We start from the raw sequence: 138,564 nt of genomic DNA, 5'->3' as shown, positions 1-138,564 counted from the left end.
TTAACCAGTCCAGAGTAAAACCATTCCTGTTTTGTATTACGTTTTTTATAACAAATGGTTTTCTGGAGTAGTCTAACCTGCAAATTTTAACTTATTTTAAATTGAACTCTAATAATCTAATTTTCCAATCCTTTAATCTTTAAAACTGGCTTTTATATGTGATTTGATCTTTCTTTTTAGATATACTGTGGAACTGAAATTTATTTTCGGTTACTCCCCAAAACCATATTTATGTAGGTCGTTATTAGATCTGGGCAACGATCCGCTAATGAACGGTAAGTTTTGAAACATTATTGGAAAAGTCCGTTAAGGAACTGCAAAAACCATTAATTTTAAAATCAATAAAGAATGGACATAGCCATCCTTGATAAGACATGTTTATCAGTTTCTTAGAAAAAATTACGGATGTGTTTCAAAATAACGGCAACTTCTGTTAACTTAAAATTGCATAAATATTATAGAAAATAAAAGATAAATTTATGTATATTAATAATTTTAAAGTGTTTTGATGTTTTTATTGCTGTTCTCAAATATGTCCAGGTATTTTTAAATTAAATAAAATTGTTAACGGCTTGTTAACAGCTAACACTGTTAGCAAATTTTTTAAATGTCTTCTGTTAATACCGTTAATAAAATAAAGGTTGTTAATGATGGAAAACTTTGAAAAATAAAAAAAAATATCCCTAACAAACGGAACATTCAGTTCTTAGCTATAGAAAAGTTGTTTTTTGAACGATTTTAACTAACGATTTACAAACTGCCTGAAAAAAGTCTGAACGTTCCCAGCCCTAGACTAGTAATTAATTTTTATAAGGAAATCACCAACTTTTCAAATAGTTCTTTGGTAACATCTTCTGCTTCAAGAATTATTGGCGCTGTCACGCCTATACAAGGCTCACAGTCCATGAGAGGCCTGAAATTAGAGTTTGTATTCATATTCAGGCATCCAACTATTTCAAATGACGCAGAGATAGTGATTTTAATCAATTTTTTTCTTTTAAAAAAGCCGAAAGATATAAATAATCAGCATAAAGCATGGACATCTAAGAAGGAGAAAGCTGAAAAGCATATAATACAAGGAGGAACAGCAAGAACATCTAAGAAGGAGAATGCTAAAAAGCATATATTACAAGGAGGAACAGCAAGAACATCTAAGAATGAGAATGCTAAAAAGCATATATTACAAGGAGGAACAGCAAGAACATCTAAGAATGAGAATGCTAAAAAGCATATATTACAAGGAGGAACACCAAGAACATCTAAGAAGGAGAATGCTAAAAAGCATATATTACAAGGTGGAACAGCAAGAACATCTAAGAAGGAGAAAGCTAAAAGCATATATTACAAGGAGGAACAGCAAGAACATCTAAGAAAGAGAATGCTAAAAAGCATATATTACAAGGAGGAACAGCAAGAACATCTAAGAAGGAGAATGCTAAAAAGCATATTGTACAAGGAGGAACCGCAAGAACATCTAACAATGAGAATGTTAAAAAGCATATATTACAAGGAGGAACAGCAAGAACATCTAGGAAGGAGAATGCTAAAAGCATATATTACAAGGAGGAACAGCAAGAACATCTAAGAAGGAGAAAGCTAAAAAGCATATATTACAAGGAGGAACAGCAAGAACATCTAAGAAGGAGAAAGCTAAAAAGCATATTTTACAGCAGAGAATTTAAAATAAAATCAGCATTTAAATAAGAATACTAAATTGTGTTGTATAGATTAGATACCGTCTATTTTATAAAATAAATTGTTAAAAAAGAGTATTCATAACTAGAGTTGAAATGTATCAACATTTCCCGGTTTTTAGATATTTTAGGATTTATCGCTTTCAGAAAACTTCACAAAAAAGTTTTACGTAATATTATTTTAATTTTATAGATATAAGTCTGAATGAAGAAAAATCAATCAAGCATACAATTTTAAACAGAGTACAAATCGCATTTTTTTGCGGAGTGTCCTAAAAATAGAAAATTCTCAATGTTTGAAAAACGGATAATAACGCTGTACCTTGTACAACCCTGGATCTGTTCTAAATTTGATATTCTTCAGCAAAGGAATTGAGACTTTGCCACAAACTCTGGTTTTTAAATCACAATATCTTAACAACCATATGTTGTATGACCTTAGATATTTCAAACTATGACTTCTATATCAAACAATCAAAGTTTGAAATATCTAAAGTTTACATAATTTGGTTGTAGATATATAGGTATTAGAAAATTGGAATTTGTTGCAAAGACCCAATTCCTTTCTAAAAAACGTATTTATTAACTTTTATTATTTTACCAGCACTTATCTTTTGACCCTCTTGTATATCGAATACAGTTTTTCTGATAATTGTACGCATATCCTCGAATGTACTCTACAAACCCCAGCAGTTTAGGTCCAAGATAAGTACCTAAAAAATGTAATGAAGATCTTGGGGAAATTAATAATGATATAATAATAAAAATTAGAATAATAATAATAATAATATTCGTTGAACGTTTAACATGCTCACTTAAGAGCTTAAAGGATATAATATTAGTTTAAAACTAAATGCTAAAATATAAAATGTTATTGTACCAATGAAAACACTGATGAGTACTGCAGCAATTGAGGTTAATTTAAGAACTGGTATTCTTCTGCTGCGCATGCGCCTGTTCGCAGATTTTCCGCAATTCAGTATGGAAATACTTGACGCATATTTTTCAATTTCTGTCTTTGAAATCATTATCTGAAAGAATATGTCTTAGAAGGGTGACATAATTGAAACACAATTTCGACAGAAATTTTTTGAGGCCTTTAAAATTCATTAAAATATTGAATGTCTTAAAATAAATCAAAATACATTTTAAAATAAAAAAAATAAAAACAGAACGGAAGTTGTTGAAAATGAATGCAAAGAATAGAAAATGTGAAAATCTAAAAAATAAGTAATTTTAAATGTGGTGTCATCAAACGTTTTGTTTGGATTAATACTTCTTATTAGTAGTGAGAATTTTTTCAAATGTAATTAAAAGTTTTAAAATAAAAAACAGAATAATGAATTATGTCCGAAAGGCAAACATATAATACTAATATGCACTCATATACATAGAATACATATGTAAAAATGTACATGTACATAGAATACAAACGTAAAAATGTACATGTAAAAATGTACATGTACATAGAATGCATATGTAAAAATGTTCATGTAAAAATGTACATGTACATAGAATACATATGTAAAAATGTACATTTAAAAATGTACATGTACATAGAATACATACGTAAAAATGTACATGTACATAGAATAGATATGTAAAAATGTACATGCGCATAGAATACATATGTAAAAATGTACATATACATAGAATACATATGTAAAAATGTACATGTACATAGAATACATATGTAAAAATGTACATGTACATAGAATACATATGTAAAAATGTACATGTACATAGAATACATATGTAAAAATGTACATGCACAACTTACTTTAGTGCTTGATTGGAAGCTGGAATTGAGTCTTTGCCACGTACTTAAATTTTCTAAACTCTATATTTCTGCAACTTAGGCCTACGACATTGCAAAGATATGAGGATTAGAAAATTAAAGTTTTTGGCCCCAAGACTCAATTCCTTCCAAGCAAACACTGAAGAAATTTAATCACTATGTTTTCAATGTTTACTGAAAACTTTGTAAATATTTAAACGAAATGCGGTGAAATCAGGAGAAATTGAAAAGAACTGGAGAAAATTTTAAAAGGTATCAAATTACATCATTTAGTCGGTATTTAACAAAAACTGCATCACAAAGGAAAGATAGAAAATAAAATTAATAAAAAAAGATAATATTAAATAAATATACAATTCTAAACGTCTTTAAGTAGTTTTTCATAAATGTAAGAGAAGGCAGGGGGGAGGGGGGGGATTCCACTTTCATTTGTGAAATTATGCACATAGGGTTACATGTCAGTACTCAATAGTCCAAAAATTTTCAAGAACCTAAAAAGTTTATAAGCCGGGAAATATAAAAAATTGAAAAAATGATGCTCTAAATATATGGCAGTAAAAAAGAGAAATTAGATATATGTATAATTTTCTCAAACTCATCTTGAAGTAATTAAACCATTTAGGGTGTATTTATATTGTCAGAGAAGACACTCCCATTATGATTTATTGTTTTAGATACATTTATATTCGAGATTTTTCCAGGGAGGGAGGGCGAGGAACAAACAGATTTTTCCAGGGAGGGAGGGAGGGACAAACAGATACTCCGTCATACCCATATTGTGATTGGTTAACTACGTTATATATAACAGCGCATAACTTGTAATTACGCTGTTAGAGACCCAATTATATTCTAAACTGAAGAAATATTGTTAGTTGCAATAGAGAGGCATTGATAGCTCAAGATCGTGTCCTAGTTGAGACAGTGATAGTTACGAGATGGTGTCCTAGTTGAGGCATTGATATCTCAAGATCACGTCTTGGTTTAGACAATGATTGATTAATTACTGGTGTCCGAGTTTACATCGACAGCTAAAGTGGTCACGCTCATTGGTATTGGCATTGATAGTTTACGGAGTAATAGAAGTGTGTTGACATTGATAGTCAAAAGAACCAGGATAGATACGTTCCGAAAAACTGTTATGGAGTAGATGTTTACTACATCTATTGGTATTCTGATATCCTGGTATCTTTTATTCTGGTATCCTGGTATCTTGATCCTGGTACCCTGGTATCCTGGTATCCTGATATCCTGGTATCCTGGTAGCCTGGTAGCCTGGTATCCTGGTATCCTGGTATCCTGGTATCCTGGTATCCTGGTATCCTGGTATCCTGGTATCCTGGTATCCTAGTATCCTGGAATTCTTTTATACTGGTATCCTGGTATCCTACAGGTATCATAGTATCCTAGTTTTCTGGTATCCTGGTATCCTGGTATTCTGGTATTCTGGTATCCTGGTATCCTGGTGTCCTGGTATCCTGGTATCCTTGTATCCTGGTATCCTGGTTTTCAAAAAAGTTGAGAATCGCTAAGAATTGAGTGAATGTTAAAATATAGGAGTGGGTTTAAAATATTCGACAAAATACAGCTCGTAATTGATTTATTGATGAAAATTATTAATCTATCAGTTTAGTTCTGGTTCTTGCAACCTCTCCCAACACTGCAATGATTCAAATATTGGTCCAAAACTACGCAAAAAAACTTGTTTCACACGCACAGTGACCATGCACCGGTCTGTTTGCAAGATTAAACTTGTATTTCCTTCTGAAAGAAAACAACTTGTTATCGATGTATTTCAAATACTGTTTCCTGAATCCTGATGGGTTGATGGTTGTAAATTCTTCTGTCAATCTTCTGCTTTTCGTATTAACCAGGTTGCAAAGATATGGATGATTTGAGTCTGTGGCAAAGACTCCATTACTTTCAGTCTGAGGTTTAGGTTACTCTACTGTCCTTATTGTCTAACTATAGAAATTTGTGAAGAAATCAATGGTAGAATCTATCAATTTTTTCTTTTTCGTCATTATATTGATTTTATTATTCTTTATAAATTTGATAGCAGATTTCTTGAAAAAAAATTAAAATGTCGTCTTTTTAATAAAAATTCCCGGAAATCTCCGAAAAACGTTTTAGAACAATCAAACGTTACAGAAACGATTAACTTAAAGGATTACTAATTCTTAGTTTTTTCTCAACCTGTTACTTAAGAAAATGATTATAAAGAAAACGTTTCTTCTGTGAACCATCTCGTCTGATAGAATTTTACAAACTAATTTACGCTCTTACTAAGAAACTTTACACCGTAAAACCCTCTCATTGTTATTAAGTAAATGAATACTAAAAATATTCTCTTGGGTTCTTTATTTACGAGTACAGATGAGAATGCCAGCTTTGCAAGTATGGTTACTTGAAATTACGCTTACAGTCTCTTTAATTATTTAATATAACTGGGAATAGAAAATTAGATTTGTTTTGATTAATATCCTGAATGTTCCAGGACATGTCAATGGACAGACACAGAGAAACAAACCATAACAATTTGAATATTAAGTTTAAAGAGAGTTTACTCCGGGTTCAACAATATACTATAGAAAAGGCTCCACTGCTCCGAGTGTATCCGGAGACTGAACTTACAGTTCTCAAGGTGTGAAGATAAAACAGATATTCATTCAACCCTGGTTCCATAGTTCATGCACTCCATAGACCAGACTTCTAGTTTATGTTCTCCAAAGACCAGACTCCTAGTTCATGCACTCCGTATACCATCCCGTTAGTTCATGCACTTCATGACCAGATTCCAAGTTCATGTACTCCATAGACCAGACTCCTAGTTCATGTACTCCATATAACCAGACTCCAAATTTATGTATTCCAAAGACCAGATTTATGTACGTAATCGACTGGACTCCTAGTTCATGCACTCCATAGACCAGACTCATATTTCATGAATTCCATAGACCAGCCTCCTAGTTCATGCACTCCATAGACCAGGCTTCTAGTTCATGCAGTCCATAGACCAGACTCCTAGTTCATGTACTTCATCAACTATAAACACCTAGTTCATGCACTCCGTAGACCAGAATCCTAGTTCATGTACTCAATAGACCAGACTCCTAGTTATGTACTCCATAGACCAGACTTCTAGTTTATACACTCCATAGACCAGACTCCTAGTTCATGTACTCTATTGACCCGACTCCTAGTTTATGTACTCCATAAACCAGACTACTAGTTTACACACTCCATTGACCAGACTCCTGGTGTATACACTCCATAGACCAGACTCCTGGTGTATACACTCCATAAACCAGACTCCTAGTTCATGCACTCCATAGACCAGACTCCGATTTCCTACACTCCATAGACCAGACTTCTAATTATGTACTCCAAAGACCAGATTTCTAGTTCATGCACTCCATAGACCAGACTCCTAGTTCAAGTACTTCATCGACTAGACATCTTGTTCATGTACTCCATAGACCAGACGTCTAGTTTATATGTAGTAAATATCTACTCCATAGCAAGTTTTCAAAACGTATCAATCCAGGTCCAACTCGTCGGCTATCAAAGTCAAACAGGACACGATCCACACAGTTACAATCCCACTATCATTGCCACTATGAATGGTCTCGATCTCTGTAGCTATCAAACCAAGCTATTAATCCAGGCTCTAAATGCCACACAGGGACACAAGCCTAGCGATCAAACAAGCCTTATATCCCAAATGATGTGGACGATCCAACGCTCTAAATGCCAGACAGGGACAAAAGCCTTTAAAGTTTAATGCACATATTTATAAGATTAGCGAGGATAGATATAACGTAGTTAGGCTATCTCCGCACAAATTTAAAGAGCAAATTAAGTTGAATGTACGTATTTAAAGGATTAACATGGATAGATATAATCATAGTTAATCTAATCCCAATTAATGTTTTAATCACATTATGTCGCTCATGTTTAATATATCTATATACGCTCAGGTTAACAAATATGGTGATTGCTACGATTTTTGCTACATTTACACTCCTTAGTCCAGACTCCTAGTTTATTTACTCCATAGACCAAACTTTTATAGTTTATACACACTCCATGTTCACGCTTCAAATACAATCAAAATCCCCGTCTTCGATCCCCCCCTGTCTTCCTTTTAAAATCATAAATTTATCCTTTTTAAAGTTTCCTTTCTTCCTTTTCAATACAACCTTCTTCCTCTTCAAACCTTCTTTCTTCTTCAACACCCCCCCTTCCTCCATCCCACCCCTGAGTCTGTCCGAACAAATAACAAGCTACTGCCCAATGCCTGTAGCTTTACATTAATTTATGGGCTTTAATGATGGGGTGCTACAGGCAATGCGAGCTGTATTTAGGCCGAAATATTAAAATTATTGATAGATTAACACAGTCAAATTACAACATAACATTTTAAAACAAACCCAACAAAAGTGAGCACATAATTTAATTACTAGGTTTGCGCTTAAATTCAAAAATGAATTCTTTATAAATAGTACTTCTAAAATACAAATACAATTCAGTTGAACCACTTCTCTTGTACGCCAATTCAGCTAAGTGGCTCAACTTATATGCTGATCTACCACTTCTCTGATCGCTGGACCTGTTTCTTCTGAAGTCTAAATTCAAACTTATATTTATTTGATCTAGTAATATAACATAAAAAAACAAAGCTTAATCAAAGATTATCAAAGTTTCAGCTTGTGAGAACGTTGTATATAATTAAAAATGGATAAATACAATAATATATCGTTATCCAAAAAGTTTTGAACTTTGATTAAACAAATTCATTTTTTTTGCTTTTGTTACTGTATCCTGGTATCCTTGTANATCTAGGGGTAATGAATTCAAATGTAGACAGATGGACTTGTTTATAAAAGAAGAACATGAAACTCATGTCTTTGCTATTCCAGGGGATCATCCATACAAAGAGGGTTACTCTTAAAATATTTCTCTAATCAATAACGTGAAAGATATTCTCCTTTTTCTAACGTTGATTTTGACATTTTCATCCATTGTTTCTAAATCAGAAATGAGCAAGTTATATATATTGAGAAATCACAAAGAAAATAACGAATATTCAAAGAAAAAAATGATGGATAAATTATGCATGTTTCATTTTCAAATTTATTTAAAATTTCACCTGCAGTATGAGATGGGTTTATATCTTCTTTGTGAACCATAAAGATTCAGATTTAAGTGATTATGATTCAGATTTAGATCAAGACATGACGATTCAGATTCAGATAATAAGGATTCAGATTCAGATGAAGACCATGACGATTCAGATAATAAGGATTCAGATTCAGATCAAGGCTATGACGATTCAGATAATAAGGATTCAGATTCAGATCAAGGCTATGACGATTCAGATTCAGATAATAAGGATTCAGATTCAGTTCAAGACCATGACGATTCAGACTTAGATAATAAGGATTCAGATTCAGATCAAGACCATAACGATTCAGATAATAATGATTCAGACCATGACAATTCAGATTCAGGGGATAAGGATTCATATTCTGATTCAGATGATATATTTGAACCTTATTAGATCCAGTTTAAAACATTTACAGCATTGTATTATAGTGATATTGTTACTGTTTATATATATGAAAAAAAAAATAAAAAATAAAAGTTCGAGATTTAGTGCAGAAATATAGAAGATATAAATATATGGAGAAAATCAAGATAATGTGTAAGAATATGGAGGATATAAATATATGGAGAATATCAAGATAAAGTGTAGGAATGTGGAGTATATAAATATACGGAGAATATCAAGATAAAGTGTAGGAATATGGAGGATATAAATATATGGAGAGTATCAAGATAAAGTGTAGGAATATGGAGGGTATAAATATATGGAGAATATCTAGAATGTGTAGAAATATGGAGGATATAAATATATGGAGAATATCTAGAATGTGTAGAAATATGGAGGATATAAATATATGGAGAGTATCGAGATAAAGTGTAGGAATATGGAGAATATCTAGAATGTGTATGAATATGGAGGATATAAATATATGGAGAGTATCAAGGTAAAGTGTATAAATATGGAGGATATAAATAAATGGAGAGTATCAAGATAAAGTGTAGGAATATGGAGTATTTAAATATATGGAGAATATCAAGATATAATATAGAAATATAGAGGATATAAATTGAATTTTATCAACAACAAAAATGTTACGTTAAATTGAAATCATAGTTTTCAATCAAACCTCCTGAACCTCCTGAATCTCCTGAACCTCCTAAACCTCCTGAACCTGCTGAACCTCCTGAACCTCCTAAACCTCCTGAACCTCCTGAACCTGCTGTACCTCCTGAACCTCCTAAACCTCCTGAACCTCCTGAACACATAAATTTCACCTTCTTCTTCTCTTGTCTACTGGGGTGCAGTGATTCTATTCAATCCAAAATTTGAGGCAAATCAGGGTTTATTTATAGGTTCCATATGTGCGTCAGGATAGGATCATATGTAATAGAAATGTACCTTGATCTCTCTCCATATTGAACTTTCCTCCCTAACCAGGCAAATATCTCAATTCATCCCTTCCCTCTACCCCCAACCCTGCAGAATGCAAAATATCAACCAATCAATCAATCAAACAGTTCTCTGAAAATTATTTTTCCCATACACCGCACACGACACAAGTTTTTATATTTCTATTCGCATACGTTCATTCTTAGAACCTGGAAACTCAAGCTGGTTCCTGCACATTGAGAAGTGGGATTTCCTGCATCGCGAAAGCGGGGATCTCCTGCATTTTTGTTACAAATCCTCCCCGCACCCATAATATCTTTCCTTTTTAGAAGAGAGATTTCCTGTATTCGTATAGTAGAGGTATTTCCTGCATTTTAGAAGATTGATTTCCTTCATTTTTAGAATAGTGATTTAGAACCTTTAGAAGAGGAATTTCTCGAACCTTTAAGAGAGGGATTTCCTGAACCTTTAGGAGAGGGATTTCCTGAACCTTTAGGAGAGGGATTTCCTGAACCTTTAAAATAAGGATTTCATGAACATTTAGAATAAAGATTTCTTGGACATTTCTGTTCGTATGTCAATATCTGTACATAATCTACATATACAGTATTGTTATGTATGTTTATGCATATAAAAATATATCATCTGTATGTTGATGTGAATATCTGTATGTTTATCGTATGTATATTGTGTATTGTGCTATATCTAACACCACGACTATATGGTGTGTAATAACTATGACCTTAGCCCCCCCCCCTCCCCCTCCCATACTGAACTTCAAGCCAAACATGATTGCAAAAGTAGTGCTGAAAATATGTACAGAAAAACAGGTCACAGGGTGCTAAGAAATGCGGTTATTAAGGATAATTAAGGTGATTATGAGACGTGGCATGGTGTAATTAAGTGGTAATGAGTTGTACAGGCGTATAATTATGATTAGAAGGATCTGTATACAACAAACGTAAACGTATCCGTATCCCGTAGAATTAGGAAGTTAAGAGACCGCGTAAAATGTTCTTCACAGTTCATTGAGATGCTAGGTTCATGTGTCAGTGTAAAGTGTAATAGGGTGACATATTTAATCATTCAACCAACAACATAAAACATTCATGTGTTTCCTGGTATCCATAGGGTCTCAGTAGCAATTATAGAGGCCCATAGTAAATTACGTTGTATTGTTCATATATAGCTAAATGTGTCCATTAGTAAATACGTAAATCATGTGGTGCAATTAACCCATTCAATGTTCGTAGATATATATATATAAAGCACAGATTATTTATATATTAATATATAGAGACGTATCACAGGGGGTAGGAGCTATGGGGGCTAAGCCCCCCCCCCCTGGATCAGTAAAATCTATGATTTCCAGGGGGGTTTCCGCTAGGCTTTCACAGGTGCTGTGCCCTTTAGAAAGATTTTAAAAAAATGGAAAAATTCCTTGAAACGCCCCTGAAAAGTTTCATGAGAGAGGATGGTAAGAGGGTGTGAGAACATATCTTCATATTTCCAAACCAAATAAAACCATTTCCGTTTCACTTCCTTTTTCCGCCACGTGGAGCATTTGACACTTCTGCGATTTTATGGCAAAAATGTTCACCAACTTAACCTTCAGTGACCCTTCATGTGTAGGGTACCATTGTGAATCGTTCTGATACTGTGTTTGGCTTGTTTTGATTATATTTATATCAAATTATTGAATATTATTCTTAACAAACAACTAAAAGAAAGATTTTATATTGTTTTAATAATCTGAGATTAATCAAATTAATGTTAATATTAATAAATTATTTACAAGATAACTAAACTTAGTTAGAACAATGAATAAATAGGAGGATATCTTCAGGAGTTAAAAGAGGCAAAAAAAGGGTGGTGTTATTTCTTTAATATCGTCTTTGCATCTGATAAATTATCTGAATAAATTCATAATTACACACTTACGCCAATATTGAAATGAGGAGAGGTGTGCAGAGTTCTTTCATATCGTCATTGAATCTGATATAAATTATCTGAATAAATAAATTACTTGCATTGTACTTGCGCGCAATTCCGTAATAATTGCGCGCAGGTATTAACTGTATTTTTGCAAGCTAGTGAATTTGATTGCGCGCAATTCCGTAATAATTGGGCGCAGGTGTTGAAACTGTATTTTGACTTTTTTTTTATGAATTTTCGCATACCGATTTTCTTTTTTTTCGCAGGAACATATCTACTATCTTTTTTTCAATTATATCGATATAATGAAGACAACTTTCGATTTCAATTTTGGTTAATCTCTAGCTGGATACAGAACAAAATAAAAACAAAGAAAATCTGCCAATTAAAAAAGCAAAAAAATCTTATTTTCAATAAAAACTGAAATGTTAGGTCGTCTTTATTATATTTATATTTTCGCCTACCACCGTATGCTCTTTTCAAAACGTTACAATATTTTCCAGAAAAGCTTACCGCGGGGTTCATGGCCGCATGCCCCCCCCCCCTCCCTACCAGATTTGTCAATCTGGTAGTCAAAATGTGCTCAGTTCCATTTCCGAAGATATTGCGTTTTCATCCTAGTAGACAAACTAGACAAACAAGACAAACAAGACAAACTAGACAAACTAGACAAACTATAAAAATTTTGTTAACTAGACAAACTAGACAAACTAGACAAACTATAAAAATTTTGTTAACAAGACAAACTAGAGAAACTTGACAAACTAGACAAACTATAAAAATTGTGTAAACTAGACAAACTAGAGAAACTTCACAAACTAGACAAACTAGACAAACTATAAAAATTTTGTAAACTAGATAAACTTGACAAACTAGACAAACTATAAAATTTTTGTTAACTAGACAAACTAGAGAAACTTGACAAACTATACAAACTATAAAAATTTTGTAAACTAGACAAACTAGAAAAACTAGACAAACTTGACAAACTAGACAAACTAGACAAACTTGACAAACTAGACAAACTAGACAAACTTGACAAACTATAAAAATTTTGTAAACTAGACAAACTAGAGAAACTTGACAAGCTAGACAAACTGGACAAACTAGACAAACTAGACAAACTAGACAAACCAGACAAACTTGACGAACTAGACAAACTAGACAAACTAGGCAAACTATAAAAATTTTGTAAACTAGACAAACTATAAAAATTTTGTTAACCAGACAAGCTAGACAAAGTAGAGAAACTTGACAAGCTAAACAAACTAGACAAACTAGACAATCTAGACAAACTATAAAAATTTTGGAAACTAGACAAAGTAGAGAAACTTGAGAAACTAGACAAACTAGACAAACTATAAAAATTTTGTAAACTAGACAAACTTGACAAACTAGACAAACTAGACAAACTTTACAAACTTGACAAAGAAGATAAATTGTTTTAAATTCATGAATGTCCCTAAAGAAACTTCATGTTGTATTTGCGCATGCTTTTGTGAAATCTAGACAAACTAGACAATTTTTTTTAACGCATAAATGTCCCTAAAGAAAGTTCCTGTTGTTGTAGTTATGCATCTCTTTAGCAGACTTATCCCAATATTGAAGTATGGGTTTGTGAAATCTAGGCAAACTAGACAAGGATAACAAACTTGAAAATATTGAAAAACTAGACAAATTAGACAAACTATAATAGAGAAACTCGACAAACTAGACATACCAGAAAAATTAGACAAACTATACTAGAGAAACTCAATAAACTAGACAAACTAGACGAACTAGACAAACTAGACAAACTAGACAAGCTGGACAAACTAGACAAACTAGACAAACCAGACAAACTTGACAACTAGACAAACTAGACAAGCTGGACAAACTATAAAAATTTTGTAAACTAGACAAACTATAAAAATTTTGTTAACCAGACAAGCTAGACAAAGTAGAGAAACTTGACAAGCTAAACAAACTAGACAAACTAGACAATCTAGACAAACTATAAAAATTTTGGAAACTAGACAAAGTAGACAAACTAGACAAACTAGACAAACTAGACAAACTAGACAAACTAGACAAACTAGACAAACTAGACAATGTTTACAAATTAGCCAAACTAGACAAACTAGACACACCAGACAAACGTGACAACTAGACAAACTAGAAAAACTTTACAAAGTAGACAAACTAGAGAAACTTGAGAAATTAGAGAAACTAGGAAACTAGAAAAAAAGTACACAAGCTTTACAAAATATACAAATGGACAAATTAGACAAACTAGACAAAATAGACAAACTAGATAAACTAGACAAACCAGACAAATTAGACGAACTAGACAAACTAGACAAACTAGACAAAGTAGACAAACTTTCAAACTTGACTAACTATACAAACCAGAAGAACTAGAAAAACTTTACAAAGTAGACAAACTGAACAAACTAGACAAACTAGACGAATTAGACAAAATAAACAAATTAAACAAACTAAACAAACTAGACAAACTAAACAAACTAGATAAAGTAGACAAACTAGACAAACTAGACAAGCTATACAAACTAGACAAACTAGACAAACTAGACAAACTAGACAAACTAGAAAAACTAGACAAACTAGACAAACTAGACAAACTAGACAAACTAGACAAACTAGACAAACTAGACGAATTAGACAAAATAAACAAACTAGACAAAGTAGACAAACAAAACAAAGTAGACAAACTAAACAAACTAGACAAAGTAGACAAACTAAACAAACTAGAAAAAGTAGACAAACTAAACATACTAGACAAACTAAACAAACTAGACAAATTAGACGAACTAGACAAACTAAACAAACTAGACAAAGTAGACAAACTAGACAAACTAGACAAAATAGAAAACATAGAGAACGTTTATTTGTTAAAATTCTTAATTGATATTTCTTTAATTTTACCAAAGTTGTACTTTGAATTCTAACATTGGGATAAGTTTGTGTAGTTAACCCAGGGGGGTTGGATCTCCGTGTGTATTGGCCTGAGTGTACACTTTGGATGGTTTACTGATAAAGGATGTTAAGAGATTATGGCCTATTCATACAGTACAAATATCAAGTATGCAGTACGCTTTCGGAGTACAAGTGTATGAGGAGGTTTTGTATCTTGAATTTTACTTGAAGTTTTCTCAGAACAGTTTATTAACGATGAAATATTGCTCTGTAAAAGACTGTAAATGTATGTCTTCCTGTGAAAATGGAATCCTGCGCACGATAAAAGGAGTAGTGGATTTTAATAGATATGGAAAACAAATTCTCCATTTAAATATTTTCAGAAATCACCCCCAAGTACTGTAATATACAGATTGGCCTGTACAATTAGTAAAGGATTAGCGTACATCATCACGCTTGTGTCGCTGTGTGGTATTTAGAATCAGGTGGGTTGTGTCCTGGTTGAACTGATAGCTTGTTGGATAGTACGCGTGTGTCGCTGTGTGGTATTTAGAGCCAGGTGGGTTGTGTCCTGGTTGAACTGATAGCTTGTTGGATAGTACGCGTGTGTCGCTGTGTGGTATTTAGAACCAGGTGGGTTGTGTCCTGGTTGAACTAATAGCTTGTTGGATAGTACGCTTGTGTCCCTGTGTGGTATTTAGAGCCAGTTGGGTTGTGTCCTGGTTGAACTAATAGCTTGTTGGATAGCTACGCTTGTGTCCCTCTGTCGTATTTAGAGCTAGTTGGGTTATGTCCTGGTTGAACTGATAGCTTGTTGGATGGTACGCTTGTGTCCCTGTGTGGCATTTAGAGCCAGGTGGATTATGTCCTGGTTGACCCTAATAGTGGACGGATTGTACCTGGATAGATACGTTTCGAGAACTTCTTATGCAGTAGGTGTTTACTACATACCTACCCTCTACTTGACTACCTACCCTCTACTTGACAACCTACCCTCTACTTGACTACCTACCCTCTACTTGACTACCTACCCTCTACTTGACAACCTACTCTCTTCTTGACTACCTACCCTCTACTTGACTACCTCCCCTCTAATTGACTACCTCCCCTCTAATCGACTACCTCCTTTCTAATTGACTACCTACCCTCTACTTGACAACCTACCCTCTACTTGACTACCTCCCCTCTAATTGACTACCTACCCTCTACTTGACAACCTACCCTCTACTTGACTACCTCCCCTCTAATTGACAACCTACCCTCTACTTGACTACCTCCCCTCTAATTGACTACCTCCCCTCTACTTGACTACCTTCCCTCTACTTGACTGTTTACCTCTCCAGTGACCCCCTAGAAAGAACAATGTTCAGTTTCACAAGATCAATTCATCTTGTCAAATATTTTCAAAAATGCCTTTCTCACACAGAGCTTAATACAATAAGCTCAACTAATCTTCTTCTTTCTGTTTCTAAGCAAGCATACAAGCACACAAGTATACAAGTACAGAGAGTTGGGAGGGGGGAGGGGAAGAATGATTGAATGAAAAAGTCTAAGATATTTGTGCAAAATAGTTTCAATCATTTCAGTTCTACTGCAAGAAAAACTAAATGTAAATTTAAAGGAATTTTGTATGAAGTAAATGATTGAAATATTAATTAATTAATTATAATTAAACAATTTTAGAAAATTTACTTTTAATGAGTGATATTTATATTTTTAATAAGATTTAAATATATCGAATTTTTTATTAGTTAGTTTTGTGAAGAATGATTTGACCCGCGTGGATGTGCAGGGAATATGCGCCGGTCAAGGAGACAGGAAACCCAGGTTCTCCGGGTACACTGATACACAGAGCAGTCAATCATATACTCAGGTAGTAGACCTACAATAAACCTTACAAACATAAGATTATAGAAAAGATTTAGTTTTCATCCATTCTCGAACTTTTAGTTTTTAACCCTTTCTTGGACTACTTCAAGATTGTTCTGTATTGACCATCACCCTCATGTTTTAGAATGCAACAGAACACACTACCTCCTCTTATCTAGAATGTGTCCCCTTGTTATAGAATGCAGTTTATTGACCTCCTCATGTTATAGTATGCGGTATCTTGACCTCCTCATACTATAGAATGTAGTATATTGACCTCCTCATGTTATAGTATGCGGTATCTATTGACCTCCTCATGTTATAGTATGCGGTATCTTGACCTCCTCATACTATAGAATGTAGTATATTGACCTCCTCATGTTATAGTATGCGGTATCTTGACCTCCTCATGTTATAGAATGCAGTATATTGACCTCCTCATGTTATAGAATGCTGTATTTAACCACCTCTTGTTATAGAATGCGGTATCTTGACCTCCTCTTGTCTAGAATAAGCTATCTCGACCTCCTCTTAATCTATAGTGCGATATCTTGACCTCCTCTTGTTATATAATGCAGTATCTTGACCTCCTCATGTTATAGAATGCTGTATCTTGACCTCCTCTTGTTCTAGAATGCGGTATCTTGGCCTCCTCGTAATATATAATGCAATATCTTGACCTCCTCTTGTTATATAATACTCCATCTCGACCTCCTCTTAATATATAATTCGATATCTTGACCTCCTCTTGTTTTATAATGCAGAATCTCGACCTTCCCATAAAATATAATGCGTTATCTTGACCTCCTCTTGTTTTATAATGCGATATCTTGACCTTTTTATGTTTTAAAATGAGTTACCTTGAACTCCTCTTGTTGTAAATTGCGTTATCTTGACCTCCTCTTGTTTTAGAATGCGGTATCTTGACCTCCTCTTGTTTTAGAATGCGGTATCTCGACCTCCTAGTTCTCTTGTTCTGTGTTCTCCTCCTGGTTTACTATGTGGAGGCTAGAGATACTGATGGAGATGGAATCCTAGATGCAGGTATTACGTTTGCTCCAGATGGATTGAAAGATGATGATGATTCTAATATTGATGATTAAGATGATAATGATGATCGATAATGATGATTAAGATGATAATGATGATCGATAATGATGATTAAGATAATGATGATCGATAATGATGATTAAGATGATAATGATAATGATGATTAAGATGATGATGATTATAATGATAGTTAGGATTGAGATTATGATAAAGATTATTATGATGATAATGATAATTAAGATGATGATTATGACTAAGATGATGATAATAATAATAATGAAATTAATGATTAAGATGATGATGATGATGACAATGATGGTATCCCTGATGCTGAGGACCCTGATGATGATAATGATGGTATTCTAGATGAAGGTACAAATCATCAATTAATTTAATTTTTTGTGAAATTACATCTTGAAATAAATCAAGAAATAAATGATCACCGAGATCTGGTTTTTACCTAATTCCTTTCTTGAAAATAATATCTGTTTTATAATATTTTTAATATATTTCAAATTTCTGCGAAGTCCCTCTGAAACCATCTGACACCTTTACCACATAGTACAGGGTGTTTCAGAATACTTAGAACAACTCCTGAAAGTACAGGGTGTTTCAGAATACTTAAAACAACTAAAAAATACAGTGGGACCTATAAAACAGTGGGATAGAAGAACTGCTTTTAAGCAATCTGATGTGTATTTGCTGTTTCTAATTAGAGCAAATAGTTTTACCAGACGCTTGAAAAATCAACTTTTTTAGGGAAAAGGGCAACTATAGTTTCAGTAGAAGTAAATATTTCCATTTACCGTTATAGCGCCGATATGAGAATTCATAACTCTGATTGGATGATGAGATAGATAGAAAAATACTATTTCTATTGGTTCAGAATAGACACCAAACACATGGCTGAACCCTGATTGGATCAGGCGCTAATGGAATCGGAATACAGGAGTGAGTGCCTGAGTACACAGACACTGCATATTTAGTGTTTATGTTTATGTTTATCGGACATTTTAAAATCGGAACTTGGGTCTTTGCCTTCCTGGGCCACAGTTTTTTTAGTCCAATTGTAGAGAAATCAAGAAATATAAAAAAAACGATTACCATGAAACTATATTATATTCCACAAAATTTAACAACTTTTTCAATTATATTAATTGTTGCTGAACGTTTTTTAAGTTGCAAACTATTGCTAAAAAGTGCAGTGAACATTTTTATAAATATATTGCATATCAGCGATGTTTGTAAATTAAAAAAGAGATTCAATCCACATTTTTCTGGGTCTCACTGTATACCTCCTTCCTCCTATTTCAACCCTATTTATTTAGATGACGCGGACTGGGGGAACGATGAACTCTGAAAATGATCGAAAAAATTTATAAATTTTGTTCATTTAAAAAAAATTAATTTAATCATCAAAATATTCCAATTATAATATTCATGTTATATTCATTATCATTCAATAATAAAGTTATAAAAGAGTAATATTTAATAGCAGAGAGAATTTTTTTGTGTTTTTAACTTTTACATGATTATGATTAATTAAATGTACACTACATCAATTATATGGAAATAGAATGAATATAAAGGAATTGAGTTTTTGCCACAAATTCTGATTTTCAAATAGCTACATCTTGGCAACCTGATGGTGTTAACCTTTGATATTTCAAACTAATATTATATGCATTGAAATAATTCATAGTTTGAAATATCTCAGGTCTCTGACATTGAAATGCAAAGATATAGGGATAAGAAAATCAGAGTTTGTGACAAAAACTCAATTCCTTTACAACACAATATCAATTGCAAATATTTTAGAGTTTGGAATATTGATAACCTGGAAAGAAATTACGTGATTAAAATTAACTATTGTACTTGCTAAACAGTTAAAAATACATATTCCGAATAAGCCAGTTGGTTCGATTTCGGTAGTCAACTATTCAAACATGAACCAAAAATCCCTTAACACTTTTCATTTTTTGAGGGATTTCCGATAATTCTTTAAAAAAAGAAGGAAACTGACCAAAAGTCACTTTTTGGTCCGTTTCCGTGTTGGTCCGTTTCCGTGTTGAGGCGTTTTCATAGCACCTCTACAAGAATGCACATCTTATCTGCAATTTCAATCCATATAGTAAACGACACTGTTCTCATTGCATTTTAAACTACGTATCTACTTAGTTAAAATACAGTTAAATAGCACAGCAAAACTTCATTTTAATTTGTCCGTTTAAAATATCAATTTTTAACTGTTTATTTAACAAATTATGAAAGTGTGTTTTGCCTGCTCAGAAAAAAACCACTTAATAGCTATTCCTTCAGGCGCGTATACAGGATTTGAGCCAAGGGGGGGGCAAGATTTTTTCGCCCCCCTTGCGATCGTTTCTAGGTTCATGCCGTTTGAAAGGAGTAATTGACAAAATCTTATTAATCTTTGAGTAAAAGCGATATTTCGTCTTTAGATTATCTGATCTAACCAAATTCATAGTTTGAAATATCAATTAGTTCTAACCTATTGGGTTGCTATGATAAGGGGATTATAAAATTTGAGTTTGTTGCAAAAACTCAATTCTTTTGTAATAACAGAAAACTTTTTCTTTTATGATTTTCGGCATTTTCTGTCAATTTTAAGGTAAAAGAATTCTCAAAGATACTTGCACATTAAAATTGTAGTTCGAAGACGACGTTAACTTGACACCTAAGAATTGGTTTAAAAATATCACTAACCATCATTTTTTCGTAAATCAACAACGTCTTATTTTAGAAAAATAAACAATAATAGAAATTAGAATAAACATGAAAAACAAGAAATTATGTTAGTTCAGAACAAGAAAGCTTTCTATGTTTCTAAAGAAAGAAAAAGAAAGTAATGTGTATAGGAGTATAAGAGGGGAGCAGAGAAAGGAGAGTCAACAAAGTGAGTCCCAGAAAATATTTAATGGACATTAACTTAACTTTAAGTGAATTTATTCAAAGAGTGAAATAAACCGTATGACATGTTTAACGAGTTTTTGTATAATAACTAAAAGCCTTTTAAATCCAAAATTGAATTCTTTTGCAATAAATATAAGTTTCACGATGTAAAGTTGCAAAGACATAATTATAAAAAAATGTGCACAGTCTTGATGAAATATTCTAATTTATTTGTTCAAATATCATAAAAAACACAATTAAAAAAAAAGTCCATAGACAAAATGAGTGATAAAGTTTCAACAATGGAGGACACGAAAAATGAAGATAAGAAACCGATTGGACCTGAGGAACTTAGAAAAATGCACCAAACCTTGAGGAATTTTTAGATTTTAATGTTTGAACTGTCTTGCTAATATAAGGGACTGTACACGTAATATTTCAAGCAACAAATCTCAGTTTATACAGAGTTCCATGTCCGATTCACAAGGGTTACCTTGAAATATTTGACTGATCATATAGAAAATTGCAGTCAGTATTTCTGTGATGCCAAGAAAAAAAAATATATTAATTAATTTTAAAAAAAGTACAAAGTGCATTCAAAGTTAAATATATAAGCACTTATTTGCAGCTAAAAAATAAGGATCCTAGACCTGACAAAGGTTTAAAAGGTGAATCGGCCTTTAGACACTCCTGTATGCTGAGTCCATTAGCTCCTCATCCAACCAGGGTTAAGTCATGTGTTTGTTGTCTATTCTGAACCAATAGAAATAGTATGACGACATCTATCTTTCTATCTATCTCATTATCCAATTAGAGTTATGAATCCTTCAATCGGCGCTAAACGTAAATTGAAATATTTACTTCTACTGAAACTATAATGTAGACAAGGAGAGCCAATTAAAATAACTTTAAATCATTCAATTAAAATAAAAAAAATGTCTCTGTCTATCCAAAGATAAAAATTAAATATTTGAATTAAGATTATTTAATGAGAATGAAATATAGAAATGTAATTTCAGTGATTTCTACCCTGTAGCATATCTTAATGCTTGGGCACAAGGAGTCAGAGAGGAGTGGGCTGAATTCTTGGATAGAGTATTCTCCTCCTATATACCTGAATATCTCCTACAGGAGTTCCCAGGTTGGTTTAGGAGTTCAAGGATAGAGTATTCTCCTCCTATATAACTGAATACCTCCTACAGGAGTTCCCAGGTTGGTTTAGGAGTTCAAGGATAGAGTATTCTCCTCCTATATAACTGAATATCTCTACAGGAGTTCCCAGGTTGGTTTAGGAGTTCAAGGGTAGAGTATTCTCCTCCTATATAACTGAATACCTCCTAAAGGAGTTCCCAGGTTGGTTTAGGAGTTCAAGGATAGAGTATTCTCCTCCTATATAACTGAATACCTCCTACAGGAGTTTTGGTTTAGGAGTTCAAGGATAGCGTATTCTTCTCCTATATAACTGAATACCTCCTACAGGAGTTCCCAGGTTGGTTTAGGAGTTCAAGGATAGAGTATTCTCCTCCTATATAACTGAATATAAGATCAGGAAGTTATGATGTATCTATCTGGCTGGATGTACCTAAACCATTATGGAAAAAAATGTCCCCTTTAATTTTTGTGGAACTGATCACTTTATAATATTCTGAATCTCCTGCAAACCAATTAATTAAAGAATATATTAACACGCATTCACTTGAATTGAAATAGTCCAGAAAGCTAAAAAGAACGTAATGATGAGAATTCATGCTAATAGCTTACTAATATCTAATCTGCTTTTAACACTCAACCAGAGCTGAAAACTTTAGAATGGTGGATATCGAGATCAATGCTTGATCTCCTCTTTTTCTAAATCTCCAGATTAAATATTTCTTGTTCTCCTCTTGATATTAATATCCAGATTAATTAACTGATCGGGATTAAGGATATCCCATTCTAAAGTTTTCAACTCAGGACAACCATTTTTGCAAATAAAAATTGCATTAAGTACACAGAATAAAGTTTTTTTTTTCTTCTTTCGATATTGGGATATCTAGTTGCCTTGTAACTTCAATTTTAAACAATGTTTAATTAAATAGATTTATTAGTGAATAGATTTATTAGTGAATAAACAATTACAGATATACGAATGTTATGTTATAGTGAAGACCCCATGCAGCATCCTTTATTCTCTAGAAATCTATTCCACAACTGCTCTGCTCTTTAGCATCCTATACTTTCCAGAACACATTTCACGAATTGTTCTGTTCTGCAGCATCTTACACTTTCCAGAACCTATTTCACGAACTGCTCTGCTCTGTAGCGTCCTACACTTTCCAGAACACACTTCACGAACTGCTCTCCTCTGCATCATCCTTCACTTTCCAGAACACATTTCTCGAACTGATCTGCTCTGTAGAATCTTTACTTTTCTGGAATCCATTCCACGAACTTCTCTGCTCTGAAGAATCCTTACTTTTCTGGAATCCATTCCATGATAACTGCCCTGCTCTGTAGAAATCCTTACTTTTCTGGAATCCATTCCATGATGACTGCCCTGCTCTGTAGAAATCCTTACTTTTCTGGAGTCCATTCCACGAACTTCTCTGCTCTAAAGAATCCTTACTTTTTTGGAATCCATTCCTTTAACTGCCCTGCTCTGTAGAAAGCCTTACTTTTCTGGAATCCATTCCACGAACTGTTCCAAAACTTATTTCTTTGTAGAATTCAATGTTTCCAGGGCACAGTACAATCAAATTTTACCACAAAAATACACTGGCTGTTGTATTTATCTGTATGATAGCTCCTTTTGCTTCTATAGGCTCTACCAAGCAGTCCAACGGCTACAAATTCTCCAATACACATAAGATTGAAGGAGCCGTCTTTCTTCAACAATGTTTACTTTTTTCCTAAAAATTTCTTCAATAAAATTGGGGGATTTGCATGATTCGGAACCATTTTATGAATATCTATCTATAAAATAAAACAAGACATCTATATATGTTGCGTATAACCGGCCAAACAGCTGGACCGATTGGGCTGAAATTTTTTGTGGACGCTCATGGGTGGCCGGGGGTTGTCAAAAGCTAAAATTTTTTTTTTAAAATTCCACAGGCAGCGCCGGGCCCTTCAGCTAGTTTTCTATATTGTTCTTTAGATGTATCAATTTATTGCAAAAAGTTGGATTTATTAGTTATATGGTTGAATGTGTCCATCGAATATTTTTAGTTTTACTGAAAAGAAGCTATCAATATTTTGTGGCCATTGGATGGTTGTGTCCAAAACCCAGGAACTTTTCAGCTTATATCTGTACGTATATGTATTTATATATAAATCTATATAATTATACATATCAATATATCTATCTATCTATCTATCTATCTATCTATCTATCTATCTATCTATCCATTTATCAATATATAAGATAATGGAGGTGGGCCGACTATACTGGATCTAGGATGTGGTCCATCTATTTGCAACATTATTTCAGCTTCAAGAGTATCAAAAAGGTAAAAACTAATAACAGTTTGTTAGAAAAATGAAAGATAAAGTTCAGAGATCAAATATTAAGAATTCTAAAGAATTTATTTTAAAAGTTTACACTCTGGACAATGGATAGCCTCTGATCAAATACTTATTCTAATTGATAAATGAGCTCTCATAATTTTCTGCTTAAGAATCTATTTGACAAATAAGCGCCTATTGTGTCTAAATTACTAAACTATGGCTATCAATCTTGCCCGAAAACTCTCTCTGCCAATCAAGCAGAATATACAGGGTGTCCCACATCGTATTATATCGCTTAAAGCTCTATAAATTGAGATTTCAGGGGCTATTTCAAAAATTTTAATAAAATGAACCATTAAAAAATGTATAAGGCTAATATAAAAATTTTCTGACAGAAAATACCAGGTTTTTTGAGTATTGTGTGAACTATTAAAACAGTAACTTTGTTACTGTTTTAATAGTTCATTAAAAATTTCCGTATAGCTTGGCGTTAAAGCTTGCAGATAATCCAATATGATATGGGACTGCTCTGTATCATCTGATCAATGATCATATATCTTGTTTAGAATATACCTTGCTGATTTGCTTGAAGGGAATAGACGAGAGTTAAAAAAGTGGTTAAACAGGTAAAACATATCAATATAATGTAATTTCCAATTATAGATATTTAAAGAATTATTTGCAATTGAGTTATTAACATTTTCAATTTCAGCAGATATTTTTTCAGGGTTTTTTTTCGCTGATTTGTGAGTTTATCATTCGCGGATTTGTACCGAGTGAATGAAAGATCTCGTTCTTAGCAAGAAAAGGGCTTTCTGTTTAAAATCATAACTCCGGATTTATGGAGTGGTTCTCCATAAAAAGGGTGTGCCCAATTACCAATGGTACCCTTTTTACCTTCAACTAACCAATAATTATGAGAATATCGTTATTTTCCCGGTTTAAAAAGTGTTTCATTAAAAAAAATCTCTATTGTTTCTGTAGCAGAAATGCGTAAATCACAATTTTAAAAGATACCACACTTAAAAATAACTAAGTTTTTAAAGTTAAATACATGATTATCTCATTCGATCTTCATCAGACAAAGTTTTAAGCGTTGTGAATTGAACATGCCACTCTATAAACGGAGGGTAACTTACGTCTCTTTAATTGATTATTTACACAGTGAGGACGGGTGCTGGAACTGGGACCCATACTTTAGTTTTCAGGTAACTCCATTAAAAAAACGTTAAAACCAAAGAGAATAGAATATATATTTCGAGGGGAATTTACTAGAAAAAAGTGTAAAACGGCCATTTTGTTGTACTGTTTCCATACTGCAGGTGTACTTCACATATTTATGCTATATAACCTGTTGGGCCTGGGAATATCATTTTATAGAAAATCTAAAATTATTGTTAAAAGAAAGCCAAATTATGAAATAGGCTGGTTTCATAATTGACCAATGATCATTTCACATAGACTTTATGCCTTCCACTTTACAAACGATGATTTTCCGTTATAATTATATAAATCAAATGATGTTTTTATTCACCTAGTTCATTATAAAGTTTATTTAACAGTTTAAAAAATTCGAAATTGAAATGAATAGTCTAGGGAACATACTGTATCAATGTACTCTACTGCACATAATTTGTGAACATTTACATGATTTGTACACTTTGAATTCCCTTTCAGGCTGAAGGGGACTGAAAAAATTCATACCGAGAGATTCTTTAAATTCCTTTCTAATATATATTCTATTCTCTATGGTTAAAACGACTTAACGGATCTGACCAAAATAGCGACTTGAACAGCAACAGATTAAAGCTGAAGTTGTAATTATAAAAGGAGAGCGAGGCGCTCTAAAAGCCTAATATGATAAGTATTTAACAATTTCAAAACTGTTTTTAATTAACCATTCAAACACTCAATCAATCAATCATTAAGTTGTCAACGGTCATTGATTGATTAATATTTGACAAGGTTGAAAAAAAAAAATTTATCATAAGTTGCATTCAAATGACAAAACCATATAAATGTCTGCCAAATTCAAATATCAATTTTTAAAAACATTAGTCAATTAGTCAAAAAAACAAACAATTAGTTTTGAAAGTTACATATTTATCAATTCATGATTAAAATGTTATTAGGATATCAGAATAAAACAAACAAATAAGTACAAAAAATCAATTTCAGGGTGTATTAGAGCTCAATCCAAATGTTACCGAAATCGAAGATCGAGTAAGGTAAATTTTTTATGAAAAATAATAATATTATTTTTTTTACAATTTTTAAATCCTAGGAAAAATATAAAATCTGTTCTACCATGTGACCTCTCTACCTCACAAGGAAAAAACACTTTATTATCATTTTTTTTACAAAATGGTTTTTTTTTAACTTCCGCCCAATTAGAATATAGTTAAGGAAGTTTCTCTTTAGTATTCACCAGCGATATCGGATTGACACCATTCGATATATTGATCTGCTCCTTAGGTAAAATATGAAAATTTTATTTTAAATTTATTTTCACATTTTCAACATTTTTTTGTTGCGGTGCAAAAGAGGACGCACTTATGATTAAGTGCTGTAATGTTGAGCACTATTTCATGATTAAAGAGGCAGTAAGCGCGTAATTTCAAGTGGCCTTCAATGTAAAGACGTGGACATCCCTTATTCACAATGGTACCCTTTAACCTTTGAGATCATCGAGGACAGAGATATCATTGTACATGTCTTTTAAATGTTGTGTAAAACGCCGTAAAATTGGAATGTACGCTAGCGTACTGTGTGACTCAACACTGATGACGTCACATGTATTCCTGGAAAAATCAGAATATTCTATGTACGACGCAGTAATCTAAAATTCTAATGTTAATGATCACATTCTGTCACTTCTAGAAAGATAATGTTAAATATTATATTAATCAAACCAGCTTGGAAACAAAAAGTGTTAAAAAATAACTGGCTTTTCTGTAGATAAATAAGGAAAAGTCTGTTATCCTTGTGTTTGACATACAAACATATCTACTTTAGTAATGCTTTTATACTTGTATATATGTGTTTATAATTTTTATCATAAATACTTGGCAATTGTAAATGGGCCATAGTTGGGACTTAACATAATTTTTTACTTATTTTTACTTTTAAAGTTGTTATGAAACAAAAGTGTTTAAATAACTTTTTCTTTAAATCGGGATATTTTATCTAATAAAAATATCTTTTTTTGTAGTGTGGGATGTGGTAGCAGTGAATACGGAGCAACTAGGAAAACACAAAAAATACAGAAAAAAACTTTAAAATTTTAAAAATTATTTTTTATTTCAAGTTTTATTTCAAGTTTTTTTAAAAATCTATATTTTGAATGTTTGAAGAAACTGTGATAAATAGAAGTTTAAATTGGTTAAAAGAAGGCGGGTTACTTATAGTTCAAGGCTCGTTACACGAGGTAGGGGGTAAATACAATCAGCTAACCATAAAACTATGAAATCGGAAGACGACATTTAAGAAATTTAGAGTCTTCCTATTCCACAATTTTATGGGTCTCAAGGTAGAAATAGTTGTAATAATAAATAATAATAATAATAATAACATTAATGATTATGAAAATACCATTATTAATACTAATTATAATAATTAAAATAATAATAGTACGTATCAATCGTATTGAAAATGATAATGATAATGTTTAAATAATGATAAAATAATATTTATAATAATAATATTTGGTAGGAGAGGTATACTGTTGGAAGTGCAATGTTTCCTGTGCTAAATATTGACAAGGAATAAGAAACTTCTTCTTTTCAATTGTTTAAAAATGTTTAAAGGATTTGTCGACATCATTTCAAGTAACTTCAATTACATTTACAGTAACGTGCTCATTGAAAAAGGTTCTATATATCTACAATTTATTTAGTAGTTCTCTCAAAAAAAATTGTAAAAATGATAAAATATTGAATAATTGGAGAAATTTGTCGCATTTAAAATGATACTTGTTTTCTATACGAAACAAAATACCTGGAACAGAAAGATGAAGAAAGGAAAATTTATCAAAATATTTTCGAAAATAAAGTTTTTTAAACTCAGGAAACACTGTTCAACGTGTTTGAAAAATGTGGTTTAAAGGTAATCATTATATTTGCATGGTGTTCTTTTAAAAAAAAAAATTCATGAAAATTTTGTTTTCAATTAAGAACATAAAAGCTTAATTTACGCAAAAAAAGTGTACTGCAGTCTTTGTAAATTTGCCTTCCCGTTGGACATTTAGTCTTGTTCAATATTCATGAATAAATCGTTAGATTTCGAGAATTGATGCATTTTAAAATGTCGTCTTTGTAAAATTGATAATCAATAATTCTGAAAAGGAACTGTGAAATAACTTTAAGAATGAATAAAAAAGATAAATTCTTATTAGTAGCAATCTCAAAACTTTTCTTGGATTGATAAGTTTTTTTTATAATTTTCTTAATCCAACTTTTTTGTTACACGATTTTTATTCTCATTTTGTAATTTGTAATGTAATTTTTCAAGTGAAATATACCGGATTCCCAAATTTACCAGTTTAACCTTTCTCTGATCTATAGTTTGGAAGATATTGTCGGTTTTCTAGCTTCAAACATTATTAAGTTTAATTAAAATATTTCTAAAGCAGAAATCCGATTATACATGAGAGAATATACAATTTAGAATATTTAAATTTTAAAAAGAGAAACATTGACTTTTGCTCAGACAAAGGGTACCGTTGTGAATTTCACTGTGAATGGGGGTCACTTGAATTTAAGAATTAAGAATCAAAACTTTTTTTCTTTTTAAGAAATATTTTCGAGTTTATTAATGTAAAATTTAGGTTGTGTTGTGGGAAACAAGAACCAAGGGATCAACTCATTATTTCACCATTTTAAAAAGAAAATAAAACTGAAATTATCATGGTATTTGTTTCAATTTACACTTTTTTACTTTTTAGCGAACCTTAATTTTAAATACGCTAATATATCGATTAACGATGAAAATTTGAAAGTTTTTGCCACAAACTCAAATTATCTAAACCCTACAAATTTAATTTCAATTTCAATTTAAAATTTAATCAAACAGATATCTTAATTTTTAATATCTCAGGTCCATCATGCATTGGGTTACAATGATATAGAGATTAGAAAATCAGAGTTTGTGGAAAAACCTCCTTTGCAATTCCAAACAGCGGTTTGCGAATTTCAGTGGCAAAATATTTAGTGTATTCCGGAAATGAAAAAAAAACTCCTGGATCTTTTTCAATTAAAGTTTTGAGATGTCAATGAGTAAAGCAATCGGCTTAGCAATATTATACAGTAGACAGGGGTGTACACAGGGGGGGGGGCTCAGGTCCTCAAAAGTGTAACGTGCTCAACCCCCAACAGAAGCTGAGCCCCTCCCTCCCCCCCCCCGGTCTTGGGATCTCAAAATAGGGTTTCAGGCAAACATTGAATGAAGCTGTATATTGTCACAATTTACAAATTCAAATTAAATTCATCAGTTTGATTTACGGTTACAATGATAGTTATAAAACCTAAAAATCGCAGTTTTGTTAGAACTTTCCTCTCGAATAATTTATCGATATAAATAAGCACTATTCAGTATTCCACCCTGCGCCTATAGGATGGTATCTTAGTCTTTAAAAATAATTTAAACTTTTATTTATATGCTTTGGCACTGAAATAAGACGACAAAACTTTGACAAAATACTATTTGCTACCAAAGATAAAGCACATCACAAGTGTAAAACAGTTTTTTAAAGATCATATTCACGGCATATACAAGGTTGCCCACACAAAATGAACATCACCTTTATTTTGTTTTGTCTACTAATTATAAAAGACGTAATTCTTTATATCAACAATATTTATATCATAATTATTTTATTGCAACAATTATCAAGAAATTTACAAAGTGTAATTTTCATGTGTGGAACCTTGTACTGCAATAATCTACATTTCATAGATACTAAGGATACAGGGATACCTACAAATGATGAGACTTTAATGAGCAAATATAACGATCAGAAGTTTGAAGATGATTTTGATTCGTACAATCGTCGCTATAGTCTCATCTTTTGTGGCCTGTGGGTAACCCTGTATACCATATTTACATGTTTAACAATGTAAGTTTAATCAGAAATTATGATTTAAGGATCATAACAAATAAAATGATCAAATTTTGAAATAATTTTTCAAAACATCGTTAATTTTGATTTTTAGAGAAAATCAATGATTTTATTTAGGAATATTTTTTTGAGAAGAAAAAATATTTTAACAATGTAACTTCTCAAAGATAAAACTAAGATTACTTTTCCATTGGCAACCTTAAAGGGACCGGTCACTTATTTGGGTAATTTCAGGGTAAACTAAACAGCCTATTCGCTGTTGATTGGTAATAATCTTACTTTTCAAAGACAACCGTGGTCGGAGAAAAAGCCGATTTTTCGTTCAGAATTCGAGCGCAAAGGGACGGTCCCTCTTTATAGACACTAATTGATGTTTGTTTCAGTAACAGCAGCCCAATAACATTTAGATTTATTATATTTTAATGTCATTATGTGTTCGTTACTTGTAAATGTCATTATTTTGTATTTATTTTTGTTTTTTAACTTTCTATTTCTAAAATAACACTATTTTATTGCATTTAAAATTGTGTATTGCCTATGTAAAAAGCTGAATTGAACGCGGCATACAAATGAAATGTTGTGCACATACGGGAACAAAATCTACAAAATCTGCGAACCAAAATACGAGAAATGATTAATTGATTGTAGTAGAGACGTCGTCTTTGAATACACATTTTACATGTTTTAATACGAAAAACGTAAATTTCTTTCTAATTCAAATATCAAAAGTTTTAATATTTTAGTACATAATAACGAACACATAATGACATCAAAATATAATAAATTTAAATGTTATTGGGCTGCTGTTACTGAAAAAAACATCAATTAGTGTCTATGGAGAGGGACCGTCCCTTTGCGCTCGAATTCTGAACGAAAAATCGGCTTTTTCTCCGACCACGGTTGTCTTTGAAAAGTAAGACTGTTACCAATCAAAAGCGAATAGGCTGTTTAGTTTACCCTGAAATTAACCAAATAAGTGAACGGTCCCTTTAAGTGAGAAAAAATGATATAGCACACAAAAATGTATACCAAAATCATATCAAATTCACTCTTCCCCAAAACTACTCCCACTCCCCCACCTCCAAAGAAAAAAAAGGTTAACCCTCAAAAATTCCCCTTCAAAGATAAGTTTCCTCTATTTAGTACAAAGACAAATGAAAAAGATTAACCATGAATGATTTACTAGTCATTTAATACAGAACATTTTTATGTGTGATTCATTCATACTGTACACACAGAACCTTTTCTATCTGTATCCTAAATACAAGTAATGTTTAATGTTTTTTGCGTACATTTCTTTTAATCTTCCATTTTCCCCACTATACCTCCCAAGGAAGAGACTTCAGAGAAGACTCTACGGAATATAAGCAATCTATCAGATTCAATGATTTTCAGGTCGTCTTTAAATTCACATCCTTTGAGAGATTAAAATAAAAAGTAAACCCCCCCCTTTATCCTATTTTTTAAATGACATGAATTTATGAATTGGAATTACAAATACAGAAATATCATCTCCAGATGCCAGGTTTCCATCTTCTTTCTCCCAGAATCCATCCCTAAAATATAAATCATTGATTGCTTATCCATTCCTAAAAAAGAAATTATTGATTGCTTATCCATCCCTAAAAAAGAAATCATTGATTGCTTATCCATCCCTAAAATATAAATAATTGATTGCTTATCCATCCCTAAAATAGAAATCATTGATTGCTTATCCATCCCTAAAAAATAAATCATTGATTGCTTATCCATCCCTAAAATATAAATCATTGATTGCTTATCCATCCTTAAAATATAAATCATTGATTGCTTATCCATCCCTAAAATATAAATCATTGATTGCTTATCCATCCCTAAAATAGAAATCATTGATTGCTTATCCATCCCTAAAAAGAAATCATTGATTGCTTATCCATCCCTAAAAAGTAATCATTAATTACTTATCCTTCCCTAAAAAAAGAAATCATTGATTGCTTATCCATCCCTAAAAAAAAGAAATCATTGATTGCTTATCCATCCCTAAAAAAGAAATCATTGATTGCTTATCCATAAAAAAGAAATCATTGATTGCTTATCCATCCCTAAAAAAGAAATCATTGATTACTTATCTATCCCTAAAAAAAGAAGTAAACACAAACCCATCCGTAAAGTAATAATGGTTGATTATTGAACCATCCCTAATACAGACATCATTGAATATCAACCCATCCCAAAAAAAAGAAATCATCGAATATTTTACCATCCCTGATTTAAAAATCATTGAATAATAATCACTTTTTTCTTACTTCCGTTCTCCTCTAGCTCGTTCTACCAATCGTTTTGCCAGATTAGTGTAAACAATTTCTCCTTGTGTCGCCTGCTGTCTCACAATATCTCCGGCTTCCTGAATACAAACTGCTGACATAAGAGATCAAACCTTTTAAATTGTTAATCCTTTAAAACAGGTCTAATCCGTGCATTATTGGTCCGAAGGATTAAGTAAAGAAATCGAGTCTTTGCCACAAACTATGATTTTCTAATGCCTATACCTCATATATTTTAAATCTTTTTAGATCTTATAATCTAAGTTTTAAAGTTTTAAGTTTACACCATCAGGTTGCAAAGATATAGGGATTGGATATTTTAAGTTTGTGGCAAAGAATCAGTATTTTTATTTCGGATATTTCTAAAGGTCACTAAAATGTCGCAAAAATTAAAATGATGGACTAATCGTTCCAAATTAATGAGATTACAAATATTGTAATTGATAAAGGTAATTTACGGCACTTGACCTTGATTTATAATTTCATGCTTTATAATTTTGGAATCTTCGGTTTGCAAACATTAACGTTTTGGGGTCTGTCCTAGTATACGATTTTTGGACCCCCCCCAGGCCCCCTCCCCCCCCTCCTATCAATTTTGAACCATTAGCTGTGTAATCTTGTACTTTAAGACCTCAACCGTAAACTTGTGAACTTTGAACCTATCACCTCAATCTTTAGCTTCTTTTACTTTATAACATTAAACTTTTAAATTTTAAGCTTTAATTTGCTAAAGGAAATGAGTTTTGCCAAAAACCCTAATTTTTTAATCCCTATATTTTTGCAACCCAAACCCTTTGATATTTCAAACTATGAATGCTGTTAGATCAAATAGGCTCAGCTTGAAATATAAAAGGTTTACACCATCAAAGGTTGCAATGATTAAGAAATTTAAAAATTTGGGTTTGTTGCAAAAACTCAGTTTCTTTGTATTTTATGATCTTGACCTTAATTAAGCTTTTTTACTCTATGCCCCCCTTTAGCTTTGTAAACTTGTACTTTATAACCTCAACCTTTTTTATTGTAAACTTGTACTTTTTAACCCTGACCTTTAGTTTGTAAACTTTTCTTAATGACCTCGACCTTTGGCATTGTAAACTTTTACTTTATGACCTCGACCTTGAGTCTGACCTTATTCGTTACAACATCCCACATCCCGTCTGTAGCTATCACAATAACATCTTCCTTTGACATCTCTTGGGTCGGCTTCCATAGTCTAACCTAAACATTTAAAGGGACTGTTAGTCGAACCTAGATATTTAAAGGGACTGATTAGTCGAACCTAGACATTTAAAGGGACTTGATTGTCAAATCTAGACATTTAAAGGGACTAATTAATAGAACCTTAACATTTAAAGGGACTGATTATTCGAACCTAAATATTTAAAGAGACTGATTAGTCGAACCTTAGTATTTAAAGAGACTGATTAGTCGAGCCTAAACATTTAAAGAGACTGATTAGTCGAACCTAGACATTTAAAGGGACTTTATTGTCGAATCTAGAAATTTAAAGGGACTTTGTTAGTCGAACCTAGACATTTAAAGGGACTAATTAATCGAACTTTAACATTAAAAGAGACTGATTAGTCAAACCTCAATATTTAAAAGAACTGATAAGCCGAACCTTAATATTTAAAGGGACTGATTAGCCGAACTTTAACATTTAAAGGGACTGATTAGTCGAATCTTAATATTTAAAGGGACTGATTAGTCGAACCTAAAACATTAATATTTAAAGAAACTAATTAGTCGAACCTTAATATTTAAAGAGACTAATTAGTCGAACCTAAATATTTAAAAGGGACTGATTAGTCGAACCAAAATATCTAGAGCGACTCGTGAATCGAATCTACATATATATTTAAAGCCTGGATAAAGTTGGACTGATTAATGCTTAGAGGAAAATAAACCAAAGTAAGGGACTAGATGGGACTAGATGGGACTAGATGGGACTAGATGGGACTAGATGGGACTAGATGGGACTAGATGGGACTAGATGGGACTAGATGGGACTAGATGGGACTAGATGGGACTAGATGGGACCAGATGGCACTAGATGGGACTAGATGGGACTAGATGGGACTAGATGGGACTAGATGGGACTAGATGGGACTAGATGGGACTAGATGGGACCAGATGGGATGGGACTAGATGGGACTAGATGGGACTGGATGGGACTAGATGACCAGATGGGACTAGATGGGACTAGATGGGACTAGATGGGACTAGATGGGACTAGATGGGACTAGATGGGACTAGATGGGACTAGATGGGACTAGATGGGACTGGATGGGACCAGATGTTACAGGATTGTTCATAAATCTAAATCTAAAGGTTGAAATGAAATATATGATTTGCTCTTGAACTCCTTTCCCTTTAACAAGATAAACAATAAACCAAGGTGTATTGCAGATTTAATAGGAAAATAAACAAGATTAAGGCTAAAGGGTGTATAAAACAAACCTCATATTTAGGAGAAAAAAAGTTTAAAACTAGTGGAAAATACACACTTCTTTTCTATAAAGGGTGAAATGCTTATATGTGAATAAAAATTATCAAATAGTTCGTTACAACACAAAAATATGTTCTATGAAGTTTTATTTTGTACACCCTTTTGGTACACAGTACACACTTTACTCAGGGTAATCAAACCTTTACATTTGGATTAAACCAAGCTTTAAAATTTACTCTTATAAAGCGTAATATTTTTTATTTTTATTGTTTTTACCTCTGGCTGCGGGGTTAGAAACTCCTTCATGTTGCAAAGTGAGCTCCTGTATCAGGGGTTTTTAATTTTAAATAATAATTCAATTTGCTCATTAAAATTTTGATAAAACCAGAAAAAATGTTGTATTTGATTTGCATTTTTTAACGTTAATTGTTGACTGTTGTCCTTTTTCTTTGTAACAGTATTTATAGTAAACCCCACAACATTCTTTTCTTAATAATTTTAAAATTCGACCAAGAAAAAGAAAAAATGGAACCAATAATGTGGCATTGTTTTTATGAAAAAAAGTCATATTTCTTGCAAAGTGCAGCATCACTGAAAAGTTTTTACAACTAAAAAAATGGGCATTGCGGTTACTATTTTAGTAATACATTTTCTTAAATACGTTAAAAAAAATTTCGTATTTGCTACATACTCAAATATTATAATCCTTACATCTTTTCCACATAATGGTGTAAACCCTTTGGTATTTGATTATTTGATCGTACAGAATTTAAAGTTTTGTAATATAAAATTTTAATTAACAATTTTTTTTGATTTTGTCTAGATAACGAAACCACGAAACCAAAATTAGAAAAGTTTATTTTCTTAAATTTAAAAACACTGTTCCCCTCCCTGTGAATTAATTCATAGTCGCCCAGAGATCTCGTAATAATAATAATGAAAATAATAATAATGATATTAATAATTACCTTAAGCCCCCAGCCTGACATATAGAAATCTCTGTAAAGAACTTGTTTACCAATATCATCCTTCCTGTACATAGGAATAAAAAGCTGTACATAAGAATAATAAACTGTACGCAGGAATACAAAAACTTTACATAGGGATAATAAACTGTCCTTGGGAATAGTAAACTATACTTGGGAATAGTAAACTATACCAGAATAACAAACTGTGCATAGGAATAATAAACTGCGCATAGGAATAATAAACTGCACATCGGAAAAATAAACTGTACATAGGAATAATAAACTGTACAACGGAATAATGAACTGTATATAGGAATAATAAACTATACAGAGGAATGATAAACTGTACAGAGGAATAATAAATTGTACATGGAATAATAAACTGAACAAAGGAATAATAAACTTTAAAAGGAAATAATTAACTGTACATAGGAGTAATAAACTGTGCATAGGAATTATAAACTGTACGGAGGATAATAAACAGTAAATTGAATAATAAACTGTACAGTGGATTAATAAACTGTACATAGGAATAATAAACTGTACATAAGAATAATGAACTGCACAACGGAATAATAAACTGAACAACGAAATAATAAACTGTACAACGGAGTAATAATCTGTACATAGGAATAATAAAGTGCACAACGGAATAATAAACTGAATAACGAAATAATAAACTGTACATCGGAATAATAAAATGTAATTTGAAATAATAAACTTTACATAGGAATAATAAACTGTACAACGGAATAATAAACTGTACAACGGAATAATAATCTGTACAGAGGAATAATAAACTATACAGAGAAATAATAAACTGCACAACGGAATAATAAACTGTACAGAGGAATGATAAACTGTACAGAGGAATAATAAACTGTACAGAGGAATAATAAACTGTACATAGGAATAATAAATTATACAAGTACAACGGAATAATAAGCTGTAGTGTATAACTTAATTACGTCTAAAGCATAAAACTGTGCAATGATCTATGCATTATTTTTTTTGTAATAAAATTTTGCTAACTATTTTTCAATTAGTATCAATTTTTACAACTGATATATTTCTGAGAATATTCACTAGGTTATCTAGAAATTGATCATTACAAATATCTATATAAAAGACAAGACATTCATATATACATATGTTGCGTATAGCCGGCCAAACGGCTGGATCGATTGGGCTGAATTTTTGTGTGAACACTCATGGGTGGCCGGGGGGTGTTATAGGCTAAAAACATCTTTTTTTTTGTTTTTAAAAAATGTTCTAATTTTTTTTCCTTCAATTTTTTTTTCCATGGGCAACGCCGGAACCTTTAGCTAGTTACAAATAGATTTAATACAAACAATTAATTATTAAACTTCATAGTGTACAGCTTAAAGTGAACAGCATATAGTGAACAGGATTATTTTAGTATAAAGATTTATTCACACACAAAGATATAAATACATATATGAATGGTATAGTTTAAATTTGTTTAAATAAATTTTTGAATATATAGTTTTACAAAAGAAAAATATGCAAAATTATGCACACATAGGCGAAATTGATCATACTCATTACATAACATATTTATCATTTCAGTTATTACGTAATCATCGAATCCTTACATATAAATTATTCACTCTTGTTCTTGTAAAACCGGAATATGGTGTACATTAGTAACTAATAATCTAAATTACTCACGTTAGTTTTCTAGAAAATTGAAGCCGGGAAAATATTTGTTCACCAGTCTAAAGTTAAAAGAAAATTTATTAAATATTCAATATTGTAATTATTATTCACAACTGAAACTTCTTCTCATTGGTTTACTTAACGCTTTGGACATTGTACAGGCAAAAGGAATTGAGTTTTTGTCACAAACTCTGATATTCTTATCCCTATATCTTTGCATTTTAATGTCGGAGACCTTAGATATTTCAAGCTATCAATCATTTTAGATCAAATTATGATAATTTGAAATACACCATCAAGTTGCAAAGATATAGCTTTTTAAAATCAGAATTTGTGGAAAAAACTCAGTTCCTTTGTCGAGGAAACCAATGAATATTGTATATGATATTTGTTGAAATTGGCAGAAAAATATTAAAAAAATATTAATTGAAAATTTTGTTTTACCTTTGCTTGCTTGAGTAGATGCGGTTTATGAAAAGCTATTTCCTAAAAACACATGAAATCTATATTTATGGCTTTTAGCTATCGAAAAAACGTCTGAACCAATCGGGCCCAAATTTTTAAGGCAACTCACATAACCCCAGGGAAGGTGAGAGTTGAGAGATGTTATTACCTGTATTCTTCTTCTATCAGATTCTGGTGTAAAATCAAAACTAAGAGGTTCTGCGAGGAAATCATTATCTTTCCTAAAAGGTTAAATACAATGATCGTCGTATACATTAATACAATGATCGTCGTATACATTAATACAATGATCGTCGTATACATTAATACAATGATCGTCGTAACATTAATACAATGATTGTCGTATACATTAATACAATGATCGTCGTATACATTAATACAATGAAGTCAATTTTGATATTCACCATATTTCAAACAGCAGAGACATAAAACCATGTAAACAAATAGAAGTTTTCGAAATAACATCTTCTCTTTGTTTACTTGTAAACCTGTAATTTTTCGGGATCAAATCATTATAAATAGAAAGTCGTCTTCATTGTATTATTAAAGTTGCCAACCACTGTACTTTGTAAACAGTATTATCCACCAGGGAAGAGATTTCAGAGTCGACTGTATGGAATTTATTCATTCTTTTTTCTCATACCATCATTATAGTATCCCATTAAAGAGTTTATTTTAGGTAGAAGATAAAATTGATTCTTTGAATATTTAAATTAAAGAAATGTTATCATTTCTGAGTGACCCTATATTAATACTATTTATGTACACAACACTAAAAGTATAAAAACTAAAATTTGAATGGATATTATAATAAACAGTATTTCTGTACACAGCACTAAAGGCACAAAAAAAAATTTAAATGGATATTAGTATAAACAGTATTTCTGTACATAGCACTAAAAGCATAACAACTAAAATTTGAATGGATATTATTATAAACAGTATTTCTGTACATTGTACATAACTCTGGAGTCTTATATATTATTAAATAATTTTTTTTTTGTTGTTTTTTTTGTTAACCTTTTAATTGTTTGAGGACTGATGATTATAATATTTTTATCGAGAGATATATCCTAAACTCCCTGAACTAACAGTCTGTATTTTTTTGGTGTTAGGCTGAGATTGCTCTATACCTGTATATATACCTGAACAGAACAGTTTACTGGAGTTATATAAGAACAGTATACTGGAGTTATATAAGAACAGTATACTGGAGTTTTATATATATATATACCTGAACAGAACAGTATACTGGAGTTATATAAGAACAGTATACTGGAGTTTTATATATGTATACCTGAACAGAACAGTATACTGGAGTTTTATATTTGTATACCTGTACAGAACAGTAAACTTTAGTTTTATATATATATACCTGTACAGAACAGCTCTGGAGTCTGGAGTCCTATGTACCTGTACAGAACAGCTCTGGAGTCCTATATATATACTTGTACTGAACAGCTGTGAAGTCAGGAGTACAATTTACATGTACAGAACAGCTCTGGAGTCAATTATATATACCTGTACAGAACAGCTCTGGAGTCAGGAGTCCTATGTATCTGTACAGAACAGCCCTTGAGTCCTATATATTCCTTTACAGAACAGCTCTGGAGCCTGGATTCCTATATACCTGTACAGAATAGCTGTGGAGTCTGGAGTCCTATATACCTGTACAGAACATCTCTGGAGTCCTATATATACCTGTACTGAACAGCTCTGAAGTCTGGAGTCCTATATACCTGTACAGAACAACTCTGGAGTCTGGAGTCATATATACCTGTACAGAACAGCTCTGGAGTCTGGAGTCCTATATACCTGTACAGAACAGCTCTGGAGTCTGTAGTCCTATATACCTGTACAGAACAGCTCTGGAGTCTGGAGTCCTATATACCTGTACAGAACAGCTCTGGAGTCTCCTGAATTCACAATCCAAGTTCTGTCGAACATGAAGAAAGCCATTAGAGCAGTGGATCCTCCGGTTATCTTATACGAACCCTTGACCAAATACCGTCTTCCAACTTTCATTCCATCAATTTGTTCATTCTCTTGTTTATTCTTATGTTTGGGTTGTAACCTGTAATTTGTACAATCCAAGGTACTAATTCAAGGAAAGTTATTTCAGAGGGGTATGCATTTTTTGCATTGCAGTGTACTGTCTTTGGGCGGAAAGGTAAACACAAGACGGATGTCACAGCCTGACATGGAATCAATTTTTACAAAAATAATCTATGAAATATTCTGGTCATAGGAAACTATTATGTGAATTTTCAAAATTATCAAAATTAAATGCTCTTATCTTCCTCGGATACTAAACGAACACTGGTGCATCTATTCTTGTTTACAAATTCTGCCCAGAGAGAACTGGTTTCAATATGTACGCAGAGTATACGCGACCGCAATTAACTTTTCTTGCGTTAGTACCTTGGTACAATCTTACTAAATTAAATGTTGTACAAAAGCTATAAACATGTACATAAACTTAAGGCCATACGATGTACAAAAGCTTATTATCTAGATTCTAGGTAGTACAATTTACATAACATAAAGGTTGTAAATTAAATTGATCGTCTGGAAGACGACATTTCCTTGTCATGAAGAATAATACTGTCCATCACCCAGAAACATGATTCCAGGGTTCCCGAGATCAATTCTTCTAAACTAAACATACATAAATACATTTATTCTCAATCATTCGTTTTATTAAAGAGAATGTTTGCGCATTTAAATGTCGTCGTATATATCATTACAATAATGACGGCTTTCGAATTCATTTTTGATATTTTCAAAGCTTTCAGACAGCATGGATACACACTAACATTGAAACAAAGAGAAACTGTCAAAAAAAGCTTTTTTATTTTAGATTAAACTTGTAATTTTGAAAAATTTTGAGATTTTGAAATCAAAACTTAAATCGAAAATTCCTTTTTATTGTATTGATATAAACGCCCAATATTTCACCCCCGGAATATTTTCGTGTTGTTATTGCGAGAAATATCAATTATTCTGGTCCTAATATGGATATCTTTAAGTGGTTATAAAAAAACATTGGTCTGTATCTGTTCCTCAATCCAAAATCTTGGGTATTTTGTGGATTTTTTGATACGGAGAGAACAAGAAAGAGAAAACTGTGAAGGAGGAAGACGAAATTAAAACAATACATATATGTGTTGGATGTTGTTACAAAGTAAACAATTTTACGAGTGACTTTTAAAATCACTAATTCCTTGAAATGGGTCTGTTTACATTGCACAATTGCTATGTTTATTGGGTTATTTAAAGTTATAACTTTAGCATAAAAGTCGTCTTCCTTTTTCAGAGTTTCTTTAAATTCCTGTTTAAAAAGTAAATTTTGCGAAACACTATATTTACAGTAACATAAAAAACTCTGGAATAGGAAGACGACATTTTAGCAGTCTTCGTAAGCATTATATATTGTTTTAAAGTGAATTTTTTCAAAACGCATTGCATGAATTGAAACTTATTAAGGGAAAAAGGTCTGTTTTACATTGCAATATTGCTGTTTTTGTTATCATCTTCCTTTTCCACAACGTATAGGTCTCACTGCAGTATATATTCTAGTTTAACCAATTATTCGTATAATAGATTTAAGCCATTTAACGGTGATTATTAATATAAACTTGTTGGTACTTTTATAAAAACTTGGCGGCACTCTAAATCTTCAGATTGACTTCTCTATCTATGCTGCAGGGAGTATGAAATAGAAAGGAGATATAACTGACGGTACTTTATTAGAATAAAAAATATTTGTCTGATGTGCAATTACCGCGTATACAGTAACATATTCTGAATATTTCTTATACAAATGGAGTACCCGTCTGTAAAGAATGTATTATCATACGGTGGGGCGGGCCGCGTCAATTGTATCTACCTTCTATTTCATACTCCTTGATCTATGCACGCTGCTGTTAATGTTATTAATTAATTAAATACCAGCTCAGAACTGTATTCACAGAGCATATAGTTATATATATAAAGTTGTGATCTCTGTTTGTCTGTCTGTCTATTTGTCCGATCATAACTTAGGAACCCCTTGACCGATTAGTCTAAAATTTTGATTGGGGAACTTGGAAGAACCACGGGAATGTTCTTAGCTTTGTTTTGAGAACCTATGATGAGTGTGTATACTTTTATTGGGAAAACAGATAAAATCTTAATTTACGACAAAGCACGGGTGAACGGTAGGATATATAAATAAAGAAGTTATCTCTGTCTGTCTGTTTGCATGTCCGATCAAAACTCGTGAACCAATGCATCGATTTAGATTAGGTAACTCGGTAGAACTTCAGGAATGAACTTAGCTTAGGTTAAAAATAGAAACATAATTTAAAAAATATGCAATAAAGAATAAGAATATTTTTTAATTAACACATTGAATTGAATTTTCCCCCGCTCAGTGTAAACCACCCCGTTTCAATAAATTAGTGATTTAATTAGTTTCTTATGAAATTTTTTGCTTTGTAACAAAAACAATTACACTTAAGTATTTCAATAATGTCGTCTTTCTTTTCCGTTGTTTTCTGGGGTTCACTTAAGCAGATTTATTTTAGAGATATCGAAGACGCTTTAAATTGAAATAATTGTAACTTTTTTAAAGAAAAAAGATTCTTTAAAATATATTCTAAAACTGCGTCTTTTAACATTTGAACTCCATCATAATTTTACAAAAGGCTGAAATATTATTTTTGGAACAAATATTCTCCGTTCAAAATTGAATAGTTGGCAGAATTGAATTTAAATTTGAATATTTGAAATTAAATTAGAAATTTGCCAGATAACGGATATGATATGAGAGAAGGCGACACGTCGCAAATGTCTGGGGGAAAATATATTGCAGGGAGGAAAATTGGAAATATCGAGATTAGAATATTTTTTCTTTCTCATGATATTATTCTTTTAATGAAGGAAGGAGGGGTGGGGGGGGGGAGTGACTCGTAATTAGGGTCGTTAATCGTTTTGTTTTTCGTTTTCCTATCGTTTTTTGTTTCGTTTTTCGATCATTTTAAGAACAATCGTTTAAAAACTTTAAAAAACAATAGTTTTTGAAACGATCGGAAAACGATACAAAAAACGATAGGAAAACGAAAAAAACGATTCTTTTTCAAAAAAATGAAAACGTTAACATCCCTCCTACTCGTAATTAAGGTCATCTAAATCGAATATAAATATTTTCACTTTAGAACGCTTTGCGACATCCAGTTCATAATTTAATTTTTTACATTTTTAAGACATGGATATTTAGCTGTTAAATGATTTTTAAACTAACATTTTTCATTCATCTGTTATTACTTACTAGCTTGAGAACCCAGCGTTGCCCAGGGTACTCATAGTTTTTACTCCACCGGTTACCCGCACTTAGTCGTAAATTACGATTTAGTTATTTTTCCCTATAAAAGTTGACCCACTCAACTTAGAATCTCATAACCAAACTAAGAACATTCCCGCGGTTCTCCTGAGTTCTCCAATCGGACACACAAATAGACAAACAGAGATTTCAATTTTATATATATTTAATTTGAAGTTAAAAACTTCCAAAGATACAAACCCAAACTCTGGCCAAAGATATTAACCCAAACGATTGGGTAAACATTTAAGGTCATAGAAAAAAATTGGTTAATGTTATAAAAACAAAATCACAGCATTTTTACAGGCAGAAAAAACCTTGAATATGTAAGACCGGACCTCGAAAACCTAGCCATGAAAATTCCTTTAATTTGGGTGGGTGGCAGGAAGCACTAGAAATTAATTACCTGGGTGTAAAGGGTCGGGCATTTAATTCTTCAAAATCTTCATAATCATCTTCTTCCTGATTTTTCAAAACCTTAACTGCTTCTTAAAAAATAGTTTCACATCTGTTTCGGAATAAAGATAATAATTACATGCGTAATCAAATATCCAACGTCTAAATTACAGGGTTACCCATAAAGAATGAGTCTGCAGAGACGAAAAAGCATAATGTTTAAAAACAAACATTTAGAGCATACAATTTTGAAAGGAATTGAGTTTTTGCAACAAACTTAAATTTTCTAACCCCTATATCTTTGCAACCTGATGGTTTAAATCTTTGATATTTCAAACTTAGACTATTTTATCTACCAGAATTAATAGTTTGAAATATCAAAGGTCTAGGAAAACGGGTTACTAAATTATAAGAAAATCTAAGTTTGTGGCAAAAACTCAATTCCTTTATATTAATAAAGCTCTTCGCTCGTATATATATTTATATATTTCTGTATATGTAAGCTATAGCTGGCCAACCGGCTGAACCTAATTGGCTGTGATTTTTCGAGGGCACCCATGGGTATCCCGGGGGTAACATAGGCTAAAAACTATGGTTTCTTTTTGCAGACGGAATTTTTTTTTCAGCATATCCAGCATAATTTATAATTATCTAATCCCTGCTGGTGTAAACCTTTGATATCTTAAACCAGTGCTTAGTATCCGGGTCCGGATCCATTGGAACCGCAAGATTTTGGCTTCCTGGAACCGGATCTGGATCCGCAAAAATATGCGGATCCACGGGGTAACGTATCAACCATAAACTGCAAAAAAACTTTTTTACTCCTGAAACCCAAATCTGAACTTTTGAAAAAAAGGGAGATTATAAAAATTTCCTAATTTCTGAATGGTTTAGGATAAAAATAAGCGAAAAAAAATAGAACAGAAAATTTGAAAATTATTTTTTGTTAAAAAAATTCAGTAAATCTTAAAGAAATTACCTGGATCCGGATCCATTTTTTTCCAGTGCGGATCCAGGATCCGGATCCGCATCAACATTAAATGGATCCTAAGCACTGTTTAAACATTGATCCAACGAAGTTTAAAGGTTGCAAAGGTTATAAATGTGTGGCAAATTTCTAGTTTCTTCTTTATCAAAGATTTGTTTAAATCAATCAACAATACATAATTTTGCAAATTTTCAACAACAAACGAAAATTTTTAAATAATGTTTAAAAAAAGCAATCTGCATATTTGTTGGAAAAAGAACCGCATCTCTATAGTACAGAATACAGATATTGTATTTCTTAAAATATATATATTTTGGTCTATAGAGTGTCCCGCTTGGGAATACAACAGAAAGGAGATAAATATATTTATTCGTCTTCCTTCCCTCCCATTTGCGAATTAAATCTGCAGTGCGGATATATCTTGCAGATAATTTAGAAATTAGCAAAACTCAGCATTGTGCTATATGTTGCAGAAGGATGCGCAAAATTAGCTAAATTAAAACAGATGTTTACAGGGACAGGGGAGGTTTCATAACCTCAACTCCCCCCCCCCTCTCCCAGCCAAAGATCCACCCCTCTTCTATCAAGTTTTACCCTCTAAAGGGAGTGTTTGCGAAAAATTAAAGGGGTATATGTAAATCTATATCTGAATGAAAGGAATTGAGTCTTTGTCACAAACTCTGATTTTCTCATCACTATATCCTTTCAACCCATTGTCGTAGACCTTTGATATTTCAATCTATTAATTATGTTAGATCAAATAATCCAATTTTAAAATATTAAAGATTTAAACCATCCCGTTGCAGAGATTTGGGGATTAGAACATTTGAGTTTGTGGCAAGAACTCAATTCCTTTGTATTCGATCGCTACAGATTTAACAACTGTCTATACCGTCTAAAAGAAAGAAATGGTTAAATGACAAGACAGAGAGAGAGTATGCGCGTAACTCTGCCTCAGGGTTATTGTGAACGAAAAAGTCTAAATCTTGAAAAGATTACATATGTGTTCTATCTGTATTGTTATTAATCTTCGGGACTGTCAGTGTTAACGTGATTTTAAATGATCCACCAATGTCAGAGATACATGCTCAAAATTCAAAATGTTATTCTTTACACCTCAGTCGGAGCAACAATTTAAAAACATATTGTCAATGTCCGTCTTTGTCTTTGCTGAAAAGAAAACATCTAGTGTTCTATCTATATTGTTAATAATCTATGGACAGCAAATTAAAATGGTTTAAGTAGTTAATGCTTTCCTCAGGTTCTGGGTGTTTTTCCCGAACTATTGCATCTTCTATTTCTGGCAGTATATCCTGTAGTGCCTGGAGTAGTATATTCAGAGCCCGAAACTTAAGACAGATTGTATCGTAATGAAACCCAGTTTCATTGAAGAAAACTATTTCATGAGGTTTCTTTACATTCTCTTTTTGTTTTCTGTTTTCTTAAATTAAAATCTACGCAATGTAAAGACCCCAAAAAGGAAACTTGGGAGTTTCGTTCAACGATACTATCTTAAGTTTCTGGCTCTGTGTAGTGCCTAAAGTATAACAATTTTTAAGTAGGTGTTAGGTATTTCCCAAGCGCAACTTCCCCTGTCACAACTTCCCCAACAGCCAATTTCCCCAACAACAATTTCCTCAATCACTAATTTCCCCCAACAGCAACTTTCCCAACAACAATTTCGCCATGCAGTAAAATATAACATTTTTTTGATTTTAACTTTATTCCAATGAACAAATGCGCAATTTGAAGATTAAAAATTTCGCAACTTTTCAAACTACAATTGAAGAGGATGTTCTGGTGGATCGCAATATGCAAGAGTATAACCTACAATCATTGTCAAGAGACAAAACTAAATCATTCTGGAAGCTGAAGGAGTCTGATAACGTCATCATATCGCTTTCCAACAACCATAATAATAATATTAACCATGCAATTGCAAAGTGTGGAGCTTCCACCATTGAAAAACAGCATATAATCAATGCTGTGGCCAACCCTGATATTCTGGAGGTAGGTCGGTTCTGGTAAACTTAGCATCAGAAATATACAGAAGTGCTTCTCTGGTTGCTGCTGAGAGACCACAAGTTTCTTAGTCAACACAAGAATTCTTTAATCTTCCGGATAGGATTATACTCCATGGGGAAATGGATGTTGGGGAAGTTGCTGAGGAAATTGTTGTTGGGGAAATTAGCGGTTGGGGAAATTGTTGTTGGGGAAGTTGTTAATGGGGAAATTGTGTTGGGGAAATGACCTAACACCGTTTAAGTATAAAATTACTCTAAAGACTCATTCACATCAGTTTTAGGCATTTTATTTCCCTTAACTTCGACCACTTTTAAATTTAAAGATCAAAACTAAAAATATAAAGTGTAATTATTGTTGAAATTTAGAGTTTCATGAAACATCGTAAAATTTCAGTCCCTGAAAGGATAAAAGTTGAAACAAAAGGCGTTAGATGGCAGTCTTAAAACATTCCGACAAAATATATCATGTCATGCCAGTACGAGTATGGTATATTAAGCTGGACCTACGGCGTACCAGATTTGAATGATAATGCATATAAATATCTAGAACATAATCTAAAACTAGACATAGATGAATTGCTACAGTCTTAATTAATTATTTTAAAACATATCCATTCTTAAAATGCTAATTTTAACCAGGTTTTCTTGCCTAGGTCAACCATTTTTCAATTTCGGGCCTAGGTCAACCATTTTTCAATTTCAGTCTTCCTAGGTCAACCATTTTTCAATTTTGGGCCTAGGAAAACAATACTTCCGTTTTGGGCCTAGATCAACCATTTTTTTAATTTTGGGCCTAGGTCAACCATTTTTTTAATTTTGGGCCTAAGTCAACCATTTTTCAATTTTGGGCCTAGGAAAACCATACTTCAGTTTTGGGCCTAGACCAACCATTTTTTTAAATTTTGGGCCTAGGTCAACCATTTTTCAATGTCAGGCCTAGGTCAACCATTTTTCAATTTTGGGCCTTGGGAAACCAAATTTTAATTTTGGGCCTAGATCAACTATTTTTTTAATATCGGGCCTAGGTCAACCATTTTTCAATTTCGGGCCTATAGATCAACAGCTTTTGATTGAAATAAAATATCCTAAAAAGGACAAATTTTTCCATTTCTTAATTTTTTAACAAAAAATCTAATTTTGCCTTGGCTTGATCCGCAATTAGCTTAAAGCTTTTTTTTCTTCATGTCTTAGAGCCTAAAACTTTAACTAAAGAATGAACCACCAATAAACATTTTTATTATTATCATAAATATGACGTGTTTAAAAACATGTTAACAATTATGACTCTATTAATGCTGGGTGGATTATGATCCTCCAATATATTCCAGGATTAGATATCTTCTAGGGTTTCTCTTCCCTCAGCATTATTTAATCCAATTCAACAAACCGCGGATTTTCTCGAAACATGTGACATTGATTCAAAACAAACTTTAATTAGAGAAAACTGTTGAAAAATGAGCAGCTGGTTAGCTATGATAAGTTCGAATTCTGTTAAAGGTACTGTGAGAGAATTTTTAAGTGACCTTTCACAACGGTACCCTTACTGCTTTGTCAAGTATATATACGTACATCAGCACTCTATATTCTATAACCTCGTTGGAAGTTTTTTTAGAATGTTAGACAAACACTGTTGATAACTGTATCGTTGTCCTCCTTCTGGCGTTTTTTTGTAAGTTGCCAATCACAACCACCCCTTTCTTATATTCATTTCTTAATTATTTCTTGGTGGATTCTTTGTATATCCTCGGAAGTTAACTTTAACTTGTAGCTCAATAAATATGGCCATTTGAAACAACCAGGGATGGTTAGGAGGGCCCTGGCGATTAGTAAGAAAAAATATATGTCTTCTCTCTAATATAGTTCTTCGCTCATGGGTGTCCTGTCCTTTAATTGGGTAACATAGGCTAAAAAAATGTCTGAATTTATCCCTCAAAATTTTAATTTGTTTTCCCAACGTGTTTCATAGAGTCATGATTGAATACTGCATATAGTCATGAATACTGCATAGAGTCATGAATACTGCATAGAGTTATGAATTCTGCATAGAGTTATGAATACTGCATAGAGTCATGAATACTGCATAGATGAATACTGCATAGAGTCATGAATACTGCATAGAGTCATGAATACTGCATAGCGTCATGAATACTGCATAGAGTCATGAATACTGCATAGAGTAATGAATACTAGTTAGAGTTATAAATACTGTTATTGGTCATGAATACTGTATTTAGTAATGATGTGTACGGAAAAATGCCTTATACTAACTATATGATCTAAATTTATGCCAAAATCTAAGTTTTTCTTGAAATAGAGGTTTCGTGAGATGAGTTAGCTGAATGTCTAGCCTTGTCTATAGACACCACATATGTGTATTGTTCCATGTACTCATGTACTTACTTGATAGATGACCACATGTAGCTCATGAGCAAGCTTAAGAGAAGTTCCATTTCCACCGTGCCCGTCATACACAGCAAATAAAGTATACTAATACAACATGTACATTATGCTTTTAAAATACAATGCTTGTGCTTTGCTTTGGATCCATTTATGTAACCTTATAGATGGATTTGAAACCTTATTGAAGCTTCTAAAACCATAAGGAACTTTAAGGAACCACATGGAACCATATGGAACCTGATATACTCAAAAAAGCCGCATTGAACCTTAAGGAGCCTTAATAACCATAAGAAACCTAATGGACAGGGAAAGGCCTTATTGAACCATAAGGAGCATTATTGAACCATAAGAAGCCTTATGGAGTCATAAGGAACGTTGTGAAACTTTACAGTGTCTGATCAACCCATATAGGACCATATGAAACTTTATGGAATCTTATGAAACCATTTGAAACGATATTGACCTTGAAGGAACCAAGGAAATAATACAGAAGAAAGTGTTTACCCTATAAACCGTTTTATCTGTAAACTGTGTTTAAGCATAATATTCCTTATATTTATCATCTAGAGTATGCTCTATTGCTACGGATTGATCCTCACTCGTCTTCGATTTTCCCGCATTCACAACCTCGGCGTAGCCTGCGCAGGTTTAAGAATTAGTTGCGACATTTAGCTCAAGGCAAGTTTCAAATAGATTATATGTAGAAGAAGAAAGTTCCAGTACGGGTTTTACATTGAGTTCCAGGTTTGGGCCAAAGTTACAAAGTTATCTTTTTTACTATTGACATCTTTTAATTTTAGTCGAGTAGAAAATACCAATTTGCAAACTTTCAAGAATCAAGAACAATTTTAGCATTAGTCCAATTTAGATTTTTTGGCAATTAAGGATTTCATTTTGGAACAGATTCAATAAATAATCAGTAGTTAAGGTATAATAATATTATGCAATATATATGTGCGGTTTGCTTTGAACTATTGTATATTCTCAAATTATGGATTGTTAAAAAAGGTAAGATATGTTCCAAAACTGCGTCCAAGATTATTGGGAAACCTTTTTTGTTCCGAAAATGGTTCTATCAAAACCTGGAAGTGTTTTTTAAGCGTTCATATTTTGTATAAAAAACTGAAACCTAGGTAGGTTTTAAACATAAGCACAGTATGGAACTTTTCTCCCCTGAAATTAAAGACTGGATGGTACCTGCTGAGCCAGGAAGGCTGGATGGTTTGGTTGGACATATTACGACTCTGGTTGAATTGCTTGAAATGAGCTCAACTGCATGGGGGGATAGAGTACCAAGGATAGAGGGTCGAGAGTACTCATACTGCAATTCTGGAAATAAACGTTTTAATTTTATGCATATACACTATACAGGTAGGGTTTCCCATGCAAGTGTATTTTACTTACGCGCCCTTTATGTTCCGCGCAATTCTGCGCATTGGAATTCCAAACTGGAAACCCTACATACTGATTGTCCCATGAAACTTTACAGTAGAAAGACGATTTGAAGGTCGTCTTAGCTAGATATTTGACATTTTTGAGACATTTGGTCGTAAACCTACTTTTACATGTAAAGTCATCGTCGTCGCATATATTAATATACCAAAGACGACTTTCGATCTCAATTTTGATTTATATCAAACTTTTTTACAGAATGGATACACATTACACACCAACATGGAAACAAAGAGCAGCTGTCGATATAAAAAAAGCTTCTCCTTAATTACTTGTAAACTTGTAATTCGAAAAAAGCTTCTACACAATCAAAAGTTAAATTATAAAGTTACTGTATGATTCTTGAAACAATAATCATAAAATTTTCCTGGTCCTGGAAGATCCAAAATGTGGTTCGCCTTTTTTTGTGTTGTCAATATTACCGGAGATATTAAGAATTTCGTTCTGATTTCAATTTATTTATCAAAACAAAAATAGTCAAAATAAAAGATTTTTTTGTCCGAAAACGTGCACACGTGGGGACACTAAGTTTTTAAAAAAATTTCCATACATTTGATTTATCGATTAATTGATACATTTTATATTATTCAGGCCCCAACGGGTGCTGAGCTCTGGAAATTCAAAATAGCATTCAAGCTTTCCCAGGACAAATTCCCCTATGCCCCTGTTGTTTATTAAGGTTGCTTACTCGAGATACGCTCCAATATCAAGTCACTGATTGTGGGGCAGTGTGATAAGGGAGACGGTTTGTGAATGCTCATGCCGATCCCTGAGGACACTGTCCCATTAATTGGGAAGTAATATACGGATTTTAACTATCCACTCCTTTTGAGACGACATTTCTCGTACATTGGAGGCTTGGAGCGCATTCAGAGTAAGCAATCTTAATAAACAACCTTGCAATAGAACATATTCAATATAAATAAACAAAACCAAATCGATTAGGGCATGTGCAAAAAGGTCATATACCACAAAGTGACCCTTGAAACAAGGATATCCAAATAAAAATATAAAATTATGAAATTTTTCTATCTTTTAATTTTTACTTTTGTCTATGAAACAGTAATTACTATAAGTATTTTTTATACAAAAGTGTTATCAATGAAGAGTTGAGGTGTAGTTGCGTCAAATACAAATTCAGAAAGTTGCAATATTCGACTCTGATCGTAAAAAAAATCAATTTAATTCAAAACAAATCAAGACGCAACACATAGTAAGATTAGTAGCAATTACCATCGAATAATTTTTGAAAGCCTTTAACCCTTTAATTTTTCGCGAACACTCTCCTTAAGAGAATCGATATCTTTAGATAGGTTGATATATAGGATCTTTCTCTTGTATGTGCACTGTAAGTATTGACGTCATATAATGTGATCTGTTCCATATATCAAGGTGTAAGATATGAGATATATATCAAGATACAGATATTCACAAAGTTCGTGCAGTTTTAGTGTACTATTAAAAATATGGGTTGTTTACAAAAATAAAAAATTATATTTATTGAGAATATTTATATGTTACAAAATATACAAAATATTTTTATCGCATGTTTGACCCAAGGTTATAATGCAAGGAAAGTTAATTTTAGTTGCGTATACTTTGCGTATATTTTGAAACCAGTTCTCTCTGAATTTGTAAAAAAGAATAGATGCATCAGTGTTCGTTTAGTATCCGAGGAGGTTAAAAGCATTAAATTTTGATAATTTTGATAATTCACATAATAGTTTCCGATGACCAGAATATTTCATTGATTTTTTATGTGAAAGATGGAATGTCAGGCTTCGACACCCATCTTGTGTTTACATTACCACCCAGAAACAGTACACTGCCGTACAAAAGATACGTACACCTCTGAAATATCTTTTCTTGCATTATAACCTTGGTTTGACCTAAAAAAAGTGTAAATGCACAGTTCGGAAGATCAGAGAATGTGGATATATGGAATATTCAGATAAGGAAGTTAAAATAAACCTTTTTTTCCAATTTAAAGTTTTTTTTTGAACGGAATTCTAAAAGTTGGAGGTTAACCAATATAATTAAGTACAGAGAGAAAACTAGAACTAGAACTAGAATATCGTTTTTGCTTTTCCTTTTACCTTAAAACTGTGGATAATTTGTGGATTTTTTAATTTGAAATTGTTGCAACTTATTTATCTCTAAAAATGACTATGGCTAAAAACTTTAGAATCGGATACCTTAAATACCAATCGTTTGATCTGAATATCCACTTTTGATTTTTGCTTTTTCCCGCTCTTTTTCTCTCTTTTTGGATATTCCTAATTTATTCCGAACAATGAGAATTCTGTCATTAAATGGCGCGCAATAATGTTGACGGTTCAGGATTTTGCATCCCCAACTCTAATTGGTTGAATTTTAGAAAATTTCCTTAAGAATAAAATAATCTTAATTATTTTAATCTTCAGGGTAACTAAAAGAGGAAATCAAGCATTAGCCACAATTCTAAAATTTTCAGCTCTGAGCACTTTTTCAGAAATATATAATCAAAGAAATAAGTAAACGAGGATTTCGATCAGTTTTACCTATAAAAAACTTTTATTTTTTGCATTAATAAAATGTATTCCAAATCCATCTATACACAAACTATCTTCTTTTTAGCATTTTTTCATATCATTTTTCTTTCCTGTTTTTGCATATTACAATTACATACAACTGGCCTTAGTAAATCCGATGAAAAAAACTATTAGAAACAAAACTTAAATATATATATATATATATACATCTTATACTTTTACCTTTAGTTACCGAAAATTTAGTTTCTCCTGAAAATTCAGTATTTTTAATTGATTGATTGATTGAAATATTTAGTGGAATCATGCATTGAATCGTGCATCCTTACAGGGAGTGTTCGCGAAAATTATAGGACTTCTTCAGCATGAGCCGTTTTTAACAATTTTCTCCTTACAGACGCAACAGATAAAAGTAAGATTAGTAGCGATCAAAAGCGCTTATTTTTCGCCGTAAGCCTATACCCTCTTTCATTTTTCGCGAACACTCCCTTTAATAGTAATATTTTAAAAGAACTGTCCCTTCGTTCATTCAAAGGCCTCAATTGAAACCTTAATCTGATAAATAATCTGGAAGATAGTGTCGGTTTTTAGCTTAACAAGTGTTTAATTATGATAGTTCCTACATTGCTTTCTGGCAACAGCAAATACGCAAGTCATTTTTGAAGAGTAACCACGATTGAAAAAAAATCAGTTTTTAAAATTATTATAAAGCTTAAATAGCCAAAATAACATTATTTTCAATCATATTGGAAAATATAAATCAGTGAGACTGATTTTCAATAATTGGCTTCGTTTTTAGGCAATATCCCTTTTCAATAAATGGCTTAACTGTTTAGTTAACTTCTGCATGATTTAAAATATCAAATATCACTTTTTGTGATTTAAACAGCATAGAAATATAAGTTATCCAACAATTTAAAATTATTTCCGGGATGGAAGAAAAAATCGTTCCAAAAATTAAATTGTATTTGAACTGTTTAATGTACAATTGTACTTGAACTGTTTAGTGTACAATTGTACTTGAACTGTTTAGTGTACAATTGTACTTTTAAACTATTTAGTGTACAATTGTACTTTTGAACTGTTTAGTGTACAATTGTACTTTTGAACTGTTTAGTGTACAATTGTACTTTTGAATTGTTTAGTGTACAATGTACTTTTGAACTGTTTAATGTACAATTGTATTTGAACGGTTTAGTGTACAATTGTACTTTTGAACTGTTTAGTGTACAATTGTACCTTTGAACTGTTAGTGTACAATTGTATTTGAACTGTTTAGTGTACAATTGTACTTTTGAACTGTTAAGTGTACAGTGTGCTTTTGAATTTTTTAGTGTACAATTGTACTTTTGAACTGTTTTTGTACCTTTTAACTATTTAGTGTACAATTGTATTTGAACTGTTTAGTGTACAATTGTACTTTTGAACTGTTTAGTGTACAATGTACTTTTGAACTGTTTAGTGTACAATTGTACTTTTGAACTTTAAAATTATTCCCCGCAAACATTATAAATTAATTTTCTTAATATATAACATCTCAATCACTGACTCTCCTTCCGTAGAGTTGTGAGTCCAGTTCACAAGAGTACCCATTAAAACGTTGACTGATCAAGGATAATGGACTTATCCTGTTTTATCTAAGGCTGTAAACAAAGATTTTGTTTGTATGCTGTTTTATATTTTAGAATTTCCAATATTTACTTTTCAACAGTCGTTGAAAGTGAAATATTTGCATTAGAATTTTCTTAATGCGTTCGACATCAAATATTCTGGACTTTTGAGAAATATTTGTAAGGTCAGATGCGTTGAGTTCACATCGAATATTCTGGACTTTTGAGAAATATTTGTAATGTCAGATGCGTTCAGTTCACACTTGAATTTCACTACAGGGTGTCCCAATAAACATGGGAATTCAGTGACGAATTCGATATCGTCATTGTTCATGATTTAGCGGTAATAGCCAAAAAAGTCCTTGGAAAAAATGTTTCCGGAAAAAAGTCCTAAAATTTCACACTAAAAAAGTCCTGCAGAAAAAAAGTCCTTTTATTAAAAAGTCTCCGGATATAAAGTCCTACCAATTCGAGACTTTATTTTCTAGGACTTTTTTTCTGGCTCCAGTATGATTTTATACAAAAAAGCCCTCGGAAAAAAAGTCCTCTAACAAGTGAAAATGCATGATTCACAATTCTAGGTTTTTCTTTTCCTCGGATTTATTTTCTTCAGGACTTTTTTCCTGGGATCTTATTTCCTGAGACTTTATTGGCACACCCCATATTTTAGGAAAAAAAGTCCCAGGAATCCAAAACACAGGACTTTATTTCCAGTGACATTTTTCCAAGGACTTGATAAAATTCGGACTTTTTTCCAAAGTTTTTATTTCCAGGTTTTTTTTCCTGGGACTTCCTTACATAGATTCTGATTTAGCATTGTAATGCCTAATTTCAAAAGCCATGATATCATTATGTCTGCTAGAGTTTCTTTTATGAAATCGGGTAATGGCTGTAAAGATGAGTCTATAATGTCTCCTAAAGATGAACAGTAAACCCGGACAAGTTTACTCTGTTTGAATACTGTAATTTTCTTGTTTTACTAAGTACAACAGCTTATGCAGTCAAAACATAAACAAACAAATTGTTAACGTAGTAGACTAACATCTTGCGGATTAAAGCTTTCTCAGTAGGTATCCCTATATTGAATCAAAGAATTATTTAAAAGACGATATCGAATTCGTCACTGAATTCCCATGTTTATTGGGACACCCTGTAAAAGGGGATCATTTACTTGGCGTACCGTCCCTGTTTGCCAAATATAGTCTTTAATTGTACTGTACAGTTTGCTTTGACTAGTTAAAAGTCGGTCCAGAGTATACAGTGTAGATGTACGTACTACGTACACTTCAGTTTCTCTGAAATCTGAAGAGTTTGTAGGAAAAACACACGGAATTCTCTACCATCGGTTTTCAGGTGAATAGGTTAAAGGGTACCGTTGTAAATCGGACATTCTCCTCTTTCCATGGAGGGTCACTTGACATTGCGTCACAATCCCTTTAACGCCTTAAATCTGAGAAAAGTTGTGTATGACCTTTGGAAGATATTTAAAGAGGTTTTGAACAGTCAAGGGGAAAGAAACCGCTTAAGCTAATGTTTGAGATTCAAAAGTTTTGCCCTGATTTAGAATACAGCGTGTCCCGGGAAACATGACGTTACGTGAGTGTCTTCTTCCATAAACTGTACTACATATTAAAAGCATTACGTGAGTGTCTTCTTCCATAAATTGTACTACATATTAAAAGCTTTTTACGCAGTTTATTTCGTAAAAAAATCGTCAAATATATTTTACTTTGACATCTGCAGTTTTACTATAATTCTATATTCTCTTTGGTATCAAACAACTTAACAAATTAAAAAACAAAACATTTGAAACTATGTCCTAACTGTGTGGGACACCAGCTGTAGTTAATCCTAAAAATACTGAAATTTTGCCTAAAGTTGATCGAGACTCCTTCCTGGAAACCAGCTTTTTTACAGCACCCGGGAGCATTCTGATCATTCAAGGGAATATTTTCAAAATGAAAGACACTAAAGGTAAATTGGATTTGTGAAAATTTTGGTATTTAATTAAAGCATGGGAAAGTTTTGTTTTGGGAATAGTACATGATCTAAAGGACTAAATCTTAATTGATTTTACTCACAAATAAATTTTTTAAGGTTGTTAAAATAAAAAATGACATCAGAAGATTAGCAGATTAAAATTGAAATCATATTCCTTATGATCTAAACCATTCTGAAAAAAATTACATCACATATAATTTGTATTGTCATTTGAATATCATCATCGAGCAAAGAAACAGAATTACAATTAATTTAACTTCTTTAAAGATTTCGATTCCCATTGGCATCAATTCAAATGCTAATGTTTTAATGGGATCTTTATAAATTCAATGCATCATTGATTCCTCTGGGAAGTATATGCTATAAAGTGTTTAAAAACAAAACAAAAATGTGTTAGTTTCGTCTACATATATTTTGCAAGATAATTTATTTATCATCAAAAAATTCTTATTAAATATGACTAGGGGGTTTTCTAGAGATCGGACAATCAGCTTTCGTCGTTTAATTTGAACCCGTTTTAGTTTAGACTTTGGGTTTATTCGAGGCCCCTTCCCCTTGAAATGGTCGAAATATTCGCATAAAGATTACACTTTAATGGTTTAATCATAGCATGGTGTACCACTTTTGTTTTAATGTGATCGCAGTACAGTACATACTTATAAAAAACTAAACTTGTTATACGTGTATGTACACTGTACAGCTTGTTTTGTATTGTTGTGTTTGAAACATATTGTGCATGTATGTACTATGTTTATTGTACAACAATGAGGTTTTTGTGTCACAGATATGTGGTTTAAGCATAACTTTCTGTACATGTGTGAACAGTTTGTGTTATACATGTATACATATAGTGTTTAAACCTGTTTAACCCTGGTGTATATTTATGTACAATGCATATCATATTGTGTAAATATTAAAAAGTTTCTAAGTTAACTGTACATGTATGTACAGTGTAAACTGTGCACTGAACATCGTATGTTTTACTGTGTACATGTTCCTTGTTTTAAACCTGTTGCAAATATTCATGTACAGTGCATATTGTATTGTGTACATGTAAATAGTTTTAACTAAACTGTATGTACATGTATGTACAGTGTATGTACTATAATGTGTACATGTGCCTGGTTTAAATGTCCAGAGTGGAACTGAGCAAACTGTTCTATTAATATGTTCCTTGGAAATCATCAGGGGCGCAACAAGGATTGCAGGGCGAGGGGGGGGGGGCGCAATTTTTTCTAAAATTACATTAACTTACAAAGCAAATATTTTAAAGGTTAATAAGTATAAAAAGTTTTTAAAAATTTTTATTAAAAAAGTGATCTTTTATTTCTAAACTAGAATTTGTGGAGAAGAAACCTTTTAAATGCTTTATCCGTAGTCAGGTCTTTTCTCAAGGCTAAAGACATTAACAATATAATGATTTAATTAAAAATAAATAAAATAGAAAAAATCATAAAATTATTTAATTTTTGAAGTAGACAAACAAGTTGGAGGTCAACACCGTGAAAATATATTTGAATGAATTTGATATCGATCGACGCTATTTTTATTTTGTTCTGATTTTTCCCCAAATCAAATCAAACCCTTTAATAAGGCAATGTTTCGCGGATTTGAAAAAAAATTCTGCTTTAAAAGTGATGCTAAATAGTAACTCAAACAATACAATAATCCAACACTCGCGAAATCCGTTTGGTTTCTTCTATTTGAATTCAACTGCGTGTTGGTCTATAACTCATCAATCTTTAAAATAACGTACACCAACAATCTTTAAAATAACTCACACCCACAATCTTTAAAATAACGTACACCCACAATCTTTAAAATTACGTACACTCACAATCTTTAAAATAACGTACACCCACAATCTTTAAAATAACNTCTATCTATCTATCTATCTATCTATCTATCTATCTATCTATCTATCTATCTATCTATCTATCTATCTATCTATCTATCTATCTATCTATCTATCTATTACTTTATTTCTTTATTACTTTATTACTTTATTACTTTATTACTTTATCTATCTATCTATCTATCTATCTATCTATCTATCTATCTATCTATCTATCTATCTATCTATCTATCTATCTATCTATCTATTTATTTATCCATCTATCTATCTATCTATCTATCTATTTATTCATCTATCTATATATTTATCTATTTATCTATCTTTCTAGGTCAGTTACTTTATTTCTTGAATATCATCTTCTATAAATACAAAGATTTTGTGTGTGTGGGAAAAATCAACAAGTTTAGCAGATTGAAATATATTTATAACATTTCTTTACTTATATTAAGGTAAATGTGTACCTTGGTTAAGATTATAAAACATAAGAAATATCTTTTGTCTTTGGCTAGAATTTTTAGTTTCCCCCCCCCCCCTCCTTCTCCCACCGTGGAATATGTTCAGTGTTTGAAGAAAAGTTCGAATGAGAATTCTAATCTATTCTCAAACTTTAAATTGTTGTCATGCAAAGTAATTGGGGTGATTAAACCAAATATTCAAAATGTAAAACATAAAACTTTTTATTCAAAGTTTTTACAAGTTGTTTTATGATCGCATAGTTAAGTTACAGAGTTAAAAACGTTAAAACCCCTGATATTGAAACAATATACCTCTTCGCTCAGGTATATGTATATATATAAACACAAGGTGTCTAAAAAATGCTCTTTTAGACATCTTAGCACTCACCATGATTCAATTTTTAAGATTTTGTGACATTTTTTACATCTATGAACATTCTGATTGATTGATATTAATTAGAGGTATAGATTGGCCTTCTGCCTCAGGGTAATTGTGAACAAAACGCACATAAATCGTTAAAAGAGGACATCTAGTGTCCTTTCTGTTATTTCAATTAATCTATGATTAAAAGTATGTAGCACAAAAATTAAATTTTTGCTTGGTCGAGTTTATGAATTTGAATTTTACAGTATTATTGAATTTCATGCAAAATAATGCAAATCTTCTAAACAAACCTAAAAACTGTGCAGTTATTTTTGAAGAATGGCAAGGCTTTAATTTACAAAGCAGGAAAAAAATTTCATTGCTTTTGAGTACCACAAAGAAAGGGCTAAAACACTTTATGCCTGGTATTTCAATGGAGTTTGGGCGCAAATTTCAGTATTCAAGGCATCCTGCAGTTCCTTCTTTAAGTCCATAATCGTTGTAATTATCATTTATCAATATTTTAAATCATTTTTGTGTAATTCTAATCCCTTATTATAAATTATAATCTATTGAGATAAAAATACGAAAAATTTATATCAATCGGAATAATTGTCTAAAAAAGCGTTTTTTTATGCAATCTGTGTATACATCTAATATTTATATGTTTGCTATACCTATCCAAACTGATGGACCAAATTAGTTTTTTTAGAAAATGTATGGATACCCCGGCAGTGAATATCGGCAAAGTTTTTTGGAAAATTTTGAAATTGCACTAGAAACGCTTCAGGCACTGCAGCTACAATTATTATTTAATACTAAGCGCGGGTAAAGGGCAGAAGTAACCCTGAATATTAATATAAACCTGTGCAATGCCGGTCACTTCCCAGCTAGTATTAAAATAAATACAGTGGGACCCATAAAACTGTGGAAAAAAGATTTAAATACTTTAGGATTTCAATCCCTTTAAAACATTTAGAAGATGACTCCCTTTAAATAATTCAAAATTTCAATCCCTTTATAACATTTATAAAACATTTAGAAGTTGACTCCCTTTAAATAATTCAGAATTTCAATCCCTTTATAACATTTATAATTAAAATCCCTCTAAATCCTTTAGGATTAAACCCCTTTAAATCCTTTAGGATTAAAATCCCTTTAAATCCTTTGGGATTAATATCCCTTTAAATCCTTTGGGACTGAAATCCCTTTAAATCCGTTAGGATTAAAATTCCTTTAGGATTAAATCCATTTAAAAGTTTTTTTTTCAGGATTAAAATCCCATAAACGAATTATATTATTATCTGTATATTCATGACAATCCATTTTATTCTTTGCATCGGTGTACGGAAGTAAGGAATAAATTTTCCATTTCAAATTTGAATAAATTTAAAAATACTCAACAAATCTTTCTTGGCAGAGAAGTTTCTTGTCTCTTCAGCACTTATTTAAACCCACAAAGACATAATGTAAATGAATAAAGAAAAGAAAAGAAACAGCTAAAAGTGAATAAAATGGCTGAACTGCACCATGTGAATACAGAACTTATTTCTTTTCACCGTTTCTCTTCTTAACTGTAAATTTAGTTTTTTTGAACAAAAAAATATTCTTTTTGAGCTATAATATAGCAACTCGGCCCCCCCCCCCCCTTCTATTAAGACAGATTTAAGAGATTGCAATCGATTTTTTTTTTTTTTTTAAATATTGAAGGTGTTTTGACCTTTAATAGGCTTCAAACAAGTATTAGATGTTTATCAAAAGTCAAAAAAGTGTTCTTTATTTCTTTAAGTACTTTTTTGCGCTGACAAACTGTATTAACTTTAATGATTTATCAAAACGTTTTGAACAATCGTTTTCATTTTTCGTTCGGCAATTTATCTTTTTGAGGCTTAAATTTTCGAGTTACACAAGCTAGTTACGTAAAATATTTGTTCGTTCTTTCTTTCATTTTAATTTCTTTTGTATTTTCTTTTGCTTTGAAGTGAATTTAAAACCTTTTCTTTTTACTATTTTATTCCATATCTCTCTCTGACTAGCGAAAGAAAAGTCTATATTTATGTATATTATTATATTTATATAATGTGTTTTGAGCAATATTAAATCAGTAAGATTAATAAGAATTTATAAATTTTCTGAGAGTTAGAAAATCCTGAAATTCGCCTTATAAACTAACTGCTAAGTTCTAAAATAAAAACAAACAAAACTAGGGAAGAAGAAGTTTTCAAACTTGATTTACTATTTTAGAGAAGCCAATCGGAGCCATGTCCTCCTTATTAACCCTATGAAAAAATCCCAAGTGATTTTGGAGAATTGAATTGGTCTCCGATGAGGATAAAATAGATGCATTGCATACTGTTGAAAACTTCTTCAACCGAAACAAAACTGATTAACTTTAATGAGCAAATTCAGGTGCTTATTTCTTCTTTAAAAAAAAGAACAAAATGAAATCCCAAACTGAAAATTTTACAAAATAAATATAAACATATTAAATTTAAAAACCTAGACATTACAAAAGCTAGATTTAATAGCAAAGAATGTATTTTTCTGCTGGTAATTAAATATCAGAAAGAATGATGAAAATATTGCAATTTTTTAATCACATTTTATTTTGACTGGAGCAAGCAAAGTATATATATATATAGATGGTTAACCTACAGAGAACTGGATTAAAATATATACAAGATTTATCATAGAATAATCAAAAATATACTTTTGTTGAGCACACATTGTTTTATTTCTAACAACCGCAAAACGTGGTGATCGCTCTCGCAGGATACGGGGTGGAGGAAAGGGGCATTTATGTCCTTTTTGTTTGAGCAAAATCTTGTTTAAAAACAACCAATTTTTAATACTACAACCGACAGTTTTTTTTTCTCAAAAATTGGAATATAATTTTCTATTGAATTTTAACTAATCTTGTACATATTCTGTACAAAATATTGCGTACAGGGTTACCCAGAAAGGATGAGACTGTAAAAACGACCTAAAACTTTGTAATTTCACGATTCTTCTTTCTTGAATATAATCTTTTTATTGCTTATTCAATGATAAGAAAAAGAAAGAAACAAGTTTACAGTTGCAGGGAATCATAAATATAAAGAAACATAAGTATACATTCTGTACAGTCGTCTCAAAAGTCTCATTCTTTCTGGGTATCCCTGTACAACATTGGTTCTGCTGGAGCAGAAAAGTCCAAGAGACTTCAAATATAATTATGTAAAATTTACTATTAATTTCACTAAATAATGGTTGCAAAAATGTCCAGTATGCATATTCAATAAAATTTGTAATACTAATAATAATATCAATACAGAATTTAATAATAATAATAATAAATAGATAAAATTAATAAAGTGCATCAGACTAGTTTAAAACCATCTGTTTCGAACGAAGACGACATTTGATTCTAGATTTAAAGTTGAAAGCTTGACAAGTCGGATACAGGGTCGAATACAAGAGCTAATGAAAAACAACAAAAATCTAGATTCATTGAAATAGATCTAATTGGACAGAAAAATTGCTAAATAGAAATTTTGAAAGTTGGAACCAAAGACGACATCGTTGTATTATCTCATGCTTCGATATAATAAAAACAATACAAAGTCCTGCAATTGATTTCATCATTGCTGTTTTAGAGTTGCTTTCCTTGTCAAAAATGGATATTTAACAATATTGCACGAAAAAACAAGTTCAAATATACATCGGTAAAACAAGTTTGAATATACATCGGTAAAGCAAGTTTGAATATACATCGGTAGAACAAGTTCGAATATACATCGGTAAAACAAGTTCGAATATACATCGGTAAAACAAGTTTGAATATACATCGGTAAAACAAGTTCGAATATACATCAGTAAAACCAGTTTGAACATACATCGGTGAAACGACGATAACAACTCATTGAAAATTACGAAGAGTAAACCAATTGTATACTGAGTTTATTCTACGGAGTTAAAGGACTTATTCTACGTGGTTTAAACTTTTCTAGACTTTTCTCCAGAATGAAATATTTAAATTTTACACAAGAGAGATAGATAGATAAATTACTATTTGAGCACCGTCAACTATGCGTTCAACAACCTTGGTTGGGAAGGATAACATTTCTCACTCATTTTTCGTTGTTGCAGAAAATAGTTTGATACGGCTGGATGAGGCAGTAGTTTCAGAACAATGGGAGGGGATGGTTATTTATTAGTTGACTGTGAGGTTTTGAAGGATTTTTTAAAGATTTCGGCCATTCTTTTATTTTGGAGGATTTTTTAAAGATTTTTGGAGGAAGCTGATGAGATTCTGGAGGGATTTGAGAGAATTTTATGGGATTTCGTGATATTTTGAAGGGTATAGTGAGAATCAGGAAGATTCCAGGATTTCGGAGGAAATTCCAGGATTTCGGAGGGAATTATTTTTTCTCATTCTCTGGTTGTTCCCAATTAGGCTCAGCCCAGGGGGGGAGTCGAGTCTGAAACTGCCAATCTGGTCCCTGAACAATATTCATTCATTAATTCATTTATTTCATAATTCACGAATTCATTCATTCTTTCATCAAGGTGGAGATATTCATCAATTATTTTATTTTTAAATAATTTTTTTGATAAATACATTCTTAAAGGGACTGAAAGCGCAATTTCAAGTAAACCTCCATAGTGTTTAATTCTGATAACTTCCATATATGTTTTCCTGCAGTAGAAATATGCAAGTAACTTTTGTAACTGTCAATTATTATTGAATAATCAGTATAAAAAATTTCAAACATTAAAATCTAATTGATATACTTTATCACACAAAGTTTTTAGGCGTTTGTCAATCGGACCTTGCCATCGTTGCATGAATTAAAATTACGCTTACAGTCTCTTTAAGTATAGATGACAGAGAAGTTGAGTCTTTGTCACAAACTCTGATTTTCTAATTCCTATATCTCTGCAACCCAGTGTCGTACACCTTAGATATTTCAAACTATGAATTCTGTTGCATCAAATTATTTTAGTTTGAAATATCAAAAGTCTACAACATCAGGTTCCATAGATATAAGGATTAGAAAATTTGAGTTTGTGACAAAGACTCAATTCCTTTATTTATGGTTTATCTTTCCCGAATACCTTTCCTTTAAAAACAGAATTATTACCTTATAAGTCCAGGCGTGAAGATACATGACTAGATCCTTTGCTTTAGGATCCCTGTACCGAACCTTGCATTCGTAACAGTTCGGATCCCAGGTCATCTTATCAGGACTATATCTGTACTCTCCAAACTATACAAAATATTTTCAAAAATCCCCAAAATTTACAAGAAAAAGGGATTTTTTGCTAATTCTGCCCATCAGGGGTAATTTTTAGCAGTAGCAATATCTAAAAAATTTGGGAAACTGTGGAGGAAGACGGCTTGAAGATTTTAAGACTTTTTATTATTTAAATCGTTCTGGGCTCTGAACATGAACCACTCCAAATGTGCAGTGTAAACAGACCCATGTAACTTAATATAAAAATGTATAAGCTACTGTAAAGCTATTTGCTTTGAAAAACAAATAAAAAAGTTAGAGATTGCTTTCATGTCGTTCTTCTAATATACGTTTTTCTGGGTTTCACTGTATGTTTGAGCATTTTCAAATAGATGAATGTTTGAAATTACACAATTTGAGAGAGAATTAGTATTTTACGTTTGAAATATTAGTACAGTTAGCCTAGTATAACAACTCATTAGTAATTTGTTCAAACTGTTCGAAACAAAAATTGAACAATTATAACACAATCATTGTAATCCTAAAACAAAAATACATCAAGATGTCGTCTTTACCTTAGTAAGAAGTTCATCATTATAAGTTAAACTGGAGATGGGTGCAGCCTCCAGGGGTGGTCGGAGTACAACGGGTGACCGGCAGGGTCGGGTGATCGGTGGAGGTCGGGTGATTGTACAGTTGCGGGGAACTAAGGGATTGTTCTCGATACACCCGATAGGGTTGGCGGGGTCGAAGTTGTTGTGATGAACGGAGTGGACGGGGACAACACAGCCTAGAAAAGTATCATTATTATTCATGTTATAATTTTAAAAATTTCAATTAAGAAATATAAGACTGTATTGTGAAAAACCGTTTAGTCAAATGCATTTTATCAGTCTAGAATTATTAGAATAAATTATCTTTAGTTAGAGTTTTCTTTTTATCGTTTTTTTTTGCATCAATTAGCCCTTTGCGTTTTCTTCAAACATTTTTTATTTCACCCTTTCTTCCTAAAATATAACCAACATTTTCCCATTTCAGTTTAATTACTTTCCATTCAATTCTCATTCTTCACATTCTAGTTCCCTCCCCCCCCATGTTCTAAACTCAACTCACGTATAATTAAGGTGAAAGTGTAGTTAAACTTTGAATAAAAATAGTCTTGTTAAAATTCAATTCATGTTCCGCTAGTTTTCAGTTTAAGTTGAAAACTTAAATTATACGTCGAGTAGAAAATAAATAAGGAGGCAAGTTTTATATATGAAGAGAGAGGGGGGGAGGGCAATCATAGAGAGAGGAAAAGGGAGGGGTAGCTTTTCTACATTAAAAACCCATGTTCGGAAAATGAGGTTCAGCAAGTAATTCATCCAATCAAAAACTCTGATTTTCTGAACCTATATCTTTGCAACCCATTGTCGTAGAACCTTAGATAATTCAAACTATGAATTCTGTTAGATCAAATCTAAGTTTGAAATATTTAAGATTTACACCATCAGGTTATAAAGACATAACGATTAGAAATTTTGAGTTTGCGGCAAAACTCAATTCCTTTGAAGCAAATGTAAAATAATTTGTCTTATATGAGATGGTATGGGGGGGTTCTTGTATTTTTATAATTTATATTCATTTATTTTGTTACTCGTGTAGTTTTGTAAATTGTGTAATACTTGTTGTTAGAGAGAGATTATTTACAGAACACGATGTTTAGTAGATTCCACAATATAAACTACATTTATTTCTAAACTTTTTAGAACAAAAAAACTTTGATTTTGATCCATGTTTCAACCTTAATGATGCATTACTTCCTTTCAATTTGAAAATATACATATTTTTTTCATTATTTTCTTCCTTTTATGTTGTATCAGCAATATTTCTATGTTCTTTGTTTGTTAAAACATGAAAAGTAGAAATAAATTATTGTAAAAGTCATGAAAAGATCAACATTGTTTTTTATTTAATTCATGTTTCTGTATTTGCAAAGTACTAATTTCACCTGTTTTTAATGACCTTTTTTTAACCCGGCCGCGTTAGGGCATAACATAATCTAATTGTGACATGGGCCTAGTATTTTTTAATCTTTTAACTTCAAAGTATGCTATCAATAAATATTTTAAGATTAAACTTAATTCTAATCTACATGCCTACATTATTACGAACTTTCACAATGTAAAATAAAAAAAAAATTTGTCAAAACTTTGCCTTTCATTTTCCCCATGAAACAACAAAAGAAAATTATACGGTCCATGATCAAATTAACAATTAAGTATTTTTTTTTTCAGAATTTGCAGCATTCCATGTAATCGCGTGAGAAAAAAGAGAATTATTTTTTGAGAAATCAAAATCTAGGGGATTTGGTGATTTAGAAAGTATTCGCAGAGGCTCGAAATAAAACATTAGGAGAATGTGGCTCAGAACAGAAAATTAGGAGAATGTGGCTCTAATTCGCCCCCCCCATAAAGCCTGTTCTCTCTACCTGAGCTGCCAAGTGCAGGATCGTCTGCTAGGTCGGATTTATTGAACATGGATAGCTCCGAGTCCCCATCCATACCCAACCAGTTCTCCGCGTTGTGGATAGATATCAGATCAGAGATCAGTTTCTCATCACTCTTCCCGATATTCCCTCCTTTACCCTTTTCTGCTCCGAACACGGTGTGATTGTACAAGGGATCATTCATTACAGGATATCCTACAAAAATATTATGTTTTTTACTAGTTTTTATGGATCTAGTATTTGGAACTTCAGTTCCCAATGTTTTTTTAAAATACACTATTTTTAGAATGTACCTAGAGATACGCATAGGTATTTAAGTTTTGCATTAGATTTCTTTCTAACTTATGTAAAAATGACTTAAACATCGTTCTTGACAAACGTTTATTTTCTCTTGCAAATGATTATTTTGTAAATCTGTCTGATCTGAGTAAAACAATTGGAATATTTTGATATACCGTTGCATTGGAGCAATGGATAGTTCCGATTTTAAAGAACTGATAAATGCAATTTAACAGATTATTTGTATTTAAATAAACCATTTATTTCGTAACATTGGTTGTGTGGTTTTGAGAGCTGAAACCTCTATTTTGACCTTACTGAACAAAAAGAATAGTATAAAGGCCGCATTTTACAGCTCAAACCAAATATTTAAGCTAATTAGCCATATATCTTTATAAATCTCATTTAAGAGAACTAAGTCTTTAACACAAACTCAAATTTTCTTATCCATATTCTCTTTGCAACCTGATGTTGGAAACCTCGATATTTCTAAGGTGTCAGCGAATTTGGGTTGCAAAAGGGATTAGAAAATCAGAGTTTGTGGCAAAGACTCAATTCCTTTACAAATTTTAAAATCATCCTATACCTAAGTACTGCAAATGGACCCTTATTTGATGCATTCGTCCGGTGAACGGTCTGCAAAGGACGACACTCGTTTTTCCGTTAAAGTTCATTCGTTCAAACTCCGTCCTGCATTCCTTCCCATGAACTGACACTTTACAAACTCCAATCTTGTAGCTCACTACCTCTACTGGTTGACAGCACTCAGTTCGACCCCTAGATAGATAGATAGATAGATAAATCTACAACATCGGATAGCAAATGTATAAGGTATAAAGAATCAGAATTTGTGTTAAACCCCCAGTTTCTTTGTAAGTTATTAAATCTGTCAACTGTCCCTTTTATGATGTTTAAAATTTAGTGAACAATCCCTTTCATTCTGTTTGATCAAAGGCCAGTAAAAGGAAACCGAGTATATATATAAACATATATATATATATATCAAAGTATATATCCAAGATATAGTATGAGGAAGAATGAGAGAAAGAAAATGATATTAACGGTATCTGACAAATTAACCAATTTAACTGAATGGGGCTTTTGCAAGAAGATACGGAGATAGAATAGATATACCTAGATACTATAGATAGATAGATAGATAGATTGGTAACAAGATAGATAGAGAGACCTTCAGATAGACAGATAAATGGATAGATGAATAGATAGATAGATAAATGGATAGATGAATAGATAGATATTTAGTTAAATGGATAGATGGATGGATAGATAGATAGATATATTGATAGATAGTTAGATAAATAGATATATATATATCTGTTAGAAGAATTGTAATGTAGATTGATTGATTATAAATTGAATTTGAGTGAAATTGTTGAAAACCTGATCAAACTTGACTCTAAGGGTGGATAAGGATGGAAATGTGGGGATTCCAACATGTCAGGGATTAGAGGGAAGGAGTACAGCCAAGGAATTATAGCGGAGCTAAGACATTTCTACAAAATTAAGCTTTATGTGGGGAAGAATAGAAAAACAAAAAACAAAAAACAAAAGAATAAAAGAATAAAAGTAAAGAAGAATAGAAGAATAGAAGAATAGAAGAATAGAAGAATAGAAGAATAGAAGAACTCACGGTGGGAACTCTCCATCAACTCTGCAAACATATTCCTTCATAACTTGTCTATTCCTAATTTGCTGTTCCAGCTCACGGGCCTTCTTAGGATTCCTGAACACGTTTATTATCAGGTTCATGACCATGTGCATGACCATGTTCATGATAAGGTTCATTATCATGTTCAAGATCAGGTTCGTGATAATGTTCATGATCAGGTTCATGATAATGTTCATTATTAGGTTCATGATAATAAGGTTAAGGCCATATATATTTTCTGATAAAGAGGTCAGACCAAGGTTAAAGCCATATATATTTTCTGATAAAGAGGCCAGACAAAGGTTAAGGCCAAATATATTTTCTGATAAAGAGGTCAGAGCAAGGTTATGAATTTTTTTCTGATAAAAAGGTGACACTAAGAAATTTATTTCCTACCTTCCAAACATTAGTAGGCCTGAAGTGAGCCTATCCAATCTATAAATTAGAAAACATTGTTAATTCTATTGTTTATACATAAATATATATAAAAATACCGTAAATATGAATGTAAGAATGAATTAAGAAAGGAATCTACTACTATATTGCATGAAAGAATGTAATAATGAATGAGAAAGGAGTCTACTAGTATATTGAATGTAAGAATGAATTAAGAAAGGAGTCTACTACTATATTGAATGAATGAATGTAAGAATGAATGAGAAAGGAGTCTACTAGTATAGTAAAAGAATGAATGAAGAAAGGTGTCTACTAGTTATAGAGGATGAAAGGATGAAAGAATGAATGAAGAAAGGTGTCTACTAGTATAGAGGATGAATGAATGAAAGAATGAATGAAGAAAGGTGTCTACTAGTATAGAGGATGAATGAATGAAAGGATGAATCAAGAAAGGTGTCTACTAGTATAGTGAATGAATGAATGAAAGGATGAATGAAGAAAGGTGTCTACCAGTATAGAAAATGAATGATTGGTGTATATCCTACTGAATAGTTGGCGCTAGGTTTAGAGTACCAGGATAATTCACAAATAGGAAATAATTTTATTGTTCAACCATTCATAATAAATGATCGTAACAACTCACCAGAAGCTTGTATTTAAAGGGATTTCAAACGTAAGAGTAAAAACTTGTGCCAAACTATAATTTTTTTATCCTTTATAAACTATGAATTCTTCTAGATCAAATTGTCAAAGTTTAAAATATCAAAGGTTTATTAAAATCTGTTCTAGTTCCAATGAGATGTAAGAGAATGGAAACGTTACAGAACGGGGTCATTTTTTAATTTACGAACGTGTTATCAAAAGAATTTAGTTGTAAATTTCCTGGAATAAAAAACGTAGAGCGCCAAATTATCAATAATGTTTTGAGTTCAGAGTTCTTTTCATAACAATTAAGTCTCTCCTCAAAATTCCAATACAGTGATAACCAGAAAACTCTGAAAAAGGAAGACATCTTTCAGATTCTAGTTATGACTTTAAATAGTCCAATGAGCATGGAATACAGCACTTGTGCACGTTGCAGTGTAAACCGTCCTATTTTATTTAATAGTGATTTAATAAATAGGTCTTGTAAACTATTTACTTGGTAACAGTGCATTAATTGATAAAAAGTTGTCTTAATATTTCTGGTTATCACTGTATTCATTGTTCTTATCTAATCATGAATAAAAAGCATAAAAAACAAATTCCTAATATTCATTCTAATCTAAATCCTAATATCCAATCCATAACGCCAATATCCCAAAATACAATCTATTAAAAACCAACTCAAGTCTAGAGTTTAGTATAAGCTCTTGAACCCATTTATAACATATATCCTATATACTGTCCTGTATACTGTCCAATAAGGGGAAATATGAAAACAATTTTCTACAGACACTGGATTCTTTATTCTTCTCTTTAAAGGGACTGTTAGCGTAATTTCAAGTAACCCTCAACTCAAAAGAGGTAGTGCTTGATTCACAACGGTACCCTTGAAATCTTTATCAAATTTGTCTACGTCCGAATGTTTTTAATCCCAAAAATACCAATATATTTTCCTGCAATACAAATGCACAATTGTCACTTTAGTAGAGAACCCAATATTGAAAGTAAGCAATTTTCCAAATTACAAACATTGATTTCTATTATATATTTGATCCGTCAAAACTATTAAGGATAACGCTGTCAATCGGGCAGTGCCGTCGTTGAAATAACGCTTACAGTCCCTTTAAGGGGTGTAGTAAGGGGGACGAAAGATTGGTAAAGGGATTGGAGTGGGGTAAAGGTTATAAAGAGGGGGGGAGGAGAAAGGGGACTGAAAAGTTTTGGGTAGTGTTTGTTACCTGTGAATGGTTCTAAGATTCTTGAGATTATATTCCTTAGCCAAGATAAACACCACAGTATTGTGCCTGTATCTTCCACAAGGGTGAACCTGAACATAGAGTATGGTTGAACAGGGTGAACCTGAACATAGAGTATGGTTGAACAGGGTTAACCTGAACATAGAGTATGGTTGAACAGGGTGAACCTGAACATAGAGTATGGTTGAACAGGGTGAACCTGAACATAGAATATAGTTGAACAGGGTGAACATGAACATGGAGAATAGTTGAACAGGGACGACTCCCCCCCCNATCCAAAGTAAACACCTTCATAAGTAAATCTATACCAATCTATCTTGTAATAAAACTTCTTGATTTTGATAGAAAATTCTAAAATGTGCATGAGCTGTATAAATGATCTGAGAATTTGGAAAAACACGTTTTTACTCAAGCTGAGAGATCAAGGGCCAGGGTTCAGATTTAGTTTCAAACTTCTCTCTTCTTCTCAATCAAGTCTGATTCTTATGCAAAACCTAGTATCCAAGGATAGGGGTTTATACAATACTAGCCTTCGCGCCCCTTTTAAAAAATATCGACATTTTTTCCAGATTAAATTTTTCAAATTCAAATCCAGGTATTTTTGGTGGATTTCAAGCCACCATTTTTTCATCGAACTCGAAATTTTCGCGACTTTTTTGAAACGGTGGAGTTTAAAAAATCGTATAAGCTGATATTTTTTTTCTTGACACAACTTTTTAATTTCGCCCAATCCCTTCCCTAAGGTCATGTGAGTTGCCACAAAAAAATTTGTCGTTAGGACGTTTATTGGATACAAAAAAAGGGACACTGGGAACAAAATGAAGTATGAATGGAAGGCAGAAAAGGAAAAAAAGAAGATGAAGAGAGTAAATTGAGTGTAAATATGTTGGTTAATCCTAATATGAAGGGCAAGACAAGAAAATGGTTTCAATCAATTTATAATTTGAAAACTTTATTGTTTAATGTTTAATATTTATATATTCACCATCTTGTATCTTAAAATTCTGTTGTAAGATGATACAAAGATAAGAAAAAGTACGGACAAAATATTTGAAATTAGGATGAAAAGTAGGATGGAAATCTAATTTAAATGTTTTTTAATTCATATTTTTATAAAACTAATTCTAAAGATGATATAAGATAAAAAGGTATGGAAGAAATGTTTGAATATAGAGAGTACGTTTAGAGAAAATAAAGAATAAAGGATAAAAAATTAAGGATTATGACGTAAAAACAAAGAGACAAAAAAATGAGAGTAGAATGATAAGCGTAGGAAGAAAAATGTTGTAAAGTACTCGTCGTTTCTTTTCTCAAGTAAAAGATGGTTTCCTTCTGAAGAAATTGGGTTAATTTCATTAATCTCAAATGTCCAAACCTCCCCCCCCCTGTCCATTCTCTCAAAACTACACCGATATTTTTAACAAATTCGCAATTTATTAATTTAGAGTAAATTGCATGAAATTTCGTTTTAAGTACTGTTGAACCATACGTTAAACATTAGTAAATAATGAATTTCATTTCATGGTATTTGTTCTTAATTTGTACGTACTCAAAACTTTATTATATGTATTTATGATTTTGTAATAAAAAAATAGTTTTTTTTTATAAAAAAGTCCTTTAGGTTAATACTTTTTGTATCTGCTAAAAACTTTTTTAAAGGACAAGCATTTAAAAAAAAGTGAATTAAAATAATAACAAAAAGTCAAGGTAAAAAATAAAGTTCACTGCTAAAAAATACTCTAATGGTTGGTTCGGATAACTTATTGTTGAGAGAACTTGTCAAGAGAATTGTCTCAAACATAATGTTTTTTCTGTTATTCTAACAAAAGTGTTCGTTCGTTCAAAACATTCTATAATTCTTTTTATATTGCAACTAACAGAAGGAGTAGGTTAAATTCATGTAATACTGATGCAGCTCCAACCTTGTAATCTCATAGCTTCACTACTTTTGATTTTATGCAACTGTTTAATACTAGAAATTCAAAACATTTTAATAGCTCTTTAGCAAGATGATTTAGGATTGAAAAAATATCAGATTTTAATAAAATGCAAAATTCACTTAAATTTGACTTGGCATATCTACAGGATAACAAACATTTGAATATTTAACTGTAGATCTAATGGCTTTCACAAAATTTCAAACATTTGAAATTTCCGGGACAAAATATCTGACGGAACCTGACAAAGGGATTAGGTGGTTTACAGGGTTGGATGCATTCTTTTATTAAATCTCTAGGTATTAGATACATGGACATCCTAATGCATTTCTTTAAAGAATTTACATTTGTTAAATGAGGGGTGCAACTGGTCGAAGTTGAGGAAAAGAAACAGAATAAAAAAGAACATAAAGAAAAAGGAAAATATAACTGTCAAATATAATTTCCCTTTTAAGATTGATGAATAAAAATCAAAAATAAATCTTTATTTTATTTTATTGGCGAATTTTTTAAATGTACCAAAAGGCAAATATTGGAGTAAAAAACCATTCCCTATTCCCCCTTTCTAGCTCCCAAAACTCTAAAAGAAATGAAAATATAAATATTTAAAAATCAACCTCAACTTCTAGACCAAAGTTGTCTAAAGTAGTTAAATGAACATGGAAGAAAATTCCATCCCTTTGTTAAAATATGTTAAAACTGGTTAAACTAGTCAAAACTGATTAAAACTGGTTAAATCTGGTTAAAACTGGGTAAAACCGGTTAAAACTGGTAAAAACTCGTTAAAATTGGTTAAAACTGGTTAAAACTCGTAGTGTCAGATATAAACTTTAAAACATCACTTTCAGTGCATTTCTATATATGTATATGTATATATAGTCATTTTATAGAAAATAACAATTGAAAGAACTAAATGTCAACTGTATGATCAGAAAAGGTTTTAAAGGGTAGCATCAATTCAAATTATGTACGTCTACAATCCGTATAAAGTTTTCTTCTTCGTAAAATAAAAGCAGAAAACTAAATATAATAATTATCTAGGAGCTGTTAGAGTAACACCTTCTAAACCTGGAATCAACTATCTTCTTATAAAAACTTTTTCTCAAGTTCATCATTAAACATTTCTTTAGATCTTAAACCACTTCTCCACAGAGATGGTAGGAATAGAAACCACTTCTCCACAGAGATGGTAGGAATAGAAACCACTTCTACACAGAGATGGTAGGAATAGAAACCACTTCTACACAGAGATGGTAGGAATAGATTCTACCTCTACACAGAGATGGTATAAATAGAAACCACTTCTATACAGAGATGTTAGGAATAGATTCTACCTCTACACAGGGATGCTAGAAATAGAAACCACCTCAACACAGAGATGGTAGGAATAGAAACCACCTCAACACAGAGATGGTAGGAATAGAAACCACTTCTACACAGAGATGGTAGGAATAGAAACCACTTCTACACAGAGATGGTAGGAATAGAAACATCTCCTACAAATTCTTTGCAACCCAATGTCAATCACCTAAGATATCTCGAACTATCAATTCTGTTAGATCAAATGATCTAAGTTTGAAATATCAAAGGTTTACACCGATAGGTTGCACATATAGGGAGTAGGACATTTGTGTTTGTGGCAAATTCCTATGTACTGAGGGGGGGGGGGTGATAATAGAAACAAGACCCCCCTCCCCCCTGCCCTTCATACACATACCAAGTTTTATTTATTTTTGTTCTTGCTTTAATCAAAACCATGATCATAGAACCATTAATGATCCCTTTGATAAACTAACCAATTAACCACAAACTCGATTTATCTATATATAAATTTGGCTTGTTTGTCTGTCTGTTTGTTTGTCTGTTTGTTTGTTTGTATCCAATAAACGTCAAAACGGCTGAACCGATCGGGCCCAAATTTTTTGTGGGACATCTAGGGAGCCCAGGGAAGGTTTATGAATCATCAAAATTTCAAATATTTGTCTCTATCAAAATTCGATCGTCATTAAATTTTTGAAAATTTTGAAAATCCGCGAAATTTTTTGTAAAAATCCGCGAATTATTTTTGTTTAGTTTTACGATGTACACAAAGAGAACATGTTTACAATTAATTTAGAAGATGGGCGCGAAGCGCCCTCTAAGGCTAGAAAGAAGGGCGCGAAGCGCCTTGAATTTCTAGTAATTAATATTTAATTACAACTCTAATCACATCAAATCATTTTGTATAGATTGGTCCACGACTATATTAATTGGAATAAAGTAAATACTGTAAATATTTCGCTTTGCTTTGTTTAATTGGTAATTGGTAGACGATTATATCAATACAATGAAGAACATTTTCTTTGATCACTTGTAAACTTGTAATTCGGAAAAAGCTTGTTAACAATCCAAACTTAAATAAAAAGTCAATGATGTAAATAATACACAAATTAAAAAAAATTATATTTTTTCAAAGACACAAAACGAGAATAGAGCATTAAAGGGACTGTATAGTCTAAAGACGTAATTTAAAGTGACCCTCCACAATCTGAGCTACAATTGGGAAGATATCTTCGTTTTTCCAGTGTTGCATTCTGGAAACTAAGTTCGTTGTCTGCTGTTAAAAATCCGCAATGTACTTTGGAGTAAAAAAACACCATTAAAATTAATCAATGTTTATTATGTTCAGTATGCTTAGTATGTTTAGTATGTTTAGTATGCTTAGTATGTTTAGCATGTTTAGTATGTTTACTGTTTAGTATGTTCAGTATGTTTAGTATGTTAAGTATATTTATTATGTTTAGTTTGTTTAGTATGTTTAGCATGTTTAGTATGTTTAGTTTGTTTAGTATGTTTAGTTTGTTTAGTATGTTTAGTATGTTTAGTATGTTTAGCATGTTTAGTATGTTCAGTATGTTTAGTATGTTAAGTATATTTATTATGTTTAGTTTGTTTAGTATGTTTAGCATGTTTAGTATGTTTAGTTTGTTTAGTATGTTTAGTTTGTTTAGTATGTTTAGTATGTTTAGTATGTTTAGCATGTTTAGTATGTTTAGTATGTTTAGTTTGTTTAGTATGTTTAGTATGATCATGAAAGGAAATGAGATGATGAAAAGGAAAAGATCATGAAAGGAAAGGAGATGATGAAAGGAAAGGAGATGATGAAAGGAAAGGAGATGATGAAAGGAAAGGAGATGATGAAAGGAAAGGAGATGATGAAAGGAAAGGAGATGATGAAAGGAAAGGAGATGATGAAAGGAAAAGATCATGTGCTGGATTTATTTCAACCAATATTGTCTTATCTGTCCATACAACCCATTCCTCTCTCTTGAGACCAAAATAAAATTAGTTTAGGACAAATATTCGGATCCAATCTTCGTTCTCAAATCTGGATTGAAACCAATCTTCTACTGTTTGTTTCCTTAAAATAACCAAAATAACAGGAATGTTCTCAACTATTTTGATGAGAACAGAAAACAAGTCACGCAAATCAAATAAGTTTAAATTTCACGTTCCTATATGTTTTCAATTATTTGTCATGAAATATTGAAAAGCTATTAAACAGAATAAAAAATGTTTTGAATATCTGCTAAACCAAAAAATGTTTTTACTCATATTTGTGCGTAAAATGAATACTAGAGGTCACAAAGTCGTATCATTTATGTTGGAGCGTGACTTGTGCCGATGGGAATGGCTCCTCTTGGAAATCTCCACTTAACTGCCCCTCTTACTGATGTTATCAGAGGAATTGAGTTTTTGCCACAAACTCTGATATTCTGATGTTCTAATATCTTTGCCATCCTAATATCTTTGCCATCCAATGCCGTAGACCTCATATATTTCAAACTATAAATTCTGTTAGATCAAATAATCTAAGTTTAAATGTCTAAGGTTGGACAGATATAGGGATTAGAAAATTTGAGTTTGTTGCAAAGACTCAACTCCTTTGAATAATTTCCCTTTTAAGATTGATGAATAAAAATCAAAAATAAATCTTTATTTTATTTTATTGGCGAATTTTTTAAATGTACCAAAAGGCAAATATATTAATAGTAGGGTTTCCAACGCAATTCGATTTTATTTGCGCGCAATTGCGAGCCCCGCAATCCTCGCGCAATTCCACGCAATTCCGCACAATTCCGCGCAATTCGAGAACAGCGCCATTCCACACAACGGAATTCCGATGGAAAACCCTAATAAATAGAATTAATCTCTCAAGAAATTTGAAAAGAATATTCATTTAAGTTTATCTTTGAGACCCCAATAAAAAGAAATAAGTTAATTTGACTAAATTTCAAAACTTCCGAGCAGTTAATGAAGAGTGCCAACTCTTCTAAAACTTTAGGATTGATCAATAGTTTAAATTCTTCTCAATTTCTTGATTTTATTTGATCTTTCTATTACTATAAAGATGTATGGCTCCAAGGATGTAATGCAAGGAAAGTTATTTCAAAAGTGTACGCATCTTTTGCACTGCAGTGTACTGTCTAAGGGCGGTAATGTAAACACAAGACGGATGTCGAAGCCTGACATGGGATCCATCTTTCACATAAAAAAGTCAATGAAATATTCTGGTTATAGGAAACTATTATGTGAATTATTAAAATTATCAAAATGTAATGCTTTTATCCTCCTCAGATACTAAACGAACACTGATGCATCTATTCTTGTTTACAAATTCCGCCCAGAGATAACTGGTTTCAATATGTACGCAAAGTATACACGACAGCAATTAACTTTCCTTGCATTACAACCTTGTATGGCACGACGTCTGCCTGGCCTGCCTGCATTTCATGTCATCAGATATATTGTTAAAGATTATGTAAAAGTGGTGACACCAACGACAGGAATTGAATCTACTTATTAGCCGCTGAAACCTGATTAATATATTTTCTGGCATTTTTTTACTCGTTTGAGCAAACAAATAGAATTCGACCACAACATGAAATAAAATATTTAAGTAAATATTCAAATCAAGAAACACAAAATAAAACTTGTTTTGATATCACGCAGCCCATAAACCTGTTTATTCTGATGATTACAGTATTGTATAGCACCATGTTTATTGTTAAAAGATGTCCAAAATATTCAGTAGTAAAACTTTTATGTTTTCCCTGATTACTGAAACCAATCCCACTTCATTATTGGAGGGGTTTAACTAGTATTAGTACAAGGTGTTCAGATAAACATAACAATTAGGTGACAATCGTTTTCTTTTTACGCAGCATTAATTTGTGAACCGAATGCAAGACTATATTTTTCTCAAAATGGGATCTACAATATGTGATCTGATCTACCTATTTGTCCCATTTTTAATGTTTATTTGAACACCCTGTATACATGAATATATAGATAAAACTAAAACAAAATATATTATTTAACCTCCTGCAGTTAGAGCAGGTTTATTTTATCCTCATGTCAAACGGTACTGCATGTTTGATTTTAAAAAAGACTGAAAATTTCATATTTTAAAAATTTTGGATTGTGCGCAGAAAAGTTGACCGTACTATCGTGAATTTGGATTAATTTTACCTTAAAATAAATTAAACTTTTGAAAATCATGATGCGCTTTGTAAAATTTGGTAAAACTTGCAAAAATTGCGCAATTTGTTAAATTAGAAGGTTATTGAAAGTTTCAGTCTTTAGCAGACAAATTTACACGAACCAGTAGAATCGGGGTTGAAACAAGGAGTAGTTATATATGGAGAGAAATATGGCCCAGTCCGCCATATCACGTGACATCAGTTAAAGAAGACGACAACTGAAAACTATTTTTTTAAATGAAGAATATAATGTCAGTTTAGCTCATTTCCCTCTCCATAAAACAATACTCCATGGTTTGGAATATCACTGGACTTGTCTTGTCAAAGTCTAGTATTACATTATACATATTAAATAATCCTATAATATTTCAACTTAAACAGAGATATTTAAAAACTCAAGAACTATGCTTTCTACAATGCCTTTTTAAGTCCCGGAACCATTTTTTAGAAGTGTTCGTCTTGTGAGATTGGTTTTACATGGCGTTTTGTGCAATCTGATTCTAACTTACTTCGTTAATAGCTTTTGATAATAGCAAAATCCTTTTTCTCACCCCTGTAAATAATAATTTTGTAAAGCATCAGAATTTCTCCTCAATTTTCTATCAAATACTGCTCCTTAAGTCTTTTGTAATACACATAATGTATATATATCAAAGTCTTTTAAGTTTGATGATTTCATGAAATGTCTTATTATAAAATATTGCTAAAGAACTGAGTGCTCACCACAAACTAATCCCGATATCTTCGCAACCCTATATGTCGTATACCTTAGATATTTCAAACTGTGAATTCAATCAAATCTAATAATCTAAGTTTTAAATATAGATTACAAACATATAGGGATTAAAACATTTTAATTTGTTACAACAACTCAGTTCCTTTGTTTGGCCTTTACTCTACAGTTCAGTAAAAAAACGATGAATCAGTAATTTTGTATGAATCCGAACTATTAAGCTTGAATAAGAAACCTTTCAAAGAATAAGCTGAATAATAAACATAACAGAACAGAGCCACCTATCGGAAGTAAATAGAACTAAATAAATAACCACCTGGTGGCAGGAATATTGAACTAATAAACTTACCGGTAGTGAGCAGGGTTTATCCAAAACAACAAGCTCGTCAGAAAGATGAATCAGTTCAATAGGTTTGGACAGCACAGGGGTTTCATGTCTGAAAAATTAACAAAAACAATTAGTTGGACCGAATTTCAAAACCGAATATCTTCAAAAATTATGTAATGACGCATAATATTATGTATAGAATTATTACACAAACTAACTTGCATTAATTATGGAAGTTGTAAATTTTGTTTTATTGTTTAGATAAATGTACTTTAAAACATGAGAAAAATTTAGCGTCTTGTTAATAATCTTGGGGATACGCTTAATATGTATAAAAAAGAAACATTCTTACAAAACCCTGTGATTTCTCACGTTAAACGTATTTTTCAGGATAATGTAAACCTTAACTTATTTCTCAGTAAAAGAAACCTGTATGGTGGTTACAGGATACATTGGATACCCTGGATACAGGAAACCCTGGATACAGGAAACCCTGTAAATAGGAAACCCTGGAAACAGAAAAACCCTGGAAACAGGAAACCCTGAAAACAGGAAACCCTGGATACAGGAAACCCTGTATACAGGAAACCGTGGATGCAGAAAAGCTTAGACACAAGAAACCCTAGATACAGAAAACCCTAGATACAGGAAACCCTAGATACAGGAAACCCTGCAAACAGGAAACCCTGTATACAGCACACCCTGGATATTGAATATCCTTGATATAGGACACCCTGGATATAGGAAACCCTAGATATGGGAAACCCTGGATATAGGAAACCCTGAATACAAAGAAATCTTGGATACAGGACACCCTGGATATAGGACACCCTAGATACAAACAAATCTTGGATACAGGACACCCTGGATATAGGAAACCCTGGATACAAAGAAATCTTGGATACAGGACACCCTGGATATAGGAAACCCTGGGTACAAAGAAATCTTGGATACAGGACACCCTGGATACAGGACTCCCTGGATATGCGGAATCTATTGAAAAATTGTGAAAACATTCCTCTGAATTTGATTTAGAATTGAATATTTTGAATCGTAAATGTAGTCGCATAAATCTTCCAATTTAATTTGGAATCTTTCAGAGGAGGGAGAAATCTTTTCAGTTTCAGTGTAAAGCGGACATATTATTTATCTTCTTCCGGGGGGGGGGGGAGTTTATTTATTGCCATCTCCCTGTAGTAGAATATCTAACAATAGGGAGATTGCAATGATAAATTGGTTGACAAGATAACATTGTATAAGGGGCTGTCTGTAACATGAACTATCTATCTATCTGTCATTTTTGAGATTGATACAAGTCAATTTTATTTGATTTACCACATTATGCATAAAAAACATTCTATTAGATTTCCTCCAAAAATTTTAAATACATTTGATTTGGTTTTTGAGTTCGAATTATTGAGTGGATGGTTCAAAGTTGCATTAAAAATAGAATAAAAAAGGATGTATTTTTAACATAGGAGAAAATTATACACTTTGTTTCATTTTATTTTAGAAAAGGAACAAATGCACATAGTTTTCAATTTGAAACCTAGAACGACACACATTTTGTGCTCAATTCTTTATATTTTAAATATTCTCGCAACCTCAAGAAGCCAATTTTTCGAGGTTTAGAAGTACTTTGTTTAAACTTGGTCTAAATATAGCTAAATCCTACAAGATAATCATAAAACCTACTCTGGGCTTTACAATCAAAGAACTTAAAGGAGTTAAAGAAAAGAGTTTGTGCCACAAACTCTAATTTTAAAACTCTAGTTTGTTTAATCCCTATATCTTTGCAACTAAATGTCGGAATCCATGGATACTTCAAGCCGTGAATTCTGTAAGATCGAATAATCAAAGTTTAAAATACCAAAGGTTTTCACTATTAGGTTGCAATGAAATAAGGATTAGAAAATTGTTTGTGGCAAAGGCTTAATTCCCTTCGCTTTACTCTGCAGTGTAAGTCTCAAGAGATATTTTCTTTGAATTATTCCAAAAAGTAACTTTGAACAGCACAGGGCTATGGAGGGGGGTTTGAGCAATATGGGGGGAGGCGGGTGCAGTGGTGCCCCTTGAAACCGGGGCGGATGGTGCCCCTTGCAACTCTGTTTTCTTATGGACAGGACCAACTGTTTATGACACCCTGGATAAGATTAGACCTGAAGGTTTGATGGATGGATGGAACGAGAGTGAAATTTAAATTCAAGATTCTCCGGAGCAAATAGTTGGAAGAAATTATAAAAGTTTTGAACCGTGTGTAACTAAGAAGAACTTCTGGATTTCTTAAAAACTAAGAATAAAATAAAATAAAATTACTTTTCTAGAGGAATTATACAAAAAGTTGAGGAAAGTGGGCCGCCATTAGTTTTGAACATAAGTACACATATGCAATTGTGACTTTTAAACCAATACATTACTGATAGATAATCAAGTGTTTGAAAGTAAAAGCTTGTTTAAAATCCTTATATCTTTGCAACCTGGAAATCAAACAATAAAAGTTTGAAATTTGACAGGTTTACATCATTTGGTTGCAAAGATATAGGTAAAATTAAAATAGAGTTTGAGGTGATTAATCCAGAACTGAAAATTTGTGATTACGTTTGAGAAATGTATCAGGTGTTCCACATCACATTAGATCGTGCACAGCACTAAATAAGAAGTTTTGGGACTAAAGAGTTAAAAAGATTTTATGGAAAATAAATTGTAAAAGGCTTATATAACAAGCCACATGCAGAAAATTCAAGTTTATTTCTCACCTATGAACTATATTTGCAAGAAGATCATTGTGTCTTAGTCTGTATTCAGTATCCACCTGCTCATAGTTTACAGTCAAGGTTCCATCCAAGATACAGCGTTCCTAGATAATTAGAGGTTAGTTCCAGGATACAATGTTCCTAGATCAATAGAGATTATATTCAGGATACAATGTTCCTATATCAATAGAGATTATATTCAGGATACAATGTTCCTAGATCAATAGAGATTATATTAGGGATACAATGTTCCTAGATCAATAGAGATTATATTCAGGATACAATGTTCCTAGATCAATAGAGATTATATTCAGGATACAATGTTCCTAGATCAATAGAGATTATATTCAGGATACAATGTTCCTAGATCAATAGAGATTATATTCAGGATACAATGTTCCTAGATCAATAGAAATTATATTCAGGATACAATGTTCCTAGATCAATAGAGATTATATTCAGGATACAATGTACCTAGATCAATAGAGATTATATTCAGGATACAATGTTCCTAGATCAATAGAAATTATATTCAGGATACAATGTTCCTAGATCAATAGAGATTATATTCAGGATACAATGTTCCTAGATCAATAGAGATTATATTCAGGATACAATGTTCCTTAGATCTTTAGTTACAGAATTTAGCGTTCCTTAATCATTGGAAATGAGTTCCAGCGTAGTTTAGTTTGTATAACGAATAGTTCATGCTTTAAAATGTTCACTGTACAATTTGCACAGAGTCGATAATTTAAGAAAGTATTGTTGAACTAAAATCCCATATTTCCTTTTTGGGGTCTTTACATTTGCGTGGATTTTAATTTAAGAATTAGAAAACAAAAAGATAATATAAAGATACCACATGAATTATACGTCTTAACAAAAATATTGGTATCTACAAAACTGCCTGATCCCATTAATGATACCGGGATTCCGAAACTGGGTTTTATGATCATACCTTGTCTTAAGTTACGAACTCAATACTTTACACTTTTGACTCTATACAGTATACATGCACGTACAGTTGTGACTCTTGAATAAGGAAGATAAAATATGAATGTTTGGTGTAGATTGCTGGTTCTAATAGAGGAGAAGGGGTGTCATTTATTACAATAAGTGTCTTGTGTAATTTGTGATGCCTCGTAGAGAGGAGGAGGGGGGGAGGGAGAGATTAGAGTGGTGGATTTTATGGAGGGGGTATTGTGGTAGTTAAAATGACAAATTTAAAATTTTTAAATTTGATTTTACACAATTAAGTCAATACAAATATTTCCCATTTTGAAAACTGTCCACGTTTAACGTTTAACGATACAATAAAATGTTTTATCGTTCGAACTTTGCAGAAATTAGGTTTAATGACAAAATACATTAGTTTACAAAACTAATTTATTATGCAACATACTTTCATAAACATGATCTAAACTTACATCTAAATTAGAATTTATTTTAAACATTTAATGAATTAATACAACCCTTCATGTTAAACATATTTTTCAACCTAAAGGGACTGTGCCAACAGTATCATATCAGATTCACAACAGTACCAATATAAGGACTGTAGACAAGAGTATCATATCAGATTTACAACAGTACCAATAAAGGGACCGTGACAATTGTATCATATCAGATTCACAAAAGTACCAATAAAGGGACCGTGACAATTGTATCATATCAGATTCACAACAGTACCAATAAAGGGACCGTGACAATTGTATTATATCAGATTCACAACAGAAACCAATAAAACTTCTTCTGATAAAGAATGCATATCATCTTCTCTCTAAAAATGGATTATTTTCAATTGTGGGTAAAAGTAAACAATTTTAAAGCTATGAAAACAACAATATCTACGTTATTTATCAAATAAAGATTTGAGTGGTATCGTTGTGAATCAGGTATGAAAGGTCACTTGAAATTATCATGGCAGTCTCCCTTTAATACAGGGCGAATCTTGATAAATTACTTACATATTCCTCTACAGGGTGAGCCCTGAACTCACGAGCAAAAACATCTAGAATCTTCTCTCCTACCCAGCGTCCCTTGGTGAAGGTTGTAAAGGTAAAGTAGTAAGGGTACACTTTCCTCAAACCTATAATAATTTTAATCATTATAATTATTTTTAACATTATTATCATTAAGAGTTTTATTGTAATTTTTATCAGTAAATTTATAAATTTTAAAACTAAATACAATTTATTTACCAGTACAATATATATAAATCTGTTTTATCAAATGCCTTTTATCAGTCCAGATTCAGCATATTTCTAATTCCAGCTAAACTATATATCAAAGCTTAATGTACTACACCTCCTCTTTTGCGTACACAGTATGAATGGGTGTTATGGAAACGTCTCACCCCGTAAATGCTTTAAAAACCGGTACACATATGTGGTTGAATAAATGTGCATAAAATGTACTTCCAAAATCTAAACTTATTCAACAACAATTTAGTTTTAAAAATGAAAAAGATCATTTCCTTTTTTCACATGCCAAGCAAACATAAATAATTAGAACCATGTGTAAAGTATTGATAGTACGTGTAGATCTAAAGAATAATGTAAATGCGCCTATAAAGGAAAATGTAAATGTTCATATTTAGAATATTGTGGAAAATATGAGACAATATGTCTGTCAATATTCATACCGATACCCACTCTCAAGTACTGAAGTAGAGGGGGGGGAGAAGAATAAAGTGAGAGGATTTGGAAAATGTAAAAAAATATGCAAAGGCAAAACAAATAAAAATGGAAGTTTATTTGTTAGAGTGGGATGAGTACGCAGTATGGATTACAATACAAACAATACACTGTACACAATTCAAATATGCAGGTTACAGTAACTCTTTTCAGGGCCCGAAACTTAAGAGTATCGTGTTGAAACCAAGTTTCGGAAATCCGGTTCCATGAATGGGGTCAGGCAGGTTTGTTCAACGATACTCTCTTAAATTTGCGGCTCTGGACTCTTTTTTTTAATAAAAGATACATTCATGTAAAACATTTTCTTTACTTCCAAAGTTAGCAATATAAGGGACCATGTCTAAGATTTGTAATTTGTTGGATTACAGTGATGGCAGACGATTTTTTTCTTTTGGACCAAATTCTAATATTCAATTATTCCTTTGTACCATAATAGCGTAGACCTTTGATTTTCTAAACTATGAACTCTGATCAAATAGTCTAAGTTTGAAATTTCAAAGGTTTACACCGATCGTTGCAAAAATATAGGGATTAGAAAATTAGTTTAGTGAGTATTCAGTTTCTTAACTTAAAAATAAATCGCAAGGTTTAAAGGCTTCCTCGGCTTTCAAATGTGCTGCTAAAAAATGAGGTAGCCTTAGCGTAAAAAGACTATCATATCAATACAGGAATTGACAGTTTTTACATTTTTGAAAACGAATTTGATTGTTTCGTTAACAATGAAAAATCAATAAAAACAAAGACGATCGTTTTAAAAACGAATTTAAGATAGTTTGGGAAAACAAAAAACGAAACGATAGTTTCTAGAAAAAGAAGGTTTGTTAATTTACCAAAGCTCCAAAGCGAAACGAAAAACGATCCCGCTGTCCATCCCTACCCATGACTTACCAGCTTCCACATAATACGAAGTTTCACCGTATCTATCATCAGTGAACCCAGGCCGTTTAGCCTTCAAGGCCTTCGTTTCTATTTTAGCCTGAAATATGGAAAGTTATAATTGACAATATTCATTTTGAAAAATTCCATTTTACATAAAAAGATTTTTTATTTTTGTTCTCTTCTTTGTTTATTTTAGTTGCTGTGTTTGTATTATTTATTTTTATTTTTTGCTTATATCTGTTATTTTATAGGACAAACTCCTGATGATGCCAAAGTTTTTGGCGAAATATATTGAGAAGAAAATGATATAATTCTAGTGCTAGAGAGTAGGGTTTTCCCTTCATCGTCCTTTATATTTTCACTGCGGAAAATGACTGCAGATACAGATATATTAGATAGATAGATAGATAGCTAGATAAATAGATAAATAGATAGATAGATAGATAGATAGATAGATAGATATATTAGATAGATAGATAGATGGATATATTATATAGATAGATAGATAGATAGATTTAAAGAAAGAAATAGAGATAGATATATAGATGGATATATAGATAAAAATATATAGATAGACAGATACCAATGTAATGTCATTTAGTAAAAAATTTGCTCTGTTTTTTTCGAAAACTAGATTAAATCATGAGAAAATGAATTTATAAATTTTATATTTATGTAATATACAATTTACAATATACAATATAACGCTGTTGGCTAAATTTTTCAGATTTAGGGGAGATATAAAAATATAATTTATTCTGGAACATGCTGTAGTAGAACCAAAATAAACAAAACCAAATTTAAAACATGGCGATTCTGATATAACTTTTTGTTGGACAAAGGAATTGAGTGTAACAAACTCTAATTGTATAATCCTTATATATTTGCAACCTAATGTTGGAGAACTCAGATATTTCAAACTATGAATTCTGTTATATCAAAACACCTAAGTTTGCAATATCAAAGGTTTACATGTCGTTTTAAGTAAACGCTCAACTCTATGACATGCTATTAAACTTGATCATGTCGTTTTAAGTAAAAGCTCAACTCTATGACATGCTATTAAAAGTGATCATGACGTTTTAAGTAAAAGCTCAACTCTATGTCATGCTATTAAAATTGATCATGACGTTTTAAGTAAAAGCGCAACTCTATGTCATGCTATTAAATTGATCATGACGTTTTAAGGAAAAGCGCAACTCTATGTCATGCTATTAAAATTGATCATGACGTTTTAAGTAAAAGCGCAACTCTATAACATGCTATCAAAATTGCTTAAAGGTTCTTCATAAATTGCGATCAAAATTGGTGAACACATTTTGAGTAAAACCTCATCTCAATAATGTGCTACCAAATCTATTTTTTTTCTTCAGAAGCTGAATTGAAGTGTTTGAAAACTGATATTTTTATTTTTATCACATCTTTTTCTAAAATTAAAACAAATGGCAAAATATAAATTCAAGTTAGAATGAAATGAAACTTTTGTTTTATAATCCCAATTTACTTCACTTTATCTTTTTTAATCAAATAAAAGTTTGTTCAATAAATCTTCTGATTGCGCGTGTCAGTGGGTTAGTTAAACTTATTTTGTTTTAATTCAGTATATTTTTAAATTATAAGAGTTTTATGTCGTCATTACAGTATTATCCTTTGTCGATAACCTGTGTCCAAATTCAAACGTCTCAAATTCCCCAAAAACCAGTTTCAATTAAGCGCCGGCTTAAATCTTGAAAAATTTAATACAATTTTAAGTGGAACCAACCATAATTGAGCCGCGGCTCAAATTTTTTAAATTCGGCCTCTAATATCACAGTTAATATCATGAATCATGCTAAATCACATATATAGAAAATGTAAACCAAAAAATAGATAACACCATTTTAAAAATAGGTTTTTTTACAATGCCAATTTAAGGCTGTTTATTGTTATTTTTTCAAATTTTATAACAATTAGCTGGAGTATAAGGCGTAGCTGGCTGGAGTGCCCAGGTTTATACTACGCCCGCCGTTTACCCGCGCTTGGTATTAAAAAATGGATTCAGCACTGTCCGTGACATGAGGACATCATTGAAATGTTGAAATATATTTACTGAAAAAGTAGTCTGCATCCTTTATTTATAATCTTTGGTTCAGCCTTCCACCAACTATATTTATCTATTGATAAACTTTTTTAACTTACTATATATGAGGGATATGAGGAGATGGGGGGAGGGGGCATAATATTCAGGACGAAAGGAGAAGATGGATTAGAATGAGTGAAGAGGAGGGAGGGAGGGGAAGGGAAGGGAAGTGGGGGATAAGAAGATTATATTGTATCCGAAGCTATTATGTCAACTGCAATATGTTTATGACTTAATCCGAGCAATTCTTTTTTATCACAAACAATGCGGGCCCTGGTCATTTTTTATCACGAACAAAGCGGACCCTGGACACCCTTTTATCCCGAAAAAAGACACTGTAAACTCTTTTAGCCAAAACAAAGCTGACTCTGAAACTTTTGTATTCTTCAATGCAGACCCTGGACTTTTTTAATCTAAAATAGTGCATAATTTTTTCTCTTTAACTCCTCCCTTCTCCCCCCATATTTTACAATTGGATTGTATTATTTTGTATTTTCTTACTAGAGAAGATAAATGATCTGTTAACGGACGTATTTTGTTTGAAGAGAACTGGACCATGGAACTAGTTCAACACATTGAATAAATGGTTCAGTTTACAAAATTAGAATCAAAAGCAGGGGGAGTAAGTANGTGGGGGGAGGGTAGAAAGGTCTTGAATGATAAATGGGATGCCAACGAGAATTAAAAACACCAAAAATGTTGTATTTTCCCTCTGCAGTTACACTGCGACAATTCACGGACGGAATGAAAAACAAAAATGTTGGAAAAGTTTGCAGAATGATATTTAAATATAACATGTTTTATTTAGCAATAGAACCAACCTGTTAAAGCACAGAGGATGCACATTCACAGAGTTAGCTATTGTAAAAGGAAAATGAAAGGGAGTGGTTGGAGGGTTGGAGGGTTGAAGGATTGGAGGGTTGAAGGGTTGGAGGGTTGGAGTGGAGTTTGAACTTTTAAAAAACCTGATAGGGTTTAAAGCAATGTAAACAATACAATTGATTAAAGAAAATTGTTCCTTCAGAGATATTAGATAGAAGATATAGAAGATAGAAAATAGAAGATAGAAGATAGAAGATAGAAGATAGAAAATAGAAGATAGAAGATAGAAGATAGAAGACAGAAGATAGAAGATAGAAGATAGAAGATAGAAGATAGAAGATAGAAGATAGAGGATAGAAGATAGAAGAAAGAAGATAGATGATAGAAGATAGAAGATAGAGGATTGAAGATATAGAAGATAGCAGGAAGAAGATCAAATAGGAATATAGAACTATTAAATGTAGAAGAGGGAAGGGAAAAAGTATTTTTTTTCAAGGACTGGAGTGTATCCTAAGAATTAGGACGGGATATAAAGTAGTGTATCCTAAGGACTCGGGTGGGAAATAAAGTAGTTTATCCTAAGGACTCGGGCGGTAAATAAAGTAGTTTATCCTAAGGCCTAAGGCGGGATATAAAGTAGTTTATCCTAAGGCCTAAGGCGGGATATAAAGTAGTTTATCCTAAGGACTAGGGCGGGGTATAAAGTAGTTAATCCAAAGGATTAAGGCGGGATATAAAGATAAATATTACTGACCGGGGGTTTGGCATCTGTAACTATATAACACTGTATTGAGTTATTGAGCTTCTCAAGATCTGGTTTCTGTACAATAATCATCCGACACTAATATAATTATATATCACAATAATAGATAGATAGATAGATAGATAGATAGATAGATTGATAGATAGATAGATAGATAGATAGATAGATAGATTGATAGATAGATAGATAGATAGATAGATAGATAGATAGATAGATAGATAGATAGATAGATAGATAGAGTTGGTCAAAGTATTGTAACTACTGAGGATCGTCGTGATAGTGTGAAACATTATGTATAATTCTTTTTTAATAAAAAATGTGAAGTTAAAAACTGAAATAGATAGATAGATATCTAGTATCTAATTTGTATCCATTTTCAATCTAATCTGGAATTTTCGCAAAAGAATCTTCGAAAATAAATTTTCACCTCTTGAAACCCCAACTGTATAGAACGATATTATACATATATGTATAATGTATATCATAAGGCAAAGGGAAATGAATATCTAGATAATATGCCACAAAATTAGATTATTTACCGATAAATTATTATTCATATTATTTATTTTCATTTTATTGATAGATAGATCAAAATTTTTTTTCCGTTTTGATAATTTTTTTTCTTCATTTTTCCACCTAATATTCACTACAGTTTAGAGGTTGAAATTATCCATGCATGGAATGGTAAAAACAATTTTTAATTGATTAAGAAAATATCTATCAAAGTCTATATTTTTGTTCTATTCCAGTCCTAGTTCCTAACTATACAGCAAAGGAAAAGTGATTACAAGACAAAATCTTTGTTACAAAAACTCTTTTTTCTTATTTCACTAGTTTTAACTTTTCAACCAAACAAACCACTTATTAATCACAACCTGATAGTGCAAACATTAGATTTTTCAAACCATTTATTAGCAGAACTAATCTTTTTCTAGCAGAATTCATTTTTGAAATATCAGAGATCTTTTGCATCAGGATGCAAAGATTAAGTGAAAAAGAAATTATAGTTTAAGGAGAGTAATCAGTTCTTTTCCTATTTTCACATATACACCCCTGGCCACAATTAGCGTACTATGATATAAGATTCCCAAATGTGAGATTACATCAAATTGCTCACAAAAACGTTTTTTGCAACAAACAAAAAGCATTTCTTTGGCGTGGTGAAAAAAAGAATATCCAGGAATATGAATAAATCAATAAATAAATACATAAATACTAAAATCATGAATAAATAAATGTCGATATGCTTGAATGATAGAGTGATAGATAAGTCTAGAATCATGAAAAGGGGGTGGAGGGGGAAAATGGAGGTAAGGGGAAACAGGGGGTAGATAGAGGGGAGGGGGGGGGGAATGGGGCAAAACTGATTGATGACCAGATTGATGGTTATGATAAACAAAGATGTGTAAAAAGGGGAGGGGGAGGGGAGGGGGGGGGGAAATAAAATTGGATTGTAGGAATATACAGAAGTGGGACCCGTGAAAACGTGGATATGAAGATAACTGTCCGATTCAAGTTATGATTTTTAAGTTGATTTTGTAGCTAACAAGTGAATTTTTTTGCTTTATAACATTTTCAAATACATTTTAAATGTCGTCTTCCTGTTTTTTAGTTTATTTGTCCCACTGTACATGTATCAAAGGTTATGGAAAAGGAAAGAATGAGGGGGGAAGGGGGGGGATAAAGTATTGTTTTACAATAAACCATCTGTTCTTGTTAATCTGATAGAACCAATAAATACATGTATATACATAAACTTAGCATAACCAAGAATATTTCTTACACCAAAATTACCGTTAAGTAAAAATCCCTGAAAAAAAATTTTAAATCTTTATTTTTGTTTTCATTATTCTTGATGACGGGAAAAATTCTGGAAAATCAGATCTTATTTAAGAGTTTAAATCTTAGTTTGTGGTTTAACTGGATAGATAAAAAACTCTCAAGTGTTCGAGGAAAAGGGGGAAACAAGAAACGTTTCTTTTTACATTCTTCCAATTTTTCCCTAATGAACGTATAGGGGAATATATTGAAGATTTTTACATTTAAGGTTCAATTTTCAAGAGAAAAATAGATAAGATTTAGGTGACCCTTTACATTCAAATTACTTGAAAGGTAGGACATAACAAGGGAAGAAACAGATTAAAGGAAGAATGAATAGGTGAAAGGAAGAATGAAGAGATAAAAGGAAGAATGAATAGATGAAAGAAAGAATGAAGCGATGAAAGGAAGAATGAAGCGATGAAAGGAAGAATGAAGAGATGAAAGGAAGAATGAATAGATGAAAGGAAGAATGAAATTATGAAAGGAAGAATGAAGAGATAAAAGGAAGTGAATAGATGAAAGGAAGAATGAAGAGATGAAAGGAAGAAGTTAAAGATGAAAGGAGAAGGCTTGAATATAAGTTTAAGATATAATCTGATGGTATATACTGGTATATATGAGGGTGGTGTATGCGGTTAAAGGAAAGATTCAACTTAGAATTGTAGATAAGGGATTAAATAGAACTATCAACTTGAATATATTGCTACTATCTTCACATACTCTTTTACAAATAGTTTTAAACGATTGTCATCCCATGCATTTAGAACAAAATTGCAAAGAAAGCAGTACTTACTTTTTTTACGTCGTTGTGCGCAATTTCTTCGATTATTTTTCGTTTTTCCGCAAGCTTAGCTGGGTACGGAAAGCCGTTGATGAGGAGCCCTGGACTGTCCTGTAATAAAGGAAATCCTCGTAAACCGTCTTAAGAAAGTGTACACTATACACACCAAATCAATTCACAAATATGTTTCGTGGATTTTGATGTAAACTTATTCAACACAGTTTAATATACTCATGCAATGAATAATTTATAAATAAAAGAAAAATGTCAACTGATAGATCTAGATCCATGCAAATATTTCAAAAGTCAAATGAATTCTCTGATTCGTGTACAAATTTTACATAAAAACAAATAAGTAACCAACTCACATACTTTAAAAAAAACTTGTACACTGAACACTGAATAAGTAAAAAAAGATGATTAATTGTACTATACAATCGACAATGAATAATGAATATGTATACATTTGTAATTACATGTATATACATTATATATCAAATATCAATATGGTATACTTTGAACAATAGAATGTACAAATACATATAAATATGTACACAACTTGAATATTTCATCAATATTCTGGTCGCAGTTTGTTTGTGTTTTGAATGGAAACCGGAAAAAAAGAATTCTGAATTTAAACCGGATAAAGAATTCTAACTGTTTCCTAGGAATCTGAAATTGAAAATGTTCTATTTTACTAAACTGCTGCAGTTTAATGTGTGCTGGGAGCAATAGCAATATATCAATGGTTGTAGCAATTGCAACAACAAAAGTAGTAGCTTGTATTAACTATTATAGCTGTAGCAGTGTATGTAGTTTGGGCGGAAATAGTGTAATTCAGCAAATTAAATTAAATACAAGATGAAAAAAAAGAAAATGTTTTAAAAATTCTTTATTTATCTTTTCTCTATTTTCTTTATCTTTCTTCTCTAATTCAAGTTTACTGTTTCGGGCTTAATTATTATGATTAATTAAATTGTACCTTTCCACGCAATGGAACCAATTACGGGGAGTTATACAAACAGCTGTCAAAAATCCGCGAAACGCAGAATAAAAATGGCCGACACCGGAGCAAATTTGGAAATAAACACGAGTTATGGGACATCATGTTTTTGTTGAGTTCTCTAGAATACTGGGCTCTTGTATATATTATTGTGTGTTAGCTAAAGAATAGAATAAACTAGTTCAAGATTAATGATCGTTCCAGAGTTTATGAAGCGAAGTTTAGGTGATAATCTGTGTCACGTGATAAATGAAGTCACGTGGCTCCAGAATTCTCTAGAACTTTTCACGCTTTTTCTAACCATCCCTCATAAACTTCACAGCAGACAATGAAGATATAATATTTGTTTAAATAACAGAAATGTTGAACCAACACAATTCATCAATCAATGAAGCGCGAGAAAAGATTCAATTATGTCAAGGGAACGCAATAAATGGAACAGTTTTGAAGTTTCTGGACGGAAAAACGAGAAAATATTGAATATTTGGATAAAAACTTGGACGGAAGAAGTGTGTGTGGTTGACAAATATAAATTCAAACCAGCGTTTTTTGGCACGAAGGAAAACTAAAAGAACCCAATGTATAAAGAATCTTAAAAGTTTGTTCTTCTTATAATTCAAAACTTGTACAAAAACTTTTCTATACCTGATTAACCCTTCATTTTGTGTAACTATCCCCCCTCCCCTTCCCCCTGTCAAACAATCTACGCAAATTGTTCCCCTTTTCTAAATATTATATTTGTCCACCTTAAAACAACTCTGAAACGAGATAAAAAGGTTCAAGTTTCTGAATATATTGAAAAAAGAAAAATGGCCAATTTGAGATAGAGCTAGGAGTGATCTAGATAGTTATACACTCTAGCCCCCCGTCTTTAAAATAAGATAAGCGAATAGATAACACGATCTATATCTCACGGAGATTCAGTTTTTAACTTTCGAACCAATCATATTGGCTTTCATACGTGCTTTTGCTATGATGACTTTTAAATAAAAACTCACATCTTCAGGGAGTTTAATTTCTATAATAGTCCGAACACAGTTTTTAACTCTTGTAGTTAGTTTTGTTCTTACACAATTTAGCACAAATTATACATACTGTTCAATACAAAAACAACATTTCAATGTACAGTACAATGTTTTATCGATAATTAAAGTTTAACAGACAATATTAGGTGTGACAGGTTTAAATAAACATACTTAAATAATTTAGCTTATGAACGGAAAGAAATGTTTACAATTTTAACAGAAAACAAATTAGACAATAATTCCTCAAAATATGTTTTTAATTTTGAATTGAAAAAAAAGCCGAAATACTAGTTTCTTCTAAAATTTTGAAAATTTAAAATGAGGTATTTATTGTCAATGTATAACTCAATTGAGAGAAAATCAACATTTTCTTTTCAATTTCTAAAGTTTAAAACACTTTTTTCAATTTGTTCCTAGGTCTAAAACCCATCTTAGCATTAGATACGTTACATTAGACTGAGCTTCCGAGCCCAGCTATCAAATTAGTTGCAGACCTTTCAAAATTATTTCCTGGGGGGGGTGTACAACCTCCTTAGCCCTAAGTTATTATTAGTCTAAATATAAATACAATTTACAAAGTCTAATTTGATTTTTATCTTGAAACGTTTGCAAAAATTTTGAATATTGCTATTTTATTCATTTTATTCTTTAAAATGGGAGAAATTTACATTTATTTTCATTTATCTATTATATGAGCAAAATAGAAAAATCTTTAACATGGTTGATCGTCCAAACTTTATCAATATTTCGCAAAATATTTTGATTTTCATTTAAATTTTGACACAAACTCTGATTTTTTAATCCCTATATCTTTGCAACCCAATGACGTAGACCTAAGATTTCAAACTATGAATCATGTTGGAATAAAAAACTAAGTTTGAAATATCATAAGTTTACACCATCTGGTTGCAAAGATGTTGAGATAAGACAATTTGAGTTTGTGGCAAAAACTCAAATCTTTTAGGAAAGGAAAACAAAGTAAGTAGAGTTTATGTTGTGTGAAAATGTAATCTTGAAAGCTAATTTTCAAACTGAATGTAATTCCATAATTTAGAAACCTATCCCAGTTTAAGCCAGTGTATATACACGTACACCCATAAACACATAAACATAAAGAAAATGCTAAATCTTTCATGGAATTAAGTTTTTTTTCGCATCAAACTCTGATTTTTTAATCACTATATGTCTGATGTCGTTAACACCTTTGATATTTCAAACAATGAATTATCTTAGATCAAATAGTTTTAGGCTGCAAAGATATTTTGTATTAGAAAATGTGAGTGTGTGGCAAGAACTCAGTTCCTTAGTATATATTTGTATCCTGTGTATGCATAAATATGAAAATGGGGAACACATATCACATTGGATTTCTCTAAGCTTTTTAACTGCACAAGAAAAACTACATTTCTTCACAAAGCTGAATAAATCCGCGAACTGCATCAAGATAATCTTTTCACGTTTTTATTTGTCTTTCAAAATCCAAGAAGTAGAACCCAACACAAATATAGTAAATTGCATGTAAGATAAAAATCTTTTATATTTTCATTCATTCCACATTTATTCGAAGAGCTATTTATGTTTTGAATTTACAATATGTGGCCGGAAAGATTTGCTTTTCTCATGCTCATGAGTAAACTCAAAACTAGAGGAGCTAGGAGGTTACAAAGTCGTACCATTCTGTCTAGCTTACAGTATAGTTATCAAAACATTTGAAATTAGCTTTTTTCGTTATTTCATGAGAAATATCATTAACAGAGTAAGTTGTGTATGAACCAGAGAGAATTTTGTAGTTTTTAGAGAGAAAACTAAGAATTTCAGACAGGAAGGATGTCTCATGTTTACTCAAACAAAGGTTGTCCAGGTACCACAGTGAATTGGGTTGGTACTCAACCTTTCTTTGTAGAAACATAGGATTGAAATAGAAAAAAAAATGAATTTCACACCACATTGGATACTCATCTTTGTCAATGGTCATTGGCGGTCGTTTAATTGGTGAACATATAATTAATTCAACGATTTTCTATCAATCATGGTTCGTGGACCCATCAATTACCGAATAAGATTATGGAGGGAAGGATTGCAGAGAAAGGAATAAGATTATGAAGGGAAGGGTTGCAGAGAAAGGAATAAGATTATGAAGGGAAGGGTTGCAGAGAAAGGAATAAGATTATGGAGGGAAGGGTTGCAGAGAAAGGAATAAGATTATGGTTGGTGTAGTATCTGTATAAGTATGTGACCGGAAAGCTAGGTATCGCTCTGCTGGGTCAGCATAACCTGGCTCATTGCTAGGTGACACACACCGCACTCTCACTCAAAATATATAATCCTTAGTTGGAAACTTTTAAAGGAGTCAGAATCTTACCCATAACTTTTGAATGAATGGGATTAACTTATCAGATTTGTAAATATTCCGTGTAATTAGTAATAACAATTTGTTTCCCTTTTTACAATTTTTCTAAAAACTTATAAAATTGGAAAAGCTAAACATTCTTTTGATAAGTTTTAACACCCACAAAAATATTGTTTCACCGTTTTTCAGAACACCCCAACATTTTATACTTCACTACGCATACTCAAACCCAATACAACGCAATGGCTGTTTTTCCTTTCAAATCTGAAAAAGCAAACAATGTTTGTGTGCGCAATTTAAAAGTATTTTTTTGATACCATCACGTTAAAAATGTGTTTTCTTCAAAGCATATTATTTCAGAAAAGGAACTGAGTTTTTGTCACAAATTCTGATTTAAAAAAGTTATACCTTTGCAACCTGATGGTGTAAACCTTTTATATTTCAAACTATCATAAGTTTATCTAAAATGATTGATAGTTTGAAATATCTAAGGTCTCTGACATTAAAATGTAAAGATATATGATAACAAAATCAGAGTTTGTGACAAAAACTCAATTCCTTTGATGGAGAATATTGATGAATATTAATTCTTGATACAAATTAAAGATTCCTAATATTCTACAGAAGGAATAAATGATTGCTGTAAGTAGAAAATTACGATATCAGATTATTTATAAGAATGAATTAGAAAAAAATATTAGTCCAAAGTTTGTAGTGTTGTTTGTATATACGTTTCTTTCGAAAAAAACGAAGCCTATATTTTTTTATGTAAACAAATACTTTTTTAGAAGGAAATCTAAGGCGGGATATAAAGTAGTTTATCCTAAGGCCTAAGGCGGGATATAAAGTAGTTTATCCTAAGGCCTAAGGCGGGATATAAAGTAGTTTATCCTAAGGCCTAAGGCGGGATATAAAGTAGTTTATCCTAAGGCCTAAGGCGGGATATAAAGTAGTTTATCCTAAGGCCTAAGGCGGGATATAAAGTAGTTTATCCTAAGGCCTAAGGCGGGATATAAAGTAGTTTATCCTAAGGCCTAAGGCGGGATATAAAGTAGTTTATCCTAAGGCCTAAGGCGGGATATAAAGTAGTTTATCCTAAGGCCTAAGGCGGGATATAAAGTAGTTTATCCTAAGGCNCTCCCCTCTCTGTTAATCTATCCTTCCCGACCAACTCTTTTCCAATTCTATAACGAAATCCCTGTCAAAAACATTGCTTACGATATTTTTTTCTCCTTTTTTATTCTTTTATCTTTAATCCTTGATATCTATTTTTTTTCTCTTTTCCTCATAAGTTCATACTCCTTTTTTCTTTCTGATTAATGTTTCCTATCAAAACTAGAATGGAATAGAATAGAATAGAGTAGAAAAATGGAAAAGATTAAGAAGGGTAAATATTGTGTTCAAAGAAAGAAATAAGATTGCAAAGAAAGGATCATGGGTTTGCATGGAGAAAAAAATAGGATTGCAGATGAAGGAGTAGGTTTACAGAGAAAGGAGTTGGAATGCAGAGAAAGTCCGTTTACAAAAAAGAAGTTGGATTGCGGAGAAAGGAGAAGGATTGCAGAGAAAGGAGCAAGATTGCGAAGAGTGGAGTAGGATTGTGGAGAAAGAAGTAGGACTCCGGAGAAAGGAGTATGATTGCAGAGAAAGGAATAAGATTATGATGGAAAGGATTGCGGAGAAAGAAAGAAATTTATGAAGGGAAGGATTGCGGAGAAAGAACTAAGATTATGAAGGGAAGGATTGCGGAGAAAGGAATAAGATTATGGAGGGAAGGGTTGCAGAGAAAGGAATAAGATTATGAAGGGAAGGATTGCAGAGAAAGGAATAAGATTATGAAGGGAAGGGTTGCAGAGAAATGAATAAGATTATGGAGGGAAGGATTGCGGAGAAATGAATAAGATTATGGATGGAAGTATTGCGGAGAAATGAATAAGATTATGAAGGGAAGGATTGCAGAGAAAGGAATACGATTATGAAGGGAAGGATTGCAGAGAAATGAATAAGATTATGAAGGGAAGGATTGCAGAGAAATGAATAAGATTATGAAGGGAAGGATTGCAGAGAAATGAAAAAGATTATGAAGGGAAGGGTTGCAGAGAAAGGAATAAGATTATGGAGGGAAGGATTGCAGAGAAATGAATAAGATTATGGAGGGAAGGGTTGCAGAGAAAGGAATAAGATTATGGAGGGAAAGTTTGTGAACATTAACTGAATTATTAGAAGGAAAGGAACACATATAAAAGTTTCGAAAAACATAGTGACATAAACATATTATGCATGGTAATCTGATTACAGAGTTCCACCCCCCTTCTCCTCCCCCCGGGTATAATAGAAAATAGAATACCCATTATATACAGTGAAGGCTAATATGGGTATTAGAGAACCAGACAAACTATACTTTTTGATAGATCACGCTCAGTGAAAACATGGATATCTCAATAAAAGGATATATATCTCAATAAAATTATGGCTAAATTAATAAAAGGATGGATATCTCAATGTCAGGATGGATATTTCAATGACAAGATGGATATCTCAATAAAAGTATGGATATTTCAATGACAGGATGACAGAATGGATATCTCAATAAAAGTATAGATATCTCAATAAAATTATGACTAAATTAATAAAAGAATGGATATCTCAATGTCAGGATGAATATCTCAATGACAGGATGGATAAGGATAAGGATAAGGATGAATGAAGATGAAGGATGAATGAAGATGAAGGATGGATATCTCAATGAAAGGATGGATGTATCAATGACAGGATGGATATCTCAATAAAAAGATGGATATCTCAATGTAAGGGTGGATATCTCAATAAAAGGATGGATATCTCAAAGTAAAGATGGATATCTCAATATTATGATGGATATCTCAATGACAGGATAGCTATCTCAATGACAGGATGGATATCTCAATAAAGGGACGGATATCTCAATAAAAGGATGGATATCTCAATGTCAGGATGGATATCTCCATGACAGGATGGATATCTCAATAAAAGGATGGATATCTCAATAAAAGGATGGATATCTCAATGTAAGGATGGATATCTGAATATTATAAATGGATATCTCAATGACAGAATAGATATCTCAATGCCAGATTGGATATCTCAATGAAAGGATGAATGTCTAAATAAAAGGATCGATATCTCAAGAAAAGGAAGATTATCTCAAAAAATGGATGGATATCTCATAAAAAGGATAAACATCTCAAGAAAAGGAAGATTATCTCCATTAAAAGATGAATATATCAATAAAAGGGTGGATATTTTAATAAAAGTATGAATATCTCAATGAAAGGATGGATTTCTCAAATGAAAGGATGGATATCTCATTGAAAGGGAGAATATTTAATTGCAAAGATGGATATCTCAATGAAAGAAACAGAATGAAAAAAATGAACAATATATAATTGAAAAATGATATAGGATGAATGTAAGATGGATATTAATATATTGCTACTGAATATATATATATTCAGACACATGAAAGTTGTCCATTCTATTATCATATATAAATAGGGATTAGGCAGCTCTGAGGTAGAAATATTCAAGATATGAATCCAGGCATTCAGATAGATAGAAATACGGATCCATGGATCCAAAGATTTATGCAGACATGGATGGATACATAAAGGAATTGAGTCTTTACCATAAACTCTGATGTTCTAATACCTACATCTTTACAACCCAATGATGTCGTAAACTTTAAATATTTCAAACTATGAATTCTGCTCAATCAAAAAATCTAAATTTGAAATGTCAAAGGTTGCACCATCGGTTACAAAGATATTTGTGGTACAGACTCAATTCCTTAGAAGTATGGATGCATATACTATACATGTATAATGTAAAAATATATTATATACATTACATAAATAGATTGATGGATAGATGGATAGATAGATAGTTGATGGACTCACTTTCATAATGAAAATATTTTTAACAAAGTATTTTCTAGCAAAGTTTCTCTCCCACACTTGACGACAATAAATCATCAGATATTTTAACTTCCAACTAACATCAAGACTTTTGTTGAACTTTAAAATTTAAATTAAAGTTCAAGTCTCCAGATGAAATTATTAAAGTTTAAGTCTCCAGATGGAATTAATAAAGTCTAGGTCTCCAGATGGAATTATTAAAGTTTAGGTCTCCAGATGGAATTAGTAAAGTTTAGGTATCCAGATGGAATTATTAAATTGAAGTAAAAAAAAACAGACACAATGATTTGAGCTTTCTGATCTAAATTGAGCTAAACTGAGTTAAACTAAACCAACAACTTGGAATTGAATTGGTCTGAAGAGATCTATACTGAGCTAGTTGGGATTGGGAAAGATTTGAATGTAATCGCTTTGATCCATCTTGTTCTAATTAGAAATTTATAGATTTGTCCTAAATCAGATTTAATATTTTCATCTTATCCTTTCAATTCTACTTCTTTTACTTTCTCTTTATTATTTCAATTCTACTTCTTTCACTTTCTCTTAATTATTTCAATTCTACTTCTTTCACTTTTTTTCCTTTCAATTCTCATTCTTTTACTTTTTTCCCTTGATCCTTTCAATTCTACTTCTTTTACTTTCTCTTTTTCCATTATCTTTTAAATCATTATTCTTTAACTTTCTCTTTTTCCTTTCAATTCTCATTCTCTTAATTTCTCTTTTTCCATAATCCTTTCAATTATCATTCGTTTACTTTCTCTTTTTCCTTAATCCTTTAAATTCTCATTCCTTTTTACTTTCTCGTTTTCCTTAATCCTTTCAATTCTCATTCCTTTTTACTTTCTCGTTTTCCTTAATTCAATTCAAAGCTAGATCAATTAGTCATAGTTTAAAATATGAACGTTGTACCACATCAGCTTGCAAAGATATAGAAGGTTGACCACCAGAGTTTGGGGCGAGTAATCAAGTCCTTTTATGTAAATTATGGTAATTGTTTCTCCCTTTTCCTTTCTAGTTAGAGCAACAGTTTTTTTATTGACATACTTTTCTTCATCTACCCTTAATCTTAATTAACACTAATTAATCAATAATATTTTAAAGGGAAAAAGAGAAAATCCGAAAAAAACTCACAATACTGACACAAAAAAATTCGGTGAAAAGGCTAAACTTTGTCAATGGTCATTGGCGGTCGTTTAATTGGTGAACATATAATTAATTCAACGATTTTCTATCAATCATGGTTCGTGGACCCATCAATTACCAGGCTTCTACAATAACAAAAACAGAAAATAAACTGCAATTATTTATAAATTATCTTTGAAAAGTTTTCAAATATTTATTAGCAATAAAACAATTACCCCCCCCCCCCTCTCCAATACACCCCCCCTAATAAAATATAGGTTCTAGTTCAAGATTTTAAGTTTGAACACTAATCATAGAAACTTTGTTTAAAGTTTTCTGAAGTTTTGGACAAATTATTACCAGAATCTTATTTAATACTTCATCAGTATTTTCATTATTGTCCGGGCTGGTTCAAATAATAAAGTTAAATTGACGAATTGAATTTAATTTATTCAAAATCGATTTAATCTTCTTAATTTGAGGATAAGCCTCTAGCTGATAACTTGTTACTCTGTCCCAATCTATGCCGGGGAGGGGGGGGGGGAGAAACTATAAAAGTTTCCAGGGAAGGGAATTATTATTATTTGATTGTTAGATCTAGGTCTTTTATTATTTGTTTTTACTCCGGTTGGAACAGGAATTCCGTTTGGGCTTTACTCCTCGTCCAAAAAAGTACTGGGAGATTTTTATATTAGGAAAGGGTTAGATTTTCCCCCAGGTTTAAGAGGTGATTGATATGACTGGATTGAGCTTTTTTCAATCGAGTCCTGGTTAAAGTTTACTACGAATAAGGGAGGGTGTACAGTTGGGACGGGTTCGAGATTACTTCGGGTATAAGGGAAACAGCTTTGAAACAGGGTTCGAGTTTACTCCGGATCTTGCAGGGTGTAGAGTTGGGACGGGTTTGAGGTATAGAACCATAGCTTTTGAATAGGGTTCAAGTTTTCTCTGGGTATGGGGGGGGGGGGGGGGAGTTAAAGTTTACTCTGGGCGTTGGGCGAGGGTTCAAGTACACTCCGGTTTATGAGGGGTTAAATTTGGGACGGGTTTAAGTTTACTCCAGGTCTGATCCATGGTAAAAACCAACTTTATTTATAATTAATGGATTCGCTGTGCAATTATCACAATTATATATAATTGGAGAAATTTTCTAGCTAATCATAATCTTTACAGTAAATAGTTTTAGGTCTCGTCTTTATATATTGTTATATCTATCAATAGGAGTATAAAGGAGTAATCTCTGTTTGTCCCGTAGACAGAAAGAAAGGAATTGAGTCTCTGCCACAAACTTTGATTTTATAATCCCCATATCTTTGCAACTTAATGCCGTAGACCTTAAATATTTCAAACTTTGAATACTGTCGGATCAAATATTCTAAGTTTGAAATATCAAAATTTTACACCATCAGGTTGCCAAGATATGGAGATTATAAAATTTGAATTTGTGTCAAAGACTCTATTTCTTTATGCGACATTACTTAAACGACTTTGTGACCTCGTATCTTTTTTTGAGTTTTGATTCTAAGTAAGAGAAGAAAAATTAAAAATCCGTTTTTCAAATCCGTTAAATCTTCTGCTCTTTTTGTATTATCAACTTAAACTATTTTTTATTTGATGACATAATCCTAATCTAATGTTGAACAGAGCTGAGGTATTGAATAAATGGATTGAGGGGGGGGGGGTAGTTTGGGCAAAGTTAAGCAAAATCCAGGCCAATTTCTTCATTGACTTTATATCCTCTCACACATTGCATCCGTCCGGGACATCTTATCCGTTCTGGATAACTTATCCGTCCTTGATAACGAATCCGTCCTTGAGAACTTATCCGTCCTTGAGAACTTATCCGTCCTTGAGAACTTATCCGTCCTTGATAACTTATCCGTACTTGATAACTTATCCGTACTTGAGAACTTATCCGTCCTTGATAACTTATCGTCCTTGATAACTTATCCGTCCTTAATAACTTATCCATCCTTGATAACTTATCCGTCCTTGATAACTTATCCATCCTTGATAACTTATCCGTACTTGATAACTTATCCGTCCTTGATAACTTATCCGTACTTGAGAACTTATCCGTCCTTGATAACTTATCGTCCTTTATAGCTCATACATCCTGGATTATTTTTCTGTTCTAGATAACTTATCGACCTTTATAGCTCATACGTCCTGGATATCTTTTCTGTTCTAGATAACTTATCCATCCTTGAGAACTTATCAGTTCTGTTACCTCTATATGTTCAAGTTTGGACTTGTTTATGAGGTTTATGAATTTTATACGATCCCTTTGTTGAAACCAGGTTCAAGTGCATGACCCCTTTAGGTAATCAAGCTTGTTTCTGGAATTAGGTTTAAGTATGTGATCCCTTTTTATGTTTAATGGTGTATGTTTGAGTGTATGTTCACTTTATTTCAATCAAGTTAAAGTTTATGATCCCTTGATATCTTGCAGGTTTAGTGTATGTACCCTTTAAATGATCAAGATTTAAGTTTATGTTCCCTTTATTTCAATCAAGTTAAAGTGATTCCTTGATATCTTGCAGGTTTTGTGTATTGACCCTTTAAATGATCAAGGTTTGAGTGTATCTGGCAAGACAAGGTTTACTACCTTCTATCTATAGAATAGAAATTGCTTCTACTTTTACACTGGATTAAACTTACGAGAGAAAAGAGAGAAGAATCAGTGAATTCGTTTCAAGGAAATTAGATATTTCTCAAGATTCAAAGATAACAAAGTGAAATTTATTGCTTGGATCAAACAAAGAAAGTTAGATAAAAAGTAAGAAACTTTATTGAAAGTGAAGAAATCCTCGAAAAATAACAGAGAATCCGGGGATTTGAAATAAAAAAATCCACAAAGTTAAAAATAAAAATATAGAAGAACGGAGAAATAAAAGAATAATCATATTAATAGACTAGAATAATAAGATGTTTGATCTTCTTACACATTATTTGTATGAATAGGTCTCTGTGAAGATATTGCTTTTTATTCATCTACTTCCACACAATACAAAATATAAATATCGGAAATTGATCAATTGATGCATGAATCAGATTATTAGATGGATTTATTTGAAATAAGTTCCTTTAAGAACAATGTTTAACTTTGGAATAGATTTAGGTTGAATATCAATATATTTCAACCTAGATTTAAACTTACATTCCTCTCAAATCTTAATATTTACACTGCCTGGGAAACAATTTTTAAATACACGCTTATAACATTCACATGGATCTAAAGAGTCAGTCAATAAACATTGGAGGAAAATCGGTCAGAGGGTTCATACATTAGGATGTCCCAAATTAAGTTTCAAATAATTTTCAAAAAGAAATATTAAATAAAGTAATTAATGGTCTGGTTCTCCTGGGGGCTGGAGAGCTGAAAGGATTAATTAAATCACAATAAAACTAATTTATAGAGTTCTATATTCAACTCTACATACATTTACACATTTATGCATACAAGCATAGATGCATATATAAGCATAGATGTATATGCATAGATGCTTGTATGCATCTATGCATATAAGCATAGATGGAAATAAGCATAGATGCACATAAGTATAGATGCATAAAAGTATAGATTTGTATATGCATAGATACATATAAGCATAGATGAATATTAGCATAGATGCATATTAGCATAGATTCATATTAGCATGGATGCATATTAGCATAGATGCATATTAGCATTGATGCATATTAGCATAGATTCATATTAGCATAGATGCATATTAGCATAGATGCATATTAGCATAGATGCATATAGGCATAGATGTATATAAGAATAGATGCTTATAAGCATAGAAGCATATCAGCATAGATGCATAAAATCATAGATGCATATAAGCATAGATGCTTACAAACATAGATGCTTATAAGCATAGATGCATCAAACACAGGTTTATATTAACATAGATGCATATATGCATATAGGCAAAGATTCATATCAGCATATCAGCATAAGCAAAGAAGCATCTTTATAATATTTAGAATTTTTGTAATCTGTTAGTAAGACAAGCGTACTTTCGCTTGTTTTAAAACTTTATTATAGAGATGGAATCTGTTAGATTAAATAAAGGGGAAAGGGAGACGAAATTGTGAAGAAGAAATTGCAAAGATGGGGGGGGGGGGGGGTAGTGAGAGATATATAGGCCATTTAAATGCACAAATATTTGACCAGCAGGCAAGGTATTCAAGCATGCGCAAAATGCATGATTTTAATCAAATGAAGTGTGTTTATCAATTTATCAATTTTCTTGGAACTACATTTTAAGAATTAGCATTTTCGAAGCAAAAAAAACTAAACTATCGATTTTGGAGAAAAAATGCTAAAGTCTTACAAAATTCAGATTCCAGTGATAAAGCACCGAATGCATTTAAAATAAAGTTTTGTAAAGAGAAATCTTATGATTCAAAATGCATGAATCACTACAGGGAGTAGATGAAGAGAATTAAAATGATTTTACTTATTATATAAATCATTAAATAGAACTAATTTTAGCAGAAGATCAAATCGAACCTTTTGGTTTTTGAACCTAACATTGAAACTTTGCAGTTTTTAGTCTAACTTAATATTAGATTTTAAATTCTAATAGATTCAATTATGAAAATTAAGGATTCAAACATTTAGAGAATATATATTAGACTAACTTTTTAAACTTTTTGCGTGAAAATAAAAATAAATAAAATTATCACGAATCTGCTAAAATGGAAATTAGTTCCTGCCACAGACTCATATTTTCTGATCCCTTTGACATTTCTAACCTGATGGTGTAGACCTTTGATATTTCTAACCTAATGGTGAAGACCTTTGATATTTCTAACAATTGGATTACTTGTGAAAATAGAATTCATAGTTTGAAACATCAAAGGTCGCCGACATTAAGTTGCAAGGATAAAGGAAAATAGAAAATTCTAGTCAGTGATAAAAACTCAATTCCTTTTAAATGTTTGATCTTGCACCCCCTTTTAAAAATCATGATAACTCCCTTAAAATATTGGTTTAACGATGTTCTCCTGGTTTCCAACTCCAGTATTGGTTTTCAACACACAACCTTTCACATAGGACTAGGAGAGATACAAAGGTTACACCCTGGACATAAAGATAGTTTCACCCCGTGTAAAAGATAGTTTCACCCTGTATAAAAGATAGTTTCACCCTGTATAAAAGATAGTTCACCCTGTATAAAAGATAGTTCACCCTGTAAAAAGATAGTTCACCCTGTATAAAAGATGGTTTCACCCTGCATAAAAGATAGTTTCACCCTGTATAAAAGATGTTTTCACCCTGTATAAAAGATAGTTTCACCCTGTATAAAAGATATTTCACCCTGTATAAAAGATGTTTTCACCCTGTATAAAAGATAGTTTCACCCAGCAAAAAAGATAGTTTCACCCTGTATAAAAGATAGTTTCACCCTGTATAAAAGATATTTCACCCTGTATAAAAGATAGTTTCACCCTGTATAAAAGATATAAAAGATATTCCACCCAGGATAAAAGATAGTTTCACCCTGTATAAAAGAAAGTTTCACCGTGTATAAAAGATAGTTTTAACCTTTATGAAAAATAAAAAAGATATTTTACCCTGTATAAAAGATAGTTTCACCCTGTATAAAAGATAGTTTCACCCTATATAAAAGATAGTTTCACCCTGTATAAAATATATTTCACCCTGTATAAAAGATATTTCATTCTGTATAAAAGATAGTTTCACCCTGTATAAAAGATATTTCACCCACCCTGTATGAAAGATGTTTTGACCCTGTATAAAAGATAGTTTCACCCTGTATAAAAGATATTTCACCCTGTATGAAAAATATTTCACCCTGTATAAAAGATAGTTTCACCCTGTATAAAAGATGTTTTCACCCTGTATAAAAGATAGTTTCACCCTGTATAAAAGATATTTCACGCTGTATAAAAGATATTTCACCCTGTTTAAAAGATAGTTTCACCCTGAATAAAAGATAGTTTCACCCAGCACAAAAGATAGTTTCACCCAGTATAAAAGATAGTTTCACCCTGTATAAAAGATAGTTCACCCTGTATAAAAGATAGTTTCACCCTGTATAAAAGATATAAAAGATATTCCACCCAGGATAAAAGATAGTTTCACCCTGTATAAAAGAAAGTTTCACCGTGTATAAAAGATAGTTTTAACCTTTATGAAAAATAAAAAAGATATTTTACCCTGTATAAAAGATAGTTTCACCCTGCATAAAAGATAGTTTCACCCTGTATAAAATATAGTTTCACCCTGTATAAAAGATAGTTTCACCCTGTATAAAAGATAGTTTCACCCTGTATAAAAGATAGTTTCATCCTGTATAAGAGATGCTCCGGATCTGATTGTAAATACGTGTGTGTATGAGTGGGATGAATCCTCCGTATTAGCTCCGGATGAACGGATGATTAATGGGTTTTATACATGAATGAGTTTACTATAAAGGAAGATTTGAATAAATATTGAAGATGGATAAAATGTCGATATCAGACAATTAATTGGGTTGTCTTTTTTTTTTAGCAGGATAGAAAAATAATTAGGATAGCTAGCTTAGACATTTTTCTTTTTTTGAATATGTAAACAGTTCAATGAAAGTTCAATGTAAATTTTTAAAACATTCGAATAATTTCACAGCGGGGTTTTCTGTAGGATATGAGGATACAGGGATACTAGGATACAGGGATAAAAGGATGCATGGATACAAGGATACAGGGATATAAGGATACAAGGATACAAGGATTCAAGGATACAAGGATACAAGGATACTAAGATAAATGGATACAAGGATACAAGGATTCAAGGATACACGGAGTCAAGGATACATGGATTGCAAGGATGCTGGGATACAAGGATATAGGATAAAGCTAGAATACAAGGATACAAGTTATGCAGGTATTTAGAATTCAAGGATACAAGGATACAAGGATAAAGCCTGATTATGCAGGTATATAGAATACAAGGATACAAGAATACAAGGATAGAGCCTGATTATGCAGGTATATAGAATACAAGGATACAATACAAGGATAGAGCCTGATTATGCAGGTATATAGAATACAAGGATACAAGGATAAAGCCTGATTATGCAGGTATATAGATACAAGGATACAAGTTATGCAGGTATATAGAATTCAAGGAAAACTAGCTCAGTGGCTCCCTGAGCCAAGAAACTACTCAATATCAGGAAACCTAGGAGAGCTAAAGTATAAAATAATAATAAAAAGGCAACATTTTCATTCAACTATTTTTAAAGTCCGCCCCCTCCCCTAACACTGTACAGCTAGTATTGTTGTGTATAAGTATAAATTCATTTAGACGGAAAGAATAGGTTTAATGTTCTAGGCAGTTTCTACTATCTTTACATTGTATATAGCTAGGATTTACTATTTTAAATTGAAATAGTTTAAATTCAGAAACCATAAATTTTCTTTTTATACGTTCTTTCCTTTCCTCGCCCCTTTCTTCCCCTCTCTCTCTCCTCTTTTCATTGCCCTTTCCTTCCCCTAGCTCTCCCTCCCTCGTTCTCCCTCCTTCCATTGCCCTTTCCTTCCCCTAGCTCCTCCTTCACTTGTAGCCCTTTCCTTCCCCTAGCTCCCCCTTCACTAGTAGCCCTTTCCTTCCCCATAGCTCCCCCTTCACTAGTAGCCCTTTCCTTCCCCTAGCTCCCCCTTCACTAGAAGCCCTTTCCTTCCCCTAGCTCCCCCTTCACTAGTAGCCCTTTCCTTCCCCTAGCTACCCCTTCACTAGCCCTTTCCCGTGGTTCTACTGAGTTTCCCAGTCAAATTATTAGGCAAATCGGTCAAGGGGTTCATGAGTTATGATCGGACAAACAAACAAAGAGACAAAGATTACTGCTTTGTATATATAGAAGTAACGTTTACTCTTATTGTTCAACCCCTCACTTAACAATTTTTGTTAAACTTTTTAAAACTTTTTTCTTTTTTTTAAATTTAAAAATCTTTGTTTCTCTTTTCCTATAACATAAAACCTTATTTCTTTTCGTATCATGTCTAGTTTCGTAATCTAATGTTTGTATTTTGCATGAAGTTGGTAGGAACCAAGGAACCAGGCTTACAGCCAATGTTTACTTTATATAATAATACATTACATACGTACATTTTGCTTGTAAAATCAGTCTACCAAAAGTGTTTAAAAATTGCGAACGTTTTGTTCGAATTTACGAACTAAATGTTAGAAAGAAATAGAATCTTTGCCAGAAACTCTGATATTCTAATCCCTATATCTTCACAACCCAATGTCGTAGACCTTAGATATTTAAAATTATGAATTATGTTAGATCAAATATTCTAAGTTTGAAATATCAAACGTTTTCATTTTCAGGTTGCAAAGATATATGGATTAGAAAATTTGAGCTTGTGGCAAAGACTTGATTCCTTTGAAATATAACCATAACAATCATAATTTCGAAAAAAAAGTTTGTAATTTCGAAAAATGTTTATAATTTCGAAATAATTTAGTAGTGATATTCGAATAAAAAGGTTTCTTAGGACAGTGTTATACAATATCATACAGCAGATACAGTGAGTTCCGAAAAACTAAGTCTTTGGGAAAGTGTATTGTCCAAGGAAACAAAAATTCAATGCTTTAAAAATCTCATTAACAAAGACTTGCAACACTTTTTGAATAATGAAATAAATAAGACATTAAGGTATTCTTGTTCTGAAACTCACTGTACTTTAAAAAGTACTCTATGACCTGTTCAGTGTTTAGTGTACAAGATATTAACCAATCAAATTAAACCAACGCACCACAAGCTTTGAGTAAGTCAAAATAAGAAAAATATAATTAAAAGGGAAATAAATGTTACCGTTGGGGGCATTATTATCTTGGGTAGATGGGTCACCATGTTTTGGGTGAAGAGGGTTGGGGGAAGGGTCATCTGGTTTATTGGGTACACCTGGCCCCCTGGCAGAGTGAAGTGGGTAAACTGGGGGAGGGTGAACTGCTGGGGTTGCATGTGGGGCAACCCGGTCAGCTTGCTCAGGTGGGCGGGCAAAGGAAGGTGCATGGCAGGCCATGGTACAAGATAGGGTGTTCCACCGTTCATTTTATCACAGGTTTATAATCTCACGTGGTTTAAAATCTGTTCTACACAGTTGTATATTGCTGGGTTGACAGTTTAATATTGAGCATGCCTGGTATCCAAGCTGTAGAGAGGATAGTGTGTTCTAGTATTATCCCGGAGCTAGAACCATACCGTCCCCTGGTCCAACCCTGACTACTCTAGACTAGAGGATATATATACAACCCGACCTCTGTAGGATCTTGGGGCACAGCGCTATACACCACTGCAGTTATACACACACACACACACACACACAAACACCCCCACACAACGTTCAGACATACAATACTCAACATTCCTGACCCCCACCATCCACCCCCCATTCTACCCTCACTTGAGCTCCTTAACTTTCTTAGCAGATAGGCAAAAATTTTCCATTTACCTAAATATTTTTTTATTCAGTTTTTGAAGAAAAAAATAGAATCATGTCTAAAAGTTGGATAAAGGATTTATTCTAGCAAATTAGCATTTAAAGTACAAGACACATATATTAGATCTATCTTTATATATAATATACATTGATATATTATATATATCTTGTTCAAAGAATTGTAACTATTGAGGATTGTCATGACAGACGTGAAACATTATGTTTAGTATAATTCTTTTTTAATAAAAAATATATATTGATATATTATATATATCTTAATATATACATAATTCATATATATATTGATATATTATATTTCAATTTTTAACTTCACATTTTTATTAAAAAAAGAATTATACTAAACATAATGTTTCACGTCTATCATGACGATCCTCAGTGGATACAAGGATACAAGGATAAAGCCTGATTATGCATTACAGGGATACCCGCAAAGAATGAGACTTCAGAGACGACTGTGGGGAATTATTACTGTCTGTTTCCTTGATCCCCTACAACTTTAAACTTGTTAATTCATTGCAAAATTATTTAATAGTTTATTAAAAGACTATATTCAAGACAGACGTTTTAATTTAACTTGTAAACGACATATTTGAAGAGATTTAGGTCGTCTTAACATTTTTATCCTTTACGGGTAACTCTGTAATAATTGTTTGATTGTCTGTTTGTATGTCCGATCATAACTTCTGAACCTCTTGACAAATTTGACTCAAATTTGATTGGGGAACGGGGTTCTATCTTAACTATGGTTAAAAATGATTTGTTTTACTTCCAGGAAAAGCTGGGTTCCCAAGCTAGTTCTTTGTAAAAGTTGCAAATCTTAGCTCTTTTCCTGCTCGTCTATCATATTAATGTCAGTAGGAGGGAGTCATTATTTGGCCTACTGTCCAGTTTTGCCTCATATTGTCTGTATTTGTACAGGTGTACAGTACAGCTTGCTAAAATAAGGCCCGGTACATGAATTGAACTGGAATGTACAGTGCTATAATTATAACCAAAAGAGCGTTATTTTTATAAAAAAAAATTTCAAATTCTACAGTATATAAATACGTGTATTTTAATCTAATCTCTCATCCTCTTTCATTAAAGGAATTGATCATATATTTCAGATAACTCATAAAACCATAAATATTTAGGATTTAAAACACAACTAAGTCCACCTTAAAGCTCAAAGACCCCCCAGAAGGTCGGAATATTAAAATATTCAATCCATTCTCGGAGATATTTTTCTATTCTCAATATTTTTCTATTGGACGGTCTTATCTATATATAAATTTAGCGTGTCTGGGTGGGTGTTTATTTTATCCAATAAACGTCAAAACGGCTGAACCGATCAGACCCAATTTTGCGTGGGACCTCACGTGGCCCCAGGGAAAATTTATGAATGATCAAAATTTCAAATATTTACCTCCATCAAAATTTAATTTTCTTAAATTTTTGAAAATTTTGAAAATCCACGAAATTTTTTTGTTAAAATCCGCGAACTTTTTTTTGTTTTGTTTTACGATGTACACAAAGAGAACATGTTCACATTTAAAATAAAAGATGGGCAAGAAGCGCACTAAAAGGCTAGTACTTCAAAATTAACATGGGATGTATTTTATTTTCATAAATCCGCGAAATTCAAAACACAACCAGTTTTTGATGGATCGTTGGACAGAAAATACACATCTGAGCGGAACAAAAGGTTTAATATAATGGGACTTTATCGTTTTTTTAAGTTTGAAAAAGTGAGACACCCCAACTTTGAAATCGAATTCATATTTGATCAGACAAAGCTTTTAAGGGTACTGTTGTGAATCGGGCATTGACATATTTGTATGGAGGGTCACTCGAAATTACGCTTACAGTCACTTTAATTATGATCAATATAATAAAACATTTTAAGAAAAAAGTTGTTTATCAAATATAAATTTAGTATCATTGCTTTAATGAATGAAAATTGAAACAGGTAAAGTACTAAATTAATTCAAAATGTTATTTTTGCAACAGCATTAGGACTGTAAGTAAGACCTCTATGATATAATATCGTTATTTGACTTAAAATGAACCTCTGCCCTCACAATCTAATTTTCTTATTCCATATCTTTGCAACATAAAAGTGTAAAACAATTGATATATCTTAATTAGAATATTTAGTCTAATGAATTTTATAATTTTAAATATCAAACATCCACGACGTCAGGATGTAAAAATTTATGATGAGTGTATTTTTAAACTAAAATAGACATGTACTGTCCTAAAAACATATTAGTATTGAATAAAGATAGAAATTGGGTTTTAGCTCTAAAATGTGAATGTCTATGGCGACAAACAAGTAAAAGTGGGTTGGATTAAATCCAGAGCAAGTCCCAGGCGTCACTTTAAATATTGCCAGGTCTAATAGCTGGACTAAACTAGAAATTTATGAGACTTTACTGGTACGACTTTGTGACCTTATTTATAAAAATTCCAAACAATAATAATGACTCTCCAATTAAAGACGTTATAATTGAAAACATATAATATTTCAATCTTCCATAAAATTCACTTTAGTTTAGCGTATCACAATTTTCTCAGCTACGTGGATTTTAGTGGTCTTCAGTTTCTTTGAATACAAATCAGTGTGTTCTGCCCATAAAGTGCAATGTTCCCTGAAAAGGAATTAATATTTGCATATACATAAATGAACTCAGCGTCAATCTTTTACTATACAGTGAGACTCATAAAACTGTGGAATAGGAAGACGACAATTAAGTAATCTTATGTGTATTTGGTGTGGTTATAAAGTAAATGATTTTACCAGTAGTAGTTTGAAAATCAAGTGTAATGTGTCTGTGTACACTGCACAATAGTTGTAATTCATGTTCATTGGACTGTTTAATATCATTATTCAAGACTAACATTGGTCTTCCTATATCAACATTTTTATGGGTTCTATTGTACCATCATAAAGAATAACATGTTTATTTTAGAGCAGCTCAAAAAAAAGCCCAATAATTGAGTTTATCAATACTATCAACAATTCTAGTGTTTGCATATTTTTACATTTTTTACATTTTAAAATTTTGCGGATTTTCTGCTAGGGCATTAGGAGAATTTTTATGCGATAATGAAAAATTCTATGGCACTGAATTTCAAGGTACACAATAGGGTGTTTGGTATCTCTTTGCATTCGATATTTTCCCCCAATCTTCCCCTCTCTACTTATATATTTCTTTAGTGCACTTGAATGTGGAGATACGCTCCAATAAAAATGATTTCTTTCTTTATAAAAACTCTGAAGATTTCAATATTCTAATATTACTAGAAAATATTTTTACATTGGTGTCATTTTCTGTTTCTGGTTCATTTTCTTTAAATGTTGGTTTTATTTGTTCTAGTTAAACTTTATAGATTTCAGTACAGAACTATAGTACACATATAGTATATCTATTATATAAAGTTGTAATTTCTGTTTGTGTGTCTGTTTGTTTGTCCGATCATAACTCGGGAACCCCTTTACCGATTTTCCTCAATTTTGATTTGGGAACTCGGGAGAACCGCGGTAATGTTCTTAACTTGGTTTTTAGATTCTAAGTTGAGTGGGTTGACTTTAATATCGTAAATTTAGTTTCATATATATATTTTTCAATATATGTTAGCTATTATACGGCTGGACTTAATTGACTGAAATTTTTTGAGGGTGTGGAGAGTTAACATAGGTTAAAAAAATTTGATATATTTTAGATCTAATTTTTTTTAATACCACGGACAACGCCAGGCACTTCAGCTAGTAGTATATATAGTATAGAACAGTTCTGGCGCTCACTATCTTTATAGGTCTCTAGCTTTCATCTTTATTATTTCCTAGCTTTCTTTCTTTATTGTTCTTTAGCTTGTTAACTTTATAGTTTTCTAGCTTTCTATCTTTATAGTTCTTTAGATTTCTATCTTTATAGTTCTTTAGCTTTCTATCTATTTAGTTCTTTACCTTTCTAACTTTATAGATCTTTAGATTGTTATCCTAATAGTTTTCTAACTTATAACTTTATAGTTCTCTAGCTTTCATCTGTACTGTTCCCTAGCTTTCACCTTTATAGTTCTCTAAATTTCTAACTTTATAGTTCTCTAGCTTTCATCTTTATTGATCCCTAGCTTTCATCTTCATAGTTCTTTAGCTTTCTATCTTTATAATTCTCTAGCTTTCTATCTTTATAGTTCTCTAGCTTTTATCTTCATTGTTCCCTAGCTTTCTATCTTTAAAGTTCTTTAGCAATTTTCTAGCTTTCTATCACTATAACTCCTTAGCTTTCTATCTTTATAGTTCTCTAGCTTTCATTCTTATTGTTCCCTAGCTTTTTATCTTTATAGTTATAAAGCTTTTTATTTTATAGTTCTCTAGCTTTCATCTCTATTGTTCCTTAGCTTTTCTATCTTTATAGTTCTCTTGCTTTCTATCTTTATAGTTCTTTAGCTTCCTATCTTTATAGTTCTTTTGCTTTCTATCTTTATAGTTCTTTAGCTTTCTATATTTATAGTTCTCTAGCTTTCTATCTATGTAGTTCTTTAGATTCCTCTCTTAATAGCTCTCTAGCTTTCTATCATTTATAGTTCTATAGCATTCTATCTTTATAGTTCTTTAGCTTTCTATCTTTATAGTTCTTTTGCTTTCTATCTTTATAGTTCTTTAACTTTCTTTCTTTATAGTTCTTTAGCTTTCCATCTTTATAGTTCTTTAGCTTTCTACTTTTTTAGTTCCTAAGCTTTCTTTCTTTATAGTTCTTTAGCTTTATATATTTAGTTCTCTAGCCATCTATTTATACCGTGCTTTAGCTTTCTATCTATATTGTTCTTTCGCTTTCTATCTTTATAGTTCTTTAGCTTTCTATATTTATAGTTCTCTAGCTTTCTATCTATGTAGTTCTTTAGATTTCTCTCTTAATAGTTCTCTAGCTTTCTATCATTTATAGTTCTATAGCATTCTATCTTTATAGTAATTTAGCTTTCTATCTTTATAACTCTTTAGCTTTCTGTATTTACAGTTCTTTAGCTTTCTGTCTTTGTTGTTCTCTAGCTTTCTCTTATATTTTATCCAGCTTTCCCTTTTTAAATTCTTTATAGATTTACGGATCTTACTTTTTTTACTTTTATGCAATTTTATTTCTAATTTTCTTACTTTCTAGCTTTCTAGATGTCCACTGTCCAGCTTTCACTGATACTAAACTTCTAGATTTTTAATAGTTTTTAATAGTTTTTAATAGTTAATTCTTCTAGACTTTATTCTACATTCTACATTCTACAGTCTACAGTTTGCCTAACCAGCCTAATAAGATCATTTACAACTTTTTATAGTTCTCTCAGTCTAACTACAAAGTTAAACTTGACTTTCTCTCTTCAATTTAGTTTACTAATGACATATCATCAAATAGGATTATCTGAGGGTTAAACTTGACTTTCTGTCTTAAATTTAGTTTACCAATGACATATCATCAAATAGGATTTTCTGAAGGTTAAACTTGACATTCTCTCTTCAATTTAGTTTACTAATGACATATCATCAAATAGGATTATCTGAAGGTTAAACTTGACATTCTCTCTTCAATTTAGTTTACTAATGATGTATATATATATATATATATATATTTGTGTTCCTTTAAATAGCTCTTCGATTTGCAGCTAGTTAAGATTGAAAACATTTAACATTTCAACGGTACGTCATTAATTTTAGTTAATTCTAGTTTACTTTAGTTAGTTTTAGTTGATTTTAGTTAATTTTAGTTTATTTTAGTATAATTTAGTTTATTTTAGTTTATTTCAGTTTATTTCAGTTTATTTTACTTTATTTTACTTTATTTTAGTTTATTTTAGTTTATTTTAGCCTATTTCAGTTTATTTTAGCTTATTTCAGTTTATTTTAGTTTATTTTAGTTTATTTTAGTTTATTTTAGTTTATTTCAGTTTATTTTAGTTTATTTTAGTTTATTTTAGTTTAATTTCGTTGATTTTGGTTTATTTTTGTTCAATTTAGTTTATTTAGTTTATTTTAGTTTATTTTTGCTTATTTCAGTTTATTTAGTTTATTTCAGTTTATTTTAGCCTATTTCAGTTTATTTTAGTTTATTTTAGTTTATTTCAGTTTATTATAGTTTATTTTAGTTTATTTTAGTTTATTTTACTCTACTTTAGTTTATTTTAGTTTATTTTAGTTTATTTTAGTTTATTTAAGTTTATTTTTTTTAGTTTATTTTAGTTCATTTTAGTTTTTTTAGTTTATTTTAGTTTATTTTAGTTTATTTTAGCTTATTTCAGTTTATTTTAGCTAATTTCAGAGTATTTTAGTTTATTTTAGTTTATTTTAGTTTATTTTAGTTTATTTTAGTTTATGTTAGTTTATTTTAGTTTATTTTAGTTTAATTTAATTCATTTTGGTTTATTTTTGTTCAATTTAGTTTATTTAGTTTATTTTAGTTTATTTTTGCTTATTTCAGTTTATTTTAGTTTAATTTAGCTTATTTTAGTTTATTTTAGTTTATTTTAGTTTATTTAAGCTTATAATAGTTTATTTTAGTTTATTTTTGTTGATTTTAGTTTATTTTAGTTTATTTCCGTTTATAATAGTTTATTTTAGTTTATTTTAGTTTATTTCAGTTTACTTTAGTTTATTTTAGTTTATGTTAGTTTATTTTAGTTTATTTTAGTTTAATTTAGTTCATTTTGGTTTATTTTTGTTCAATTTAGTTTATTTAGTTTATTTTAATTTATTTTAGCTTATTTCAGTTTATTTTAGATTATTTTAGTTTATTTTAGTTTAATTTAGCTTATTTTAGTTTATTTTAGTTTATTTTAGTTTATTTAAGTTTATAATAGCTTATTTTAGTTTATTTTTGTTTATTTTATTTTATTTTAGTTTATTTCAGTTTATTATAGTTTATTTTAGTTTATTATAGTTTATTTTTAGTTTATTTTAGTTTATTTTACTTTACTTTAGTTTATTTAGTTTATTTTAGTTTAATTTAGTGTATTTTAGTTTATTTTCGTTTATTTTAGCTTATTTAAGTTTATTTTAGTTTATTTTAGTTTATTTTAGTGTATTTTTGTTTATTTTAATTTATTTTAGTTTATTTTAGTTTATTTTAGTTTATTTCAGTTTATTTCAGTTTATTTAGTTTATTTTAGTTTATTGCAGTTTATTTAATTAAGATCATTTAGTTTATTTTAGTTTATTTTTGTTTCGCTACTTAGCGATTTCCCTAAAGACCTAATATATTTACCGTGTGGTATTTCTCAGGATTGGATCGTAAGACTCCCTTCTCTCAACGCTCTTCATAATAAAAAGGAGGATAGTAAGGTTCCGAACGTTTATTTCTCTGAGCCTTCAATCTAAACAAGTTTAATAAACCCACAGAAAAAGCTTTGAGTGAAAATCATACAAATATAACAAATAATCCACTCAGGCATTAAAAAACTGTGGCTAGAACCAATAAACGAATACATAATCATCAAACATACTAGAATCAACCAATAAACATAGATATATATAAAATAATTACCACGGTGATCCCAGAATTCTGAACACGGAAAATACTTGCAAAACGAATAAACATATACTGAATATAAATATAACTACTACTCCGCTAGAAATCTTGTGTCTGCGCAGTCGGACTGTAAACAGTTCCTAAACTAGTTTTTTCACAATACGTTCCGTACAGATCTTCAGGAGAAACTCAGAAATACGCAGGGGCGATAAACAGACTTTCTTCACGCAGCATGGCTCGCGTAACAATTTTAGTTTATTTTAGTTTATTTTAGGTTATTTTAGTTTATTTTAATTTATTTTAGTTTATTTTAGTAATTTTAGTTTATTGCAGTTTATTTAAGTTTATTTTAAGTTTGTTTTGGTTCATTTTAATATATATTTTAATTTATTTTAGTTTAACCTAACTAAAATTAGAAGAAAAACAACATTAAATAAATTCCAAAATCCACTAGATGTACTTTTCATTAATCAAAATCACTAGTTTTAGAGTAACCGCTGAATCACAAGATCCAGGATAGAAATGTAATCATGGTAATGCACTACATGTATCTATCTATTTCCATAGTATATATATATATATATATGTATTTATTTATGTATTTACGGGGGAGTGCCATCTAAACGAGGAAACGAACCCACTGGGTTTCCACCCAAATGAGAATTCCGTTTTCAAATAAAAATTTAGGAATGTTTAGGATAGTTGTTCTAAGACATTAAAAAGTACTCAATAGTTATGTGCTTTAGTTGTGTTCCTCCAGTTCTGTTTTTGTAGCATCTACGAGCAGGGCCGATAGATAGGGTTTACAGGGACACCCTGTAATTTTTGAACTATACATAATCAAGAGACACCCTGCAATCTGTGAACAACTAAAGACAAGACTATATAAATATATATATATTCTATCAATCAAGGGGTGACAGCAAGACCACTGTTATTACTCGACCTTTCATTCTTCATCTAGTTAACAGAGAGAGGGAGGCAGGGCGGTACGGGAGGACGGCGAGGGAGGGTTAGCATGGAAAATGTTGGAAATTTAATGAAATAGTATTTTAAGGTTTCAAGAAGAATAGGTTATATAAAGAAGGGTTTATGAAGGCGAGATAAAATAAAATATATATTGTGTTGTATAAAAGAATATGTTATATTATATTGTATATTAGAAAATATTATATTGTATTGTATATTAGAAGATGTTTTGTGATATAATATTATATTGCAGTTAGAAGTTATTATGTTGTATTGTATTTGATATTAAAATATTTTATTGTTAATTAGAAGAAATTATATTATATTGTATATTAGAAGATATTATTATACTATATTCTATATTAGAAGATCTTATATTATATTGTATATTAGAAGATATTATATGATATTGTATATTAGAAGATATAATATTATATGGTATATTAGAAGATATTATAATATATCGATTATACAATCAACTTTAGTTCAATCATTAAAAGTTTTCTAGTTTCTAGTCTATATAAAGACAATACAAAACTTTATTGTTTTCACCTAATCATCTAAAGGTTTAGATTGGAAGAAACAGACATACAGAAAATCAGACAAACAATAAAATAAAAAAAGAATTGGGTCTTTGCCAAGAATTCAAATTTATTAATTCCTATATCCTTGCAACCTGATGGTTTTAATTAATGATATTTTTTAAGTTAGATTATTTTATCAAATTCATAATTTAAAAATCAAGGTCTACGACATTTGGTTGCAAAGATAAAGGGATTAGAGTTTGTGACAAAGACTTAATTCTCAAATAATGTTTTATCCATACGCCCTTTCAAAAATACTGAAAAACCTGTGTTGCCCGAACACAAAGGACACGGTGAATTTTATTCAGTATTACTGGTACAACATTGCGACCTCCAACTGTTTTTCGATTACATCAAAGAGTAAAAAAAAACTTGTTTGGTTCCTGCATATAAATTTTCAATAGCTCTCCAGACATGTTTTAAGAAATATTCAATGAAAAATAAAATTTAGTTTAGTTTGTGTAAGAATTGTACAAAAACCTATTTAGTTTGTACTTGCATCTTTCAATGTATTGGAGGCTGTTATATGAATGTAAAGTGGAATAATGTAAGACAGTGTGACTCTGTACATGGATAATATATGTATATATAATATTGGTTATCGATATATGTTTATTAATGTAATGTAACTCAGTATACAGTTGACCCAGTAGTATTGATTGATACATCAAGATCAGAGATAATAGAGACTATGATAGATCAATATATCATTATCAGAGACAACAGAGACAAAGATATCAATGTGTAAAGATCAGAGATAATAGAGACTAATAGATCAATTTATCAAAATCAGAGAAAACAGAGACTAATATATCAATGTATAAAGATCAGAAACAACAGAGACTTACATATCAATGTGTAAAGATCAGAGATAATAGAGACCAATAGATCAATATATATATATATATATATCAATATATCAAAATCAGAGAAAACAGAGACTAATATATCAATATATCAAAATCAGAGACAATAGAGACTAAAAAATCAATGTATAAAGATCATAGACAATAGAAACTAATTGATCAATGTATCATTATCAGAGACAATAAAATCTAATACATCACTGTATCAAGATCAGACACAATAGAAACTAATGTATCAAAATCAGAGTAAACAGAGACTAATATATCACTGTATCAAGATTAGAGACAACAGAGATTAATATAAAATATAAATTTATCAAGACCAGAGACAATAGCGACTAATATATCAATGTATCATGATCAGAGACAATAAAGATTAGTAGATCAGTGTATCATGATCAGTGACAACAGAGATTAATAGATCACTGGATCAAGATAGAGACAATAGAAACTAATAGATCCATGTAACAAGATCAGAGACAACAGATAATAATACTCATCTATGTCTCAAGATCAGTAACAATAGAGATTAACATAAAAGATCAATGTACCAATATCAAAGACAATAGAGACTAAGAGATCAGAGACAGCAGAGATTAATAGATCAATGTATCAAGATCAGAGACGATAGAATCTAATAGATCAATGTATCAAGATCAGAGAAAATATAGACTAATAGATTAACATATAAAGATCAGAGACAACACAGATTAATAGATCACTGTATCAAGAGCAGAGATAATAGAAACTAATAGATCGTTTTATCATGATCAGAGACAATAGAGAATAATAGATCAATGTATCAAGATAAGAGAAAATAAAGATTAATATAAAAAATCAATGTATCAAAATCAAAGACAATAGAGACTAATAGATCACTGGATCAAGATAAGAGACAATAGAAACTAATAGATCTATGTTTCAAGATTAGAGACAACAGAGACTAATAGATCAATGTAACAGAGACAATCTGATCAAAATATATAAGAGAAACTTACTAATCCTATTTAAGAATTTTGCAGTAAGGCTTGGAAGAAATTGTAAACAAATAACAAAGCACAGGAGTTTTTACTAACTGTATAAATGTACATTTATGTAAATTCCATGTTTACACCAGAAAGTAGGATACTCACATTCTTTATGAGTCTCTGGGGACATACATACAATATTTTCATTTCTTATGTAACTTAAATATATTTCAAATAAAAATATGTTTTTCATCCCTTCTTATTTAATTTTTATGCGAAACGTTCATAAATAGCTAATTAACTATTTATCTATTTTATTAGGATTACCATATTACATTTACGAAATAGCTAAACAAATAGTGTAAACCATTATAACCTGGTGGATGTTTAGGAAATAAAATATATAACAGGTGGGGAATATTTATTTCCCGGCTAATTAATTGAGTAAAACAGAATCTACCTAATTAATATTTAGAGTAATATCCCCTATATTCACCTTCCTTTTCCTTTTTCTTTCCAATTTTCCTCTTGCACCTCCTTTCCGTCTACAGTCCTTCTCCCTCCTTTACTTCCCCCTGTTTTCCTTTTATTTTTTCTCCTCCTTTCCCCTTCCTTTCTTCTTTCTTTCCTTTTTCAACCTTCCTTTTCTTTATTTTCTCCATCTTTTTTCGTCACTTCCTTCTTCATTTTTTCCCCTCTTTCGATATCCTTTCCTTTTTCTTTTCTTCCTTTTTCTTCTTTTTCCTTTTTCCCATTTTACTCCTCCACCTTTATTTTTTCCTTCCTTCCTTCTATATTCCTTCCCCTTCTTTCCATTTCATTTCCAGCCTTCTAATCTCGTTTTCTTTCTTTTTACTTCTTTTTTTTCCTTTTTTCCTCCTTTTTTCTTTCTTTTTTACTTTTACTTCCTTCTTTTCTCATTCTTTCATTCTTTTTACTTCTTTTTCATTCCTTCATTTCTTTTTCTTCCCTTTCCCCGTCTTTTCTTTTCTTTCCTTCCTTTCTTTTCTTTTTCCAGACTTCTATTAAATTTCCATCTTCTTTTCCCTCTTTCCTTTAATTTTCCTTTTTTGTTTTCTCTCGTCATCGCAATCCTGTTCTTCCTGTTTCCTTCCTGTTTTTTAGTTGAAACGAAGGAAAAAAGGAAGGGTTTGGACATGGTTATAATTATAATCTTGGGTTTGGATGACTGAAGAAGTTAGGAGAAAAGCAAGAAGGATTTGGACGACTAAAGAATCAAGGAGAAAGGAAGGAAGGGGTTCGAATGAAAGCGAGGAGAAAGAATGAAAGGTTTAGATTAAAGGAGAATTGAGAAATTGATTGTTGTATCAAACTGGTGTTTGCGGATGGAAGCATGCTGCAGTTATGAAAGAAGAAAGTAGATAATTGTAACTTTAATTGTGGGAAAATATATAATCCTATCTCCTAGTCCTGGCTCACCTGGTTCTCTTCATTCTGCTGGTTTTATCACCTTTTGTGAACCTAGAGAACTCTCTAGTAAACCTAGTGAACCTGGTAAACCTGCAGAACCTAGAAAACCAAGATAACCTAGAGAACATAGAGAACCTAGAGAACCTAGAGAACATAGTGAACCTGGAGAAACTAGAGAACTAAGAGAACCAAGTGAACCTAGAGAACTAGATTATCCAAGTTCTTCATGTTCTCCAGGTTCTTCATGTTCTCCAGGTTCTTCAGGTTCTCTAGGTTCTATTTACTAACCAGGTTATCCTAGTTCTCTAGATTTTCTGGGTTTTTAGGTTCTTCAGGTTTTTGTGACAATCCATGTTTTCAAGGTTCTTATGTACTACAAGTACTTTTTTGTGGGTTGTATTTTCCCTCTCCTTGTTCTCCAGGATAAATAGAAAAATTTGTTTTCTAAAAGATAAAGAAAAATTATGGAAAATACTTTGTATAAATAAATTTATTAAAATTTGGGTTTAGTGAAAAGACTGAATAAAAGGATGTTTGGCGGATAGCAATAAGACGAGGATTTAGATAACGACTAACTATATTTGGAGAAAACAGTCGAACCACTAACTCGTGAGGAAAAATCGGCGATGTTGGGGAGTGGTTAACGGTCAGGAACAGTGGCGGTGTTCAGACGGCGGTAATCGCCGCAAGGTCTCCAACCCCCATCCTTCTTCTTGACCATGTGTAGTAGGCTTTAGACGTAATTAGATACAAGGTATAGGAAGTTGGGTTTTTGGTTAATTTTTGGGTTCTAAAAACAATCATTTCTCAGTATTGGGATTTCTAGCCGGATGTAGTGGATAGCAAATTTGGACGTGGTTCGTTTCTGGAGAACCTAAAGAACCTGGAGAACTTGGACAACTTGGAAAAACTGGAGAACCTGGACATTCTGGAGAACTTGGAGAATCTGGAGAACCTGGAGAACCTGGAGAATCTGGAGAACTTGGAGAATCTGGAGAACCTGGAGAACCTGGACAACTTGGAAAACCTGGAGAACCTGGAGAATCTGGAGAACTTAGAGAATCTGGGGAAACCGGGAGAGCCTGGAGAACCTGGAGAACCTGGAGAACCTGGAAAACCTGGAGAACCTGGAGAACCTGGGGAACCTGGAGAACCTGGAGAATCTGTAGAACCCAAAGAATCTGGAGGACCTAGATAACATGGTAAACCAGGAGAACCTGGAAGTCCTGGAGAACCAAGAATCTAGAGGACCTGGAGAACCTGGAGAACCTGGAGAACTTGGAAAACCTGAAGAGCCTGGAGAATCTGGAGAACTTGGAGAAACTGGAGAACCTGGAGAACCTGGAGAACCTAGAGTACTGAAGAACCTAAAGAACCTGGAAAATCTGGAGAACCTGGAGAACCTGGAGTAATGAAGAACCTGGAGAAACTGGAGAATCTGGAGAACTGACTCTTGGATAAAGGATTTGTCCTTCAACCTTGAAAAAAGTCAGGTTTATAAAATCATTAATTTCAATGCATCAAAGTAAAGACTTAATTACTGAAATAAATGACAAAGTAACAAAAAAAAAGTTTAAAGGGAAATAGATTTAAAAAGTTTTTGATAGAGATAGGTTAATGTTAACATACTATACAACCTGCATTAAACAATAATCACAGAAAAGGAATGGAGTTTTTGCCACAAACTCATATTTTCTAATCCCTTTATCTTTGCAACCTAACAATGGAACCTTTGATTTTTCTATCTTAACTACTTTGATCTAACAGAAATAAAAGTTTTAAATAGCAAAGATATATGAAATTAGAAAATCAGAGTTTTTGCTAAAAAACTCATTTTTTTGCGTATAAAATTAGGAAATATGTCGTGTGTATAAATGTTAGTCAAACTTAACTTAATTGTGTGGAGTATCCTTAATCTTCCTTAAGCTTCATCCCTTCATTTTAGTTCTCTGTGCAGTGTAAAACCACCAGGGAATATCGAAAAGAGATCAGATTAATCCAAAAGTCTGTATAAGATGAAGATCAATGCTTGATCCTGAGATTATATAAACCAAAGTTCTGGCTTCTCACATATTCTTAAGTATTTATAATCAAAACTGCTTCTTTTTAATTCTAAGTAGTAAATGAAATTATATTTTAAATCTTTTTATAAATCATAGTTGAGAGACTTTTTTTCCTTTCTTGACAATGTTTCCCGCATTATAAACCAGGGTTTACTAGTATAAAACACAAAATGGAAAAAACTGTAAATATCTGAAGGAAAACCATCGTTAAATCCAGGAGAATTATGGGAAAACCAGGGACCAAATCCAGGAGAATTATGGGAAAACCGGAGAAAAATGGAAAACCGGGGAGTAAGTCCCAGAGTATTATGTAAGTACCGGAGTATTATGGTAAAACCTTGGTAGTAAATCCAGGAGAATTATGGAGAAACCGTGGAGTATATATCCAGGAGAATTATGGAGAAACCGTGGAGTATATATCCACGAGAATTAAGGAGAAACCAGGGAGTAAATCTCGGAAAAATTGTTGGAAAACTTGGGAGTAAATCCCGGAGAATTATTGGAAAAACCTGGTAGTAAATCCAGGAGAATTATTGGAAAACTTGGGAGTAAATCCAGGAGAATTATTGGAAAACCTGGGAGTAAATCCAGGAGAATAATGGGAAAATCTTGGAGTAAATCCAGGAGAATTTTGGGAAAACCTGGGAGTAAATCAAGGAAAATTATGGGAAAACCTGGGAGTAAATCCAAGAGAATTATGGGAAAACCTGGGATTAAGTCCCGGAGAATTATGAAGAAACCTTGGAGAAAGTCCCTGAGAATTATGGGAAAACCTGAGAGTAAATGTTAAATACAGCATTGCAGATGTTTGTTAAAGGAAGATACAGCTTAATCATTAATGGTAAGACTGCGGATTTTCTATAAAGGAAGAAAATTAGATAATTATAAATGGAAACGGGGTTTATATTCATCAATTCAAGCATTGCAGATATTTGTTAAAGAAAGCACTGCAGATATTCATGTAAGAGAACACTGCAGATATTCATGTAAGAGCGCACTGCAGATATTCATGTAAGAGCACTGCAGATATTCATGTAAGAAAACACTACAGATATTTATGTAAGTGCTCTGCAGATATTCATGTAAGAGAGCACAGCAGATATTCATGTAAGAAAACACTACAGCTATTCATGTAAGAGCACTGCAGATATTCATGTAAGAGAACACTGCAGATATTCATGTAAGAGAACACTGCAGATATTCATGTAAGAGAACACTGCAGATATTCATGTAAGAGAACACTGCAGATATTCATGTAAGAGAACACTGCAGATATTCATGTAAGAGAACACTGCAGATATTCATGTAAGAGAACACTGCAGATATTCATGTAGATCTCTAACTCTAACAGTAAGAGAGCTAGGGAGGTTTTTAAAATACTGAAAAAACTACCTAGGAAAAATTAAGAAAACAATTTATAATTGGCATTGACACATTTATTTCGAAAGGGCTTCGCAAAATAATCTAAATTTTAGATCTTTAACTTAAAAAAATGTGTCAAAATTCATATTTTTTATCTACAATGTATTAGAAAGCATAGATCTACAAAAGAGGAACAGAAAACAGATGTATGATCAGCAAAAAAGAAGATACAGCAGTTAAAGAATAAATTCACTGCTTTTTAAAACAAATGTTAATAAAAAATTAAATTTAGAAAATAAATTTTAATAAAATTATTTTAGCTATTTAAAAAATTTTTAAGCACTGGCCTGTACCCTAACATGTGAGCATACAAAATAAAATTAAAATTGTTTAGAAATCCTTCAAATTAGTTTTTCTTAAGAGTCAAGAAGTTTTAATGCAAATATGTGTCAAAAATAAGTAAGTCAGTGTAAAAAAGAAAAAAGGTGCGCACAGCGCTCCCCCAATCTTCATTCTTGCTTAAAGGTGGTACTCCAGATTTCTGTAAATATGTATAAAAATGTACTGCATGGTTATTTAATTATTGAGGAAGACACTGAATACATTTAATATATAAATCCTGCGCATTTTTTACCATACATTTCTACAACACTAAATAGAATAAAATAATATTTTCCTAAACATGTACAGAAGCTTTATTTTTTTTTCGCAAAAAACTTTCTTGAAGGGACTGTTTACTTGAAAATATACATAAATACATCATTTTGGATCACAACACAACTTTAAGTCATTTCACCGTGAAATAACGCGTCCAAACTCTGGGTCAATGGCTTCAGTTTTATGCTAGCGGTAAAAAATGTTTTTTTTAAATATTTTGAAAAATATGAACAATTACCCTTTTACAGGCAACCCTACAAAGCCCTGCTGAGTGAAGATTATTCTTTATTGAAAACTCTTCAAATAAATTTTCAAATCATGTTTTTGATTACAATTATTCTGCGAGAGTAAACATCATTGCAAACAGTGGATATTCGTTAGTTAAGGGAGTCCTCCCTTCCAATAAATAAAATTTATTAAATAAATTTCATTTTGATTATGAATTTTTCAATTTTTCAACTACAAAATCTTTTTTGTAAATGAATTTGTTGAGAAGGATTGATATATAGACTATTTATGACAATATTGTTTTAATGTTAATGGATAATTTTTTGTAAATCTAAAATGTAGTTCATACAGTTGATAATAAAAACTTTTCATCTAAATTTAATACATGTTTTTTTATTGCAGATAAAAAAAATGACAGATGACTTTTAAATTGTCTAAAACTATTTTCCAATAAACTTTACACTGCAACAGATTGACGTTTTGATATTTTGAATGCAAATAACAAAAAAATGAAATTCAATTTTTTATCTTTTATTTTTAATTCATAACAGAAACTCTCAAAACTTAACTTTACTTGGAAACTTGTTTTAAAATTCAAACCTACACAAATTCGAATTTTTAAGCCAGACTATTAACATTCTCGTGGTTCTCGAGTTTCCCAATCAAAATTTGAGGCAAATCGGTCCAGGGGTTTATGAGACAGATCAGATATTACTACTTAATGTATAGATCTGTAACCCTTAAAGGTTAAAAGGACATTACTAATTACTAGAAAAAATATTTTCTGTGTAATGACATGTATATAATGTAAGTCGAAGCATGAATAATTCTTTTCGTGTTCTACTCTCCTATTCTACTAGTTTGAGGATATATATATATCCTTGTTCAATGCTTTCATCCTTTGATGAGCTGAAGACGATATTGAATCTACTACTCCACATGGTATCCATAGACAGTAAGTTGAACTGTAGTTGATATCCCTTGTACCCTAGAACTGTAGTTGGTATCCCTTGTACCCTGGAAATGTAGTTGGTATCCCTTGTACCCTGGAAATGTAGTTGGTATCCGTTGTACCCTGGAACTGTAGTTGGTATACCATGTACCCTGGAACTGCAGTTGGTATACCATATACCCTGAAACTGTAGTTGGTATCCCTTGTATCCTGGAACTGTAGTTGGTATCCTATGTACCCTGGAAATGTAGTTGGTTTCCCTTTTACCCTGGAACTGTAGTTGGTATTTTATGTACCCTGAAAATGTAGTTGATATCCTTTGAACCCTGGAACTGTAGTTGGTATCCCTTGTACCCTGGAACAGTCGTTGATATCCTATGTACCCTGGAACTGGAACTGTAGTTGGTATCCCTTGTACCCTGGAACTGATTTGGTATCCCTTGTACCCTGAAGCTGTAGATGGTATCCCTTGTAACCTAGAATTGCAGTTGGTATTTCTTGTACCCTGAAACTGTAGTTGATATCCCTTGTACCCTAGAACTGTAGTTTGTATCCCTTGTATTTTAGAACTGTAGTTGGTATCCCTTGTACCCTGGAACTGTAGTTGATATCCCTTGTATCCTGGAACTGTGGTTGGTATCCCTTGTACCCTGGAACTGTAGTTGGTATCCCTTGCATCCTGGAACTGTAGTTGGTTTCCCTTGTACCCTGGAACTGTAGATGGTATCCCTTGTATACTGGAACTGTGGTTGGTATTCCTTGTACCCTGAGACTGTAGTTGGTATCCCTTGTACCCTGGAACTGTAGTTGGTATCCCTTGTATTTTAGAACTGTAGTTGGTATCCCTTGTACCCTGGAACTGTAGTTGGTATCCCTTGTATCCTGGAACTGTAGTTGGTATCCCTTGTACCCTGGAACTGTAGTTGGTATCCCTTGTATCCTGGAGCTGTAGTTGGTATCCCTTGTACCCTGGAATTGTAGTTGGTATCCCTTGTATCCTGGAACTGTAGTTGGTATCCCTTGTATCCTGGAACTGTAGTTGATATCCCTTGTTCCCTGGAACTATGGTTGATATCTTTTGTATCCTGGAACTGTAGTTGGTATCCCTAGTATCCTGGAACTGTAGATAATATCCCTTGTTCCTTGGAACTATGGTTGATATCTTTTGTATCCTGGAACTGTAGCTGGTATCCCTTGTACCCTTGAACTGTATAGTTGAAACAGTGGGACCATAAACTGTGAACAAGGAAAGGAAAAAGTCAAATTTTGATTTTGAATTTACCAATAGACAGCATTTGTGCAGTGTACACGGACCCAGTTTACTAAATAAACATAAGATTGCTTGAATATCGTCTTCCTATTAAATTCCACCGTCTTAAAGGTCTTACTGTAAACATTGGTTCTCTTGTATCCTGGAATTGACTTAAACTCTGGAACTGAAAATTAAGTTAGAGTTCAAACTTGTATCTAGTATATAGTATCTACAAACTACTGGAGCCAAGTATCCAGAATTTAACCCAGCTGGACTTGAAAACTTAAACAAGAGATATAATCACAAGAATTTGTAATTTGACAAAGGAGTGAGCACGGTTTAGAAATTATTTCAAAAAAATAAGCCTAATTTTCCAATTTAATAAATAATTTTAAAAAAACTATAAGAATTTACAGATTTTTCTCATGGAACATAATAATCATATTTGTAATATTTTTTTTCTTCATTTTTTCATTCCTTTCGGTTCTCTGCCTCTTCATTACAGCTTCTATTAAAGAGGAACCTTTTTGCTGCTCAGTTAAAGAAACTATAGACGCAATCTTAAGTCACCTAAATTTGTAAAGTGGTGTGTCTGATTCACAACTGCAGCACCCTTTAAACCTTTAATTGAACGAGTAGCCTTACTTCTCTACAGACATATTTGTAGTTGTGAATACCTTAATTTGAAAGCTGTTTTATATCCAAGAAATAATAATATTTACACTCCAGAAGCAAAGTCTCAGAAAAAAATATTATTTTCTTTGAAATTTGAAACCTCACGGAAAATACAGTGGTTAGGCGATTAAATTAATACCGAGAATACGACTTTCGCTTTTAAATTTTGATTCACATCAAGCTGTTAAACAACATGGATACACATAAACATATATGAATTCAAAAGAAGCTGTCAATTAAAAAGCTTCTCTTCGATTGCTTGTAAAATTGTAAAAAGCTTATTAACAATCAAAAAGTTTTAAAAGTCGTCTTCATTGTATTAATAGAATCGCCTTCCACCGGGATTTTTCGAGAAATAGATGTAAAGTCTGCCATGCCGAGGTCACACTTTATGCTAGTGCAAAGTACAATTTGAACACCAATTTAGAGGTTCACACACGGAGCTCTTTGCAGCCATAATAATTATTAATCAAAGGTTTACAGGGTAACATGGAGTATCACTTGAATTTGTTTGCTTACTGTCCCTTTAAAAACCCTTAGAGCTCCAATTCAGTTTGTCCAGTGTATCAAGGTCTTATGGCGCTCTCAAGTAAACACAGATTATATTCTTCCTTTCATAAATGGAATTAGTAAAATCTCGGTCATTTTCTTGTTTTTATTGGTGTAAATAATCCGCCAGCATTCTGTCAGAATTTTATTGTTTGAATCCTAGAATCAATAGTGCTAAACTACTCTAGTTAGATACCAACCTTGGGGGGTTTAACTCAAGTAATATGTATTAATTGAACCATTATGTTAAATTCAGTAATGGTGGAATAATTGAAACTCGTTATTCAACAAACTTAACCTGACTTTGACTGCTTAAGACAAGCCCGCTTACCCCCTAGCTCCACTGCAAACTTTAATATTCAATATCTTAAACCCTATCCCTGCTGGGGTACATGAAAACCAAGATACGCTAGGGGGGGGGGTAAGTCCCATGTTTGATGCCTAAATATGACAAATGATACATCATTGGAAAGCTCTCATACTCAGTTTTAAAATCTGTAAAAAATTTGCAAATTTGCAAAAATTTTAATTTTGTTGCAAAGTTTTGGTATAAAGTTAAAAATGTTTGCAAAGAAAATTAAAATTGATCAAATATACTTTATTTAAAAGTCCTTGACTACGCCATTACAAATACGGAAAATATTTTGCAACATTTTAAATTAAAAATCCTGATGTGTAATTAAGAAAAACTAAAAATGTGCAAATTTCTTTTGACGGGTTGTATAAAAATAATTTGCAAAAAGCTTGTTCAATACGTTTCTTTATAATCCAAAAAGCTAAAAATCATCAAAATCTGACATCTGAAAGTAAGTCGAAAGATGGATTTAGTTTGTTACACAAAAAAGTAGTCAATCAGGCAGTGTGCCTGAGGACTCAGGCAGTTGGTATAAAAGCCCGGTTTTAACCCGAAAGGGAAGGCTATGGGTATTTAGGAAAAGTCAGAAAATTTAAACAGCCTCAGACCAATACCTTTTTGAGTTATGTAAAAGAAAATACGGGGGGGGGGGGATGATTTTATTGACATTTCATTTTCAACCTCAATTTCAATTTACTCAGGGGAAAACATTAATTATATAAACTGGCATTTAGGGCGCGTCGCACCCTATTTATTAGGCAAGCAATAGTTTTTAACTGTTGTCTTTCAAACTTGGACATATGAATTTTCATTTTTCTGTTTTAATAAGTTTAAACAATTGACAAAGAAATTCATAACTAGGTGTGCAAATGAAATTTCTAATCATAATATCTTTGTAACATGATGTAATGAATATCGGGTAACACGATCATCTGTAAACCTGAAGTACGTTGTATATTATTAACTATCTAAGTTTGTAAATTTCTATGTAAAACCCATTATTCATTTGAACTGCGCTTCAAATGAATACGTAACATGATTGTCTTCATTATGTGATATAGATAACGACGTATGAATTGTAATTACGTCTATTAATTTTAACTTGTAACATACAAACATCAAATACATCAGTTGATATAAAGACTCCGCTTTGATTACTGCGAGAGAGTGATAAATGAATGAGTTGAAGATTGTCCCCTTGCTCCAGAGCTCGGTCCCCCTACTCCAGAGCTAGGTCCCCTTGCTCCAGAGCTCGGTCCCCCTACTTCAGAGCTCGGTCCCCCTACTCCAGAGCTCGGTCCCCCTACTTCAGAGCTCGGTCCCCCTACTCCAGAGCTAGGTCCCCCTACTGCAGAGCACGGTCCACCTACTTCAGAGTTCGGTCCCCCTACTCCAGAGCAGAGATAGAAAAAAGCTATTACAGTTTTGTCTATAAAAGCTAATTTAACAATTTTTCAAAAAATATTTTTTTTACATTTTTCATAAACATATGATTTTGACGCAAGGAAAAAATTGAAAAAGAAGAAATGCTCTAACTTCTGATCTAAAAAAAACATGATTTTTAACCATTTTTCATTGAATCCATGGGTAATTGATCAAAGAAAACCTTTAAAAAATACCACAAAATAGTTTTTTTCCCCCAAAAAAAATTGATTCTAAAAATATTTTTAGTTCTTAACCTATCCAAAAATATGACCTGAAAATATTGTGCGATTAACTGAACATTTTTGTTCTACGAAAACATTATCGTTGGTTAGACCGAGTACTATTAAATTATCATAAATAGCAGTTAGTAATTCTATAATTCTACAAATACGTTTCTATTCCCAGTTAAGTGCAGCTTTATATATGTTTAATACTCTGCAGTTTATTGTGTAATAAAATCTAAATTATTGAATACTGCATATAACTGCAGGGTTTAATGCAAATAAAATAACTAATTCGGTCTTAGCCACATATGCAAATGTTATAACACCTATGTCTTTGCAACCTGAAACCTTAGATATTTCAAACTTAGATTATTTGATCTAACAGAATTCATAGTCCTACGACATTGAGTTGCAAAAATATAGGGATTAAAAAATCGGTTTTGTGAAAAACTCTCAATCCTTTGTGCGTGAAAAGTGTTTGAATGTTTCAGGGTTGGAATAATAAGAATGGTTTCAGGGTTGGAATGCGAAGAATGGTTTCATGGTAGGAATGAGAGGAAGAATAGTTTCAGGGTTGGAATAAGAAGAATGGTTTCAGGGTTGGAATAAGAAGAATGGTTTAAGGGTTGGAATAAGAAGAATGGTTTCAGGGTTGGAATAAGAAGAATAGTTTCAGGATTGGAATAAGAAGAATGGTTTCATGGTTGAAATAAGAGGAATAGTGTCAGGGTTGGAATAAGAAGAATAGTTTCATGGTTGGAATAAAAAGGATGGTTTCATGGTTGGAATAAGAAGGATGGTTTCAGGGTTGAAATAAGAAGAATGGTTTCAGAGTTGGAATGCGAAGAATGGTTTCGAGGTAGGAATGAGAGGAAGAATAGTTTCAGGGTTGGAATAAGAAGAATGGTTTTAGGGTTGGAATAATTAGAATGGTTTCAGGGTTGGAATAAGAATAATGGTTTCAGGGTTAGAATAAGAAGAATGGGTTCGTGGTAGGAATAAGAAGTATGGATAAAGGGTTGGAATAAGAAGATTAGTTTCAAGGTTGGAATAAGAAGAATGGTTTCAGAGTTGGAATAAGAAGTTGTTACGCGAGCCATGCTGCGTGTATAAAGTCTGCTTATCGCCCCTGTGTATTTCTGAGTTCTCCCTGAAGATCTGTACGGAATGTATTGTGAAAGAACTAGTTTTAGGAACTGTTTACAGACTGACTGTGCAGGCGCAAGATTTCTCGCGGAGTAGTGAATAATTTATATCAGTATATGTTTATTCGTCTTGCAAGTTTTAACTGTGTCCAGAATTCTGGGATCACTGTGGTAACTATTTTTATATATACTTATGCTTATCGTGTTGATTATAGTATGATTAATATTTATATATGTGTTTGTTGGTTCCTAGCCACAGTTTTTTAATGCCTGAGTGAATTATTTGTTGTATTTGTATGATTTATCACTCAAAAGCTTTTTCTGTGGGTTTATTAAACTTATTTAGATTGAAGGCTCAGAGAAATAAACGTTCGGAACCTTACTATCATCCTTTTAATATGAAGAGCGTTGAGAGAAGGGAGTCTTACGATGCGGTCCTGAGAAATACCACACGGTATATATATTAGGTCTTTAGGGAAATCGCTAAGTAGCGAAACAGAAGTATGGATAAAGGGTTGAAATAAGAAGATTAGTTTCAAGGTTGGAATAAGAAGAATGGTTTCAGAGTTGGAATAAGAAGCATAAATAAAGGGTTGAAATAAGAAGATTAGTTTCAGGGTTGGAATAAGAAGAATGGTTTCAGAGTTGGAATAAGAAGTATAAATAAAGGGTTGAAATAAGAAGATTAGTTTTATTGTTGGAATAAGAACAATGGTTTCATGGTTGGAATAAGAAGCATGGTTTCAGGGTTGGAATAAGAAGAATGGTTTCAGGGTTGGAATAAGAAGAATGGTTTCAGGGTTGAAATAAGAAGAATGGTTTCAGAGTTGGAATAAGAAGAATGGTTTAAGAGTTGGAATAAGAAGTATGGATAAAGGGTTGAAATAAGAAGATTAGTTTCAAGGTTGGAATAAGAAGAATGGTTTCATGGTTGGAATAAGAAGAATGGTTTCAGGGTTGGAATAAGGAGAATGGTTTCAGGGTTGGAATGAGAAGAATGATTTAGAAAAATGTTCTTAAATAGTGGAGATCGTCAATATAAGGGAGGAACGCAAGAGCCTGAAACTTAAGACATGCATGGTATCGAAATGAAACTCAGTATCGAAATGAAACAATATTTTCTGAGTAGCAATGAAGAAGATATCGTCGTTTATCAATCCAGGAGATTTTAGTTCCAAAACTAACACTTGGCCCTTTTATAATACTAAGTGTTAGAAATGGGCCAAATTTGCAAAGTTATCTTTTTCAAGAGTGACAAAAAGAACAAAAATGGCTAAAACTATATATTGAAACAATAAATGTCAGTTTTAACTAATCGAAGGTGTGAGAATTAGTTTTGATGATTATTGATCTCATTTTCGAACATTTCCCTATTTTGAAACGATTACCGGATTTCAGCTCATGTCGCGTTTTCGGAACATATCATGATTTTGAGACAATTACCGGATTTCAACTTATGTCGCGTTTTAGGATTATATCCTGGTTTTGAGACAATTACGGGATTTCAGCTCATGTTCGTTTTCGGAACATTTCCTGGTTTTGAGACAATTATTGGAATTCATATCAATATATCAATGTCAATTTTTAAGCATTTACGCACTTACTAAACAAAACAAGATTTTTTTTGGTAAGGTAAAATATAAACAAAATAGAAAATAAAAACAAACTGTTCTTTTATAATTTAAAAATCATTATAACATTGAGAAATCAAAATAAAAATATCATTTGTTCAATATAGATTTATCTAGAAATGCGGGAAACTTTGGTTTAAAATGCTTGAAAAAAAATATCAATGATATTCTCTAATTTAACAGATAAAATGTGGAAACTTAGATTCTAGAAATAATTCATGGAAGTTAATTTAGTCTTCATAAGATAATTTTTGTTTTCTGCAGTGATTTATTTTGTAAGTAATGAAAGTGAGTTTTGTTTGCGGTTTATACTCAAAAACGGGAAAGCTTTGTCTCGAAAACGCGATAATGTTTCAAATTTAGGATATGTTCGAAAATGGAAAACCTGATATAAAAATATATATAACATAAAAAGAACTCCTATTTTAATTTTGATTTTAAAAAATATTTAAAATTGCGAATTGTTGTCCTCGTCATGTTCAATAAAATGTAGGTTAAAGTTTTTATAATTCGAGTTTTAAAAAGGATATGGACCGGGATCCCAAAAACCCAGTCTTTCAATTTGTGCCTTTTTCTAACACTCATTGTTAGACATGGGCCAAGCGTCAATTTTGGAACTAATGTCCCCTGCAATCATAAAATGATATTATGTTGTAATTTGTCTTCCTTGCTTCTTTTGGATGATCAGACTTTATAAATATGGAGGGCCGGTCACTTGAAAATACGTGGACATTCTCTTTAATTTGCGCTGTTTTACCATGTTTATTTTTCCAGCTGGTATTTTCTACGATTATCAATATTATTACATTGTTAGGAACAGATGTCCCCCCACTACATTGGTTCTATATCATTATCCATTGAGCAACCATAACTCATAAGGAGAGGTAATAGTAGGCCAATTAATACAAGATGGAAAGACTTCAGTCCCAGAAACCGATTTTTAGGATTTCATACAGAGGTAGGCGTTTATATCAATACAATGAAGACGACTTTCATATTTAAGTTTTGATTTATTAGAAGTTTTTTCATGCGTTTATAAGTAACCATGCTGTTAAAAATCTTGGTAGAAATATAAAACTGAAGGAATAATGAAAACATTTTTTTCTCTTTTTTAAATTTTGATAAAAGAAGTTTCAAGGATGTCATGTTTACAAAGAAAAACCATTAATGATCGAGAATTATACAACAAAAAATTAATGGAGAAGCCACTTTTTTCACTCAGCCTTAAAGGGAGTGACCGGCAATGTATGTATGGTTCAAAATCATCCATTTAGGTGGGTACGTTTTGTGAATCGTCATTTTTAAATTATTAAATAACGACGACAAAAAATGTATAAAAAATTCTACAGTAAACTAATTTGATGTATATAGGAGCATATTTATCAATAGAAATTTGTCAATAAATCAATTATTTCCTTTTCTTCAATAAATTGAATGAGAGACAATTTTTATTTTCTCAACCTGTTCCTAAACAACTAATTAATTTACTGAAAATTTGTTTTACATTTTTTGTCGTCGTTAATTTATGATTTAGAAAAATTGATTTTTAAAACGTAACCACAAAATGGATGACTTTGCAAGTCGACTTTGCGCTCAAACTCAGTAATTTTACTCCATTCAAACTTTTTATATGTCTCAAATAAACCCTAAAAAGTTTCTCCAAAATACTACATTCTCAGTTCAAATACCAACATTGCCGGTTACTCCCTTTAATGTATACGTGCTATTTGAGATACAGCCAAATGTTTGATAATACTCATGATATTGATTTTTGTATATTGATACCCTAATTTGTGAATTCAGGATTTTAACCAAGCCTATCTTACCTCTTTAAGATGTTCCTTATAGCCGTAGTTCCCAATTCGCCCATATAATCTCTCTGTCTAATGTTAACAGTAAATAAGATAATATATATACCATCAATGAATTATATATATATATATATATATATTATAAGTAATATAAATAGATATATAGATGAGCGAAACATCTGTCATTTTTGTGATTTTATTGTTATGAATCTATAACTTGATTATATATAAATAGATATATATCATTGATTCTCAGCTTTCCCTTCTCACTTGAACTTGTCACTACTGATCCAATATCTTCATTCCCCCCCCC

At 31.8% G+C, this 138,564-nt stretch overlaps 5 protein-coding genes across 10 annotated transcripts; 3 read left to right on the top strand and 2 right to left on the bottom strand.

Annotated features, from left to right (window-relative positions):
- Window positions 1-1,027: 1,027 nt before the first annotated feature.
- Window positions 1,028-9,052, top strand: LOC111710290 (serine-aspartate repeat-containing protein C-like; the record flags this gene model as incomplete). The annotated part of the gene is made up of 2 exons (XM_023484343.1): window positions 1,028-1,488; window positions 8,713-9,052. Coding segments are annotated over 2 exons (801 nt in total), but the record flags the coding sequence as incomplete, so codon positions are not given.
- A 6,257-nt stretch (window positions 9,053-15,309) lies between these two features.
- LOC111710287 (trigger factor) lies at window positions 15,310-19,243 on the top strand. 3 transcript variants are annotated; one of them, XR_002767024.1, is made up of 6 exons: window positions 15,310-15,324; window positions 15,616-15,771; window positions 16,591-16,712; window positions 17,652-17,752; window positions 18,053-18,130; window positions 19,087-19,243. XR_002767024.1 is itself a non-coding variant. In XM_023484338.1 (4 exons), the coding sequence occupies exons 1-4, from the start codon at window positions 16,624-16,626 to the stop codon at window positions 19,116-19,118; spliced, it is 300 nt and encodes a 99-aa protein (XP_023340106.1). In that variant the 5' UTR covers window positions 16,606-16,623; the 3' UTR covers window positions 19,119-19,243. The 3 variants fall into 3 exon arrangements, 2 of the variants coding, with proteins under 2 accessions (XP_023340104.1, XP_023340106.1); XM_023484338.1 differs by lacking the exons at window positions 15,310-15,324; window positions 15,616-15,771 and having other exon boundaries at window positions 16,606-16,712; XM_023484336.1 differs by lacking the exons at window positions 15,310-15,324; window positions 18,053-18,130; window positions 19,087-19,243 and having other exon boundaries at window positions 15,688-15,775; window positions 17,652-17,749.
- A 1,428-nt stretch (window positions 19,244-20,671) lies between these two features.
- On the top strand, window positions 20,672-29,064 carry LOC111710293 (nicotinamide N-methyltransferase). Of its 2 annotated transcripts, XM_023484347.1 has the most exons (13): window positions 20,672-21,044; window positions 21,688-21,809; window positions 24,072-24,156; window positions 24,721-24,780; window positions 25,320-25,362; window positions 26,333-26,382; window positions 26,439-26,485; window positions 26,576-26,629; window positions 27,366-27,401; window positions 27,508-27,581; window positions 27,866-27,916; window positions 28,220-28,258; window positions 28,980-29,064. In XM_023484347.1, exons 1-13 carry the CDS (start codon window positions 20,950-20,952, stop codon window positions 29,043-29,045), a joined length of 822 nt encoding a protein of 273 aa, XP_023340115.1. In that variant the 5' UTR covers window positions 20,672-20,949; the 3' UTR covers window positions 29,046-29,064. The 2 variants fall into 2 exon arrangements, with proteins under 2 accessions (XP_023340115.1, XP_023340116.1); XM_023484348.1 differs by lacking the exon at window positions 26,576-26,629.
- A 2,128-nt stretch (window positions 29,065-31,192) lies between these two features.
- LOC111710289 (protein phosphatase 1H) lies at window positions 31,193-56,997 on the bottom strand. The gene is made up of 17 exons (XM_023484342.1): window positions 56,767-56,997; window positions 53,510-53,536; window positions 50,502-50,633; window positions 49,854-49,942; window positions 49,305-49,391; window positions 46,133-46,202; window positions 43,903-43,954; window positions 40,720-40,792; window positions 40,026-40,129; window positions 38,283-38,355; window positions 38,114-38,155; window positions 37,682-37,728; window positions 35,913-36,053; window positions 35,298-35,343; window positions 33,701-33,790; window positions 32,555-32,652; window positions 31,193-31,825 (listed from the first exon to the last, which is right to left on the bottom strand). Exons 1-17 carry the CDS (start codon window positions 56,831-56,833, stop codon window positions 31,726-31,728), a joined length of 1,338 nt encoding a protein of 445 aa, XP_023340110.1. The 5' UTR covers window positions 56,834-56,997; the 3' UTR covers window positions 31,193-31,725.
- A 5,399-nt stretch (window positions 56,998-62,396) lies between these two features.
- LOC111710288 (RNA pseudouridylate synthase domain-containing protein 2) lies at window positions 62,397-111,385 on the bottom strand. Of its 3 annotated transcripts, XM_023484339.1 has the most exons (15): window positions 110,963-111,385; window positions 92,685-92,783; window positions 90,062-90,148; window positions 86,376-86,463; window positions 84,759-84,880; window positions 82,795-82,895; window positions 80,060-80,147; window positions 71,501-71,589; window positions 69,618-69,656; window positions 69,204-69,296; window positions 68,139-68,329; window positions 67,256-67,468; window positions 65,361-65,575; window positions 64,693-64,818; window positions 62,397-64,050 (listed from the first exon to the last, which is right to left on the bottom strand). In XM_023484339.1, the coding sequence occupies exons 1-15, from the start codon at window positions 111,200-111,202 to the stop codon at window positions 63,970-63,972; spliced, it is 1,872 nt and encodes a 623-aa protein (XP_023340107.1). In that variant the 5' UTR covers window positions 111,203-111,385; the 3' UTR covers window positions 62,397-63,969. The 3 variants fall into 3 exon arrangements, with proteins under 3 accessions (XP_023340107.1, XP_023340108.1, XP_023340109.1); XM_023484340.1 differs by lacking the exon at window positions 90,062-90,148 and having other exon boundaries at window positions 110,963-111,384; XM_023484341.1 differs by lacking the exons at window positions 90,062-90,148; window positions 92,685-92,783 and having other exon boundaries at window positions 110,963-111,384.
- Between the last annotated feature and the right edge of the window lie 27,179 nt (window positions 111,386-138,564).

The sequence above is a fragment of the Eurytemora carolleeae genome, unplaced genomic scaffold (assembly GCF_000591075.1).
Source record: "Eurytemora carolleeae unplaced genomic scaffold, Eaff_2.0 scaffold730, whole genome shotgun sequence".
NCBI classification, from domain to species: domain Eukaryota; kingdom Metazoa; phylum Arthropoda; class Copepoda; order Calanoida; family Temoridae; genus Eurytemora; species Eurytemora carolleeae.
Note: the sequence above shows the minus strand (reverse complement) of the source record. Positions and strands in the feature narration are given on the sequence as shown.

Excerpts from the sequence above, each read along its gene's own strand:
- LOC111710289 (XM_023484342.1), bottom strand. The coding sequence starts at position 56,833 with ATGATCAGAATGCTCCCGGGTGCTGTAAAAAAGCTGGTTTCCAGGAAG. Across the intron at positions 40,793-43,902 it reads GCCCGACCCTTTACACCCAG|TTTAGAAGAATTGATCTCGG; the intron begins GTAATTAATTTC and ends ATGTATGTTTAG. Across the intron at positions 33,791-35,297 it reads TTCTAACCCCGCAGCCAGAG|GTTAGACTATGGAAGCCGAC; the intron begins GTAAAAACAATA and ends TTAAATGTTTAG.
- LOC111710293 (XM_023484347.1), top strand. The coding sequence starts at position 20,950 with ATGAGTGATAAAGTTTCAACAATGGAGGACACGAAAAATGAAGATAAG. Across the intron at positions 27,402-27,507 it reads AGTGAATACGGAGCAACTAG|AAACTGTGATAAATAGAAGT; the intron begins GAAAACACAAAA and ends GAATGTTTGAAG. Across the intron at positions 27,582-27,865 it reads TTCAAGGCTCGTTACACGAG|GAGAGGTATACTGTTGGAAG; the intron begins GTAGGGGGTAAA and ends AATATTTGGTAG.
- LOC111710288 (XM_023484339.1), bottom strand. The coding sequence starts at position 111,202 with ATGAACGGTGGAACACCCTATCTTGTACCATGGCCTGCCATGCACCTT. Across the intron at positions 90,149-92,684 it reads CGCACAACGACGTAAAAAAA|TGTCGGATGATTATTGTACA; the intron begins GTAAGTACTGCT and ends TAATTATATTAG. Across the intron at positions 65,576-67,255 it reads TCCTGCACTTGGCAGCTCAG|GCTGTGTTGTCCCCGTCCAC; the intron begins GTAGAGAGAACA and ends ATACTTTTCTAG.
- LOC111710287 (XM_023484338.1), top strand. The coding sequence starts at position 16,624 with ATGTGCAGGGAATATGCGCCGGTCAAGGAGACAGGAAACCCAGGTTCT. Across the intron at positions 16,713-17,651 it reads GCAGTCAATCATATACTCAG|AATGCGGTATCTCGACCTCC; the intron begins GTAGTAGACCTA and ends CTCTTGTTTTAG. Across the intron at positions 17,753-18,052 it reads AGATGGAATCCTAGATGCAG|ATGATGATGATGATGACAAT; the intron begins GTATTACGTTTG and ends TTAATGATTAAG.